The 144,179-nt window shown below is 41.7% G+C and overlaps 1 long non-coding RNA gene across 2 annotated transcripts; it reads right to left on the reverse strand.

The window, feature by feature from the left end:
• Positions 1–30,113: 30,113 nt before the first annotated feature.
• On the reverse strand, positions 30,114–114,265 carry LOC131828750 (uncharacterized). 2 transcript variants are annotated; one of them, XR_009352561.1, is made up of 4 exons: positions 113,710–114,265; positions 103,740–103,937; positions 102,744–102,912; positions 30,114–32,435 (listed from the first exon to the last, which is right to left on the reverse strand). It is a non-coding gene; the product is annotated as an uncharacterized LOC131828750 (long non-coding RNA). The 2 variants fall into 2 exon arrangements; XR_009352562.1 differs by lacking the exon at positions 30,114–32,435 and adding an exon at positions 90,502–90,641.
• Positions 114,266–144,179: the final 29,914 nt, after the last annotated feature.

The raw sequence follows: 144,179 nt of genomic DNA on the forward strand, positions 1-144,179 counted from the left end.
GCCAATACATCACTATTTTAACTATAGAAAGTTTGGAGTATGTTTAAATGTCTGATAAGACTGAGCCTACTCATATTCTCTCTCTCTCTTTTTTTTAAAGAAAGGAGAGAGAGAAAGGAGAGGAAGGGGCAGAAGGAAAGGGAGCAAGAGAATCTTAAACAGACTCCATGTCCAGCATGGAGCCCTATGTGGGGCTTCATCTCCCAACCCTGAGAACATGACCTGAGCTGAAATCAAGAGTCTCTTGTTTAACTTACTGAGCCACCCATGTGTCCCTCATTGCTCTTTATGAAAAAGAATAAACTGGGAGGAAATCAGTCCACCTGATTTTAATATTTACTACACACCTACAATAATCCAGGCAGAGGCACTGTGGAATTAGCAGAGGGAGAAATACAAAGATGAATGAAGGAAACAGAGATCCAAGACATAGTCCCATTCAAGTACGTGTAACTAATTTTTGATGAAGGAGCAGCACTTCAATTGAAGAAAGCTACCCTTTTAACAAATGGTACTAGAAAAATTGAACATCTGTGGAGAAAGAAAACGAACCTCAACCTAAACTCATTTGATACACAGATTAACTCAAAATGGATCACATCCTTAAATATAAAATGCACACACACAAAATCCTTTAGGAAAAAACATAGGAGGATTCTTCAGGACACATGGCCAGATGAAGATGTCTTAGACGTGATGTTCAAAGAGTGATCCTAAGAGAAAATATTGATAAAGCAGGCTTCATCAAAATTAAAGCTTTAGCTCTCTGAAAAAGAGACTGTTAAGAGAATGAAAAGACAGGCTACAGACTAGGAGCAAATATTTGTAAATTATATACATGGCCAAGCACTTATATTTAGAATATATAAAGGTTTCACAACTGAACAGAAAAAATAAACAATCAGAAAATAGTAAAATACACGAAGAGACATATCACTAGAGAGGATATATGGATGGCAGCTAAGCCCATGAAAAGAGGCTCAACTTCATTAGTCATTAAGGAAATGCATTAAAATCATGATGAGATATCACTACACATCTATCTCAACAATGGGGAAGAAATTGTGACTATCAAATGCTGATAAGGAGGTATAGAAACTAGATCTATCACACACCGCTATTGAGGCTATAAAATGGCATAGCCACTCTGGAAAATAAACTGTCTGTGTCGGCAGAATAATGGTCCCCAAATATATTCCCACCCTGATTCCTAAACCTGTGAATATGTCCCATTACTTAACAAAAGGGACTTTGCCAATGTGATTAAGGTTAAGGACCTTAGAGAAGGGATTATTACCCTGGATAATCTGGATGGGCTCAATCTAATCATGGATTCCTTAAAACCAAAGAACTTCTCCCAGCTTTATTTAGAGGTAAAGTTGGAGGGCAGAATAAGAGTTGGAGGGATGTGACATTTTTGTCTCTGAATCTTGACGATTAGAGCTATGAGCCAAGGAGTACAGGCAACCTCTAGGAGCCCAAAAAGGCAAGGCAATGGATTCCCTCTTGGCACCTTCAGAAAGAAACACAGTGCTGGCAGTGCTTGACCTGAGTCTATAAAGACCCATTTTGGACCTCTGGCCTCCAGAACTATAAGATGAGAAATATGAGGTATTTAAGCCCCTAAACTTGTGGTAATTTGTTAAAGCAGCAACCAAAAACTAACAAACCTAACAGATTTTTTCAGTGTTTTTTGAACACTAAATATAGTGTTCAATATAAATAAATATAAATTTATATAGTACATGTGCTGCCAAAGTGAGCACAGTATAAATTTATATATTCATACATAATATATATATACATAAATAAATATAAATTTACTATACAACTCAGCAATCACACTCTTGTGCATATATATCTCAGAGAAAAGAAAATTTATGTCCACACAACAACCTTTATGTGAAAGGTCATAGCAGCTTTATTTGTAATAGCCAGATATTGACAACAACTTAAATGCTCTCAGTGGGTGAACCCTTGAACTGTACTACATCCAAACCATGGAATACTATTCAGCAATAAAGCAGGGACAAACTATTGATAGTAACAACTTGGATGGATCCCAATGGCAGTTTGCTGAATGAAAAGGCCAATCTCAAAGCATCATATACGGTAGGGTTCAGGTTATATAACATTCTTGAAATGACAATACTGTAGAGTTAGAAAAAATGGATCTGTGATTATCAGCAGTTAGGGACAAGGTGTCAGGAGAAGGGGATGAGTGTGTCTATAAAGAGGAAGTTTACATAGGATATTTGAGGTGATGGAACAACTCTATGTCCTGAATGTGTTGGTGGTGATGAAATTGCATATAATTACACACACACAAATGAATGCATATAAAACTGATGACATCTAAATATGGTGTGGATTGTACTAATGTTAATTTCATTATTTGGATATTGTACTATAATTATGTAAGATGCAGTCATCAGGGGAATCTGGGTGAAGGGCATGTGGGACCTTTTTGATTAATTATGCAATCTTTTTGAGGATCTACAATTATTTCAAAATGAAAATTGAAAATATAATAGAAGAATATTTGGGGGGAGTTTCCTTGTCATTTGGAACTGTGAACAACCTTTCTAACTTTTAATCAAATTCTAGAGGGCCTGAGTGAAGTGATAGATGAACATAGTACTACAAAAATAAAAACTTCTGCCTGGTCACAAAAAAAAGCCAAAGAAAATAAAACAAAATTTGGCAAATTGGAAAAGTATTCACAACTTAAAGCTCAAAAGCTCAAAATTTTTAATATATAAAGGGCTCATAAAAATAGAGAAAAATGAGAATATCTTTAAGAATGATGAATTAACAAATGAACTTTAAGCTCATAGAAAATTTATATAAGAGAGCCATTTGAAAATATGCTTACATCCTCTCACAATGAGAGAGATGAAAGTTAAAATTGTAATAAGACACCGTTTCTCACCTGATAGATGGGCAGCATAAGATGCGTTTGGCAACACACTCTGCTGTCAGAGCTGTGGGGGAAATCAGTCATCTCACATGTCCCTGGTAGAAATGCAGATTAATAAACACCTGTAGGCATAGGTGGTAATTTCTAGGAAAATTACATATCCATTTACCCTTTGACCCAGCAATTACCCTTTTAGGAGTTGATGCTAAAAAACACACAGGTGAAAATATGAAAAGTCACATGCTCTAGGCATTCTTTGCAGGCAAATTCGAGATATCAGTAGAATTGAAACAACTCAGGTGGCCAGCAGTCTCCAAATAGGAGCTAGAATGAAGAAATCCGCTCTACTCCACAGTGGAGTGCTATCTAGTCACGGAAAGCAGTGAGGGATATCTCTATAGCTTTGTTTGGAGAGTTCTTGAGAGTATCTTATTGTTTTAAAATAATGAGTAGAAAAGGGTATAGCTTGTTACTCCTTATCTAAAGAAAAGTGAGGGGTGTGTGTGTGTGTATGTGTGTGTGTGCGTGAGCTTAACTCTAGTTGAGGGATGAAATAAGAATCTGATAAGAGGGACTGAGTTAGAAAGCTACAAAATTGATTTTGGAATCAGTCCTTGAAAACTTGAAAAGTGACATTGAACAAATAATCCTAAATATTTCCCTGTTTGGTGACTAATCACTCAGAGTGAAACTGATTCTCAAATCTTCTTCCATGGACTGAACATGTCCTAGTGGGACAACAACACAAAACATATCAAGTAAGTATATTGTTAGTAATAGTGCTATTATTTATTTGTTATTTGTCTGTTTTTGAGACTGTTGGGTGTGTGTATTTGGGGATTCATCAAATGGCTAAGTATATGGTATTCTATCATTCCTGTGTCCTGGAGTCCTGGGATTCAAACTAAAATGTCCAATCAATTGATCAATCAATCAATGGATAGCCATAGATAGAGGTAAATACATATTCATACACACATGTATATATAAAAATACATACATATATAAATATATGTAAATGTATATGTATGTTTATTTTTAAGCAAGTTTCCCCCAAAATGCCTTGGAAACATATCATAATACACCAGTAGTAAGGAACCCCATAGTTCACAGATTGTAGTCTTAAAATACTATTCTCATCAAAGGAAGCAGAACTCCTTTCAGAATGACCGATTTGAAGCAAGGGGCAAAAAATGTACAAGGGGATCTTGGAATATATTGTTATATGGGATAATAAGAACCCTATCAAGATGAGTAATGTTTTATCTAAACAAATTTGAAGTCAATTCAAGGAAGTCTTTATTGGCCCAAAATGTTACAATTTCAGAATTACTAAAATTAATTTCTGCTATGAATTTAAGGACATGAAATATGTATAAAACTATAGAATGCAATATGATACTGAAAGAAAAAATAACCTTGGTTACCATTGGAAACTTGAAGATAAAAGGAAAGAATTCAGCATTTTATCATGTCTTCCCACTCTACTAGGTCACCAAAAAGTAGATGAAGCAAAGTTTCTCTTTAGAGAAGTATTCTAGCAAATGAATAAAGAAGAAATGAAAGAATTGGAACATCATCATTGTGTAACACATAATGAATTCTTGCGCTAAGCACTGGTCTTTAACTACCGCTAACACTAGAAAAAGTGGCAGGTAAACACTTCATGTACCCCCATGGAAAACAAACAAACAAACAGTTTAAACCAGTCTTCCAAATCAATCCTGAATCTGATCAAGCCCCCAGATTCAATCTAGGAAAGAAGAGAGGAGAACAATATGTTAAACAATATATTTTATGTTTAACAACTGATGCCAAAAACAACCACGGGTTGTAATTAGCAAGATTCAAGTTATGGGAAGCTTTACAGGACAAAATGATTTGGATTCTTCAACAAATAACATTGTAAGGTGGATAGGGAAGATGAAAAGGAACTTAAGGTCTAACAAGAGTCTTAAGAAACACAACAGCAGGGGCACCTGGGTGGCTCAGTGGGTTAAAGCCTCTGCCTTCGGCTCCAGTCATGATCCCAGCGTCCTGGGATCAAGCCCCACATCAGGCTGTCTGCTCAGTGGGGAGCCTGCTCCCCCCCTCTCTCTGCCTGCCTCTCTGCTTACTTGTGATCTCTGTCAAATAAATTTAAAAAAAAGAAAGAAAGAAACACAACAGCAAGCTCCAACATACAGAATTTATCAGTATATCTGAATGCTGATCCAAAGAAACTTTTAAAATGACTCTTATGGAACAATTGGAAATGTGAACACTACCCATTATATTTTGGCTTGTGACGGTGGTTACATGACTCTATTTGTCAATACTCAAAGAACTCTATACCTAGTAGAGTGAATCTTCCGATATGTAAATTTCTAAAGCTCTAAACTAATGAGAGAAAAACAGATCTAGCAATATTCAAGACAGATAAAACTTAATTAAACTCAAATTAAACTTATAATGTGAAAACAGGGGTTTATTTTTTACCATTAGAAACACCAAACAATTTAATATAGACATTAAAAAATTAATAGAAAAAATAAACACCTCAATAATGTTTCATAGGATTTAACATTTGTGTTAAGACTCTTACTAAAAGATGAATAAGACTTCCTTCACTGGACAAGTAAATCTATGAAAGTCATACAACAAATATCACATTTAGAGGTGAAATTTTGAAAGCTCTTTGAGATCTAGAGCAAGACAAGAATACCCACTGTCACAGATTGGGTCTTCTGGAAAGCAGACACTGAGATAAAATCACAACCAGTATCTAAAACATGAAATAGAGTAAAAAAATAATAAGAACTTGGATGCTTAATGAGGTTAAAAGTATTTGGTGAAAATTTTGTTTCAATTCTATGTATGTCTAGCAGATCCTGATGTAAAACCTGTTTTTTGTTGTGCTTCACATCTCAGAAGTATGAGGAAAACTGCAGAGAATAGAGCCGAAACTACCCACATAAATTTGGGAAGATTCCCCCACCCCCACATTCCCTCCACCCCCCCATTTCTGTACTTCCTTTAGCTTTCTTTCCAACATTATTTAACTACTTGCAGTTCCTTTTAAGTTGTTATTTAGATTCCAATTAGTTAACATACGTGTAATACTAGTTTCAAGTGTACAATGTAGTGATTCACCACTTTCATACAATACCCTGCGGTCATCAGGACAAGTGTGCTCCTTAATCCCCATCACCTATTTCACCCATCCCCCCACCCGCCTCCCCTCTAGTAACCATCAGTGTGTTCTCTAGAGTTAAGAGTCTGTTTGATGACTTGCCTCTCTTTTTTTACCCCTACAGTCGTTTGTTTTGTTTCTTAAATTCCACATATGAGTGTGATCATATGGTGTTTGTCTTTCTCTCACTGACTTATTTCACTTAGTGTAATACACTCTAGCTCCAACCACATTGTTGCATATGGCAAGATTTCCTTCTTTATTATGGCTGAGTAGTATTCCATTGTATATACCATTCATCAGTCATTGGACATTTGGGCTCTTTCCATAATTTGGTTATTGTTGATAATGCTGCTATAAACATTAGGATACATGTATCCCCTTGAATTAGTTGTTTTGTATTCTTTGGGTAAATACCTAGTAGTGTGATTGCTGGATTGTGGGGTAATTCTATTTTTAACTTTTGGGGGGAAACTCCATGTTGTTTTCCAGAGTGGCTGGACTGGTCTGCATTCCCACTAAGAGTATGAGAGTGTCCCCTTTCTCCACATCCTCGCCAACACCTGCTGTTTCTTGTGTTGTTAATTCTGGAAATTCTGACCCACGTGAGGGGATATCTCATTGTGGTTTTGCAGTTTTTAGAGAGCACAGTATAACTTCAGGTCCTGCGTGTTTGCAAATGCAAATCCTCCCCCTAGTTACCCACCTAGTGCATTTCTCCAGGTGGTTTAATTCCCAGTTTTAGTGCATTCCCTGCCAAGCCGACTCGCTTCTACCTCTGTGTGCCCTTGAATAACCCCCCACTCTACTTGGCTCAGGATGTTTCAATTATTTGCGACAAGCTTCTTTATGTCTGCACCAGGTGCTCTTTGAAGCGTTTTGAAGTATTGTACCTCAACTGTCTTTTTCATTAGGATAATAGATATTTGATGAAAGTGGGAAAGGGAGAGAGGGAGGGAAGAAGGAACTGAGCCCAGAGTAGCAGAAGAACATTTCCAGTAATGTCTTTATTTAGGCTTGAGCAGAGGGTGTGGGCTTGAAGAGAGCCTGAGAACGGGGATTCCTCCCAACACCGCCTGTCACTCACTGCCTGCCAAGCCCAGCAGCAAACACGCTGAGCTGTACTTTCCCACATGGAACCCTGTCACCTAGACAATGACATGCCCTCACGGGGCTACTTTCTGTAATAAGAAATGAGCCACAGAGGTATTTTGGCAAACAGGCAGGGTAGAACTGTCAAATTATCCTCTGCTCTGGGGTAGCCGGAGAAGCTCAGCTTCTGTAGTCATCTGTGTCTCATTACTTTGTTAACTTTATTAGCTCTGTGAATGCTGTGTCGACCCTGATGGTGACAACCTACAGGGAACTACTTGAACATGAACTCTAGTATTTTCCCCACCAAAGTTCCAGAGGTGTTTCACTAGTGAATTGGAAAAAGAAGCTCTTCATGGGAGATCATAGAAACCACTCTTTCTCTAATAATTCTGAAAACATTTTCTAAGATGAGAGCTCAGAACTTTTCCTTTGGAAAGGAGCTATGAACCATAATGACCCAAGTTCTAATGACTTCATGAAATCTTATTTGTAAATAGGAAATGGAGGAAAAAGAATTAAAATCAGTTCTGTTAGTAAAATTATTCTTGAAATCCATTTAGGGAGGTGGTGGTAAAAGGCAAAAGGTAGCTTTTAACCAAGACTGAGGAAATACCAGATTGACCCTCTTTGCATAAACAAATAGAAAAGTGGACAAAATAGGTGAAAGAATTGTTTCATGTGGGCAGGAAAAGACTGTGATCTTTGAGTGAGGAGAAAGAAATGAGGTGAGCTGTACAATCATGCTAGATTTCTGAGCCACTTTCCAGAGAAGGGCTTTCTTGTGGAAGGATAGGAGAGTCCAAGCATGGAACCGTAGTCTCACTGAGTTGAGGACAGATACTAGAGTTCATGGAGGCTGAGACAGCTACAATTTCCAGGGCAGGTATCACAGAGGAAGAAGCCAGAGAGAAAAAGCAAGAGACCTTTTTATAGGTTTTCCTTTGAATCTTTGTGTGTATAGAGGGGGATTCCCCACAAAGCCAGGCAAAGAATGACTAAGGACTTGTGAGCTGAGGAATTGTGACTAAGGACTTGTACACTGAGCAAATGTCCACACTCACGCAAGGAGAAGAAACTTCTTAGCTCCCACCAGCCAGAGTAGAGGGGCCTCCCTGATCGTCAGTGATGTCCAGAAAGCATCCCAGGAGGAAATCTTACTAGTAGGGCTAAACTCTTTAAAAACAAACCTAGAGGGGCACCTGGGTGGCTCAGTCAGTTAAGCCGCTGGCTTCCACCCAGGTCATGATCCCAAGGGTCTTGGGATTGAGCCCCGAATCGGGCTCCTTGCTCAGCAGGGAGCCTGCTTCACCCTCTCCTCCCTAACTCATGTTCTCTCTCTCTCTATCTCTGACTGTCTTTCTCTCTCTCTCAAATAAATACATAAAATCTTTGAAAAAAAAAACTAGAGAGAAAAATATTCAACATCTTAAAAGCTTTACTGAGATATAGTTCCCCAACTAAGATTACATAGTTTGGCAGTTCCTTGAAATGCTAAACATAAGGATGCCAGAGTCCCAACAATTCCACTGGTAAGTATCTACCCCAAAGAAAAGAAAAGCACAATTCCACACAAAAACTTGAACATAAATGTTCATAGCAGCATTAGTCATAAATACCTAAAAACTAGAAACAATCCAATGAACATCAGCCGATGAATAACTAGATAGAAGGTGTTCTAGCTATCCAGGGAGATATTATTGGACAATAGAAAGGAACAAATGCTGAGATATCCTCCATTGTGGGCAGCCCTTGGAAACGTGATGCTAAGGGACGGAAGTCAAACACAAAAGCTACATACATTGTATGGTTTCACTTATATGAAATATCAGTATAGGCAAATGTACAGAGACGGAGAACAACCTAGGGCTGGGGAGGGGTAGGTGGGGAATTGGAAGTGACTGGTAATTTAGGGAGTGATGAAATATGCTCAAGTTAGATTATAATGGCTGCACAGTTCTATGAATATACCAAAAAACATTGAATTATACACTCTAAACAGGTGATTATATGCTATGTAAATTATGTCTCAGTAAAGCTAAGGGTTTGGGGTTTTTTTGCCCCATGAGTTTTAAAGGGTATAAAAACTAGATACAGTACCTGGTCCTGCATTGGATGTTCTCAAACAAATGATGAATTATTAAGAATGGCTGGGGACATTTGAATATCGGATGGGCATTATTGAAACAAAAAATCCTAAATATTGGCATGGCAACCAGAGAGGTAAATGTTATTCCTCCCAAATAATAAAATAAATGCAGTAACCATAACAGAAAAATCCCAGGTAATTTTCTAAAACACATACTTGAAACAATTGGTTAAATTAAAGACAAAACATAACAATTGTGTGTGTGTGTGTGTGTGTGTATCTGTGTATACGCATGTATGAAAGTTTGGAAGGACACACAGAAATATACATTTAACTGTGGTAAACTCGAGGTAGCAGGAATATCATGTTTCAATTTTCTCATCATTTCTTTCCTTTCTTCTTCAATTCTTTACACTGTACACATTACTAATGTTATAATACTATGACACTTTATTTTTATGTTTTATATATTTCCAACATATGCACTGTAGAGGACAGAGTGACAAACTTCCATGAACCCCCAGGCTGCTTTGACATTTATCAACACAGCCTACTCTCTTTTATCTGAAACCCACCCACCGTCTCTTCTCATGACTCCTTGTGTTATTTGGAAGCAAATTAAAATGTTATTTTTAATTCGAAGATTATTATCGACTTGATACTTAATTAACTTCACATAAATGCTTGGGTGAAGGCCTATTAAGGTACATATCAAACCATGACTGAGAATGGAATAGGAGGACAGTGGAAGGAGCAGGTCTTTACGATGAGAAAGCATTTGGGTAGAATTTTTTAAATCACGAAGCATGGAAAAATAACTTAAAAAAAAGAAACATCCCTCCCTTATACACAGGAGGCAGGAGATAAATTAATGGAAGGTGCCCTGAACTAGAACTCAAGGCATGAGCGTTTTACTTCTATCTCGGTCACCGTAGCCATTGTGTCTCTGAGTCATTGCCTGTAATTGCTCCGGAGGCTCAAGTAGATTATTCGTGCATTCCAATAATATCCTTGAGCATCTACTCTATGCCCCACGTTGTCCTCTTCGCAGGAGAGCCAGCGTGACTTCATTTCCATATTAGGCAGGACTCTTTTGGTTGTAAGTAAAAATAATTCAAACCCAAACTAAGCAAAAACCACAGAGGAGATGCAGGGGCTTGCACAAGCACAGAATCCAGGGATGACCTGACTTCACACGCACCTGGACTGAGGCTAACAGAATTTCATTGCGATCCTGTCCCTGAGCCCTCCACCTTTCTCTGCAGCTCTGCTTTTCCTTGTGTGATCTTCCGTTTTATGCAGGCTCTTTCACTATAAGGACCCCTGCTGGCTCCTGGATTACATCCTCATTGCTTCAAGACCTAGTGCTCTGGGGAATGCCCTTCCTCCTCTAGGTTTATCGTGATCCTGTCTCATCAATATCCTCTTGTATCAAGTCCGATTGGCATGCACCAAACACAGTGTCTGGCACCTTAGCTGCTATGTAAATGTTACCTCCTTCCACCTTCTGTCTCCAAGGATGCATTCCTCATGTTTGCCAGCCACATTGTTTCTTTGTTTGATTTTTCTTTTATTTTTAAAAAATAAATGTTGGTATTTTTATTTTTATCTATGATCTGTTTTCTGAGGCCACCATTTGGGAAAGATCCATGGCCCACTTTCTCATGAAAATATTCCAGGCTAATTTCCAATTGGATGCTTCTGCTTTGAACCATCAGAGATCCCACACGAGGCTACTTTGCAAAACGTCCCATGTTATGCACGCTCAGCACTGACGAGAGAAGCTGAGCCTGTGTTTTCACAGCGATCATTTCAGGCTGTACGTGCCCATGGTTCCCATCCCTCTTTACCAGAATTGCTATAGTTTCCCTATTATCCAATGGAAAGGTATGGCAGTAGAACAGTTTTTTTTTTTTTTTTTTCCTCCCCTAGGGCCCATATAAACATCTTTCCTCTCTATTTTCTCTCTTCTTAGAGTCAATGAGGTTTTCCAGAAAGGGTAGAACTTAAGAGGCAGACAATGTAAAATCCCTTTCATCATTCACTAGTTGGGGCTTTTTAGAAAGCCCTATGGTTCTTCTGAGCCTTGAGTTCTTGCAACGATCAATGGGGACAATAATGGACCTATCCCACAGCGTAGTTGGGAGGGTTCCATGAAAAAGAAAGCTTGCAAGCTTCTAGTGTAGTGCCTGGGACAGAGTAGCCACTCAGCACACGGAGGCCTCTGTCCTCTACAGCACTTTCAAATTTCTTTCTATAGATCTCACTTTACTTCTTGTCTAACTATTATTTTTCTGATCTTTGCTGCTCATTCACAAATCCCTAGAGCTTGTGAATCAGGTTTTGTTTCTTTTTCTTGCCCATGGAGCTGAGTACCATGTCTTTTCGTGAAGGGGGCCGCCCTAACAAATGATTTGTAGGTATATAAAATATGGTAAGTTTGATACTCTTATTCTTAAACTAAAGGTATGAGGGCATAAGCATCTAATAATCCTACTATTTGTGAGACTGTATTATATGATTTCTATTTACTTTCTCATCTAATCTAATGTGAACCTAGGTGTGGTTCCTTTCCCATTTTACAAATGAGGAAACTGAGGTTTGAACATACTAAGCACTTGCTACGAAGCATCTAGCAGGTGTGTGGAGGGCCTTGTCCTTAAGCTCAGGTCTGGTCACTCTGGACACTCAGCTCCTTTCACCCAGCTGGACTGCAGCACATCACCCATCTTCCAGGTAGGCCTGTGTCTAGGACATCGGCATCTTAGCCAGCTACAGTCCTAGTGGAATGAAAAGATAAGACTAAGCCATGAAGAGACTTTTAGACCATGGTACAGATGTATAACAACGTGGAAGCAAAGATGTGAGTTACTCACAAAGGCAGTCTGGGGAAAAACAGAAGTGACAAGAATTCCTCTCCAGCCCAGAAGCCCACTCAATAATACACATATAACCTCTTGTTCCAAGGCTCAGGCACAGGATCCATTCCCTGCTTTGTTCCCTCCTCCAAAGAACCTTTCCACATTAGCATCTCAGGCCTAGCCTGGATTCTCCGTGGCTATTTTGAGGCTTAGGTCTGTGCTCCACAATGACACCCCTCCTTGCCCTCCTGCTACAATCTGATGGCTCAGCTCCTTTCCAAATTTTGCCTTCCCTAGTGATCTAGTTACACTCTAAATTGTTGTGTGAACCTGTTTTCCCCACCTCTTTTCCATAAAGTAGCATCATGCCTTATTCCCAAGACCTAAAACTTAACAGCAGGGATATTCCTAACAGCAGGAAAACATTTTAACTCACTTTCTACTGGGTTTTTGCTACTTTAAACCTCCGAGCTTTCTCTTCCTGGTATCAAATTGGGTCACTGCAAGCCCAGCCCGGTGGCAGGGTGGATAGAGTGTGATCTAGGTTTCCTATCTCCTTACAAATACTATTTCTTTTCATCTTGCAAACAGGTCTTTGATATACATTCTGATGAAAAATTTGAGATTCGGGGAAGTTAGGTAATTTGTCCAACATTTTAGTAGATTGGTCTGATTCCAGAACTCAGGCTGACATTCTGGAGACATTCCGGGGGCTGCACTTTGGCCTTCTGGAAGCGAAGATGGGTCCCGAATCTGATGAACCGGTGGGGCAGGAATCTACTTCTGTGTCGCCCGGTTAGATCTCTTTGCCATGTGCTACTCAGATAACTGAGATCACGTATGGCCAGAGGAGACAGGACTGGAACCTGCGGAAGCTCCTACACAGGGATAAAGGGGGAGCACTAGAGGCTTTGACCTGGGCAGAGACATCCCACTTAGGGTCCCTGGTATCTGGCAAATAGCTTCACCCTCCTTATTCCCCCACTCTTTGACATTTTACTCCCCTTGCAAGCTTTCCCTTTCATGCCCCCATAACGTGTCTGCAGTGATTTAGGAAGGTTCATGTGCCTTCCCATGTCCCTCCAAGCTTGTAATTCCACAGGGCATGTTCTAAAAATAAAATGAATCTATTCTGAAGTAGGAACATTCATTTGCTCAGAGCTAAGCTTCTGGGAAGCTCCAGGCAGTCACCGACATATTTGCAGAACCTGGCCCATCTCTTATCAGCACTATACCTACGCCCCTAACCTAGAAACATTGCAGCTGGGACTTGTAGCTCTGCATGATGGGTGCAAGCTCTCCCTCCATTTTATGAAAGATAAAATACAGATTTAGTAAGGATCAAAGCAGATACCACTCTAAGCATGTTTAGAGCAGTGGCAGTAACTTGGAAGCCCCCAGTGAATAATTTGGGGAAGGGGAGATTGTAAGGAAGGGAAGCCAAATGGGCCTGCAGAGCCAGGAGCTATGGACAGATGCCACAAAGAAGTAGACTGTGATCATATGCAGACACTCTAACAGCCAGCTCTGTTCCAATATGAAACCACTTAGGAAGGTGGTGAGTTTCTTGTGGCTGGGAGTGGAGCTGGGGCAGCTGGAGCATAGCTGCTGTTGGGGAAGTGTTCTCCCAGTGAAAGCCTGGTCCATAGGCAGGCTGAGTTTTCCGTGCTGGGCTTGGCCCAGGGACTTAAGTTGCCAGGCAAATGTGGATGGGTCTAGCAATTAGCCCAATCTTGCCATCTTGAGAGGGCCATTCTGGACTGGTGTAAGGAAAGGACAATAGTTTTCAGCATCAGGAATCTGGCAGGTGATACTGACCCACCTTAGCAGGGAGCAGAAGAATGAATGAAGCAAAGCAGGACATTTGCCAGAATCTGAAAGAGTAGGACCAGCTTCTCATTCTGAGCAGAGTACTAGGTCAAGTCTTAGACCCAGCCAAGGGCAACCAGAATGTTGTGCCCTCCACAAAAATGGTGTGGAGGAAGATGAAGGAGAATGGAAGGGGGTGTTGGAGGCAGAGATGGCTTCCTTTGCTCAGGCCCTTTGGCAATGGGCATGAGGTTCTTCCAGAAGGATGGCCGGCATGACATTGCACCAGGAAGAGCATTTGTATCTGTGCCGAGTGAGGCGGGAAAGCGGGAGCCAACTCTGCTGGCCGCACTCAGTGACTGCAGCAGACCTTGCCTTCAGCTCTGAGACCACAGCATCTTATGGCCTGAGGAATTTGGGCTTTAGCCTAATCTGTGTTAGATTCGCTCAGTGGTGTCAGTCCTGGATCTAAAACAGTGATTCTTAAAGCTTACTGTGTGTCAGCCTCACTTGGAGGGCTTTTTAACCCCAGATGGCTGACTTCACCCCTGCATTTCCAATTCAGCAGGTATGGAAGGGCTTGAGAAACTTCCTAAGAAGTTCCCAGGGATGCTCATCTTGCTGGTCCAGAGAACACTCTTTGAGTAGCTCTGGTCTAAAGGAATGCTAAGCCAAAGAGAACCCAGAAAACTGAAGCTTACTTTCCTCCAAACCTTATTCAACAAATGTAATACCTTCTTGATTTCAGTTACCATGCCAAAAACTAAAGATATTACAGGATACAGAATCCCTGATGTCAGGTGCCTTAGAGTATATCAACACATAAATGGGCAGAGACAAAGCAGGTAATTGCCAAGAGGGGTAATTACTGGGGGCAGTAAAACGGTGAGCACTTGTACACATGGGTACAGAGACATACAGTCCTGGGGATGCTAGAGACAATTTCTAGAACGTGTGACCTTGAACCTGGGAAATTGATTTTAGGGACAAGAAACACTGCATCAACTCCTGGCTCTGGTTGACCATAGGCCAGTTAATTTTCTCTTAGTCTCAGATTCCTCATCAACTAAGTGGTCCTGAGTCATTCAACACCATGACCATGGGCATGTTCTAAGCACAGGGCCACAGAGTGAACAAGCCTGACAATCTCTCCCTGCTCACAAGAAGCTCATGCTCTGCTAGCAGCAGCAAGACCTGAGACAGAGCATTACCTGCAGATGCATAAATGAGCTGTGACAAAATGCAGTCAGGATGGGAAGGACAGGGAACAAGAAGGAAGACCGGATGATTTTAGGGGGATTGTCATGGAGGGCCTTTTAAGGAGGGAAGCTCTGAACTGAGACCCCGGAGGAGAATGAGGCTGTATTTGCCATGTGAGCTGTGCTATGGGGGTGGACATGCAAGTAGATATGACTTTAAGAACTCTGGCGGTTGGGTTGCCTGGGCAGCACATTTGGTTGGGTATCTGACTCTTGGTTTCAGCTTGGGTCTTGATCTCAGGATCTGGGATTGAACCCCATGTCGGGCTCCACACTTGGTGTGGACTCTGCTTGGGACTTTCTCTCCCTCTCTCCCTCTCCCTCTCTCTTCTTTCCATTCTCCCTCTCTTCTCCCTCTCTTCTCTCTCTCTCTCTCAAATAAATAAATCTTAAAAAAAAAAGAACTCTGATGTTCAACTGTCAATAAAATATGCTTATATTCATCACCATCATCCTTATTCTTCATGACCATAACTGTTGCTATTACATCACAATTTTTATAGTTACTGTAAGACCACGATGGCAAGTGCATGAGCAAAGGCCCAGGGGCACGTGGTCTCCCAGGCACATATGGAAAGGTCAAAGTTCAGTAGCACTAAAACGCACAGAATTCATGGGGTGGTAAACAGCAACACTTGAGAGCCCAGTAACACTTCTGTGGACCAGACCAGACCCTAGACTTTCTCTTCAGAAGCCACTGGAGAAATCTAGTAGCAAGGTGACATGTTCATATTTGTGTAGGAAAAGTCCCTGTAGGCTCTCTCTGTTCTGCCTGCAGTGTGGGGAGTAGGAGAAGGTGAACAAGACTGTGGGCGATGGGGAGAGGTCAACAGTGTGCACCAGGGTGCAGAGGTGGGGCACAGAGTGACAGATATTTCTGAGGAGTCAGGAGCAGAGTACAGTTGTCCATTGGCTTGGAGGGTGAAGGGGCATGGCCAATGGAGAAATCACCATCTGAACAGGACGTGCCTCTCCCCCACCCCACAGCAAGCTACAACCGAAGGAAGACAGACCCTGGAGGCAGGACTTTGGGGACCCTGCTGCGGGATGTCGGGCAGGTGATTTTGCCATGCAGTGCTCCTTTCTGTCAGATAGGATATTCTCCTGCTTCACGGGAAAGGGTATTGTGAGGACTGAGTCAGATGACAGGTATGAAAAGCACTTTGGCAATTGTAAAACACTTTTCAAATGCAAGGTGCTATTTTTATTACCCTCGGTTTCCCTGTATAGAATGTGACCCAATAACTGGAGGACGGTGTCTGTCTGCTCCGGAGGGAGCGACAAAAGAGGAGATGGCAGGCCCCCAGCTGCAGCTGCTGGGGCCTCTGGACCAGGCCTGAGCTAGCCCCCCAGGGGCCCACCCTTTCCCACACTGCCCTTAATGTGTCTCTCGTTTAAAATGATTTGCTAGGCAAAGCTGTGTACATCATCAGAGAAAGGCGGCAGCCTTGGATGATTCAATGGCTGCAAGGAAATAATCCCTATGGTCTCTAATGGGAGCTAAGAAGGCAATGACATGATTACCATGCATCCTCCCCCTATGAAGCCACGCAGGGCAGCTGGCGCCTGGTGCAGACAGGCACTCTCAGCGGGGGCATTCCCTGCGCAAAGCATTGATGAGAACTTAAGATGAATTCCTCTTTGTTGGGCTTTGGAAATGGAAACCTATTTAGGACTAGGCTGAGCACGTGGCGCTGTGGAAGTCCTTTTGCTCCTCAATGAGTTCCCCCCACCCCTGCCTCTCCTTTCCTTTCCTTTCCTTTGTTCTCCGCCCCCCCACCCCCCAGCTTCTACTTCCCTTTCTGGTCTGTCCATCTCCTACTGGGACAGCGCAAAGTAATCCCACAGGCACGTTCCCTAATAGGTTCGGAGCCCAGCCATTTAGCGACTTGGGCGTCCCCTGGAGCGCCCAGCCCCAGCCTGCCAGGGGTTCGCGGTGCAGGTGCCGCGGATGGGTAAGAAGCGCAGGAGGCCTGTCTTCACACTCACGCTTGCTTCTGTCCCGTGGAATGGGATCGCACATATTGACATGTGGCTCTGCCTGTCCTTGTAGATGTGTTTACAGGTGTGTGCCTTGTGGCTCAGCATGGCCTTCTGTCCCGTCCTTCACCCCAGCCAAGCCTTCTGAGGACTTGTTCCGAGTGCAGCAATGTTTGTACTGTGAGTCTCCTGAGGTTCCACGGGAATCTGCAAACATTGGCAAACTCATTTGCTATGAAGGATTTTACATCAAGACTCCTCCAAGGGCCACAACAAAATAGCTCAATCCCAAATTGCAAAAGAAGCTGTGGGTCTGCTCCAGGTTCTCTCCTTCCCTTCCCATGGGCTGAGCTGTCTTGCCTAGCCCAGCCCAGCTCCTCAGAGCTCCGCTCCCACTGTCTCTCAAATTGGAAACTTGAACCCTAGAGGAAATCCTGGATCTGGGCAAGCAGTCCCTGTGCTGGCTCTGCTCCTATGGTTGCCTTGCCTTCTCCCAGGGCCTCAGTTGGAATAGATTATGGCCTTTCCCCCCAGAGCTCATCCCCTTCCCAAGCTAAGCCATTGTCCATTCAAGGCTGCCCTGTTTCCTGCAGTAGGGACCACTGTCCTTGTTTGAGCCTCTGTACACAGCTGACGTTTGCATTAATTCAACAAATATTTACTTCTTAGCAATTACTGGGGATACAAATGAATATAAGACATAGCTCCTGCCTGTAACCTACTATCTAGAGGAGTGAACAAGCGACTGAGAGATGTAAACAAATAAGGACAGTCTATTATTTTAGGATTGCTTTGTAATTTGAAAATGTTTGCATTTACTGAAATTTGTCTTTGAAGAATTGGAATGGAATAGAGCATCTGATTCATAATTCCCAGGGATCTCCTGTTATTACTGAGAGTCGCAATAATATCACAAGCCTTACCACCATCTCACCATATCTGGAGCACTAGCCCCATTATATAGTGGGGAAACTGAGGCACAAATCATTTAAATGACTTGCCAAAGGCCAGACATGGAGAAAGCAGCAGAGCTATACATCACATACTTGCTGATTTGATGCTAATAGCCTCCCTCTTTACCCTGCTCTAACCTGTCTCCCTCTGATACTCTCCTTTTCCCAATGGGACTTGTCATCAGCCTGCCAAATGGTGGAGAGTGACCCTTTTTAGGTCATCGAAATGCAAGACTTTAAGTTCTGAAGTCAGGCCAGCCTCAGACATGTGACATGACAGGAACATTTCCCGATTCAGAGGATCATTAAAGGAAATGAAAGCCGGCAGATCATTGTTATGCATGAGGAAACAACATAAATGGGAAAATCTATGAACATCATATCCATAAGTCTCTGGGAAATTTGCAGCGGAAACAAATGGGCCACAGTATGAATGGGTAATGCTTCACCAATGGGAATCTGGGAACCTTGGGGGCCAACCTCACAGCAGAATGATCTATTTGTTCAGTATGAAATGAATTGTCTGCCAAAACAGAGGAAAGGCAGTATAACCACCTGCTCCTTGACCATAAGATCTGTGCATCTGGGTTTTGACTTCTGGAAGATGAAGGAATGCTTAAGCATATTCCTCTGGGCATATGGGAGATATATGGTAGATTCTTCCACAGGTGTCCCTGAGATCCTGGCAGAGTTTGGAGATTAGTGTTTGTTCCATGCTCCTCAGGTTCTTCCTAAAGGCGGGAATTAGGAGATAAGGCTCCTTTAGGAAGTTGGACATGGCATCCAGCACAATGCCTCAGAGGGCAGGGATTATTCAGCTAGCCCCAGTCCTTTCTGATAAAAGGACAGTTCCTGGTCAATCGGTGGGATATTTGATTGTCAAGATTTCCATTCTAACCCTACTTAAGCATATTCTGAATTTTCTCCAAATCCTTATCTACTTGGGAATACAGTTCCACTTCTACTAAAAAAAGTATCTTCCTCATGCGGATCTGATTGATCCATTATTGGCAAGCCCACAGTCCCTCCCCTTGGGGTCCTTAGTTCTCCTCTGGGAAGTGTGAATCACATGCAAAACACACTGGAATCAGTTTGTCCTTGCCCAGCATGTACTGCTTCAGGATTTTCCAACAGGAATCCTCTGGACGGTTACATATTCTCTTCTTTGGATTCCATAATTTTACAGAGGAGAGGCTCAGGGAAACTTCTATAATATAGTATAATCTCATCTCTTTTTTTTAAAAAAAGAAGAATCATGAGTTAACCTTTAGTGAATGTTTAAGTGCACAAACTATAGGAAGTACTTATCGTATATTATCTCATCTAATCCTCACACATACATTCATACCAGAAACACTACAATTTCCATTTTGTAAGTGCAGAGACTAAGAGTCAAAGAGCTGATAGTACAGAACCAGGCATTTGCACCCAGGTGCCTCTGACTTCAAAGTCTGTACCCTTGGCCACTCTGCTCCGGGCTGATTCAGAACTCCTTTTTACAAATTAGAGGATTAAATGCGCTGAGATACACTCAGTAAAAAACCTTATTTAATGTTGCTTGGCATGAAACAACATTGACAGCTTTGCTAAGCTCTGCCAGGGACCATTACTATAGTCAGCAGGTACATCCCTTCCTGACCTATGTGCTCAGAACAGGACAATTGTGTAGAAATTGTAATAGTCGTATTGCTGGTGGTAATGTTGATGTTGATGGCAGAATTTACTGAGGGACTAGTATGTGCTAGGTGCTTTGCATGGTGTAGCTCATCTAATCTTCCCAATTACAATAAAGAATGAGTCCTATTATTATCCTGTTCAGTAGATGGGGACACTGGAACAATCAAGACCTATGTTGCCCAAGATTATACCACTAGGAAATGGTAGAACAGGGATTTGTACCCAGACTTGTCTGAATTCTCAGCCCCTTGGATGGTGTCTGCTTTTGTCCTTCCCTTGGAGGGTGGCCAGTCCAGCCTAGTGGAGCCCCACCCACCCTGATAGCTCAGACTCTCAAAAGACCTGATGATTTTCTTTCAAGGTCTTGAGCACATCAGAAAAGGCAGGCCCCTTTGTCCATCTGTCCATCTGCCTTCTAGACTGCAAAGCATGAGAGCCTGTGTGGGCTCTGCTGTCAGCCAGAGAGCTCTTCTGTGGAGCCTGTGAGGGAAAGAAAGTCCCACAAGCCCCATTGCAGCAGTGTGGGCATTGCTCTGTGTGGAGCCCTATAGACCAGGAGTAGATTAAAGCTCCAAGATACACGAATTTCAAAATTGAAGCAATAAAGCACATTTTTTTTTCTCGGCTTGCAATTGCCCCTTAATTGGACCATGAATAGCAATTACACTATAAACCTAACAGGAATGTGTGGGTAATTAGAGTATGTCTTGGGCGGTGGGTTTTAATGGAGGAACCCGGGTAATCATTGAGTGACTTTCACCCTCTACCAAGTGATAAAATCATCATGAAACGCCTATCAATCACTCAGAAAAATTGCAAGTGTGATTTTAATTCCTGCTAGAATAGGTCTAAGAAGGCTGGAAAGCCACTGTGCCCAGAAGGCTCTGTGTCCTTGAAGAAGTGGGACAAGCAGAAGCAGAGGTGTCCCCACGTTTTGGGAACTTACAATGTCCTGTCTGCAGCTGCTTGCACACATCACTTGTTTCAGTCCTCAGTATGGCTTTGTGGGGAGTATATCTTTATGCCCATTGCCTGAATAGAGACAGTGAGACTCATAGTAATTTAAACTCCTACAGCTAGGGAGAGACTGATCAGAATTTAGATCCAAGAGTTTCACTTAGGTCAAGCTTAACATTCATGACCTTTCAATGCGACAGCTGCTCAAGACTTACTGAGCACTTATGATGGGCAGCGCTTTCTATAAATCATGTGATTTTGTACTTTCAACAGCTCAATGGGGTAGGTTTTTCCAAAAAATCACATTTATGAGCAAAAAAGTAGATATTTGATAGGAATAGTAATTCTTATCTTGGACTATCAGCTTCCTCTACCCTTCTCATCACAATCACACACAAACACACACTCACACACACACCCTATTTCTTCTGTCCCCCATTCTACTTTCCAGTAGCTGAAGCCCCATTTTACAGATAATACAAGAGATAACTTCAAGGATTGGAGAAATGGCATGAGAAATGGAAGGCTCCCCCCAAAAAATAAGCCACTGAAGCAGCTACCATTGTCAGAAGCTGAGTCACCTCCCAGGGACTAGAAAACAGGGTAGACTGCACACACCAGCATAATCTCAACCGAGGAGCAACAAAGCGGGTATTTACCTATCAACTATTTATCTGCCAACTTCGCAAGTCATAATTGGGGTTCCTGGAGGATCCATGCTTCTAGCTCACAGTGAACATAGCAAAATGGGTTCCCTAGGAGAAGCCCCTCAGCAAACCAGGTCAGGCACTTACAGGTGTTAAGTCAGGAGCAGGGCACCAGTCCAACAGCAAAGGAACAAGCTGGTCTTCAATGGACCAAGAGCAATAGAGAGGCAACAGAAAGCAGATTTTGGAACCAGATAGACCTGGCTAGGTAGGTTTGCTATGTCGTCCTCTGGCAGAGATTGACCTAAGCTATGGGTTCGCTATTTTTCATTCAGTTCAGTTCAACTCAACTCACATGGGAGCCAGGGGATGGATGCCCACATCACAGGGTAGAGTAGAAAATTCCAAGGGTTAAAATTTATCAGATCTTGACTCTGCACTTACCTGGCATACAGGTCAAGATAGTAATTCACCCCATGCCTTGGAAACTGCCTTAAGACCTAACAATAAGAGGCAGTTTCTGGTCTAGTCAAAATATCAAATCAATCATTTAGGTTTTCTAAAGTAGGAATGCGTAATTTGCAACTTCTCTATCTCGGGGGTCATAGAGGCCTTAGACAGTCTACTGAAATCTCTTAGCTCCCATCCCAGAAATACACACAGAAGCTACAAAAAGACATCTACAGAAAGCAGATGGGACATTTCCACAATCATCTGGGGGAATCAATACGTAAGTCCAAGGACATTTATTGAATTTGCTGGGTTTTTGCCTGCTGTGTACATTCTCAAGTCCTAATCCTGGTCTTGATGTAAGTCCACCACGTAGGATTCTTGGAAAAAAAGCATCCTGAATGGTGTCTATGAGTGGCTGAGGGCCAAAGAGGACCCTTATTATTTCTTCCAGTTCCCAGCAGCATCAGGACCATATGCTTCAGTAGGGACAAAAGCATTTCGTGAATCATTTGCTCAGTTGGGCTTTGGGCCATTGGTTTCTCTTCATGTCAGCGTCCTCCCAGAAAATGATTTAGGTCAAACTCAAGGATAAATGCTGACTGGTTTATTCCAAGCTTTCAAGTATAAGAAAAGCAGTGATGGAAAATAGAAACCAAGATTGGAGTTACTTAACCTGGCTAAGAGATGTCAGTTTTCCATGGGAAAAACAAACAAACAAACAACACCAATCTGTAAACATCTTGGCTCTAATATTGGCTTGTTCCTTTTGGGAAAGGAAACCTCCACATGGGGGTGATATAATATTTCACCACCTTTTTATAATTGAATTCCTAAATTTTGCTTGCTAAGATTCCTCTTCCTTATGAAGCAGAATAGGTCAGAACTATGCAGCAGCGAGACCCATAACTTGACATTGCCCTGTGTCCTCATTTTCTTCTCCCTTTATTCCCTCCTACAATATTTCAGGATGGAGAGACCCATTCAAAGCTTCAGAGGAGGAGTCCTACTATTTCTACTCTGTCCCAAGGGGCTCTTCAATGTAAGAAAAGACTCTGTCCCACTGGGACTTCGGGGGACTGAGGAGGATCACTTAACCCCAGGTTTACTGCAGAGCAACCTCCTCCCCACCCCCATCACCAAGCTCTCTTTCTGTGGAAGAGAAATCTGCTACCATCTGTATGTGACAAGAACAAGTGGCTAGGGGACTGTTTGAGTCACTGGTAAGGATTTATTTCTCCTTTAGAGATTAAAATAGAGGCATATTTTATGTCTTTTTCCCATCTTCCGTGTTTCTCTCTTACCTTCATTTGTCCTCCATAAAGTATATAGTTATCAACAGGCCTCTCAAATGTCATACAACCAGGGAACACATTGGAGACCCAAGGGTGACAGAAAAATAACAAGAATTTTACCTGTCCTCATACCCCCAATCTCCGGATAGACATCCCTATAGATCAGCACGTTGTGAAGTTATGGACACAAGGGCTTGGGAACCAGGTAATCCTGGTCAGAGAGCTGAGCTTCATGCTACCTGGGTGACCCTGGGCAAGGCTTTCTCTGAGTGTCTGTTTCCTCAGAGCAAAGTGGTGACACTCATATCTGTTGGGGTTCTTGAGAGGATCATATGAAATGACATATGTGAAATACTGGATTTTACGTGCCCGATAAATGTGAGGGCTCCCCCCTACTGCTCCGGGTTCCTGGAAATCTCTGTCACCTTTCCGTGCCACGTGTTAAAGTATAACCACATCACAATGGATCCCACAAAAGTAGAAAAAGGGACACGTTTTTAAAAAGGATGTATAACCAGAGGAAACATACGTGACTTTGGAGATCTTACTGAGATGTCAGATAGGGTTTCCAGGTAAACAGCCAGTTAACCAGGTTTTTAGTTTGAATATGTCCAAACAGTGCAGAGGAATATATTTGCACTAAAAAAAAAAAAAAAAATCTATTGTTTATTCAAACTTCAAATTTAGCTGGATGTCTTGTATTTTTCCTTCCTAATTCTGGCAACCTCCTTGTGCATGCATTTCACTGCTCTGAGCTGCCCTACCTGCCTGATGAGTGTGAGAGCTCAAGAGCATCATTTAAATTAGGTAGCTTTAATTTGGATCCTGAGCCATGGTGACTGTCCTGCATAATCTTACTCATGTTTTAGGCAACTGCAGAAAGGTATTAACAAGCTTCAGGCAAGCAGAAACAAATATCTTCTTATGATATGTAGATTTGCCAAAAGCAGTACAATAGCAAAATGAAAACAGAGCAGCCAGAACCAGATAAACACGTTACCTCTTCATTCAGTGCCATCAATCTATAAAGGGAATTTAAAATTTTTGTCATAGGAGTATGGTGATACACTCCTGGAATATGTAGATTTGCCAGTAGCAATAGACAAGCAAAATGAAAACAGAGTGGCTGGAACCCATAGAATGTTTTTTACTTCTCTATCCAGGAGCATCAGTCTCCAAAGGAAATTTCAATATTTTATTTTGTTTTAAGAGAGTTTCTTTGTCTGTGCTAACACAAGAAGTTGGAGAAGGACAGAGAAGATTTGTCTAGCAGAGAGAAGGTGCAGTGTGGCTATCCAGATGCTGGATTTGTGGTTGCCCCTCCGTAGGGGAAAGTAGTTCTTTGGAGAGTAGAGACAGGTAGACTCTTAGAAGTATGTGCAGTAGGAAAATCTGAGCTCAGAGGGTAAATCCTATAATCTTGCCTTTAGATTGATATTTTTGAGCCATTTCCGTGTTTGCTGTTTTTTTGGTATTCCATCTATCTCTTGCTATGTAACAACTCTCCCTTCCATTGTTTAAAAACAATAACCACTGTTTATTATCTCTCAAAATTCTAGAGCCCACCTGGGGTTAGCTGGGGTGCCTTTGCTCCTCATTCAATTAGCGAGGATTACAATTATTTGCAGGCTTGACTAGGCTGGACCAAGCAAGATGACTCACTGAAATGATTAACGTTTAGGAGCACTGTTGGCTGGGAACTCAGTGGGGTGGTCAGCAGGAGAGCAGCCTGATCCTCTACCCAGCCTCTCCACACTGCTTGATGTACTCGCAGTGCAGCAACTGTGTTCCTAGGGCACACAAGCTGTATATCTCTTTAGGTCTAAATTTGCAAGTTATGCAGGGTCACTTCCACCACATTCTAACGGTCAAAGCAGATCCAAAGGCCAGCCCATGTTCAAGGGAAGGGGATTTGTCTTCACCTCTAGATGCAGGGAGTGGCAAAAAAAAAAAAAATAATAATAATAATTCAACACCACCTTTAATTATTCAGAGTTCATCCTGTGGACACAGATTATTTACATTCCTCTCACATGCAAAATACACTTCTCCACAACCCAGTGACCATAAAAATCTTATTTAATTATAGCATCAGACTTGGGCTTGAAGACCAGGATCTTATCATTTAATCATGTCCAAAAGTGTATGAAAAACACCCTGATGGATATGCCATTCTTTTTTTTTTTTTTTTTTAAAGATTTATTTATTTATTTGACAGAGAGAGAGATCACAAGTAGGCAGAGAGGCAGGCAGAGAGAGAGGAAGGGAAGCAGGCTCCCTGCTGAGCAGAGAGCCCGATGCGGGACTCGATCCCAGGACCCTGAGATCATGACCTGAGCCGAAGGCAGCGGCTTAACCCACTGAGCCACCCAGGCGCCCCTGGATATGCCATTCTTTAAGGGTAGGTCTTTAATGTGGTTCTTCTTGACTGGATGGCCTATGAATTAAAGAGAGCCCAGCGTGCAGTGGTAATAGACATAGAACAACAACTATAGAAACTCAACGTTCACAGGGGGAGGAAATGCCAGGCATATAAACATCATCATTTCAGAGCAATTCTGAATTCTGACTTGGCAAATGTCACAACTCCCCCTGCTCTGGGAGTAAGGGAGGTATACTGATCAGGACCTGGGTTTGCCCCCTCAGATCTTAGTTGTGTTAGATCTGTTTCTCTTCAGATCTTAGCTTTGTTGTCTGGGCCATTGGTTTCACCCTGAGTCATCTCTTCTGTATTGACTGTATTTTCTTATTTTCTGTATTCTTGATGCCCTGGCAATTGGAGATTTTAGACTGGAGAGATTGCCCCTTCTGGGGTTAGCTAACTCTTAGAGATAGGAAACTCCCTCCTCTTCTACTATACCTCTGACATCAACCAATTTAGAGCCGATACACGCAACCATGTATTTTTCCGAACTCTTACACACCCATACCACTTTTGCCCGAAATCATACCAGGGCCAACTAGGGACTACTTGAATACACCAGAGTCCACCTGAAATTATATAAACTATCTAATCCTGGGCTTACTCAGCTTATCTACCCTACCTCACCCATTCCTTCCTCCAAGAATCCTCATAAAGTCTCTCTGGATCATTCTTTCCCTTCTAGCCCTTCTCTGCTTCCTAACCATCTCGGGTCTATCTCCATGGTCCCACATGGTTTGGCATGCCTCCTCTTGCTTTTTGCTTTAGGGATCTGTGAATATAAGCTATGCCCTTCATGACAGTTATTTCCATGTCTGCTATCTTACCATACTTGATTAAAAAAAAAAAATGCTGGGTACATTTTATTACATCTCCTTTCACCTAAAAAAATGATCCATGTTTACAGTGGAATAGCTTTCTCAGGCTCTTTCCTATCTAAAAAAGACTGGGTTATAGAGGTGTTCTCATTACGTGTTAGTCAGCGTTTGATCATGAAGGAGATCTATGGCAAGTACTGTAGAATGTGGGATTTATTATAGTAACTAACCTCCACAGTTGTGGAGGAATTGTGTCAGTGAAGATCTAACAGGGAAAGTTAGATGAACAGAGGAAAGGCACAGACTGAGTCTCCTGGACATATGAAGCAAGTGGACAAGATGAAGTTGCTGAAAAACTTTATCAAAGTGGACTGTGGAGAGGATATGGGGGAGACTTCCAAGGAAAGCTATCACTTTTATGTGGCTGCTGCCTTTGAGGGACCATAGAGCAGTGTCTGATGGGACCACTGGGACAACTGGTAAGTCTCAGAGCCAAGATCCAGAAGATATGGACACAGAGCAGATGAGACCTAGGATCAGTTGGAAGCCATCTGTGTTTGACCTCCATCTAGTCTTTGGCATACTTGTCTTTACTCCAGACATTCAATTTTGTTCTCCTTTCCAGAGGACAGGCCCTCCTGCACCTGTGACAGGAGAATGTTTCTCCTTCTCAGAGTCTTTGTGGACAGAGTTGGTTTGTAGTGCCTGAGTTACTCTCCCTGTCTCGGCATTATCTACCTCCCCTTCACCCTATGGTCCAAGACAGAACAGGCAATTGACAGACTATAATAGAGGACCCCCTGCAGCTCATTCCTTCATTTCCTCCTTCCCTTTCTTCTTGCTTTCTGTGCTTTCTTTATGCTGGCCTCATGCACTGAGGACCTGCGATGCGCTAATGCTGGGCTGGGTGATGGGGCAGATCACACCGGAGGGACTGAGTGAAGATGCAGCTTCGTGTATCTGTGGCTGCTTGCCTTATTTATTCACCCAACGGTTGTAATTTGAGATAGTGTTTGTGGGACTTTGTGTGGGGGTGAGAGAGGCAGCCATCTCCTTCTCTAGCAGCGGACAGAAGACACAGACACTTGCAAAGAGGCACAGCAGATATTGCAAAGACCACAGGGGAGTTGAGGACAAAGTGCTGGAAGGCATTAAGGTTGAAAGGATACATTAAAGTTAGATTATGGGAGTCCTTTAATGCTTGTCTAAGGATTTGGACCTGTTTCTGTGCCTAATGGGAAGTCATTAAAGATTTTTGAGATGCAGGCGCCTATGGTAAGAGCTGGATTTTAGGGAAGTGCTATGCCATGGAAGGATTCAGAGCTGGAGACAGTGAGTTAGGCTTATCAGCTAGGGGCTGAGGGAGGGGAGCTGTCATTGAGTCATATGAGTGCTGGAGCTGGAGTCCCTGTGGTGTGCATACTCTTGGGCTGATTGCCAGTAACTCTAAGGTCTCACAGTTGAGGGTGTGGGAGGTACTGAGAAAAGGTCGTACCGTCCTGTTGGTGGCGACAGGTCTCAAGCTGGTGGGTTGAGGATGCTGTGATGTAAGGCCTGCTGGAAGAAAGGGTGTATGCAGGACTCAAGAGATGGTATCACACAAGACAAATTCACTTGGTCACACAAGGCCAGTAAACTGTTCTTTTGGCCATGTCCACTCTGACAAATGAACCTTTTCTTGCTACCAGATCAATAGTCACTGAACTAAAGAATTGTTGGAGATAATTTTTAACTCAGTGGAGCCTATTTCCTATAAATCATGTTTATTTATACATCTGTTCATTCACAAATATTGGTTAAGCATGTGCTGTAGCATCATGATAGGTAGTACATTAAAGGTGGGGGTGGGAGTGTGTGCCTGTCCTTTCCCCCATGAAATAATGGTGATGGTAGGTGGCAGTATATTCTTTCCTTTCCTTTTTTTTAAAAAAATAAATAATGCCTTTGTTTGGCGAAATAAAATATTGACAACCTGTTGTTAATATCCCACATCCCTCCCTAGTCCATGATTCTCTGGATAGAAATCATTGCTTTGAGACAAAGGCTACACATAGTTTTTATCCTGTTCAAATGTTTATTATGGACTTATAAAGGCAATGATGATATTCCTATCAAGTTTCTGCATGACCAGAATAGGAAAGTGTTCTAATATGCAAGTATCCAATATGCTGGACCACGGTCCAAAGCTTTCTGGAAAAAATGGTCAATGCCGTCAGGAGATGGATTAGGGAAGCAGCTGCCCACACAGAGGAAGGTTCTGGTGAAAGTAGAGACACCATAGTTCAGAGGACAGCAGGACTAGGGATCTGGAGCTGGCCAGCATGCTCTGAAGAGTAACACTGACAGACCTGGGGAGTATAGAAAAGAGTGGTTGGTATGGGGAAGCCATTCTTTTGGAATAGAAACAAATGAAAGACAGGTGTTTCATTAAAAATAAAAAAAAGTGATGGCTGAGACAAAGGTGAAAAGTAGCCCAAGAGTACTTATAAAAAGAACAACAACAACAAAAGCCCACAAAGTCACACTATTGTATTATAGAGACTTCTGGATGGTTTGTGTATGCCCCAGGATGCAGAACTAGGGATAGTAGGAGGAGACTACAAGAAACTCAGCTGGTCTTACTGTCAGAAGAAAAAAAAATATGCCAACTCTTGGCATTTACCCCGCATGGAATATACTGCTGTTTCTTCTACTTGCTCATTCAGTGTATAGCTCCTCATGTTGGAGCATTTGGTGCATCTCCAAACCACTAACATACCTGGCTCCTAGTGGGGGACAGGCAAGCACATTGAATGTAATTGAATGATTTACTGCTCAGGTGTTGATTGGCATCCACCACCGCAAGTTCTTGCACAATTCTTTCCAGGCCCACTCCGTTTTATTGATCCATAAGTAGGGATCACCCAGCATACTAAAATCTTAACTTGTATTCCCTCCAGTACAGGACTTCTTGAGATTAAAAAATAGCACTCTGCCTCAGTTTCTCCATATGTACAAGAGAAATTCCTGGGATTCCATAGCCTAAATGGTGACTAATTGAAGATACACAAAGATATGCCTCTTGTGGCATGACTGACATGACAATGATTGATTGACAATGAGTGAGGCTCAACAGAGTGGGGCAGAAATGGCAGGGAGGAAGGACGCAGCTCCTGTGGGATCAGATAAGGTTCCCAGGGGAGATGGTATTTGTGCTGAATTTGCTAGCAGGGAGAGGGGTAGAGGGGTGAGGTAGGAGGTGAGACAGGAGAAGACAGTTACACCCAACCTGAAAATATAGAAACAAGAAGGCTTGGGGAAGCTAAAGACATGATTTGACATGAGGGGAACACAAGGTTTGAGAGGGAGGGTTGAAGTGACAAAAGACAAAGCTGTACAAATACATAAAGGGTCATGATGATCTTCTGGGGCAGACTAAGGGGCTAGTGACATCCTATAGCCAACTGGGCTTCTTCTCAGGGTGGCCTATTCTGTGGGCCATAAAGCCTTCTAATGATGTGAGTTTCCCATCTTTAACACACATCTACTTAGATAATCCATATACAAAGGTACTGGCTTACAACAACTCAGATTTTTGGTGTGTTGTCTGCCATCAGAGTGATAGGACATTGGTTATCATGTTAGAAAGAGATCTTTATTTTCCCCTTCAAAATAAATGCTTTCTCTCCTCTCTTTTCTGCCTGTTTCTCTCATTTTGTTGGCAGTAAAAATCATGGCTTTGACAAATGATCAGGTGAGCTGCCTTCAGACTAAACAACAAAGGCGGTTTTTAAAAAATTATCATTTTATATTTAAAAATAAGCTTGGCTTATTCCAGTGTTCCTGTTTTCTAGACTGATGACATTTCAGGTGGGCCTCTGTTGTAAGAGTAAACACTCCAAATTGCTCCTTCTCCTTGTCAGCTTCTTAAATTGAGATTGTTTGCTTGGAGAATCGTATTTTGATAAATATATGTTTTAAAGTGAAGTTCCCTTCACCTCATACTCAACAGCAGGTATTAAAAGTCACCAAAAATTGACATCAGAAAGTAGGAAGATTGTCTTAGGGCCATGGGCATAAAAGGCTGAAGGACTCCAGATAGTTTTAATAAGATAATTAGATGCCATTGCCTGAGTCGAGGATTAGACTTCTCTCTTTCTCTCTCTTTATTTTTTTTTTTTCCCCAGGAGAAAGCACAGGAGAAATAATGATTCTTAAAACCATCAGAGCAAAAAGAGATGGGAGGGGGGAATGAAGGAAAGGGAGGAGGAGGAGGGATGCCAATCAGAAAATTTGCAACCATTTGCATGATAAACAAACACAACCAGGAAGCTTGTCCTTATACAAAGGCTGGAGTTGAGGGCTGGCTGGCCTGAAAGGAGGTGGTTTACAATCTTGATAAAGCAGAAGGGAAGATGAGTCCCTCAGTCAGGTCACCCCCAGCCAGGCCTAAACCCTGCCAAGAGGTGGGCTTCCAACACTTTTCCTGAGAAAATGACCTTGCAGATAAGGTCCTTTACCCATTGCTTTTGTCCCAGGTGGTCTGGATGCTCACCACATCACTCCTGGGATCCTACTGTCTCCTGGAAGAGCAATCTTGGCTGCCAGCAGCCCCCTGGACTAAGGTGGTCCCACACATGGTAATGGGCTCCCACTCACTTTCTCAAGCATCACCCACCGGCTTCCCTGTCCTTAGTCTCCTGTCCCTTTTCTTTCCTTCTCATCTCTTCCTTCCAATGCTAAATAATTCCAAATAAATATGATGACTCTGCAAAGCAAAGTGCTCCTAAGTGAAATGACTATGGTCAAAAGTACTAGTTAGTCAACAACCAGCACTACTGCCAGGACCTCCCAGCACACCACACGTACAGAACTCAATGTGATAAGGCAGTGTCTCCTGTTATCCTCATACAAAACCTGGGAGGGGCAAGTTCTTTATACCCAAGACAGTTCGAGGCTGAGAAACACAAATACCATGCATGTGGTCACACAGCTAGTGACTGGCAGAGCCAGGTGTTGGGGCCCCCTGCACGTGGTCACTCTCTTGAATACTGAAGAGTAAGGGGCTGACCATCCATCCCTCTCATTGTTCACTTACCTGTGTGAGCATGAAACCCAGGATGCCTCTTTGGTATTTTCTGACCTCAGCAATTCTGACAAGTCTGATTTTCTGAATTTAATTTCTGCGACTCTTGATGAAAAAAATCAAAGAGTTGCCTTTCTGACCTTGCCCAAACCAACAGAACTCTCCAGGGCTCAAGCAACAGTGAACATGGAATTTGGAAACAGGCTTCTTGGGGATTGTGCCTACCTCTCCCAGAAGCCATTGACAGGTTCTAGATAAACACTCCGCCCTTCAGTTTCCTCATGGAAATAACGTCTTACTCGTGGAGCTCTGATGAGGGCTAAATGAAATCTTGTACATAAAAGACCGAAGACAAAACCTGACATAAAAATGTGCCAGGAAAATACAAGTCCCTTACTCCCTCACCTCCTCGGTAATCCCAGGCTTGTGCCAGGCACTGCTGGGAACGGCAGCAGCCTAGTACCACTGCTTAGTGTGTAATGTTCCCGGTGGCACCGCCAGAGAGAGGCACAGGCTGATTCTCCCTTGCTGAGAGCCCATACTGCAGGCAGCGGGGTGAACTGGGTGATTATGTTGTTGAGGGGTGACCTTAGAGTACAGGGACCTGGACAGGACCTTTTTCAGTTCGTGCACCTAGTCACCTTCCAGCCCTGGCCTCGAAGTATTTGGTATGATGCCTGACGGAGAGGAAATGGTTAATGCACATGGGTTCTTCTCTCCCTTTTATTTCCTCCCATGTTCAGATTTCAGGCCTCTTTAAGGAATTGCGCTCTGGCCTGAAGGATTGGGAAGATGAACAAAGCGAGCTCTGACCGTCTTCGGATCCTGGGACTCTGTCCAGGGAAAGGATGCCCACCGCCCTGAGGTGAGAGCCGCAGAAGAAGGGGCATGAAGGATGAGCCGTCTCCCTCCTCAGCGCTGGGTCAGGGAGGCAGAAAATCACAATCACCAGGAGCCGTTCTTCATTTTCTGCAATGAAATTTGGGAGGATCATCTTCAATCAGTGTCATTGCCGGGAAGGGAAGGAGCCACTTTATATGTTAACTCTGATTTCCCACAAAAAGAAAACCTTGATGAGGCCATCCTTCGGCATCTGCCATCGGCCCTTCATACCTGCCCCACCTGAGTCCCCTCCTCCCCGCCATATATGAAGAGCAGCTCATCCACTGGGCTGTCACTCTCTGTCAACCTCATCTCCACCTTGATTCCTGGGGGGTGCTCCTTTCCTGACACCCTCTGTCAGCGGGTGCAGCTCCCTGAGGTTTCTTGTTTTTCTTTCCTCTTACACATATGCCTCTAAGGGGCTCCCGTAACACTCCTCCACACATGGGTCATCACGGTTGGCCTCATTCCTGAGCCATGATGCCTCTCATATCCTTATTTCCTTTTTGCCTCATTTAAATTTTTTTTTATTTTTTTATTAACATATAATGTCTTATTAGCCCCATGGGTACAGGTCTGTGAATCGTCAGGCTTACACACTTCACAGCTCTCAGCACAGCACATACCTTCTGCAATGTCCATAACCCAACCACCCTCTCCATAATCCTCCCCCAGGCAACCCTCAGTTTGTTTTGTGAGATTAAGAGTCTCTTATGGCTTGTCTCCCTCCCAATCCCATCTTGTTTCATTATTTCCTTTCCTACCCCCCAAACGCCCCACTTTGCCTCTCAAATTCCTCATATCAGAGAGATCGTATGATAATTGTCTTTCTCTGACTGACTTATTTTGCTAAGCATAATACCCTCCAATTCCATCCACGTCATCGCAAATTTGCCTCATTTTTAAAGTTTGAGAAATTACACATTTGTCCTTTAGGCTATGGTTCCAACATGGAGCTTTGCTAAACTGCCTTGAGGTGCTCGACCTGAGATCCTGCCAATTTTATTCAAGTCATTAGAACTTCTCTTCCAGAGCTTTTCTAGTGGGATGACCATGTGTTTTACCCCAGTCCATAGGTGAAGCCTAAGTACAATCTAAAACATTCTGTAAGGATGAACCATCCCTCACCCTCTCCACAGCTGCCATTCCGGTTGGTGTAAGCCGATTTCATGGGTCATCTGCATTGTTGTAATAACTACTTGCCCAGTCTGTCTGCTCATGTCTTGCTTATCCTCCACATGCACCTCCACAGTCTGTTCTCAGAGCAGCAGCAACAGAGGGCTCATTAAGCCTCTGTGAGAACTGCCCAAAGTCCACTGATGGCTCTCTCCCCTCAGGAGCAGAAAGCTTTTGGCTTTCAACCCCATCCCACTTCACACGCTGCCTATCCTCTGACCTGGCCTCCTACCCTCCTACTCCACCTCTTGATTCCTTCTGGCTGTTTCCAGCATTTGAGGTAGACCTTTACTTCAGAGAAATGCTCTTCTCCCAGAAATCCACACAGGTTGGTTTTTTTTTTTTTTGGTTTTTGTTTGCTTGTTTGTTTTTTTCCTTTTTGTTCACTCCCTTTATTTGTTTCCCCACCAAAAAAAAAAAAAAAAAAAAAAATTCATTGAGGTCTTCAGTAAACACTCTTTTAAATTGCAACCTTTACTTCCTGCACACTGGTATCTATCATTCTTACTCCTCTTCCTGGCTTTATTGTTTTCTTCACAGAGCTTATCATCTTCTAACACAAGATATATTTTACTTATGTTTTGTCTGTCTCCTCCCAATCTATTCTACGCTCTATGAGGATGCAAGTGTTTTCTGAACCCCAGCACCTAGACCCCTTTCTGGTGCAGAGTGAGTCCTCAGTAAATGTGTGTGGAATAAATGCACTCCAGCCAAGACCAGGACCTGGGCCTCTCTCCATCCATCCCCTTATGGTTCGATTCCTCCCAACAACGCACATAGCCCTTGACCGGCCCCCTAGGTTGCCCTTTGCAGGACAACGATAAAGTCATAGTCCCTTCTTTCAGGAAAGAAATCTATTCTAACTTTTTTCAGGTCATTATTTATATCCTAACTCAAACTAGATTTTTCATTACCATGTGTCACCGACTTTAAGCAACTCTTTCGAGCACTGACAACCTTGGACACACCTGTTCCCCATTTAAGGGCCAGGATGGAGATGAAGGATGGCCCTGTTATTATTACAACTTGTCAAGAAACCTCATTGGTTTGATCAATCCAGACAACCTTCACTCAGAGGGAAGAGACAAATTAGTCATACTATTATTTAACAAGATGTCAAAGGCACAATTGGTTATTTGGCTGAAATAAAATAGCCTATCAGGTGAGTTGGTTTTGTTTAGAAATATGGCTTCCTTCTAAGATTCTACAAAGTCTACATATATACCCAGTTATTCAAATCCTTAGACAATAAGCCCAAGCTTGTCTTGTTTACTTGTCCTAAAATCAAGAACCTCTATTTCTGAGTGGACATGGAGGGGAATTCCTCGCCACTGTCCTATAATAGTATTTGTGAGTTTCAATAGCCAGATCAGCTGCATCTGAGACAGGGTAGGGAGCTAATAGTATTCATGGAGTGGCCATACTGGTTGAGCATTCTGCATGCATACTGTTACTTATTTCTCAGAATAGCCCTCTAAAATACGCTCTATCATCCCATTTTGCTGATGAGAAAACTGAGGTGCAGAGAGGTTCGGTAATTCTCCAGAGTTATTTGGTGTAGCATCAGAGCTGAGATTCATATCTAGCACTATCTGATTCTAAGCCCAGTTCCTTTAGTGTTTCAATCCCTATTCTCATTCTTTCTCTTGTAGGCTAGTTCTGTGGCCTGTTGGATAAGAGTCGTCTCTTGGATATGCTCCTTTTCTGACACACTGTGTCATCAATTGGAACTCCCTGAAGTAGCCAAAGAATTTAGAAGGAAGAGTAGATTGAATACCCAATGCATTCTCCTTGCCTGATTTTTGGGATGTATCTGCTTTCCAGCTACGTACACGAGCATTGAGAGATCAGCCATTCTTCGCTTAACATCCAAGGTCAGCATTACTTACTTAATTCTATATTAAGATTCAGCCAGTTGCTAGAAAGAGAAATCCACATTAAATGTCTTAAGGAATAAAGCAAATGTATTATATTGACCTCCTAAAAAGTCCCACGGGTAGCACCAATTTCAGCAATGGGGGAAAACAGATGCTTAGATGATGGCCCCAGGAATATGTCTCTCTTTTATCATGTTTCCATTTTCTTTCATGTCAGCATTTTGTCACTGAACTCTCCCCATCAGGTAGCAACTTGGTTACAATTAGCTACACGTATCTCACCTGAGCAATGCCAGAAGAAAGAGGCATTTTCTTTTTTATCATTTCCAGGAAAACTCGGGAACTGGGTCTTACTGGTCTGGCTAGGGTCATGTGGCCATCCTGAACTCATAAAATGCCCAGGATAATGGAACAATTTGGTTAACTAGACATAGAACAGAATGGGATCAGCCCCCCTCAGTCAACATGGATGAAAAGTTGGGAAAAGGCATTTTCAAAGGCAACTCAGAGTGTTATGTCTTCAATAGTGGCAAGTGGATACTGGATATCCAAAGAAAGTAATGCAAAACAGTACAAAACATCCAGTCAAAATGACAAATAGCTGTCAAACCTACTGTGTGATATAGGGTAGCTTGCATATGCTTTGTCCATCAGTTTGCTCTTCTATAAAGCAAACGTACAGTGTATCTCTCACAGCATTAGTTAAGGATCCAATGACACCAAATTTGAAATTGGTTAATTTCACAATTACTGATGCTTTGTAAATCCTCCAAATAGCCTTTTATTATTTTGCATTATAATGCCCCAGGCCTCATGAGTCTTCTTACACCTTCCTCTAGGCAACTTGATTGCCTTATTTTCCTTATGCCGCTGGTTCCTTATTTGAATGGCCTAGAATTTCACAGACAATTTTGATGATTTTTTGATGGCTACAGGTCCATAGGAAGCTGGAACTTTCAGAAAGGCTGTTACAAAAGCTGTTGGCAGTATCATTTTTCAGCGAGGGCTGCCTGTGTATGATTTGTGTGGACCCAGTATGAGGCAGAGGTACACAGCTCATTATCCTGTTAATCCTCTCACATGTTGCTATTTCTCCATAATCTCCTTTCCCCAAAGACAAGGAGGAAGAGGGAGACAACAGTAACGTACATAACAGATTGTGCTTTGATATACATGAAAGATCTGGGGTGGGGAAGAGCATCTTCTGTAGAAAATACTCCATAAAATGTGGCCCCGGTAGCAATTATCTGGTCGAAGACTATCTTTTGGGGGAAGTCATGTTAAATTAGCTATGGAGATAAGCTTCGGGACAGCTTCTTCTTTCTCTTTCTTCAAATCCATTCTGTAAATATTTCAGGAAAAGTGCTGAAAGCTGCCTCCCTGGTGGGGGATAGCATTGTTTTAGAAAACAGTTTATAAGCAATGCTCTTTGGAATGTTTAAAAAAAAAAAAAAGTCAGCCAACTTTCCACTGATGGAACATGAAAATTGCAGAGAAAACAAAGGAGCTCCAGGGAGCAGGTGACCATGACACAGAGGATTCAGTCTTCTCCTTTTGTTTTTGACACGTTCTTTGTCTGAATGTAAACATTTTCCCATGTCAGAAGAAGGCAAGTGCATGGCAATTAATATTCACTCATTGAACCAGGATTTGTTCTTAGAGTCAGGAGATAAATCCAAAACTGACAAGGTTGTTGCTCTCAAAATCCAATATTCTAGTCAGGGAGACAGAAAATCAACAAATAATGAAGCAAGAAAAATACTGGAGAATAAACGTAAGCCACAGAGTTGAACCAGGTGTAGGTGATGGAGCGTGTACGTGGCAGTGCTGGACCAGGTGGTTGTAGCAGGTGAGCTGATGCGCTGCTAGAGCCTATTTACAAGCCTGTACACACATCTTCCAGCTGCAGGAGGGTAATTCTGTGGCCAGTGGCTTAAACCTGCAACCTCTTCCTGAGAATTGTTCTTGGCTGGTAGGAGATGCCTGTGAGGAAGCCAATGACTGACTGATTCCATGGTACAAAAGCTTGGCTCTTTGCTTCAAGGCAGGACACCTATGAGCAATGATTTATGCACCAGGTCTTTACCCCAATACAACCCATATATCAGCCCAAGCCTAGACATTACCCAAGACAACATCTGAGATTCTATCCTTGTTCTCTTTTTCTCTTCCCCTCTCTGCTTCCCTCACTCCATTGCAGGCTTATCCTGAGCACACCTTTAAATAAACCATGGGTTCCCAAATCTCTCTCTTAAGCTCTTTTCTAGGAAACTCAACTTAGACGGTGGGCAAGGAAGGTCTCTTTTTAGTTACTATTTTCAAATTGGGAAATGAGTAATGAGAAAACACTTAGTGTTTGCCTTCCTGGACACGCTTAAAGAACCAAAAGAGAATCTTGGGTGGAGGGCACTAGAAAGAGGTAAATGGAGAAGAGGGGGTTGGAGAGTCCTAAGAGCTGAGCCTAGATCTTACAGGATAAGAATCCTGGACTTTAATCCAGGTGTAATGTGAAGCTATTTGAAAGTTTTGAGCAGTTCTCTGTTCTGAATTATGTTTTTAAAAATTCCCTCTGGAGAACAGATAATCCTGGGATCAGAATGGAAGCAGGGAGACCAGGTGGGAGATTGCAAACTCTGAACTTGGTTTGAACTAGAAACTAATTGTGGACCAGTTACATGCTAGACAGTTGACTTACACTTTCTAAATTGTACTAACAACTCCATGAGGTCTTATTCTAGCCATTTTAGAGATAAGGAAACAGATGGCTTAAAGATCTAATGTGAAATCACCCAGCGGTTATGTAGTCAAAACCAGTCTATTTGGTTCCAAAACCCATGTTTTTTCTTACTGTACTGTCCTCCTCATCTGATTTCCATTTGTATCATTCTCTCTGAAAATAGCTCAGTCTCTTTGGCTTGCCATGTTTGGGTTATCAGAGGTGTTGGAGCATCTCCGTGCAACAGGGGAGAGAAGTCCTTGCTGAAGCATCAGTGTGTCGGGCCCCCTGAAAGGCCGGTTGCTATTATTCAAACACATCTGTTTATAATTATGAGGTGCCCTTACACTTCCCCTCTTTGTCAACATAATTACTCTCAATTACATGAACACTCTGCCCTGACCAGCCCAGGGATCCACTCCCCTGCCAACTACAATGGTTGATTTCCAAAGCCCCTGACATCCAGCCCAAACATATGCATCCTTTTCTCAGCTCCAAGCACAAGAGGGTTCAGGTCCAAAAACAGTGTGAATAGAAGCTACTTCTTGTTTTGTCTGGATCAGTGGGGCAATGGAAGAGGTGGTTAAATTACCTAGGGCCAGGTTTGCATTTATCATGACTTTGTCAACTAGAGGGAAATGTTTAATGGGTATTTAATTTGAAAGTGGTTCTCTTGCCATGAAAAGCTATGGCAATCCCTAAACCCCTCCTCCCAACATGATACAGATAGAAAAAGGGAAGCCGAAGCTGTTTCCGGGAATCGTTTTAGAATTAGGACAGAGGAGATCTCCCAAAGTTTAAGGAAGGCACAGGTCTGATGAAAAGCAATAGTTAGAGCTTTTTGCCTCGTTGTTGAAGATTCCAGATCGATACCCAAACTTTCAGAAAGGGCAGGTTGAAAAGTGCTCTGTAGCTAGTACGTAACTTTGAAGTACATAGAAGATAAGTCCAATGTGCCCTAGAATATGGAAGGAGTAAAAATGAAAACCTAGCTTTCCTTTTGCCAGCCATGTTTTCAGGTGATTGACCTCTATGAAGACATGTAATCCCTACAGCAATCCTCTGGGGGTGGGGTGGGGTGGGGACTCTCATTCTGGTTTTCTGGTGGAGGAAATGGACTCAGAGTTTCACAGGTTTTGCCAAAGGTTATTCACTTAGTAACTTCTGTTGTTTCAAAGGCTACCATAACTTTCCAATCTGCAATGGTGAAAATGGAAAAGTATTCCGGCAAGGGAGAAGTCCAGAAGAGGAAGAAAACATGACTAGGGAAGAGAGGTTGTCTTTGGAGATATCTGACCAACAGGGTCAAGCAGCTTTTTAATTTGATGTTTAGAGAATGGTTAGGACAAATACATAGTCGCAATAATACAGCCTGATGAGAGAGAGAGAGAGAGAGAGAGTATGTGTGTGTTGTGTGCATGTGTGTGTGTTCCAGTAAACACACCACAGAAATAACTGTAAATAATTGCCTATCATTCATTTCACAGTGTATGGTTTAGTTCCTCTCAAATATTCCTCTTTGACTTTATTAATACAGAAAAACCATCCAAGTCTTTGTAATCCATGTTCCATGCAGCTTACAGAGTAAATTATCACCTCCCAACACAAAACGGGGCCTAAACAGGGGCACCTGGATGGCTCAGTCCGTCAAGCATCTGCCTACAGCTCAAGTCATGATCCCAGGATCCTGGGATCGAGCCCTCCATCAGGCTCCCTGCTCAGTGGGGAGTCTGCTTCTCCCTCTCCCTCAGCCTATCCTCCACTGTTTGTCTCTGCTACTTCTCTCTTTCTCTCTGTTGCTCTCATAAATAAATAAATAAATAAATAAATAAGAGGGGGCCTAAACAATTCCATGTCCCCTGGAGTAAGGCAGAGCTTAATCCTGTACTACTCAAAGGAAGTCATTAATTGTCCCAGGTCAAATTCCAGAACTGAGTGATCGATCACCTGGAGTTAAATTCACATGCAGAGGTGTTCATAGATCTCTATCTTTCCAAAGAATTTCCAGGAATCTACTTGGCTTCTGTCTGTTCTACCTTATAATTTTTGTCAGAATTTCTTTAAGCAATTCCCCCTCATTCCAGCAGATAGAGAGGCACGAGTCTTCCTGGCAGGTTGATGGTGCAGGCCCTCTGTCTGAGAATAAGGGAATGCTGGCGGGCTCCCAGCCCTCTCTTTGTAATGTCCTATTTGGAGAAATGTGTTGAGAGAATCTTGACTTTAGCACAGAATCCTCCCTAATTCTAGCCATTAAGGTGGTCCTGCCTCTACTCGGGAACTCAGATATAGTCTCTCCCTGATGGCGAAAAGTATATGTTTCCCTTTAATTCTTTTTTCTTTCTCTTTCTCTTTCTTTCTTTCTTTCTTTCTTTCCATTTATTTTTTTCTTTCTTTTTTCTACTTTCTTTGTTCATCTGTTTGGCTCATCCTTTGCAATTTTTTCCTTGTCCATCTAGAACTCAAGCTGGTCTCCTATGAACTCTTTTTTGAGTAATACAGAGCCAACTACAGTGGATAGAATTTTCCTTTATCCTCTGGTGTCCTTTGAGAATTGAGAAATGCAATTGCCAATCTTAGCAGGGTTCAAAGAGCTGTATTCAGAAAGAATAAGTGGGAATATGATCAAGCAAGCAGTTTCAAGTCTCAGTAAAATGCATTTTGCTGAATAGACAAGGCTGAGAAGCCAACTTACAAAAGGCAGTCCTCTAACCAAAACAGCATGGTGATGGTCCCCTGGCTTTGAAGGACCTCTTGTCTGGCCAGAGAGAGAGCCATCTAGTTGACTGAACTATATGGGGTTCTAACACAATGTCTGGTTCACGACAAACTCTGGACCAGTTTTCATAATTCCTCTCCCATGAGTTTCTAATTAGGTCCCAGCGATAGAGATAAATATAATAACAGCAAACACTAATTCCAAACCACCACATGTCAGGGGATTGTTCTAAGCACTCTTCCACGTGTGATCAATGACAGCTCTGTGAGATAAGTATTATTAATATCCTCACTTAACAGGTGAGAAAGTGAGGCTTAAGTGAGAAAAAGTGTTATCATGGCCACACCACAGGTCAATCTGACATTAAAGTCAACGTTGCTGGTGCTCTGTGTCTCTGTTAAAGTTAACTCCAGATTAGAGCCCCATGCAGTGGGAGGAAAGTATGGGGCACCACCATGGGCCAGGTACCATGGGAGAAAATTTATAAGTGATGTATGATTTGTTACCCCATCCCTCTGGCAGGCTACTTTCATTATCTTCCTTCTGTACTGCATATATTGAAATATATAGGCTCTGTGCTGTTAGTGTGGTCCCCAAGGGTGTTAACTGATCCAATAGCTATTTGCAGGAATTCTGCGAGGTAGCAAGCCCTGTGCTAGATGCTAGAGTGAATGGAATAAGCGAAGTTATAGCTCAGAGAAGGAGCTGGACACTAAACGAGTAGTCACACAAAGGAGTATATGATTACAACGGTCACAGGTACGGGCCAGAGTGAGAGCATCTCAGAGTGAGAACATCATCAGTCCATAGAAGAGACATCGCCAAGGAAGTAATGAATGAACTGCAATCTGAAGGATGCCTAGGCATGTGGGGAGGAGAGGGAGGATCCTATCAGGCAGACAGAAGAGCAAGACTAAGACCCAGTGGGAGGAGGGAGTGTGACCCATGTGAAGAGATGAAAGGGAGTTCAAGGGTGAGGAACTGTTCGGGAGCCATGCAACCAAGGGGGGCCTGAGAGGTACAAGGCTTGGCTGAGTCAAGTAAAACCAGACTACCACACCTAGCCCTTGTCATTAACTCAGTCATTTTCCATGGGGCTTCAGGCTTTGCAGAACTGTCTACAGTCTACTCCAGAGGTCACAAGGAGGTTAAGGAGCAAGCACAGTGTAGACAGAGGCCAGCTTAGTGGAGGAGGGGGAGAGGGGAGACTGAAACATGCCTGGCAGGAAAGGTGAGCTGTGGCTAAGAAGAACAAAAGAACTAGAGTTCCTGTAAGGGAGAACAGTGCCAGTTGTGCGACAGAGAGCACTTTCCCAAAGGTGCAGAAAGTGTGTGTGGATAGAAGAGCATGGTGGGGAAGATTCCTGCTTTGATTTCCTTCATTATCAAATATGGCAACATTGGAAAAATTAAAAAAAAATCAGAGAATCCCTTAGGACTGAGGCTTGGATCAACCACCCTCACATCGGCGTTGTCTAGAACTCTGTGCTGTGCTGGGTGGCGTGCCACATGACTTTGAAAAACTGGGCGGGGGTCTCTATGAAAGCCTCTTGGTGTGTAAGGTGTGTGAAGGTGTGTAGTAGCCTTCCATTGGTTTGGGTCCATGCCTCTCTGTGCAGGCAGGGCCTTGGGCAGTGTGGAGAACAGGGGCACAGGGAATTAGAACTTTTTTTTTTTTTTTAAAGATTTTATTTATTTATTTGACAGACAGAGATCACAAGTAGGCAGAGAGGCAGGCAGAGAGAGAGAGAAAGGGAAGCAGGCTCCCTGTGGAGCAGAGAGCCCGATGCGGGGCTCGATCCCAGGACGCTGAGATCATGACCTGAGCCGAAGGCAGCGGCCTAACCCACTGAGCCACCCAGGCGCCCCAGGGAATTAGAACTTTAAATAATCATATTATCCAGTGGATTCAACGCTGTAGCCTGTCTGACCTGCCCACAGGGTTGAGACTTCACAGTCAAGTCTATGTAGCACTTATTTGGGAATCCTTTGTTCACTAACCTGCCATCTGGTCCTTCTCCATCCTTCCCATTTCAGGATAATCTACTCCACAAAACCCAATCTCCTTAAGACTGGGCCCCTGATACCAGAAATCCTACCCATCCCACTCTATTCCACACTAGGGTTTGGATAACAGAGAATTTGGATAATCAGACATACATATACTGATTGATAGGCTCCCACAGTACTATCTGAATGCGTGGCCATTCCATGGTGCCATGTCTCTATTCACTGGTGCCTCTGCTGATCTCTGACCTCATCAGTGAGTTTCCTGGGCCCCTTGTAGACCATAGTCACTTGTTGCCAACTGTCTTTTTACCTGTACCTTTGGTAATCAACAGGTACCATCTGGCTGCCCACCTGTAGGTTTTCTGAATACCTGATGTCACCCATCTGCCAATTGTCTGTTCATCCTCTGCTTGAATGCCACTCTGGATACTGGATTCCATCTTAGCCATTTGCCAGGACCATTTGCCTGACAACTATTTTCCCTTCCCTTGGACAGACAGCTTACCTCCTTGCTTTCCCATGCATACTTGCGTTGGGTTCTGCCCTCAGCAGTCATGCTCTTTCTGTGTCCTTGAGACCAGGAACCTTCACATGGAGGCCATCCAGACCCTGAGAAAAACTGGCTGAATGTCAGCAGGCCAGGCCATTGGCAGACAGAGACTGAATTTGTCTTGCTACCCTAACCTTGGATCATAACTTATTTGTGGTAGATTGTAGGCTTTCATTAAGCCCCACCACATGTTACCAAGGCAATCTGTCTTTCATTTCTTGCTTTGCTTTATGGCTTTCCACACTTTTCTAGCATCCTAACTTTTTTCTAAAATATCCTATTTCTCTAACACCCGTCTCTTACAGGGGAAGGTCTTTGTTCCCTGAAATCCAATCTCTAGCAAGGGTCTTCTACCAAACTGAATGGATTGCCTTGAGCTACAAACCACATCCCACCTGACTGAAAGTCATTCATTTCCTGGGAATTCCAGTGTCCACATTCTTCCTCAAGGACAGCCTCCATCTGACTATGGTATTCAGACTGTGGTTACTGCTATCGGTGTCAGTCCTAGCACGGGGTCTTTGAGCAACTTACTTAATTGTTCTGAGCTTCAGTTTCCTCATCTCTTCATGGGGTTAGTAATTGTGTCTATAACACAGAGGTGCCGTGAGGACTAAAAGGTTAAGCATGAGGTACATTTCAAAGACGGCCTGGGAGACAGTGTGCTCTGGACCAGTCTTGGTTATTATCCCTGCTTCCTGTCTTTCCACACTAGTATTTCTGGGCATGGGAACCTGGCTAGGGTAGGTTGATATACTGTAGACCTACTGTCAGCTCTGGGGTGGTTGGCCATCTTAGCAGGATCCCTTAGAATCCTTGCTTGGCCTCAAATGCATAGAACCTACAGGAATCAGAATGAGTAAAAGGAATAAATTTGCATCCATTCATCCACTCATTCTTTAAATCATCCAAGAAATATATACTAAGCCTCTGCTCTATGCAAGGCATTGGGCTCACTGGTTCGCATGTCTCATCTGCAAGGCATTGGGCTCACTGGTTCGCATGTCTCATCTCCTATACACAATTCCTTGGGTTAGGCATTTCCCAGGAACTGGAATCCCTGTATGTGAAAAATTGAATTCACATATCCTTTCCTAATAAGATCTGATTTGTGACCCAATGAATGCCCTGTCAGATAGTGGGGTCTGTCCAGGCTGAGGGAGCTGAAATGCTCCATACATGCCACGTGCTCTCCATCCTTCCTGATGTCTCCACATCCAGAGTTGGAGTGGAAGGGACATTTAAACCAAATCCTTTCCAGAGCTCCCTTCCCCTTTGGTTTCTAGCATCCATGAATTTCTGACCCATTTCTACTCTTTCTTCCTGAAAGATTGCTCCCTGAACTATACTGGGCTGTCCTCTGGTCCTGCTTGTTTGAAGCCATGCCTATGTCTCTTTGCACCTGTAGGGCCCTTCTAGGCAGGGTCCCCATCTGTCTGAATTACCCATGTCCTTCACCAATTCAATGCCCTTGATGGTCATTATGCTAAATAAGCACTCTGGGCAAATGGAAAGTGACATTTTCCCTCCTGGAGTAAAACATAAAACCACAGTCGAATATATGTTGGATACGCTAATCAAATTTGGAAATATGTCCCTAATTAAAACTGCCAAATTGAACACTAGTTCTAAAAATTGGTTTCATTGGTAATGGGGAAAACTATTTTAATTCATCAGATTATAGATAGTTTTGCTGCTCTTTAAAAAGAAATTAATTTTTAAAAGAAAGAATAGAATAAGAAGCTAGAAAATAACATACCCAGGCAATGAGTTAGAAAGTTCCACTGAAGTTTCTCATGCCTGCCTCTTCATGCTTCTCTTTAAAAAATAGGCACAAATGTTCTGCAGGCATGGAGGTGCTAAAAGAAATGACTGGAAGACAAGGATGTCCTTCAGAAAATTTTGTCTTACTAATTGACAAAGTTGCTTAATTGATTGATGGAAGGGTGGACAGTATTTAGGAAGAGTGAAGAAGTTTTCAGAGTGGTGCTTAAGTGGGTATTAATCTAGACCATATCTAAGAGCAGCTGGAAGGCTCAGGGACATAGTGGCTATTGTGAGGAACTCTGGTTGGAGAGGGGTGAGTTCTCTTCTAAATGCAGTCTCAGTCACAGGCTCACTGGGGATCAAGGTCAAATTGCTTCACCTCACTTGATCTTGTTAACTCAGATGGAAAATTGGGTTAGAAGCAGATCACACACATAGAGGACAGTGGCAACTACCCAGGGCTTTCATAGGGAAGCGTGGTCTCTGAGGAAGGAAGGATAGTTTAGGTGGATGGATAGACAGGAATGAGAAAATGGTGCAACCTCTCTAGGGAGCACGAATCCCTATTACCACCAGGAGCATCATGCTGGAAAATCTTTTACGTTTCCCACTGTGAGTTGTTGCCCAGAGTCTCTGCCTCTTCTTAGACCCACAGTGAAGGTTACTGCCCAGACTTGGGTTGGGCTCCTGTGGGCTGCAGGAAAGGGAGGACATCTGGGGAAGGAGCAGCGCTCTTGGGAGGAAAGGTACTCGATCTATGTCTGGCCAAGGAAAGCAAAAGGAACGGATTCACTTCTCCCTCCCCCGGTCTCACAAATAAGCTCCAGTATGAAGTTCTGGTTCCCTGGCTCTTGCTGGAGTGGCTCTGAAGTTTTCAGGTGTAATTTTTCTCAGCTCTGATTCTGTCCCACAGATCTCAGAGCATGACAGGCGACTGTGTGCTCTGGCTTTATCTTCGCATCCTTTCCTATTCCTACCACACTCATTTCTGCCCAAGGGATCTGGGGCCCACGTCAGAGGGGAATACCATCACGACCTCCCGTGTGAAGCTAATGCACTGCTGGATATTTTCCTAAAGTGGATTTACTGAATCCCTTTCTATGAAGTAGTGATGGCAGAGCCTAAGTTAGGTGTGCTCACTCTCTGCACCTCCTGTCATGCGTAACCTCCGAAAGAAAGATAAATTGGTGTCCTCTACTCACCATAGAAAATGAAAATTTTCTGCCGAGTACCTAGAGCCGGACAGGAAACCATTGATCATCCTGAACAAACATCCTTCAATAAATCTTTACCTTTTCCGAAGATAATTGGGAGGACGGTGGCTTTTGAGTTTACTCTCGGCAATTGCCTCCCTTTCACTCTTCCGGGTATATTTGTTTTCAAAGCCAAAATGTACTACACGGCCCCATCCATCAAGGTGGAGGAACCCCAAATGATTTCCTGTTTCAGCTCCAGTGTGTCAAGCTTGAAAATTCTCTTAATCCACTGGCTTTGTGAGATGCCTGGCATTTTCTATTACAGGTAAGCACGTCATGTTGCCTCACCCCTTGTGAAGGAGGTATCTACCACTAACCCCATTTCTCTGTTTGGATTCAGAATTTCCACTCCTTCTCTTCTTTGAATTCACTTACTCCTGTACTCATTTCACATGTAATACATCCCATGCCCAGCACTGTGCCAGGATACCCAGTTGCTAAAGTGGACCTGGTCACAGATGAGAATGTGCATGACGTCTAGGCAAAGAAATGTCCCTGGGGTCTTGGCTTCCTTGTTAGTACCCCCCAAGGTGTGCAACTAAAGCAAAGAAAATCATTTTGGTGGGCCACATTCTTAACCAAACCTGTACCTTTTCAGTTCTAAAAATCATTCAAAACATTCAACGTCTTAATTTTTTTTTTTTTTTAATTTTCCAAGCTATCAATTAGGCACGTAGCTGGCACATCAATATGCTAAGATCCATATTCATGTTTTTTAAAGAAAAATCTAGGTTATTATAATGTATAAGTTTTAATAAAACCATCCTTACTATAGTAATGCAAATCATAGCAGCCCTGAAAGGTCTATGAATCAAAGCCACCTCACACCCAGCGGTGGTAGCTATTTGGTATTCACACAATAACCTTTAAATAGAAGAGTGTGTTCTTAAACATACTGGGTCTCTGCAAGCCCCACTCCCCCCACGATTAAAAGGCCCAGGCTTTGTGTCACACTGTATGTGCAAATGTAATGGAAAGTTTTTCATGTGACGGAAACAAATGTTGACTCTTACAGGAAAATTCCACAAGCATCTCTTGAGTTCAAGGTCACCAATACAATGCAGCTGGTTCCTTTTTGTACGTGTATAAAATGCAGGTAATGGTGGCTCCTATGAACGGAGGAAGATGTCAGATTTCAAGACGAAGGCTCTTCCAGTAAATTAGAAAATAATAAATGAAGAATGCTGGAGCAAGTTACCTTTAGAGTGGATAAATCTGGAAAACCCCACAGTTACCAAGCGATCAATGCTAACGTCACCAATCGTGGAATAAATTGGCATCATGTGCCTCCTGATGGGATGTGCTGAGTGAGACAAAATATCGCTTTGATAGTAGTTCTACCAAAAATCACAGTGTGAATCTAAGCCCAAAACAAATACAGATTGAGGGACAGGTTACTGAAAAAGCCTACCTTGATTCTTCGAAAATAGTAAAATCATGACAGGGAGAGAAAAGAAGAGAAGCCATTCTCTGTTAAACAAGATGGAATGAGAACATGACCTTGGGTCAGAGTCTGGATCAGAAAAAGGAGGTGATACAGATCAGATAAAGATCTATCTATCTATCTGTCTACTTCTCCATACATAATATGCTCTCCGTATCTCGTTTACATGTGTGTGTGTGTCTCCTTCTCGCTCTCCTACATAACCATCACATAGTTATCAATTTTAGGAAGGTTAGCACTGACAGAACAAACTAAAAATATTATCTGATTCTCTATTCATATTGAAATTTTACTAACTGTCCCAACGCCCTTTAGAGGTAGGATCTGCACGCTGCAGCCCCCCTGCCATCTGTTTCCAGAAGTAAAGTTTTATTGGAATAAAATCCTGCCCATTTGTTTACATGTTGTCGATGGCAGCTTTTGCATGACAACCACAGAGTTGAGTAGTTGCAACAGAGACCATATGGTCCATACAGCCAAAAAGATTTATTATCAGGCTTTTCACAGAAACAGTTTGCCAGCTCTTGCTTTAGAACTTGTTTACTCCAGCTCCCTCCAGATGAATGCACTGCACTCAGTTCTCAGGTCCTTAACAACTCCTTTAACCAGGATTTGTTCCTCACCCTCTCTTTGTTTCTTAACCTGGACATTTTTAAAGAGTGTGAGCCAGTTATATTGTAGAATTTTGTTTAACTTGGGTTTGTCTGGTGTTTCCTCATAATCAGGTTCAGGTTATGCATTTTTGGCAGGAACACAACTGAAGTGACATTGTACTCTTTACAGTGCATCATATCAAGAGGCTCGTGATATGATTTTGTCCCAGTATGGTGATGTTACCTTTGATCAGTTGGCTAAGGTTTTGTCTACCAGAAGAAAAATAATATTTTGCTCTAAAGCACATTATTAACATTAGTAACATGAACATACAGGCTATAGAATTGGTGATAACAATCTACTGATATTACATTTTCATTGTTTGCCAATTACACCGTATGCCCCTGTTCTTAGGAAATGTGTACTAAGGTATTTAGAGATGTAGGTCATTATAATTACCCTGTATCAAATGATGCGGGACACACACACACATGCACATTCACACTGTAAATGTGGAAGATGTTACCATGTGGCCATTTTAGGTAAAGAGTATGTGGATATCCACTGTACTATTCTTATAACTTTTGTATAGGTTTAATTTTTTTAATTTTAATTTTAAATAATTAAATTAACTAAATTAACTTAAATTAACTAAATTAAATAATTAATTGATTTAGGAGAGAGAGAGTACAAACTGGTGGGGGCAAAAAGAGAGAGAGAATCTTAAGCAGTACTGTACTGAGAGAAGAGCCTGACATAGGGCTTGAGGTGAGGACTGTGAAATTCTGACCTGAGCTGAAATTGAGAGTCCAAGTCTTATTTGACTAAGCCACCAAGCACCCCAGTTTAATATTTTTTAAAATAAGACATTAAAGTAATAACAAAGTTATACTACCTGGCACACAGGACAGAATGGAGTGGCAGAGGACCGTTAAGAACTGAGGTTGAACCTGAAGAACACCCCCTTAGTCCTATAAGGAACACTTGGGGTGACAACAGTGGACGGTAAGGAGAGAGCCCCGGCCATTGTTACATTTCCAGCCACGGCATCCACCCACTGCCCGGTTAAAGTAGATTTTTATCGAATTGAATAGAATGCTCAGTGCAGTTCTGATGTACCCACAAAACCTACAACTTCAAAAAAAAAAAATCAAGAAGGAAAAGAAAAAGGAAAAAGAAAAATGATAGTAAGGAATTATGACAGTTTAAGCCAAAACATATCTGACATAAAAATGATGCAAATTAGGAAAGAGTGATGCCTCAGGCAGGGTTCAACACAAACAAACTAGAGTATAAAGTATCTGCAAACAGATAAGCCTGATACATGAACTACAGGAGGGACAGAGAGTAGTAATGTGGTTGCCGGGGGCTAGGGGGCAGGATGGGGAAGTGGAGAAAGGTTGGTAGGGGGCATGAACTTTCAGCTATAGGATGAATAAGTTCTGAGAATCTAATGTATAACACGGTGACTAAGCATGATAATACTGTGTTGTATAACTAAACTTGCTGAGAGAGTAAAGCTGAAATGTTATTACCCCAAAAAAGGTAAGTATGTCAGACGATGGATGTGTTAATTACTGCAATGGAGGAATCTTTGCACAACGCATATGTATATCAAATCATCATGTTGCACGCATCAAATATTTTACAATTTTATTTGCCAATTACACCTCAATAAAGCTGAGGGAAAATTACAGAAGGGAAGAACAGCAATAGATCAGGCAAGTGCAAATGCAGAAAACGGGTGTAGCAAAATTAATAACAGGCAAAAGAGAATGGAAGAGTCGAAGTATAAAAAGATACCAAGAATGTTATTTTATATTTAAAATAAATAATTCACAACAAAGACATAATATTCACAAAATGAATAACAAAACACCCAAAAATGTGAAGAAAAAACTGTTAGAAATCTAAGGAAAAATTGACAACACCATAGTTATAGTAAAAGTCAAAAATGCAAATTTTAGTGTTTGACACACTCAGATGACAAATTTTTTTTTAAAGATTTATTTGAGAAAGAGAGAATATGCATGTGTGTGGCGGGAGGGACAGAGGAAGAGAATCTTTAAGCAGACTCCCTTTGAGCATGGAGCCCAACATGGGCTGGATTTCATGACCCATGAGATCACGCCTGACCTGAAACCAAGAATTGGCCGCTTAACCCAACTGAGCCAACCTGGCACCCTGACAAAATTTTTAAAAGTTAGATAGAACTTCTTTAATCACTATATCATTATATATCAAGTGTGTATATATCAAATATGTAACTACAGGAAACATCTACAAAAAATCCATTTTGTGATGTCCCTATAGTATATACATAGGAAGATCAGACCAATACTAAAAAGAAAGAGAACCTCACTGAGTCCAAGGGCAGAAATTCTACAAATCATAATTGACTTACTATAGTGCAAACAAAACACTTAGCATTAAATAACAATCTTTGACAAAATACCCACTTAGTAATTATAATTATAAAAACAATCAATACATTTCAAACTAAACAACAGAGGAATAAGCAAACATCTCCATTTAATTTTTAATTTTGATTGAAGAATTAAATTAAATATTCTGTCAAAATCAGTGTGAAGTTATCATTATAGTTCAGATTATCTCAAACAAAGCTAGCTCAAGAAAATTCATATGCTTATTCAGTGTACTAAGTATGAAAAAAACCTGTAAAATAAACTTTCATTCAATTCTAGAGGCAAAGAAAAATGAAATTTCTACAAAAGTCATAAAAAACATTTAATAAAACCAAACATAAATAAACTAGACTATGATCCAATAAAATTGAGAAATCAAAGACCTGTTTCTTATAAAAGAAAAATAATATGGGTGTATCTCTGGCAATACAAAAAATAGCAAAATAAAACACAAAAATGTATAACATCATGCATTCAAAGTAGGATATACACATGAAAATGAACAAAATAATTACAATAGTGTGCAATATGTTATTACAAGTTTAGTAATATACAGCTCATTGATAAATGCATGACTTTCATCTTGAAATATGTAAATTACCAAAATTTATTCAAGAAGAGTTAGAAGAGGGAAATAGGCTGTTAACTGTGGTATAAAATAAAAGTTATCAATGAACTTTCTCCAAAATGAATGTTCAAGCCAAATCATTCTTTGAAAGAACTTTAATTCAATGTCATTTAAAGCGTCATAGTATAAGAAACTAATGCAAAAATTCTCAATTAGCTATACAAAACTGGCCTGAAACTGGTGCAAAACTTTACAAGAAGATAGCACCAAAAGAAAACCTGAAATCAGTCTCACTATGAATATACATATGTGTGATTCATAAATAAAATATTCAAAACTGTAAAAATGACATAGACTTGCAAGCGTAAATCTAAATAAAACATCAAGGCAAAGGAATTTGGAGTTTTGGAAATTCTCCAGTAGGAAAAAAATGTCCAATATGACGATCAGAAAAATAAGTGGAAAGGGAGGTGGGTGGAAGGATGGGGTGATGGAAATTAAGGAGGGCGTGTGATATGATGAGCACTGCGTGCTATATCCAAGAAATGAATCATTGAACATCATAGCAAAAACTAATGATGTACTTACAATACCTTGGTTAATTGAATTTAAAGAAAAAAAAGAAAGATCGGCAGAAAAGGTATTTGATAAAAACTTACATCTGATATATTATCTTACTATAGACCACCAGAAAGATACGAAAAAGTCTTCAGCTTGAAATCAATAGCCATCATTATGCTTAAGTGATGTACTAGTACCACTGCCACTAGCGCCCCAAAGGGTCTCAGGTGTGCTGCTGTTATCATTGCTACAGCCAGTGCAGGAAGCCAGGAAAAATAAATATGACGTGCATACAGGAAAAATGGAAAGGGAATAGGTAATTGGCTATCTGGCAAATAAAACAGTTCATTCAACAAATTTAGGCATCGTGAAGTTATCTAAGAAAGCTACTTTGCATATAATTACGTATAGAAATTTATCCTTTGATTCAGAAGTAACCATTTGGAAAAGACAACAGAAGTCCCTTTTCTCTATCCAGTATATATGATATCCAGTATGTGGTATATATAGAATATGTATCTGTATTATAAAAATTTGGTAAGTAGTCTTCAGAATTCTTTTGCATGACACTGTAAATTTTTACTGAAGAAAATGAACACATTACATGCATTATATAATGTTATCCTTCTAAGGAGACTGGGAGATAGATACGATTATCTTCATTTCACAAAAAAAATACTGAGATTCAGAGTGATTCAGGAACCTGCTCTAAGTCACAGGATTTATCCATCATATTATAGGTTTACTTGAGATCAGTAAATAATAAAAATAGGTAGTAACCCATATAGGAAAAGACAATAATGAGCAATAAAAGGAAATTCAAAGGCATTCAGCAAAGTATTTAGATAATGTAATTATGATAAAGAGATTTTGGCTGTTGTTACACGGAATAGATTGCTTATTGTTAAAATTAAGCGATCGGTACTCCCCTAGAGAAAAGTATCATCTAGATGCTCACTCCATAATAAACACCAAAAATTTTCTGTTAGGTTATGGGTTGGGTGATAAATGCAAGCATGAATACAATTAAATAATGGCAAATATATGTTAAATGTCAGACTGAGAAAACCTTCTAGGAATAACATCAAAGGCAGAATCCATGAAGAAAGACATTAATAGATTTTACTAAATAAAAATGGAAAAGTCGTACAGGAAGAAACTCACTATCACTCAGTTACAGAATAAGGAGAGAACTGAAATAGCATTGCAAGACAGGCAGAGAGTCTATGTCTTTAATCCTAATTTTTTTTAAATATTGCAAGTTAATTCGCAGGGGGCCAATATAAAAATAATCCAGCTAACCTACTTTTTTTGGTAACTAGGCTAGATAAATATCCTTGCCATTTGCAATCAAACTATAATGTGCCCCACAGCCTTCCCCTCGGCCTCTGGACATGACATTGTGGAAACTAATGACAGAGTTCTTATCAAGGTAGACACTCTCCTTGTCCTTGCAGGACTTCCATTTCAGTGAGGATGTAGCCAGCAAGAAACAAACGAAGAAGTTAGTAAGGCAATTAATTACAAATGTGTGCAAGACCTATGGAGGTATAGGTAGGAAGTAACCGGGTATTCCTTCAGATAACATAGTCAGGGTGGATATGCTTCTCTGAGGAGAGAAGCAATTGCAGAAATGAAGATGAGGTGGAATCTTCTTGGAAGATAAGTTTAAATCACCTATAGAGGATGTTCAGGGAAAAGTATGGGGGCCAAGGGAACAGTAGGTATCAGGCCTTGGGGAGACAGTGGTTTGATGTGTTGCAAGAAGGGATCAGAGAAAATGGTAGCTGGGTGGTACACAGTGTGGTAGGAGACTACGGCCAGGGCAGAGTTTAGTTTATATTCCAACTTGACAGGAAACCTTTCAGAGTAACATGGAATTTGGCTCACCCTGGAGACTGTGTGGAGAAAACTCAGTGGTAGAGGGACAAGAGTGGCCATGTTGGCTAGGAGGCTATGGCAGTGGTCCCGTGTGAGGTCTGTGGTCAACATGGTGCAGAGTGTCAGGCATCAATGGAAATAAGATGCAATTATAGGGAATGTGATTCCTGACTGCAGGAAAAATGAGTAAAGATTATAGCATGAAAGGTGAGTCTTTCTAGAATTCCCTTTTCAACTCTACCTGGTAGCTTTTGATCACCCTAAATGCCAATTTTAAAGGGAATACAGACAAACCAGACGTATCCGGGGTGGGGAAGAAGCTGAGGTGAGCAAAGGGCTGAGAGGGGATGACAGGACTGAGGATGGTCGGCTTGGTCTGAAGGGAAACCACATGAGGGACCATGGCTTAGAGGACTTCCATGGCTGGACTTGAATTAGGGCCAGTGGTTAGAAGCTCCAAGAGCCTATCTGAGCTGTAGATAATGAATAAGCTCATAGGTAGGGTAGCTCAAAGAGGGGGCAGTGGTGAGGGAAAGCCTGCAGGTGAAGAATGGATCTGACCACTCAACAGCACTTCGAGAAGAGAGCAGAGCTCCCCCCTCACTAGCCCGTGAGTATTCACCATCTCTGGGACTGGCCATTCCATCATTGCTATTATCTGGGCCAAGATTTTGGAACCACCCTTCCTTATTTCCCAAACCCTTCTCTTTCTCTATGCCACTCATTCAATCTATAGGCAAGTCCAGTTAGCCTTACCTTCACAATATACCCCAAATCCAATTACCATCTGTGCAAGGGCCAAGTCTTGAAGTCTCTTCTTGTCTCATCTTGAAGTCTCTCATTTCCTCCTTTCTCCCTTCCTAGGCTTTCATATACCAGCCTGCACAGTCCTTGGAAAACCTAAGTTAGGCCCTGTTACTTCTTTGTTTAAAATCCTCCAATAGTATTTTGTCTTATTGAGAATAAAATCCAAACTCTTTGTATTTGTCCACATTTCTCCTCTACTCCCCCCTGGAGGACTTTATCATGCACCCTTCCCTCCACAGCTCATTTCCTCAGCCACACCTGTCCCTTACTCTTCCTGGAACCCCACAAGCCTGGCTTCACTTCAGGGAAGGAACTAGATCTCCGCCTGGGGTGCTCTTTCACCAAAGGTTTGGAACAAACCTCACCATTCCTCACCATTACCAGGTATCTGCCCAATGTGGAGGCCTTCCTGGATACCTTACCTGGCATTGCCCTCCCTTAGTTCCTAGGAGAGCTCTGTGAGGGCCATGAGCTCTCTTTGGTTCATGGTTGTATTTTCAGTGCCTAGGACATTAACTGACCTAAAGCAGTTCTCCTCAAGTAATGGTGAGATAGAAGAATTCATCACAAATATTTCCTAAGTACATATTAGGAGCCAGAAACAGAGAGGGACGGGGAACAGCCATCCACTGGTGGCCGGCTCATGGACCCTTGCCTCACCACGGCATCTCCTTAACCCTCATGGCTCCATAACATGGGCACACAGTCTTCATCCTGAAGAGAAACCTGGGGACCATGCTAGGGTTTCCTTCAGGGGAAGTTTTGTATTTTATTTTTAAAAAACATTTTTTAAGGTTTATTTATTTTAGAGAGGGAAGGAGAGAATAAGAGGAGGGGGTACAGGAGAGAGAATCTCAGGCAGACTCCCCCTGAGCACAGAGCCCAAAGCAGGGCTCCATCTCTCTACCCATGAGGTCATGACCTAAGCCAAAATCAAAAGTTGGACACTTAAGCTCCTGAGCCCCCCAGGTGCCCTGGGTCAGTTCTGTAGTTTAGAAAGAGTGTTCTAAGGACACCACGGAGCTGGGAGGGCAGTAGGTGAAGCAGCAGGCAGCTGTGATGGTCCCTATGAGGAAAGCCCCTTGTGTACACTAAAACAACGTGTCAGTGGGGATGGAGAGAAAGAAAAGAAATGACTTTTAGAGACAAGTGGAGGTGGAACTGTGGCATTCAGTCATGCAAAACCATAAATCAAGCATAATCCTGGGAGGCAGATACTATTCCCAGAAGCCATCTCACTATATCTGCTGGAGTTGTTTCTTTTTATCCCTTTCAATAAAAGCAATTAGAAATACTTTTAGAATGTCTTCTTCATCGACACGGAGGCTGTCATTCGGCACACTCTGGAGAAATAAATGTGAATTTAACAACCCAACCTCACATTCCCAGGCCAGCTCATCCTGCTTGGCGACCAGTAAAAATAAATAAATAAATAAATACAGGGAGAACCCTGCATCTCCCAGCCCAAGGCCTGAACCACAGAACAAGAAATACAGACGTTGGGGGAAGGAGATATGTTTGCAGTTGTGGTGTGTATTGTATCCCAGCAAAAATCGAAATATGTTGTCAGACTGAATGGAGATGCCCCTTTCTTCTGCAGCACCTGGTGCAGCCAGAGCCCCGCTGGCCACCCATCCTGATCGACTTCAGATCCCAGGCCACTTGCCTTGGCTTCTCTGCCAAAGTGCCTTAAGTCAGAAGGGCTTGGGCTGTCACATGGAATGCTAATGTCTGGTCAAATCAGGTGCCAGAGCAGCAGCCAGAGGAAGAACCATTGCAAAGCTGGAGAGGATTTTTCTTTGAACCCACGGATGGCAATAAATCTTGGGGAATTTGGTTAAAAACAAAATATAACCAAAAAGATAAGCCTGGGTACAGATGAACTCAGCAGTGAAGAAATAGACAAACAAGCAAATATCAGGGGAGCAGAGAGACACAAAATCGGTGGAGAACGAGGGAAAGTGCTACATGCTTTGCAGGCGTGATCCCACTTTCTTGGCCCCACCTGGGCTCCTGGTGGACAAGTCTGGGCTGAGCTGGGCGGGAGGTCCACGGCCTTGATATCCTTATTGTACATTTCCCCAGAAGGAGTTCTAGACTCTGAAACCAGGTCTTTGGCTAGCTGGGAGACAGGCAGAACAGAGGAGACCCAAGACTAGACAACTCCATCGGTAAGGTGGACTCTACATGACGGAACCCCTGGCAGGTAGGCAACTCACAGTCAGAATCCAGAGTACAAAAGTTGGGGGTATAGCTCCGTGGTAGAGCATTTGACCGCAGAATACAAAAATTGTCACCAGCATGCATTTATTCATACAACAAAGCCCTCATATGCACTCACTTGTGGGCAAAAAATGTGTCAGAGAATCATCCTGTTCCTGTTTCAGCTTCCCTTCTAGAAGTGGGTGTGACACAGCTATCCAAGCAGCCCCCTGGAAGATGCCATCACCTGTACCAAAGGCCATGGGGAGCTCTTTCCTGAGTCCTCCTGGGCCCTGTCTGCAGAAGTGCTTTCTTTGTTTGAGATGTAAGAGACAACACGATCCGTGACAGCAGTACAGGGCTGCACGGATTTGATGGGAGAAGTTCAGCGCACTGCTTATCTACACTTTATTTTCTTGCTTTTGAATTTGCAGGTCATAATAAAGCATCGCATGTCCACAGTCCAGCAAGAAGAATTAATTAAGGGGAGACTTTTAATGTAGAAAGCAGCTTACTGAGATAATGGAAAAGGCTTTGGTAAGACTTGACTTAATTGGAATTTCAAGCAATTCTTCGCTTGTTGTACCAGGGATTTTTACTGTTATAGACAGGATGAGCAAGCTGTTTAAAGAGCTTATGGGCAAAACTGGACTCCAAGGTTTGGGGAGAGATGGATTTGGCTCAGACAATCGGGGCAGCCTCAGAAAACAGCAAGTAGGGAGCATGGACTTGTTCTCTTGTCACTGAATGGACATGGATTGGTTTAAGCCTCTACTGTCCCAGATAACCCAGAAACCAGAAGATGAGCTAGAGGGTCAAGTTCCAGTGCATCAAACTTGCTGCCCATTTTTAGGTATGAATAGGGGATAAGGCAAAGAGGGACCAAAGGCAGAACTTGGGCTTTGGAGTTTGAAATGCATGGGTTTATGTCCTAATCCTACCTCGTGGATTCTGATAAATTCCAGGTAGTAATGCCTCCTTTCACAGGAGCAGCATGGATATTAACTGTTAATAAAGTGTGTTAAATGCATAGCGCTCTGTTGCAATTTGTGGCACTCTCTGGGTAGGACACAGACACTTCCTTAAAGAAGTTTATAGCGAAATACAGATGGCAGACAAATTATATTAGCTGAGATGAGACCTTTTCCATTTGAATCACTAACTGATCATTACCTTAACTCAATGAGTGAAGAAAAAAAAAAAAAGCCTATTGAAATTACTGCCTTTCAAGGACTTGACAGGGCTTCAGGGAAGAAGATAGTGGCTCTGTCTTTTTGTGGGCTCACTAAGGTAGGAGGGACACCAGAAGATAACTGAGGATTTCGTATGGCTTCCCAGTTCGCTGCCCCATGGTGCAGGTCTTTGCTTTTAGCCTGGGTCTCAATGCTGTTCATCATAAACACCCGTGCCTGCAGTTTGACGTGACCTTCAGAAGGGCTGTTTGGCTGGAAATCCACATCTGAACTACCAATGATTACCAATGATTAGTTGATTATGTCTTGACTTGAGCTCCAATTGCCATTAAGGGCTTTATGTCACCCCAAAATACATTCCATTAAAGGCTGATTCTATTTCCTGCTTGTTGTCTCACTGGGGCTGAGCTTTTGAAAATTCTCTTAGCACACTCATGGGGCAGCTTTGGGGAACAAGTGTATGTTCACATCTTGTGACATTCAGTCCATTTACTAGGTTAAGGAGTGCAAACAACAATTCCTTAGTTCCAGGAGAGGGATGAGAATTCTTTCAGGGGTGGCAATTTCTCCAGTAAAAATACTATTTCTGTTCTTGTGATAACAAAGAGGGTGAAACTGAATCCAGGGCATTGTCCTGAAGCTCTTTACAAGTAGCAGATACTTTTGACTTTGAAAATAAGCAGTCTTAAATAAGTAAGACCCCAAGGCAAGAAAGAATCCAGAAGAATATTCATGTGCTGGAATAATAACCTTCTAAATATAGCAGCAAGAGCTTCCCCAATGCGACAGAAAATTCCAGAACAAGCCTTTTAGAAGGTGCTGGATTGTAGCAGTTTATGTGAAGGAGAAATGGACCCACATCTATTATTCTCCTCGGTGTATATGCACCAGGCCCTGATTTGACCCCATTACTGTAAACAGCTTCCATGCTTGTCCTCTAATTGTATGTGCACAGCAATGTTGAGAAGTACATAATTTTATTCCCATTTACTATCCAGGGATGAGAAAGGCAAATAATATTCCCAGATTCACACAGTCACCAACAGTGGTGGTCCAGATGTGGAACATGGGCTTTTCCCTCCAATTACCGAGCACTTTTACTCCATGGTTTCCTCAGGACTCTTTTGCTTCCACTCTGTGATTCCCCAGGGCAGTTTCCTGTGGTTTCTATCCTAAAACTCCCAGCAAAACCCCAATCCCAGCAGTAGGCAGCTCTCAAGACCCTCCCAGCCTAGACTGGGGATTTTCAAATGTGAGTGCCCTTCGTAGTTGCCCAGAGGGCTTGTTAACCACATTCTCGGGCTCTACTCCAGTCTTTAACTAAGTAGGTTGGGGAGGCAGGTGGTGCCCAGGGAACTTGCATTTCTTTTTTTCTCTTTTAACAGCTTTATTGCGATAGACTTTACATACATGAAATTCAACCACTGTAAGTGTACAATTCAATGATTTTAAGAACTTGACCTCCTTATACAACCATTACCACAGTCTCACTTTAGAACATCTCCATCACCCCAGGAAGATCCTTTAGGCCAGGTCGCTGTCATTGCCAGATCCTATCCTCTGCCCCCAGCAAACACGAATCTACTTTCTGGCCCTACTGATTTGCCAACTCTGGAATCATTCAGTTTGTGGTCTTTTGCATCTACTTTCTTTATTAGTGCAGTATTTTGAGATCCATCCATGTTGAAGCACACATCAGTACTTTGTTCCGTTTTCATTGCTGAGTAATATTTAGTTCGTTGGATATACCTCAACTGTTTATCTATTCACTGAAATTTTGCATTGCTAACGAGTCCCCAGATGATGCTGATGCTGCTGTTCTGGTGACACCTTGAGAACCACTGATTTAGGCCAACATTCCCAACCTTAGCTGCCCACTGAAATCTCCGGGACACATCTCACAAAATACCATTCCCAGGCTTCATCCAGATTCTGATTTAAATGGCCTGAGGTGTGGGGTTCAGGAACTTGTACTTTTATAAAACTTTCCAGGTGATTTGACTGCACAACTGAAGCTGAAAATTACATAGTGAAATCCTTGCTACTCAAAGTGTTGACTAGACACTGCAGTACTTAACCTGGAAGCTCCCTGGAGTTTCCAAATCTCAGAAACCATTCTAAAACTCCTGAATCAGAGTCAGCATTTTGGCAATATGCTAAGTAGGTCATTCACTTTTATATGTATAATGTCCATTTATTTCTTAAATATTTTTCTTTTTTTAGGTTTCTATTTGAATTCAGTTAGTTAATATGCAGTTTAATACTACTATCAGGTAAACAATGTAGTGTTTCAACATATCCATACAATGCCAGGTGCTCATTGCAACACGTGCCCTCCTTAATTCCCATCACCTATTTCACCTAGCCCCCCATCCACCTCCCTTTTGGTAACCATCAGTTAATTTACTATACTTAAGGGTCTGTTTCTCAGTTTGCTTCTCTTTTTTTTTCCTTTGCTCATTTGTTTTGTTTTGTTCTGTTTTTTAATTTCACATATGAGTGAAATCATATGGTATCTGTCTTCTCTGACTTATTTCACTTAGCATGATACTCTCAAGCTCTATTCATGTCATTGCAAATGACAAGATTTCATTCTTTTTTATGGCTGAGTAATATTCCAGTGTATATATACCATATATTTTTCAAATATTTAATTTATTTATTTGAGAGAGAAAGAGAGCATAAATGCAGAGGAAGGCGGGGGGCAGAGGGAGAGGGAGAAGCAGGTTCCCTGCTGAGCAGGGAGCCCAACACAGGGCTTGAGCCTAGGACTCCAGGATCATGACCTGAGCTGAAGGCAGCTGCTTAACTGACTGAGCCACCCAGGCACCCCTATACTACATCTTTATCCATTCATCAGTTGAGGGACACTTGAGCTGTTTCCATATTTTGGCTATTGTAGATAATGCTGCTGTAAACAGTGGGGTGCATGTACCCCTTTGAATTAGTGTTTTGTATTCTTTGGGTAAATACCCAGTACTGCAATTGCTGGATCATAGGGAAGATCTATTTTTTGACTTTTTGAGGAACCTCCATATTGTTCCCCAGAGTAGCTGCACCAGATTCCATTCACACCAACAGTGTAAGAGGGTTCCCCATTCTCGGCATCCTCACCCACCCCTGTTGTTTCTTGTATTGTTGATTTTAGCCGTTCTGACAAATATGAGGCGATAGCTCATTGTGGTTTTTGATTTGCATTTCCCTGACGTTCAGTGATGTTGAGTATCTTCTCACATGTCTGTATGTCTTTGTTGGAAAAAATGTCTATTCACGTCTTCTACCTATTTTAATTGGATTGAATAAGTGATTCTTAGACCTATGGGAGTTTAAGAGATTCTTACTCTACAGCACAACAAAATGTCAAAGAGCAGAAGACACGAACAAGGGGAAGATTTCGCTTTCAGAATGCATGGTAACAAGATGCAAACAAAAGGCCACTAATGAACAGGTGGTTTTTTAAGCATGCCTTGCCAAGATTAGTTCTCACATTGATTAAACTGTGGGACAATTGCTGGCCTTGCTGTTTGATTCATGTGGCTACCAAGGAATCCTTCTTTAGTGAAGGAAGTTGGGTTAAACTGCCTGCCCTAAATAGATCTTATTCTTTTTCAAGAGAGCACATTATCTAAAAGATTTATTTTTTTATTTTAGATGTGGAAGGGACAGAGTGAGAGGGCGAGAGAATCCTCAAGCAGTCTCCTCACTTAGTGCAGAGCTCCAGGTGGGGCTCTATTTCATAACCCTGAGATCATGACCTGAGGTGAAATTAAGAGTCAGGTGCTTAACTGACTCAGCCACCCAGGTGCCCCTTAAAAGAGCACATGTTGATGAGTTCCATCTGTGTCTATCCTAATGCAGATGGCCAGGATTCCAACAACTTCTTGTCTGAACTGTTGAGGGCATGTTTAAATTCCATGGAATCTCAACATCTTGATCATATTGATTGTGACAACTTTTCCGAAGAACCTGTTTAGTTCTGGGCATGGGTAAGTAGGTATTAGGGCACAGAGACCAAGATACAGTGTTTACATGGAGGTATTTGGTATATGGAGGGGTGCACAGGCTGCAAGAGACAGGTGATGCTCGGCCCCAGAATGGAAGATGGCTCCCCTATGGAACCAGGTACTGAGGGGAAAGCACAGTAGTCAGGGAAAGCACCCAAGGAGGTAATTATTGGTATGATTATTGAATAACTAAAAATAATTGTGTTAGGATGATGAGAAGGTACAAGGGGCCCTAATGAAGCATTGGGAAGAAGTAGGGCAAAGACCTAGAAACTTGAACACTTTGAAATCCTGCTTCATTTTTAGGACACAGATACAGAATCTCAAATTAATCTTGTTTGTGGAGCATCTCGAGAGGGATTTATGCTAAGTTGTGAGCTTGAAACCAGAAGTGTTTTCAATACAAAGATAGAGATCCTACTATATTTCTAAGGAGCCAGAGTGCTGTAAGATGATACAGGTGTGGGGGATCTTGCACAGCATGGTCTATGCAGGGTCACCTCCCATCTTCTCATCCAGGGTGACAGCCTGACTATTTCCTTTTTTGGAGCCTCATGACTTGTGGACACCCAAGAGCATGTTGTGGGCTGGTGGAGCAGAGAGCCGAATGGACAGTTTGTTCTGAGGACATGAACAGCCCCAACAGGCAAAGGGAAGCTGAAGATCCTGACTACCCGGATTCTAAAATCAGAGATTGAGGTGCAGGTTCACATTAGAGCCTTGTACTCAGCAACTGTGTGAAAGGGTGTGAGTTAAACATCAGACCATGGGTCGAGTTTGATATAGATAATCAATCGGCAATAATTTCCTTCTCTGTCATGGCTTTTTTCATGACAATATTCTGGAAATCATATGCAGATTCCCAAGGTCACTTGCACTATTCACCCTCCTTGTAGTGTCCTGTACATGTATAGCCTGACCTTTATCCATACAACCAGAGTCTCTTCACGTTGGTGACCATAGACCCATGCAGCACTCAAGAATTTTAAGTTAGTTTTCCTTCCTTCCCTCCATCCCTCCCTGTCAAGTTAAATTTTCCTGCGGCAGCTGCCTGAGTACCAAGGGCTTAAAAAACATTCCAAATGATTGGAAGGGAATTAACAGTCAAGGGATTATTTCATTTCAATCTTCCAAAATAGTTCCATGAAGTATATAATAATATATGATCTCCATTTTGTAAGTTTAGAAACACTGAGGCATATTAGCTTGCCCAAGACTGCCCAGATACTAAGTGGTAGAAACAACCAGTCCAAGGTTTTCCCTAGATCTGACCACCCCTCAAAGGGGCTGCTTTATGTGTCAGTGGCCCAGCAGACACTAGAGGGACATGTGTCTCAGATGCCCTAATTGCTGTACTGGTTGGGCCACTACCCCCAGAGACAGACTGAGATAGTCTTGGAAACAGTCCTGGGCATGTGAACTGTTGCCATGAGTCTGAGCAAATAGGAGAGTCTCCCCCGTTTGCTAAGACTGTGGCCCTGGGCCAGGCAGCTGTGGTGCTGGCTGGTGAGTGTGCTCACTCCCTTTCATGTTTTCATGTGTTCCATTTAGAATCTCTATTGTGGGGTCAGTGCAGGACTCAGATCCAGGGAAAGGCCCATGAATCACAGCTGCAAAACAATTCAATTTTGTTGGATACTAGCAGGTGAGTTAGCTTGAAAACAAATTATGTATGTGAAGGGGTTGGATGAGTCCATCGTGGACAGGCCTGTAATATAGTAGGTTATTTCTTGTTCTTAATTACACTGTCCTCTGGTGGGGACAGAAAATAAAGTAACTCTATTATGTTCTGTCCTGAGTACCGAGACACCCCCCCTTGATTATTTCAACTTTTAAAATACTTATTTTGTTCTCATGAATGTGATTGTTGTTTTAAATTTGTAAATTAATATAATTAACGAAGAAATCCTAACTGAAGTGTGGGATTACATTTATTTGGCAACTACTCCATTAATGTCTAGCATCTATAAAGCATTGTTAATCGTGTGCACACTGTTAATTATCTCAACATGTTTAATTGCTGTTTTCTTAAATAACTAGTAGGCCATATGTAAATGATCTTTCAAGCATTAACATTTCATTTTGTGAAAAACTAAAACACTGATTGTGTGATACATTAGACTGAACATGATCTTGGGGCCATTCATGATGTATTATGAAAACAGGAAACCAAGCGAATGATTCCCCTTACTACCCCAACCAAAGACCCCAATGGCCCAGAGGGACAAACATAACAACATTTAAAAGTACTACAGAATTGTCAAAAGAACAGTATATCTGCAGCATAAATTGTGAAACATATGTTAGAATTATAGTTTTCCTGTTAACTCTGCAACTTTTTGTCAAGCTATGAAACAAAAGTAATAATTTTTATTACTTAATTACACTGTAATTAAGTAATAGAGATCGCTAATATTCAGAGATATTATTCAGCATTTGCTATATTCCAAGTCTTGTGTACAAGCTGAGTGCATTTTCTTTTCTTTTCTTTTTTTAATTTATTTTTTATTTTCAGCACAACAGTATTCATTATTTTTGCACCACACGCAGTGCTCCATGCAATCCGTGCCCTCTATAATACACACCACCTGGTACCCCAACCTCCCACCCCCCGCCCCTTCAAAACCCTCAGATTGTTTTCCAGAGTCCATAGTCTCTCATAGTTCACCTCCCCTTCCAATTTCCCCCAACTCCCTTCTCCTCTCTATCTCCCCATGTCCTGCATTTTCTTTTTAAGATTTATTTATCTAAGAGAGAGGAGAGAGAGAGCATGAGCAGGGAGAGCAGCAGAGGGATAGAATCTCAGGCAGATTCCCACCGAGCACGGAGCCCAACTCGGAGCTCCATCTGGCCACTCTGAGTTCAGGACCTAAGCTGAGACCAAGAGTCAGACACCTAACCAACTGCGCCACCTAGCCACCCCAAGCTTAATGCATTTTCACTTTTCCATTTCATTCTCTCGAGAGACCTATTATGAAGATAAGGTGATTATCCCTCCATTTTATAAACCCAGGCAGGGACAATTAGGTAGCTTGTCCAAGGTCACATGCTGGTGTGGTGGCCATTTGGGATGCTTGTCTAATACTTCCTAGTTTCCTCCTTTCACGTGGGATGGCCCAGTAGCCTCTTGGATCCTGTAAAGAAAGACTCACAAACACAGGTTTTAGGAGGCCAAGAAGGACCCTACCAGGCTCTAGGCTCTAATCCTGCCCTATTAAAAATGTCAGTGTTCTCCACCAACTTCTAAGCATAATGTGGATCATGCCCTGGATGACTGCTTCACAGGGCGACTGGCTCAGGGGGTGCAGTCATGCCTTGGGTGAGACTATCTGAAACCCTGTACTGTTTCACAACCCTCTGATTCTCTCTGTGCATTTCAGTCCACCTTGGAGAGAGTTTCTCTGCACACCCTTATCATCCCTGTCAGCCCATTCCGCCCTGCTTGGAAGGCTCCCAACTATTCTTCAAAGCTCGGGTCACAAGTTTCATACTCTGTGAAACTTCTCCTAATCGCCCCAGATTGTGTTACTTGATTCTTGTGCTGAATGTTTCTCCGACAATAAACTTGTTGACCGTACCTACCACACCGTATCTCTCCATGTAACCCTGAGACCTAGTAAGAGATCCATAAAATGTCTTGAATACATGAGGAAGAACAGTTAGGGAAGGAAAAGGAAAGTAAAGGAGAGGAGGGAGACATGGCATAGGAGAGAGAGAGGGGAGAGAAAAGAAGGAAAGAAAAGAAACTTAGGTTCCAGCCATACCCACTTTGTAGTACTGACTAGGGCATGGAGCTGTAGGCCAGACAGCCTCAAGAGGCTGTCCCCGGTGTGCAGAGCTGCTTTCTCTGGCTTTCTCTGTGACTGTCCTCTGACTACTGCCCGGAGGCTGGCAGTATCTGGGGAAAGACGTTTCTCTCAAGATCCCTGAAAGACTGTGGCAATCTCTGGAGTTCTCATTGACAACAAAAATGGCTTATGACAGTCATTACTTTGTGCATCAAGAACTCAGAGCAGTCATGAAATCCAACCCTCTCTAATCAGAGCCCCCTGCAGTAACTGAGATGGGCTTGCCTTGAAACCTGAGAGCTGCCTCCCGCTGATTATCGGTAGAAGGAAAATCTCGTGGCGTTCCTCAGACAGCTCTGGAACTCCTGGCTTGTGTTCTAGGAGCCAGGGGTGTCAACTCTCCAGAGCACTGAAATCTTTATTCTAGAATCCTGGATTTGCTGTCAAGGTGAGTCCTCCTCTAAGTGATTAATCTGGCTGAACTATAAATTACAGATGGTCTGACTGACATCTCTTTGTCAGAGAATCTTTGAGAAAGAGAAGTCTTTCAAGCCAGCCTAAGACCAGGCTCACTTCCTGGGGTCAAAGGCTTGGAAATTAGACTTGCCCAAGCAGCCAAATGCTGACAGAAATTGGAGGGAGGTAGAATGGAGCTCTTTACTTAGAGGAGATAACATAATGTGGACCTTTCCAGTCTTACTACATTGACGACATAGCAGGGGTGCTGCTGTGCTAAGTGTTTTTTGTTTGTTTGTTTCTAAGATTTATTTATTTGAGAGAGCATGTGGGGGAGGAGGACCAGAGGGAGAGGGAAAGAATCTCAGGCAGACTCCCAGCTGAGCACAGAGCTAGGTGTGAGGCTTCCTCCCACGACCCCAGGATCACAATATGAGCCAAAGGCAAAAGTTGGATGCTTAACCAACTGTACCACCCAGGTGCCCCATCCCCTGCTAAAGGTTTTATACAATTATCTTGTTCATTCCCATAACAACAACAAATTAGTTTTCAAATTAATTATGCCCAATGTACAACTGAGAAAACTGAGGCACAGGACCATGGCACTGATAGGGCTCTGGGAAGCAGATGTTGAGATGGAGTTAGGAGTAGACATTAACTGTGGAGTCACACATGGGAAAGAACCAGGAAGGCAGCAGGGCTGGTTAAGGGAAGTCATTGGGCAACTGTGTGGACTACAGAGACTAGTGTTAGTTCAACAGGGAGCAGAGCCAAGACTGCCCAGCAGAGGAGGCCCCATGTTGAAGGAATGACTAGGCCCCTGCACACCATTGTGCTTGGTCACGGGAAGGGACTGTTTCTGCAGTAGCATGATCTTGGCCTGAAAGGCAAGGTGGATCCCAATAATAGCTAGAGAGTGTCAGCTCTCCACAGTCTTCCCACTTGAGCAGGGGCCCCCAGTTGAAGAGGAAGCTGAGAAGCATATCTCCATGTCTGCCACAGGCAGTGAACATTTCCAGTCTAATAAATGGTAGGGAGTGGTGGGGCCAGCACGTGAACCCAGGTGGTAGGACTTGAGTCCCAGCCCCCGTAGCCATGGCTTTACTCTTGTCCCTGGTGCAGTTGCCAGTCCAGAAACTATAGGTGCTTCCACCTCACTTCTCTGCTGAGCTCTCTTGTACCCACTCAACCCATGGAGAGGACATATGGGTCTCTCCTATGAACCAGGACAGCTCTGCTGCTGGCCACCAATGGAAAGTGCTGATGTGGCCTTTTGGCCACTTAAACTTTGTAGCTGCAAAAGATGGGACCTGAGCTCTTTGCAATGGTTCCCTGCTTTGTTGGCAGCTCTCTAGCCTTCCTTCCCTTCTAGGTCTGGATCACCCCATTTTCCAGCCTAAATTTGTCCAGGCAACAGCAAAGAAAAGCTTTATCTTAGCCTTTGTCAGTATCTTGACACAGGGAACTCTGTCTTCATTTTTGCAGCAGTTCTATTGGAATTGTGAGCCTGCTTTTTCATACCATCCCTTCTCTCAAAAAAACCAAGAACTGGTCTGAAAAGAACACTTGTGCCTACTCCACCCCATTCAAAGTCAACCCTTCTGGCAGCCCTGAGTCCTAGCACCATCCTTCTTCTGCTAAGGGGCCACATTTACATCAGAATCTTACTGATCATGAATTAAACTCTAAATTGCCCAGTGGCTGCTCTTTCGCTCCCAAAATGTCTGTAGAGACCTTCTTACAAATAAAATCCTGGTAGCCAGCCCCGATCCAGTACAACATGGCAGGGTCTCTATTCGGAAGGAGTCATGGAAGAGAAATACCCCGGGGAACCCTTGCTACATTGTCAATGAACTGACCAAGAAGCCATCAGAGAAAGAGATGGAGAGGCATGTAGGGGAGATTGCCCCCACCCTGACTCAGTATTGACTAGTTTCCAGCCAGGGATGACTTTCTACCCGGTGGTTCTCCTACCGAATCAGCTGTCAGTGTATTAATGTGATCCCTGAGCAGCCCCGAGTGAATAATGATAACCTGGCACAGACACAATTACGCATTGACAATTTCAGGGCTGTTTCCGCCGGTTCCATCCGCCCCAGCCACTCACAGCTTTCAAGCCTCAGTCCTATGTGGTTTCTCAATCATTCATGACCTAAAGAAGGGACAGCCGCCTAACAGGGGTTGTGGATCTAGCTTCTGTAAGGTCAACCTGAGCATGATGAGGCTGTGTCCCTTGAATGTCCTATCACCTTCCCCACATGGCAGCAAGGCACCACGAAGCCTGTCCACAGCATGATGTTTTTCCCAATTGTTTTGACATTGAGGCTAGGCCTACAGCAATAACCCAATGGAAAATGTAGCTAAAGAGATGGTAACGTGCCACCCGGGGAATGAAGCAGCATCAAAAAATCTAATTTCCATGAACAAATTTTCAGAGCACTCACTGATGGGACAGTCATATTCGCCTAAATCTTTAACTGAGCATTTACAAACTATAATTCCATTAGATTTTAAAAACCAGACAATACTTGCAAATGGGTTTTCATAGAAATCTAATTAAAATAACCTGATACCTTATCATGTGAGAATTAAAAAAAAAAGACTATAAGCTACAGGACAAGAATAAGCTGTAGTTCTATTTTTCCTGGTGAATATTGAACCAAAGAGATCTTAAAGCCGTATTGGAAATTAGGATAAAACCTGAAAAAATTTTGTGTGCCAGTTTTCATCTTGTGGTTATAGTCCATATGCTACTCCTTTCACACAAGGGCATTGTCTTCATGACTTTTGTGAAGGGCACACTCGGAGCCCAGGTCTCCTCAGGGACCTTTGCTTCGATCTCTGAACGGGGCCTCAGGGCCTAGTGGGGAGATCAATCACTCAGGCATCTCCCGAGACACCAGGTCATGTGGCAAAAGTTCACCCTCCAGGATTCCTGGTTCTTAAGACCTCTGTGGCATCGATTGTCAACTTGACAAAGCAGCTGACTTTCTGTGTGCATTCCACAGACAACATAATGCAGAGCAAATCACGAGAGGCCAACATAAAATCTCAGGCTTTCTCAAGAGGAAGAAGAATAGGCCTCATTTGAGGTAGGAAAAATGCCAATATCAGGCACCATTTAATAACCGCATGAACGTGAAGCAGTTGGATAACACTTTGGGCCTCTGTTTGCTCATCTGTGGATGGGGTGGTTGCCCCATCTGGCAGTGGGTGAGCTGCCTCTGCAGAGCTCTAGCCCAGGATCTTGGGGCCCTGCTGTATCGTCCCCAGGGAGCACTGTGAGGGGTTCTGTCATTGGCAGTCCCCTTCACCCCACATCCTCCGATCATTCAGTAACATAGACAAAGATCACATCTTTATGTGATAATAATGGAATATGGTGGAAGATCAATTAGACATAGGAGGAGGGTCTTTGAATAACATCCTCAACCCATCATTGCTCTAGGAAGAAAAGTATCCATTGCCAAAATCCAAACATGTCCTATGAAATCATAAATGCAGGAAGGCCATAGTGGAGCATGGTCACTTGGGCAAAGATTCTCAGATTATCAGGCCATCCTGGAAAAGAGCTACTAGGGGACCCCCAAAGAGAGTTCACAATATTTTGACATCTTCCAGAGGTTGGCTGGCCTGTGTCAACCTAAGGTTCTGTATCATATTCATACAGGAAGAAATCACACTGAGTGAGAAATGGGGATCAACAGATATGGACAGCTGGGGTTTTCCTAAGTATTTCTGGTCATATTAATAGCAGTTCGATAAGAGAGAGAGAAAACCAAAGAGAGCTCTGTAGTCAGAATTCTTTAATTCCACACAGTCAACTCCGTAATGCTGGATCAAGGAAAATGCTAGACTTTTGACATATATCATTAATTCCTCATCCCAGCATTTCAAAGTCCATGTTTTATCATATCTTTTTCTCTACATGGGGAAATAGAAGCATGACTTGTCCAAGGTCATGGTTACTCGGATTTTATCTCAAGTCTGCCTCACTCTCACACTGACAATTTTCTCTAAGATTATATTCCTTAAAGAAAAGAAAGAACAAGGAGGGTTTTTTTTTTGGGGGGGGGAGCGGGGGGCAGTGGTGGTGTTTCAAGAATTAAAAAGAAAACTTGCCCAGAAAAGCTATAGAAATCACAAGGCCTGCATGTGTATGGGCAGTGTTAATCTGATGGTGCTCCCATGCTTCCAAGCCTAGGCAAAATTAACATTTCAAGGACCAGTATAAGCCTAGGACAGAGCCAGAGCAAGTTATATAATCACTCTATATTGAGCACAGAGGCCTCACCCAACTAGGAAGTGTCATTAGAGAATTTTTGCCCTGCCTTGTGGCCAATCCCAGGGTAAGCTCCTTCCCAGCTGGGCACCATGATTAGTCAGGTGGCCACAGAAAGGACCACCCCTTTCCAAACCGAGAGCTAACAAGCCTGTCAGGCCTCAGGGGCTTGCATCTAAAGGATGTAGAGCCTCCCACACTCAGAGGGGCAGCCCAGGCTTATCTCTCCCTCTGGTTCTTTGAAATCTGGAGAAACTTATGCCCTGCCATTCTCCCTTCCTGGGAAACTCACCCTGCTCTTTCTAGCCAAGATTTTGTTTTTCACCATCCCTGCTGAATCTCCAATGGGCATCCCCAGACACAACTTAGCTTTGCATGACTGGACACCCTCCTCTCTTAGAATTACATCCCTCACCCCACTTCCACAACAAATGGGTGTGCCAATAAATGGGCTCAAGCTTTTTCATGCCCAGTGATCTTCTTTTGCTGTGATTGGGGTCTCTCTGGACCTGAAGGGCTACAAGTCTCATCTTTCCTTCTTAGTCTATACCCCTCCTTTCTGATGGTACACACGGGTGGAGCAATCCTCTCCTGCATGCAGATGCTTCTGGGAATTCAGAGACCACAAATGGTCAGTCCCTTTCCCCTGGACATGAGATCTCATAACTGGCTGAAGTTTTTCAAAGCAAATTTCAGTGTCCACACAGAAGATTTTTAAGAGTTTGAGCCATGTTGTGGTAAATGTGTTTATGTGAGAAACCCACTATGTCTGAAGCCTCCAGAGGATAGTATTCCTGTCATTCAGGTGATGCATCAGTCATATGGAGGATGTTTGGAAATGCTCCTGTCTGAGGGGGCGGCAAAGACTCCCTGAGTCTGGGGTTCTCAGAGGTGAGAGCAAGAAGGAAGTAGGGCACCTGGCCGGTATTGCTCCTGAGGGATGGGGTAGCTCAGGAGGCTCCACAGTCCACAAGTTACTAGAGGAAACAGGTCTCTGTCTCTGCCTCCACACTGGGGGGAGATAATGGCACAAGCATTAGGTGGCAGGGGGGCAAAGCCATTGGCCAACTGCTCATTATTCAGAAATCAAGTGCAATTTTCTAATATGGAGAAATTGCAGGTTGATGTGATTCCAATGGAAACAAAATATAGTGGCTGATCCCTTCCATCACTCAAAGCCTGGTGTCAGCAGGAAATCCCTTTGCTGTGAGTTAAAATATGATGGTTTGAAAGGGTAGACTTTAAAACATAAATATCAGGTATTTGTGTTTTACTTTATGGAAATTCTTGACCATTTAGCTGTTTGGTAATTGCTATGCACAGCTGAGTAAATATATAGTGAGTTCCAAATCATTCAATACTGAGAAAATGGATATCTCCCTCTTTACCCTTGTTCTGTGTGTGTGTGTGTGTGTGTGTGTGTGTGTGTGTAATTTTTCCTTAGAACAACTTCTTTTGAAGTTGGCTTTATCTGGTTTTCCATTCTCTCTAGCTATGACTGGAGGTCAGCTAGAATGTTGTGAAATGTCAGAACTGCCAAATAGTCTTCTTAATTCCCAATTCAGAAACACTGACCAAAGTGATGAGAAATAGGAAGAAGACTAGATTTCCTGAGCCTAGTTGATTTTTACCATTACTCCAGCCCTTTCTTCTGAACACATCGGACATCTCTCCAACTAAACACTTTCATTCTCTTCCTTTCTCCCCTTTGGCGGCTGTTTCCAGGGCCAGGCAGTGATTGGGACGAACCTACTCGGGGGAGGTTTACCCAGGACACATAGAACCAGCTGCCTTGCTATATTGTGACTCAGGATCTTTGCACCGGCCATGCCTTCAGAGTGGGAAACTTTCCCTACCTGCCACCCTTCTGGCCAAATTCTCTCTCATCCTTCAGATCTCTTGTTAAATGCCACACTGGCTTTATCTGACCCCCCTACAGATCAGGCCCTATTCCTTGTGATTGGTTCTCACTGTACTCTAGACTTCTCTTTACAACTTACCATGAGGGGCAGCAAAGAAAGTGAATGGCTGGCAAGAGCCAGAGAGCAAGAACATGGGGGTCTTAGAAGGCCAAGGGAAACAACTGGGATCCAAACAACATGCATACAATGGTTCAGCCTCTTCTACAACATCAGGATGAAAGCAAGACATATGGGGGCAATTTCCAGATAAAGATAGCTGGGATAGACCTTTGGGGAAACATTTCTGTCTTTTTGCTCTGTGGAAATTTTTATTCTCCAAGCATCCCATCACTGCCCTAAACCCATTTTTATACTTATGCTGTATTTCAATCGAATTCTGCTGGATATATATATATATATATATATATATATATATATATATATTGTTGGCTTTAAGATAATTTTCTGGCATGGATGTATTTCAAATTCCTGACTCATCTTCTTTACCTTTGTTCTCAGAACCTACATCCTCTTACAAGTTAACTCAGCTCCTGAGTTAATGTGTACTCCTTGATGTTAAGATGTGCTCCTTGATGGCCCTGCACACACCCTTCATAGCCATAGCTGGGATCTGGCCCGCCACCAGCCATTCTCAGCTAGACCTTAGAAAAACTGGTCAGGCCTTAGTTTGTGTTCTGGGCTTTAGCGGAGAATAAAAATCTAAGAGAATTAAAAACAAGACAAGGTCTCAGTCTTCGAGAGGACTGATCTTTAGAACAAGTAGTTTTCTTTCTCTACTATGAGGCAGACACTCACCTCTTGAATTAAATAACCAGAGCTCCAAACTACCTAGAGCAAGAATCTTATAGATAGGTTCTGAGGGTAGGAAAGGAACTCCTGAGTCTAGAATTAATCCTGAGTCTGGCTTCCAAAGTCAGACCTCTTCATCTGTGCGTAGGCGTGGATGGTATGGTCTCATGATGCCTCCATCTTTGTATCTTGCCAAGTCGGCTCTCCCTCCAATGTCCAAGTTACCCCTAGGGATTACTGACAACTTCAAAAGACCAGAAGGCTCAGCCGGTGTCATTTCTTTCTAAGGGAAGTTTTGGCAGCTAATACGGAGTGATTTTATCGCTACATACCAGGAATTACTGTGCATGTGGAAATGTGCCTTCCTCACCTGATAAGGAGTGCTACCCAACAGTTCCTTTGGGCTTTCACAGCTCATTATCACCTCGTTAGAGAGGATTGCAGGTTAAACTCTGGCACCAAAAATCCACTGTAGATAGGTCCTTAGTGACATGATTATTTGTGTTCTCCTCTTCAGAATTCAATTTACATGCTAATTACCTTTTGTGCATCTAAGCACATTTAACATATTTACCTGTATATAGTAGTGATTCTCTTCTTCCTCTTGAACTTCAATTTTGTTACGTTACCATCTCACTGAGAGGCAAGCATACTCCTTGGGCCTTTTAAGCACAAAACTGGAAGTACTCCTCTTTCAAAATTCAGGAAGTCCTGTTCATTAATTTGGCTTCCAGAAATGAGGAGCAAGGACAGAACTGTCCATTCGTCAACATGAGGGGGCCTTTCTCCTGTCTGAGTCATTTCACAAGGCAATATGGAAATTGGTTGTCTAACATTCAGTCCTGGAGATCAAGTGACTTCTCTCTATCCAAATGTGGCTCCAAAGTCTTCAAACAGTTACTAAGGGAACCATTTTGGCCTCTTTAGTGTGTTTGTGTGCAAGTGTTCTGAAGCACAAAATGCCAAACTGTGTGCATTAACTAAGGTCTGGTCCATTGCAGATTTTACTCTACAGTTTTAATTCAAATGTAATTGACCATGACAATGCTGAAGGCGCTAAAACTTGTCCTTTATTGGAATTAACTGCAAAACATTTCACCCATTTGTGAGATATGTTGCATAGGAAAAGCTTATGCAAACATCCTGTTGAAAATTCATAGATAGGAAAATTTCCTGGAAGAGCATATAAATGGAACTCAGAGGATAGTGGCACAAAAGTGAGGCCCGAAGACCATGTAGGTCAGCTCTTACTCCTGTTTGATTTTCATCCTACATTTTTATGGACATTTAATAAGACGGGCTCACTGTGACAAGAGGAGCCACTCTTGTGATGCTGATGCCTCCCAATTGCCTTTATGCTGCTTTTCCCTGAATGATTTATAGATTCCGCCTACACCGGGCATTCTACTAGGGACCTCAGTGTGGGAGTGAGAAGAAGGATGACATATTTGGGATTCTATGAAACCACTTTCAGCATTTCTCCTAAATTGGATCCTGCGAGTCTTTCTCGGAAAATGTAACTGAAATTGGAGTCTGTATCTCCGGTTGAATGAGACATTATATGAGAAACCTATCAGGACCCCAAAAGGCCAAATGGTGTCTGGATGTGTGTTTTAGCAGGGTAAGAAAGCCCTGATGTTGAACATGGGGTCTTAAAGCATGCAAGTGCAACAGATCACTATTGGTGACCTCAGAGGATGCCCTGACCAGAAGGCATTTCTTGATCACCACCATCCTCACCACCACACTCTGCCCCAAATAATCTCCCTGAACATGCCACTCCTCAGATTTCTATCACAACAGCTACGAACTAACCTGCACTTAGCTTTTTATACAAGGATCTCTCTAGAAATAGAGCTCTTTGATATCATAATTGTGTTTCTTTTGTCTTTATCTTCCCACAGCTTAGAACTTAGAAGGTGCTCAATCAATGCTTGAGCTGAATAATAAAACACCCTCTATACTTCCTATGATTTATGGAAATAGGCTCTTGTTATAATCCTTGCTTAGGTTTACTTTCCTGCTCCCCCATTTCCCAGGCAGGTTAGTATTGAGGGAAAATCGCTTACAAACTTTATGTGACACTTGGTTCTCTGGCCCTTACACCAGTGAGAACCATCACAGATTCGTGCGTCCAACTGATGGTGATGGTATAGTGTCTGCTATTGTAAAAGGAAGCTGGGGCATTCCACTTAGCAATCCACCCAGTTTCCAGTTCCAGAGTTGTCTGGAAGAGGGTTACGCAATCTAAGGCAGGTATCTGTCTGCCATAGAAGGAATGGAAGAACCACAGGTCTGGACAGTTAAGAAAGGAGAAATAATAATTAGCACTAGTTGATGCCCAGGGACCATCAATGCCCAAAATTCTAGGAAAGGAGTCTTTGAGTTTTTGTAAATGGTGTTGAGCAATCCCTTCATCAGACACCTGGATTCCACCTGAATCTGGGAAACTTCACACTCTTACCATCTCTCATGTAAAGAGATGAAGCTGGTAAAATCGGAGTAAATGAAGTAGAAGCAGGTGGGAAGTTGGGAGTTGGGTGGAGTAACAGGAAGGGTAGTGGTGTTTTGAGGGTCAGAGACCAGTGTAGAATACCTCTCATCTTATCCTCCACTCTCTGCTGCTGGGAAGTTACTGGACACTTCACAGATTGGCTTCAGGCAAGTAGGGCTTGATGACTTGTCAAGCCTGAGACCCCCAGAAAAAACTCTGCCTAGTAGCGAGCCTGGGTGGGAGATGAGCTGTGAGGGAAAGAGACCTATTATTTCCTGAGCTCCTACTGTTGTTGAGCATTTTACATGCATTATTTCATTTAATAACCACAAAATCTTAGCAGCTAACTATTCTTGTCTCCATTTTACAGAAGAGAAAACTGTGGCTTCTAAACAATCTATGTAATTTAAAATTTATTAAGTAGTAGAACGGACTGCACTGTCTCATTCCGAAGTCTATGGTCCATTCATTTTACAAAAAGTAAAAAAAAAAAAAAAGAGAGAGAGAGAAACAGAGAGAGAGAGAGAGAGAGAGAGAGAGAGACAGAGAAAAGACAAGGGACAAGGAGGAGAGAAAATACAGAAAAGAATAAAAGAAGAGGCATCTGGACTAGGGAGCCCCTTCCCCTGAGTATGCGTCAGAAAGAGGTCTCAGGATAAATAACAATGAGCAGATCTACTGGCCTTCTGATTCTTCCTGCCTTAAACTAAGTTTTCATCGACATTTGCTTCTTCGTTTCCTTCAGGAGGTCACCTGAATTTTGGTGAATTTCTGTACAAATATGATTGACACATTAGGCATAATGACTGCAATAAAAACCCACATTAATTTTAGGTCATTTGAGTAAATACCCTTATAGTTTCATAATTCCTTATGAGAGAATGGTTGTTTCATAACAACCATAACACTTTTGTCTTGAGTCAAGGGGCATGACATAGGGTGACCTTCAGCAGTGTGGACTTGTTCATGGTCAATTCACACTGTGTAATCTATCTCTGGACTTGGAAGTTTGAGTCCTGGTTCTCACACTCATCACTGGTTAAATAAGTTTGTTTAGGAAAGAACATTGAGATCCCATTGTTTGACATATTTACTGAAACATCATTCCCAGATTGATTTTGCCTTTTTAAACTTGAATATATTCTGATTATGTTAATTTTTAATTTTAATTTAGCCACATCTGTCCATTTTTTTGAGAACTCTTAATGAACTGAAGATTAGAAAATTCTACTTTATGCATAAACTTTCTAAACATTTATTTCTATTTTAATCAATTTTTGTGCAATTTTTAAACTAAGTCCATAAAATTCATTTTGCGGTATTATATGAAGTGGGAATCTCATTCATTTCAGCAATAGTTGTCAAATAATCAACTTGTCCCTATTGATTTATGATGCTTCTTTTAGGCTGAAGTACTCTTTTTCAGCTCAAATATCTTGTCTATTATAATGTTATTCTCCAACCATTCTGGTTCATTTTACAGAGGGAGATCTTCTATAGGAATGCCAGAATTTATAAGTGGTTTCCATTATTTGCCTCTTCCATCTCTCTCTCTTTTTCTTTCTCTCTCTCTATTTTTCTTTTTTGTCTGTTCCTCCCCCATCTCAGACACTTCTAGCCCACACTACAAATCTTTGTCTTCCTGCTATCATCTTTGGTCCATTCCCCTGATTTCTGGAATAATTTCTCAAAATTTCCATCAACATTAATTCCATTTTCTACACTGTCAATTGTATTCCTTTTTGAAACCAATGCCAATTTTAAACATGTGTATTAAACAAACAAACAAACAAATTTGACATATAGGTTTAGGGGGGCATGGCTGTGGCAAACTTTAAAATTTTTAGCTTATATTTTATCTTAAAATTTTGCCTTTTTATCTCACTTATTCTTTCCTTATATGTCATTTTCTTGTTTCATGATTCTTCTATCTCATGGAGAATACAAATCAGGTATTTTTTAAAACCTGATCTATTTTCACAGCAACTGTCCAAGATGTGCTTTTCCTCTGAGTCCACCACATCTGTTATGCTGCAGAATTTTCTCATAAGGCACAATATTACATACAACAAGGCAGCAAAATAGTTGGCAGAGATCCAAATTTCCTCAGCAGTTTCTCTGTAGCTTGTGGCCTCTGAAAGTTCTCAGAGAAAGAATGCAGAGAACACATTCATATCTAATTTGTCACTAGTCTCTACTTGGCCCATCTAGGTCTAAAGCACTCTCAAGTAAGAGGTCAGCCCAGGTCTCTGGCCCCAAAGATGCTTAAGAAATTTGAAGTTTTATGCATGACCCTTCTGACCTCCTCCCACCCCTAAACAGAAGCCAAAATTTTAACCTGTTTTCTTTCCACAATCAAAGCTCCATCCCCAAATCTCTTTGTGAGGTTATTATCAGCCTGTGAATAGGGAGCCACCTTCAGTGAGTACTCCTCACCCATGGGTGGGATATGTGGACACCCCTGGATGGCCACAGACCCATTTGTATCCTAATAGGAAATCCCCCTTTAAGATAGAGCTGGAGGGAGGGTACCCATCCCCTGGCCCACACTCCATTGCAGGTGATTCCACTAGCCTGAAATGCAACTGAACCGTGCTGTCAACACCTAATTCTCCCAGGAGAGAATGAAAATTAGGCCATGGAGAATATGCGGTGATATGGAATCATTTTTCTGTTTCCCTTTTTAAAATAATTGTGCACCCAAAAGACTATCTCTGTGCTCCTCCTATGGATCTCACCATCCTCACCCAGTCTAATATACTGACCATGGGAGGACTCTATCCCATAATGGCCCATCCCACCTTCTCTTGTGGTAGAGATGCTGAGTATGGAGGGCTACTTCCATGGGGATTTAGAAGGCCAGAAACAGTTGAGCAGCAGGGATTAAACATGGTAGGTAGATCTAAGGCTTCTGCTCAGTATGCCACTAACCTGCTCTACTCCACACTCCAGTATAATGTGGGGCAAATTCAATGTATATAACCATCATAAGGAATCTAGTTAAAATGAAGATTCAAATTCATAGATCTGGGTGAAGCACGAGATCTGTGTGTTTCTGAGAAGTCCCCAGCTGATCTTGGTGCTGTTGGTTCATGAAGCATACTCTGAGTTATAAGACTGTGAGTTCCTTCCCAGCAGGAACCGTATTATGTGAGTTCAGCTCAGTGCCAAGATTACGATAGACACTTTTTAAGTTTCTTCCACTGAACTGAAATAGTGTTCTGGATATGAAAGAACACATGGCAAACACAAAATGTGTTTTTTATTCTGGCCATGCTGTTATCACACTTAACATCTCTTAAAAGCCGATCTTCAGGCACTTTCAGATCTTAATGGCTGTGAGTAATGGATTTAGGGGAGAATTTATGTGGATATGCTAAATTGATTTGATCTCAAGACCAATTTTTCTTTCTAGTATATTGAGTCCTCAGTCACTCTCTGGCCCATGTGGCCCTAGACTGGTGATCACTCTACTCAGCACAGGCATGTTCATAAACACATGTAACCAATTGGTGTGTTCACACAGATACACACTGACCAGTCACAACCCATCACCAACCTCACTGTCCTACCGACAAAGGGTGCTGTCCATCGTGGCTTTCACACAACACTAATCCTGGGGGAACTTGAATCAATTTTGATCCAGTAAGGAGATTGAAATCATACTGGTAACTTTAATAGAGAATATTTAATATACAGAATCACATGCCAGGTATAAAGAAATCAACTAGATATCACAGAGGGAGCAAATGCAAGAAGCGGCTCCTACCCTGGAGTTGGGCATCAGAAGGAAGAGGTTGAAGCTATCCAAGCTTAGAAGCTTCAGAGGGGACCTGGAAACCGAAACTCTGACACCCAGCTCTGGTTTCTGAGCACCGAGGAGATCATCCATGAACTTGGGCCTGCCTGTCTAAGGAGATGGTGCCTGGTCAGTGCTGGGGTCTCTGGGAGGGATGTAACAAAGTTGGCTCCCCAAGTGTTGGGAAAACTACAAACTGACAAGATCTGCTGTTACAGGAGGAAATCCCTGTGCTTAGGAGGGCAGTGTGGCTGGGATGACACAGGAAATGGAAGCAGACAAGAAAGTGAAAGGAAACAAACAGGAAAGAGCACACCTGCCTTTCCCTCCTCCAGAACTGGGTCTTCCTCTAGGGTCCCCTACTTGAAGAGCCTCACAAGGAGCAGTTAGTAAAACAGAACCATGGCTTGCAGAGACCCTCCCTCAACAGCACAAAATACAGAAAAGTACAGAAAGGGTTTGGAGACATACCATAACTAGGATTTCAACAACCGAGGCACACATGGAAGGTATATAAATACATAGATTTGGGGAAATTTGGGTTAAGTAAATGTGAAAAATCAAACTAAAACTATAAACTATCCTATTTATTAAATCATGACACCTTACAGATTTTTACCAGCAGAACAGTTTTTTATTGCTGTAGAGAAAAAGGGATTGCCATCCAAGAATGCAGAAGCCCACTGGAGGGAAGAAGGGGAATAGGACTTAGAGACATTCTCATTTTCCACCGAAAGAGAAGGGGAGATAAAAATTTCCACCTCACAGATGAGGTGGAAATGAGAGCATGATAGTGAAAGAAGTCAAGAGATCAGATACGAGAATCTTGGTTGCTAAAGCTCTAGAAGATCAAAGAGTGACAGATCTCAAGGAGGTTGAGGGGAAGCTATGTTTGGAATTCCTGGAGAGGACCACCTTACCACAGGTAAGGGAACGGGCACGGGAGTAGCCTTCTGTGTGTTAAGGAAGAGGGACATCCAGAGACAATATCTTGCTTTCTGTCTGCACTCATGTGGCATGGAAGAAACCCAAGATTCACTGTGCTTCCAGGATGCAGGAGGAAGGTGGTCTAGAACTAAGATTCATGGGCTTTCTCTGGATCAGTGTGTATAGAAAAGGAGTTTTTGTGGCAGAAAAGGAGTTTCTTGTATTGACCTACATACGGGGATTTTGAAGGGCCAGCAGGAGCCATAGTGAGGCTAGTTATCAACAGACCATCAGGGAGCTATGATATAAAAATAGGTCATGAATTGCAACAGCCATGAACTTAAGTAGCTGATGCTAGCTCGATGCCAAGTGTCCAGGCAAAGTAATAGATGTCACCAGAGAGGTGTCATGAATCCAGACGATGGGTCAAGCAAGAACTCTCTGAAGCAGTGGATTCAGCCTCCCTGAGGACCTAAGGAAATCTTCACCAAAAGAAACATCAACCCTGGCAAGGAGTTTGAACTTTGAATTTGACTGAATATTTATTAGTTTGTCAAATAACATTCAACTGAAAGTGATTTTTTTTGAATGGGGAAAAATGAGATAACAGATGACAAGATTTGTCACCACCCCTTACATACTCACACAATCTAGGTGTTTATGGAGAATTGGGAATAAGAGGTAAAAAATAAAATTAATCATTTAGAAAGAGTTCTCCCTTTTTCTACCCCTGAGCATAGCATGCAAGTTTCAATACCTTTACCACACAATCAGTCAGATGTCTGCATCACCCAACTTTTCCAAACCTTTAATATAACAGTGAGCATGGGACTTTACAAGAGAGGAAGAACACTGTTCCCCCAGGAAATGTCCTCAGACAACTGTACTGTTGACCACCATTTGAAGTCTAGATCATAATGAATGATAATTCCCACCACTGGCTGAACACCTACTGTATTCGAATCACTGCGGAGTTTGCTAACATGAATCATCACTAATCTTCAAAGAGGGGAGGTTGTGTTATATCCATGCTATGGCTGAGGAAAATGAGTCTCAGAGAGGGTAATTCTTAGACAAGATCACATACCTTTATTTCAGTGAAACTAGAATTTGAGTTCAGATCTGTCTAGTCTCAAACCCACTCTATAAGCCAAGAGACCTCCAAAATAACCACAGGTGCCCCAAACCAAACCAAAACCCAAATATGCACTCTGTGAATGGTCAGCCAATATTATCTCCATCCTTAAGACAAATACAAGAAAATAATTTAGAAATATAATAGTACAGAGGTCTAAGAGAAAGCATTTACCACTTCATCCTAGATCATCTGCAGAAAAATAGTTTGCATTCTTATCGACCCAATTTTTCCTTCACAATTGTCAAGTATTATCTCTAGATCTAAATTAATTAAAGTTGGCCAGAGGGGACAAAGACAAGGAAACACATTTCGTGAGAACATATTAGATGCTGTTACCCACCGGTGCTGCTCTCAATCATTGAGGGAGTCGCAGAGGGCACCATCAAGCTGATTTTTATTCTCTGTCTTCCCCAGTAGTTCATATTCCTATTATCTCCAGCATCTCACATTCTTTCAACTCTTCCATTTTAAACTGGCACATCCAGCTGTCCGCCTCTCTCCATCCCTTCCACGATATTTTAGGTTGCTGAGACAGGATTCCCTGCTTTTAATTTTTTTTTTTTTTTTTTTTTTATTTTTTATAAACATATATTTTTTATATACATATATTTTTATCCCCAGGTCTGTGAATCAAGAAGATGTGGTATATATACACAATGGAATACTATGCAGCCTGCTTTTAATTTGTTGCCTCCATTCATTCCCCATGGCACCCTGACTCCTGAGCTCCCCTCCCTATTAAACAGCTCAGGCAAAAGCCATCTATGACTGACTAATAATCAAATGCAGTGGACTCTGTTCAGTTCCTGTCTTATTTGGTTTCTCTGTAGAAGCTGACCCTGGTGCCGACCCCATCATTTCTGAAAACTTCTCTTTCCTTCCTCGATGTCTTTGATGTGATTCTCCCCTGCTTCTCATACCTCTGACAGCTCTTTTTTTCTGTTTATCAAGCCTTCTTCCTTTTACTTCTCTAAAATGATTCTCAGTATGTCTCTACCTACTTAAAACTAACTTTATAAATACCAATCTTTCCCCAACTCTCAGCTCCTGAATCAATGAAATCTCTAGTTACCTACTGAACATCTGCATTTGGCTATCTTCCAGCTGTGCTGACACTAATAGCTTTAAAGTCAGTTTCATATTCTACCCCTCAAACCTGGAGTTCATCCTTTGCCCAGTTTTGAGAAAGCAGTCGTATGAGACAGCTGGAGTCCTCAAACCAGGTAATCAGAGTGCTGCTCTGAGCTACTCTTTTTTGGTTATCCCCCCTTTCTGCTTAGACCCAAGGCTAGCAAACCCATCTCAATGGCCTCTGTCCTCCTCCAGGTGAGAATCTCCTTTCAACAGCACTCTCCCAATTGCTCACCAAATATGTCTCCACCTCTACTCTTCATCCCTCCCATATTTCCTACAGTGTACTGATAGGATGACCTTTCTAAAACACAAATACTTTCATAAAACTCCTTGATAACTAGGAATCTGATAGCTTCCTGCTACCTCGTTATCATGTAAATTTCCATGGCACAAGGGATTCTTAATATACTAGCTTCAGGTTGCTTTTGCAAATTCACCTTTCTCCTCTTTTGAGCCCTCCTCTCTATACGTATGATAATTCTCCTTGTTGCCTGTAACATGCCGTGAAACTTCAAAACTGCATGTCTTTGCTCATATTGCTTTCTTTATGATTCAACTCTGTTAAGACCCATTTCAAATGTCACATCCTTTCTGCTGTTCTCCGGGATCCTCAAACAAAATCGATCTTCTCTGTGTAGAGTGTCAGCATAGTGCCCAAACACAAACTGTCGTATATAGTTAGAAAAAGGACTGTTTTTCACTCTTGTATCTCAGTATTGGTTAAACTCCATGACCAGCTGTTTTACTCTTAGGTAATAATAGTTTCTCTTGTTTCTTTAGTTTGCAAACATAGCCTCAATTCAGAAATTAGAAATGTCAAGTTCCAAAACCGTAATAATCTTTAAAGATATTATTGGCTACTTGTGGTGGAATCTTTTGAGGGAGACCAAAGAAGAAAACTTGACAGGGAAGCTCTTACTAGAACTGGTACTTCCACCAAAAGTCTTAGCAGTCATGGGCCCCCAGCAAACTGCTCCACAACTTTGGAGGCCCCCACTTTTCCCCAGTGCACTGTCATCAGAGGTCTACTTTCGATCGTGTTACTGGAATTCCACCACCTTTTTACATAGTATTCTGAGAAGGCCATCAAATAGCTCCGGGCAGGTTCTCTCTTCTGTGAAGTACGCATCTAGTTCCCAGAAAAATGCCTATTCCTCTTTGAATTGCCAACAGAGGTGAATTACGTTGCTTCCCAGAAGCACCAGCAACCACCCTTCTTTGTTCCTAGGGGAGGGTTTGTTTTTCCTGCCCTTCACACACTCTGACAGGATTCAATCCCCTTTCAGCCTCTCTCACTTTTCAAGCCCTGTGTGAAGTTCCTGTGGAAGTCCCATCTCCAGCTTGGAAGGGAAAGATGCAGCATCTTCACCCCCTATGTCACCCACTCCTACCCGTGGTGGGTACCAAGGAGATCAGGTACCACATCAATTCTTGCCAAAAATATTTCATCATGAAATCTTAACTTTTTCTCCAGTTTCTCAATTTTTATAGTCTAGATCTGTGTCTAGATTTGCTCTTTAAGATGACCCTAAGTCATGAAATCAATTATCAGCTGTTTATTGTGAAATCCTGCCTTTTAGCATGGTATAATTCAGTTTTTAATTAGCATCTTTGGTACTTTGGTTTCTTGGTTAAAATATTTATTTTAATATCCTGTTACATGGAAATCTACACACAGGCTTATAACACAGCTGGGAGCACACAAATGCTTCTTCTAAGTAATCTCAAATCTGGTTTACTCTACTTCCTGAGATTGGCAAGAAATCTAGTGTCAAAGAATCAGTTATGGCATGAAGACTGCGTAGAGTTTTGTTCCTGGGCTGTGACAGTTCAAAAATTCTGGGATTGGCCTCCAGTAAGGAGGAATGAGTTCTTTTTTTTTTTTTTTTAAAGATTTTATTTATTATTTGACAGAGAGAGCACAAGTAGGCAGAGCAGCAGGCAGAGGAAGAAGAAGGCTCCCTGCTCAGGAAGCCAGATGCGGGGCTTGATCCTAGGATCCTGGGATCATGACCTGAGCCAAAGGTAGCCACTTAACTGACTGAGCTACCCAGGTGCCCCAGGAATCAGTTCTTAATAAACTGATGTACTCCAAAGTATTAACTATGGACTCTGAATTAGCCTAAAACCAAAACAAAATGAGAGAAAACCACAATACTCTCTTTTGACTGTACTGCTGAATTTGATTCACTATCATTATCTTTAGGATTCTTGCATTGAAACTATTTTATAGATGTCCAGCATAATAATACCAACTTGTCCATTAATATAAAGATATGTTAAATGATGTAATTTTATCATGTAGGTACCGTTTTTCTCTTTCAAAACTGTCTTAATGTGAGTGATAACTTATAGGGTGACTCTAACAGTAAATAAAAAAGGAAAAAACCACACACACACAACAAAGGCATCTAACAAAATACCACAGAGTGAAACAGAAAGAACACAGCCCAAAGACTCAGAGAAGGAGCAACACTCTGGGCACAATAAGGAAATTATCAATAGTGAGTTGAGAATTAAATATCAAGAGCATTTTGGCATCTTCAATAAAAGAGAAGAAGACATGTATCCTCAGTGAAACAAGGGTAGAACATGCTAAGACAATGAGAAATAGAGACAGAAATTCAACTGAATGAGAGGGAATGAAGACTGAGGTTTATGGGGAAGTGGATAATTGGAGAAGGACTTGCAAAGCATTTAAACAAACAATAGAATTAAAATTCATGTTAGAGAGTAAAAAATAGCAGAACTGAAGTGACCAAACATAACATCAGTAGGGCTTGCATATCCAAGGGAAATTTAATACCACACATTTAACTTGCCTCCCTAATCACCTCACGAGAATGCATCTTGAGATCTAAAATTGAGAGAAACCTGTATCACCAATTGGAACTAAGGAAACATGGCACTCAAAGGCAAAACTAAAATTCAAAGACTCTGTGAATCAGGGTGCAAAATCTCTGGATAAAACGAAGGGCCAACTGGCTCTTGCAGAGCTCCCTGTGCTTTGGGGTGGATGAAATTCTCCAGCAAATTCCCATCATCATTTCCAGGTTTCAAGAAGCAGGGCCTGAGGGCAAGTTTTGGCCTTTACATACCAAGCACAGTTCAAATGCTGCCCTGCAAAGGCCCATGGTAACCAGCACTTGTTGACATGGCACCAAAGAAAGGAGAAGAATTTGCTCCAGCTGGCTCCTAATTGGGGAAGATTGATCTCCTCACAAAACATGTATTCTCATCCAGGTATCTCTGAACTATCACCATCTGTAGCAACAATAAAAGCAATGACAAGGAATGAGAGATAGAGAGAGGGAAGAGAGAGAGAGAGCAGAAAGACAGACAAGGACTTCACCAGAGCATGCACATACATTTACCTCTTTGTCACTCTCTCGTCTACTTGGACCACTCTACTCCCTGCACAAAAAAAAGAGTCAGCTCCCCTCACTCACTCATCCAGCCCTAGAAACCTGAATGATGCTTTGTGTGGTCTCTAACTATGCCCATCTTGATTTCCAATCTCAGACATAGAGATACCTCTTGAATGAGAATGAACAGAAAACCAAACAACACATGATTTCTAAAGAAATTAAGAAATGACATGAAAGATTATTTTCCAAAACAAAGCATTCTAAGGACAAAAAAAAAAAAAAAACCCTTCAAGAAATATTTTGCTTCCTATATTTATCAAGACCTGAGTTCAAAATAAATGTGTGAAAGGAAAAGAAATGAACCATCAGTAAATACTGTGTTCAGAAGAAAATTGAGATGATCTGAAAGTGTAAAGTCAATGAAGGTCAGAAATATCAGGTTAGAAACTGTGGAAAACAAATAGTCAATCTAGTTTGTAAAATATCAAATAGAGCTCAGGCAGAAATGGTATAAAGACGAATATAAGTTCAAGAAGAGAATCTACAGGGCACCTGGGTGGCTCAGTCTGTTAAGCATCTCAGGTAATGATCCCAGGGTTCTGGGCTCAAACTCCACGTTGGGCTCCCTGCTCAGGGCAGAATCTGCTTTTCCTTCTCCTCCCCTCTTGTGCTCTCTCTTGCGATCTCTGTCTCTGTCTTTCTCTCTCTCTCTCAAATAAATAAATAAAATATTTAAAAAAAAGAGAATCTATGAAGACAGTATTTCTGTGGAAAGACACACACATATAAGAAGACTACTACACACTACTACACACGTGAATTAGCAATAAATAAAAAAATTCTACTGAGTTGAGGATTGAAGCGTAACATTGAAAATATTATGAAAGAGGTCTACCCAGATTAGTGACGTGAACTTTCTGAACCTAAAAAAATTAAAGGAAAAAAATGAATTTGACTTCTCATTTAAATGACTCACAATGCATAAATATTTTCCTCTTCCTTCTCTCAGAACTTTATGAAAATGACAAAATTATTCTGAGATGGGAGAAAATGGTAATGATAAAATATGAAGATGAATGCCTTCAAAATAAAAAAAAATATATAGTATTTTAAGAAGATATTTTGCTTATGGAATTACACTGATACCTAAACTTACTGTAGCCGAGGTTTCTTGAAATCTATCAAATAGAGGAAGGAATCTCTGAAAAATTGTTTTCAAAAAAAAAATGTCCCTCAAAAACAAGAGCACAGAGATCAAGACTCTGGAGCTGGAACAATGTGAGCGACCTTCCTGTGTAATTTTAAGATTACAAAGTATTTGCGGCCATCCTCTGCTCTCAGTTCTGTCGTCCAGGTGGATAAAGCCTGCAGGACCACTTTTTATAGACAGTGGGAATTCTGCAAAGGGGCCTATAAGATGGTGACTCTGGGCTCTTGGGGTTGGGGGCAGGCCTCTTACATCACCCAGATAGTCTTCTTCTGCACCTCTAAGTAAAGCGAGTTGGCTTTTACCTTCCCATCCAGTAGGTGCAGTTGGTTTCAGCATTCATTACTGTGGCAGTAATAACTGTCACACGTGCCCAGGAAACTCCTATGAACAATGATCACAGCTGAATCTATAAGCTCATTAATACATGGAAATGAAGAAGAAAATAAAAATCAGACATTGGAGAAAAAAAAGCTATTTAAAAAACTTAATACAATGAAAGGAAGGAATCAAATAAATTAGGGTAACTAATATCAACAGGAACAGAGTGTTACAGCATTGAGCACAGAAAGATTTTAACTATTTTATATTCATATTTTCATAGAGATGAAAGGATGCTCAGAAAAACAGAAAGTAATTATTTCTTTAAAAACATGATTACTAAGATTAAAAATTACAACAGCAATACAAATATTGGATAGCAGAATTGTTAGGGATAAAGATTATTTTGGTGATTGGGAAGATAAAACTGAAAAATTATTCCAAGGGACAGTTAAAAAAGTCAAACCAGTAAGAATTAAAAGTCACAAAGCAGAAGACATGGTGGTTATATCTATAATAATCAATATCCTTTTAAGATTCCTACTGACATCCAACTTTTTATCTAAAATCCTGGAGTCTAGGGGCCCCTGGGTGGCTCAGTGGGTTAAAGCCTCTGCCTTTGGCTCAGGTCATGATCTCAGGGTCCTGGGATCAAGCCCCGCATCGGGCTCGCTGCTCAGCGGGGAGCCTGCTTCCCCCTTTCTCTCTGCCTGCCTCTCTGTCTACTTGTGATCTGTCAAATAAATGAATTAAATCTCAAAAAAATCAAATCAAATCAAATCCTGGAGTCTAGAAAATAGCAAACAAGAATAAAGAAGTTTGAATAAAAAAAGTCTTATTCCTATCAAACTTTGATACGACTATAGGGGGTGTGTGGACATTTTAGACGTCAATGAAAAGAAACTACATATTGCTTACACTTACTTTTTTGTCAAATGTATTCACTGATATATGAACTGAGAAATGAATCTTTATATGTAGAGGATATATAATGACAAAAGTAACTAACTTTAAATAGTTACAGATAATGAAACTTTGGAACTTAAGTGAGTGTTCTCTTTCTGAAAAACAAGAGTCCAGGAGGAAGAGAAAAATTCGAAACATACTAGAATTCTTGCCTTGTGACAGGAGCCTAGGGATAGGCTATAGTTAGCAACCTACTTTTGACATTGGTGGGAAATTCCAAGTTTAAAAGCACTTGCTTCAAAGTCAATGTAACAACTAGTAGAACAGATATGTGGAGCCCAGTCCACGAAAACAATAGCAGAAAAATCAACCTGATAAAACTCAGGTGGAGGAACAAGAATCCATTGTAACTTAATGAAACAAAACCTGATAAAGGAGAAACATATCCTGCATCCAAAAATATTGTTGATTGTATTTGATGAAAGTACACTGGAAATATCAGATAAAAATGCAATAAAATTTCTTTTATTTGCTTAGCTGAATTCTCAAGGACATTAGAGAAATATTCATAGCCTAACATCTAAGAGGAAAACTATAAAGGGAATCGTAAGCTACAGTTGAAGACCCGGCTGTTGTTCTAAGGGCACATTTCAGTAATCACAAACCCAGGTTTGACCCTTAACCTCAGGAGAAAATGTCTTTGGTGCATATAGGTCAGGGTTAGACGGAATCTAACATATTAATCCCTCAGAGGGTTAACAGCTTCAAAGAGTTACCTGTTTTGAAAGACAAATAATAAGAAATTTTGATTGCCTGGATCATGATGCTGGGTAAATAAAACAGTGCCTTCCAAAAAGTCATAATTACAAGTATTTTGCCCCTACGCAGGTAACGGGTTAAAATTTACTTGAATGTTCCAGAAAGTACAAATTCTGGATGTGAACTTAAAATGATTCTAGGTCCTTGAAATCCTTTTCAGGAGAAAAAAGAAGTCAGCTTTCTCAACTTAGTCAGAAATAAATACTTGGTAAAAATGAGCTACCACATAGAAAGTCACTGTGAGCTGAAGTGAGCCGAAACAATAATCAAGAGAATTAAATCTTCAAGGAGTTCAGACACAGGAATTATTAGATACAGAACATAAAACCTTTACTTAAATGGTTTAAGGAAATAAAAGAGAATCTAAAATATGCAAAAGAAGATTCTATTTATGAAGAGCAAGAGTATTTGAAAAGTAAGCCCCAAATTGAACTTCTGGAAATTAAAATTTATATTCCCTTAAATAAAAATTCAGTGAGGAGGTTAAAAAGCAAAATAGATAACTGGATAGAAAAATAGTCAAGTTAGAGAGCGATCTCAAGAAATTACCCAGGAGGCAGCACAGAAATTAAATGAATGAAAGACAGGTTGAGAGACAATGGTGGGTAGACTGATAAGGACCAACTATATGCAACTGGGGTCTAGAAAAAAGACTATAGAGAGTGAAGCAAAAAAAACCCCATTATTAGGAGTTAATTCTAGAATCAATCACATACCTTGCTTTTCAGATCTTAGAACTGAAACAAATCCTAATCAGGAAAAATAAAAAGAAAATGATAGCTGAGTGTTAGCTCCTGTAACAAACCCTAAAATTTTTAATGACTCAAACCTGATAAAAGTTTATTTCTTGCTCATATAAAATCCAAAATGAGAATGGCAATTGTTAAGCACCATTTATCATTTCTCCTCATATTCTTTTAGCTAGAAAACACACAACAATTTTCCAAAGAAGGATGGGAAATGCAGTGTAGCTTTGCAGCCAGGAAAAGTAAGAAAAGGACAGTGATGAATGCATAGCTCTTTATCTGATACATCTTACCTTTCTCATCATGAAATATTCATTTTATCCTTCCTCTGTGCACAGAGATAACCCAAATGCCTATCCAGTCCTTGAATCTGATTCAATGTTGAGTATTTCCAGATGATTCTCATTCCTCCCACCAGGTTTGTTTGTAGCTCCCTATAGGCCAGTGATCTATGAATAAAAATAATATGTTATCTGCCCTCTCTCTTTTACGCAAAGGTGGAGAAGGCACAGAGTATCCATAATAAACACTTTCATTGTGAAAAGGTGAGTCACTTGTTCATAAAACCAATAAAATCTGACTGCATAGGCTTTGTGAAAACCACCTCCTTGTCTGTGGGCAAAGTTCCTTAGAGTGATTTTCATTCTTCTCTCTGGCCATGTGTGAAATGTGTGAAGGCACACAGGTTCGAGCAGATATTAGGAGTTATTATAAAGTTATGTAGTAACCAAACGGGACTACTAATACTTCACTCCTAAGGGTGCCAAGGTTTTGATGGTGGCACTTGATGATGGAACAAGTATTTTTGTGTTATTTAAGGTGCTTCGGAGCATCAGAAAGAATTCTAATTTATTTGTAACATAAAAGGTACAAAAATGCATAGAAATAGATGAATAAATAGGTCATTGAAACAGAGCAAGAGAGCGTAAGTATATATGTCAATTAAACACATGCAGAAAGGGCTTTTTTCAAATCCGTGAGAAAGGAATAGATTATTCAATTATTCAGTAAATGGCACTGGAACAACTCATGATTCATTTGGGAACAAGATATAAATACTTCACACCATTCACAGAAACAAATTCTAGGTAAATGATTTTCCTTTTTTAATGCTATAAAATACACTATAAAATACATCAGAGTATATTCTCATATTCTTATATAGGGTAAGATCTTTCTTAATCAATATAAAAAAATCCCAGCAACTACAAAGTAAATGATTGGCCAATTTGATTATAAACCCTTTTAATAATTTTTCTTTCTTTCTTTTTTTTTTTTTTTTTAAAGATGATTTAATAAGCAAAACCAGCAGGCAAGGAAGCGTGGAAAATATAGTCCTCTGAAATACAGAGCAGGGGGAATAAGAGGAATGGATTTGATAACAGACAAATAGAGTGGGCAGAGCTCATTCTAGACTGAAGAATGGAGTTCATTAAATGAGCAGGTCAATTCACACAAAAGGCAACTCTTACTGACATTCCACCAAAGGGAAAAGCTAACCAGGCTACTAGATCTGTATCAGTGTTCTCAGTTATGGAAAAAGATAAGATTAAAAACAATGACCTCAGGTTTAGTGGATGATCATCCATGTTTCAAATGTGCAACATTTTGCTTACATGAAAGACAATGGTTGTGTCTATTTCAGGCCGAGAAACACACCAGGTGTTGTTGAAAACTGTGTGATCACAACGGGCCACTTAAATTTGAATGGTGCTTTGATACCTGCACAGAGCTTTCTGTTGTGTTATCTCATTTAATCCTCTCAAAACTACTAGTTTGATAATATTGACCATCTTTATCTAAGAGAAATGAAATCTGAGAGAGAGTTAGACAACATCCAGAATGTCAGGCAGTGAGCAGTCAGGATTCAAATCCGGATCTTCCTCTGACATGACATTAAAACATTAACATTTCTACCCTGTCACAGTGACCTCTCATCAAGGGAGTTTGAAAGAGTCTTTAAACAAGCTTAAAAGACATCACAGTTTGAAATAAATGATTTGCAACACATGCAATCCACAAAGCATTTCTGAGCACATTATACACTCTATAATGTGCACCTTTGTACCAATGTGGAGACCGAGCAAAATTAAGGCCATCCCACTTCAGGTTTAGCCTTAGCATAAATACAGCCATCTTAGCTCTGGCAGCCATCTCAGACCCCTGTGCCCAAGGGCTGAACTTTCCCCTACTTTACTTTAGTTCTAAGGACCCCCACCCTGCTTTAGTAACAAGAACCCCCACCCTGCTTTGGTTCCAGAGACCCCAACCCTGTTTTAGTAACAGGAACCCATAAATACCCCTGCCTTAGCTAAGGTCGGGGTCCGAGTCCCTACTCTGCTGTGTCGGGTATACTTGGGCCCAAGCTTAAGCTTGTTAAATAAACCCTTGTGTGATTGCATCAATGTTGGCTTCTTTTTGGTCTCTCGGACACAAAAACCGGGTACAACACCAAGATAAAAGACAGACAGAAAAATAGGTAAATGACAGAAACAGACAACTTGAAGATAAAATATAAAGCACACAGAAATACATTAAATTCTGTTCTCCCATACTGATAATTTAAAAATGCAAATTGAAAATTTGTATTTCATGCCTATCTCTTTGGTGAAGACCAGGAGGTCTGGTTCTATTCTGTGCTGGGTATTCACATATTTGAATTTTATAATGTCTCATTTTGGTAATCAGAATACAAGAGAAGTACTACCGATTGATTAGCAATCGATCAGAAAGCAGCTTATGTTGTATTTTCTACTAACCAAGACCAAGAACTTGCCAGAGAAGAAAGTAAGGCTTTGACTTCCATTCTCATTTCTACTAGAAAAGATCTGAGTAGATATTAAGTCTCCGGATAAGAGTTCATGAAAAATACAACAATTTTTCTGTCAAGGAGGAAGAGAAGGAGTTCATTAAATGAAAGAGGTGGAAGTTTATTTCTTGCTCATATAAAATCCAAAATGAGAATGGCATTTGTTAAGCACCATTTATCATTTCTCCTCATATTCTTTTAGCTAGAAAGAGGAGGAAGAAGAGGAAGGAGGAGGAAAGGAAAAGAAAACAGTGATAAAGGAAAGACAGGGGCCTTGGAACATCCCTGTTGTGTTGGAGGCACAAGAAGTGTGGAAACAGCTTCAGTCTGAAAGCTCTTCCACCTCCAATTTTCAATGTGGACATGCATCCTTTGTATAATGTGTATGGCTCCCAATCTATTCATCTACACTGGTATTACGGGATTCCTGTGAAAGCTTAAAAAAAAAGTCTGACTGCGGCCCCTGTGTGGTGTGTAGGAGACGACTCCTTTTCCCATTGTGTAGGGTTCCTTCGGCCTTTTCTGCAGAAGGAACTTGCCTTCCAGGGTCTCCTCCCCCAATCCTTAGGTAATATGGCTGTAGGGACCCTAGGCTCCCTTCCCCTTCCCTCACCCCCATTGCCCAAACAGCCAATCATTTTCTGTCTCTTCTCTGTCCTGTGCCTGGGTCTGCTCTGTCTTTCACGGTCTTACTGAGGACGCGTTTCCGCAGGGCACGTGAGAAACGGGCTGTGGGTCCTGCAGTTTGTATCTGTCAATTCAGATATCGAGTGAGAGACGTTTTATCAGAGCCACCTCCAGAACTGCTTCCTCGGTGCGGCGCCTGTGCTTCCAATGCCAAAGACAATGACTGTCCGCTTGGGTCAGACTCCTGCTGTGGGGCCAGCCTGCTGGAACTGCAGTTGCTCCCTAACATCCACCTCTTTCATTTAATGAACTCCTTCTCTTCCTTGTGCCATAACTGTGCTCGTGGGGTTTGGAAAGGAAGGTCTATTCCCGGGAAAAGAGGGCACTGGAAGAACGTTTCAAGTAGGTGCCTGCCACAGAGAGAAGCCTGGAAATACAGTGCCACGAAAGACAAAGGAAGGAAAACCGCAGGATCCTTTCAGGAAGGATGGAAATTGGTAATGGTGACAAAGCCTGCAGGGTAGGCAGGGTTGACAGCAGTCCCTGGATTTAACGGGGAGGCGGTCACAAGTGACCTTGGCGAGAAGATTTAGGCAACCCATGGGGAAGAAGTGAGAATGCAGTGGGCTGAGCCCGGTGTGAGGGAGACTGAGCTGACCAGGTTCGAGGGGGCGAAAATGCTATTAACCCAGACAGAAAGAGCTACGAAGGTTTGACAAGAATGCTATCAAGTGCATTTGTTTTCTTGCTGAAGAATGACCACGGTCAGAGGCTAATAATCTCCTGACTTTACAATCCCTCATCTTCTACTGTCTGAAACTGGAAATAGAAGAGGCCCTGAGCTGATCTCAGGGAGAGGACCACACTCTTGTGTTTCGGGGATTCAGGAATTCCCACACGCTCTTAGGAAAGCACGTCCCTTCGCAATCCGGAGAACATACACAGGGACCACAAGAAATAAGGACCCCTTGCGACAAAACTTCTCACAGTATCCATACCAATAAGTTCATTTATACTAACAACACCATGTTTGTTCAGTTCCCTGAGCAAGGCATATTCCTTTACAGTCACAAAAACTTTTTCTTTTATCCGTAGCCTCTTTCTCTATTAGTCTGACAAAAACAAAACCAAAAACAAAACAAAACAAAAAAAAACCCCAAAACAAAAAAACGGCCCTCTCTCCCTTAACACTTGTTTTTGTGGAGGTTTTCTGGAGTTACCAGAGCGTTAATATTTCTTTTTCTTCCTAATTCTGTGTCTCCAGTGGCCCCTGATTCAACAGAGGCGCTGTACTAAGATGGTTGGTGCTGTCGCCTGAGGGACACCCCATCTGTTACTCTGAGCAGGTCAGCAAGCAGCACAGCCATTATAGGAAGCTTGGTGTGGGGTGGGGGGTGGGGAGCAAGGAGGGGAGCAGGCAGGGTTCAGGGATAGCACTGCACTTCTTCCCTAACCGGCTGCCGTACAGGTGTTAGCCCACCTATAGGAAATACCTGTGGCATGAATACTCCTAAATAAGATGCCTTGGTCCTAACCCCCTGCCAGGAACCATCTCATATTCTGTCTGCCATGCTGAGCTTTCCCTCAACACCTGTAACACCCCGTGGATTCTCCAGCTTGCTTTGATTACTAGAGGAGAGAGGTCAGGACTCAGCCCCACCCACGGTGGTCCATTCCACTGAAGAAAGGTGACCAAGATGACGCGCCTGGGTAGCTCAGTAAGTTAAGCATCTGACTTGAGCTCAGGTCATGATCTGAGGGTCATGGGGTTGAGCCCTATGTTGGGCTCCATGCGCAGTGCAGAGTCTGCTCATCCCTCTCCTTCTCCCTCTGCCCCTGTCCTCACTTGTGCGTTCTCTTTCAGAGAAATAGATAAAATATTAAAAAAAAAAAAAAAAAGAAAAGAAGGTGACTAAGAGCTACAAGAACAGATGGGATTTCCTGGCATTTTTGCTCAGTTCAGGGGAATGTTATACATGCAACCAGGACACTTGAGGAGAAATGCCTGAGCCTCCACTGGGAAGGCTACAGACCACAATTAGGCTTCTGAAGAGGAGAGGGTGGGCCAGATCTTTCTAGAAATGGTGGGATGGAGGAAAGAAAAGCAGGTTAGCAATAGTCTGTGCTTCTATGTGACAAAATGCTGACTATCTGGAGAGTAAGCTGGCATTTACCTAAGAATCAGTGACAATAGTCCCCATTAGGAAGGGGTGAGCTCCAGAAGCCTGACAAAAAAAACACCTTATCACCTCTGTTCAGGGGATTTGCCCTGACAGCTTAGATCTCTCAATGGGAGAAGCAGGGTGTGATGGTTAAAGGCACAAGCTACAGAGTTCAGTTCCACCTCTTACCACCTATGATCTTGAACAAGCTATTTAAATTATTCACATTTGGTTTTATCATGTAAAATTCAAGAATTAAATATCCTGGGGCACCTGGGTGGCTCAGTGGCATAAGCCTCTGTCTTTGGCTTAGCTCATGATCTCAGGGTCCTGGGATCAAGCCCCACATCAGACTCTCTGGTCAGCAGGGATACTCCTTCCCCCCTCTCTCTCTGCCTACTTGTGATCTTTGTCTGTCAAATAAATAAATAAAACCCTAAAAAAAAGAATTAAAAGTCCTAGCTGATAGGGTCACTGGCATTATAAAGCATATGAAACACTGAACATAGAAGTGGTTCACTAGTACCTACCTAGTAGGTGTTCAATGGACAGTTACTATGTGGAGGGTTTGCAGATTTCAGCATTTCCAGAAATTTGTGTTTTCAATTTTAGGTAACTCTTGTATTTGTTTGCTATGTTTTGTTTTCTTATGTCATCTGTTGTGATTTGGGTGGGACACTGGGAGAAGCTGACCTACAGAATATCTTACTAGATATACTATCTAGTTATCTAGTAAGTAGATAGTATACAGATAGATAGTAAGTAGATAGTATATCTAGATATACTATCTAGTAAGTAGATAGTATATAGACATATATATATCTAGATATACTATCTACTTTCTAGTAAGATGCTGTACTTAACTGGAGCCTCAGAGAAACTATATCCGTTCTAATTTTTTACATATTTAATTATATTTTAATTATTTGCAATTTGATCATCCAAAATGGCATAGCTCATATACCCAATATATTTAAATAAATTTAATAATCTACAAATTACATTTTCTCTTTGGTGTTCAGAGCACACAATTTCCAACATGGGTAGGGGGTTCCCCCCACACCACCAAAAAGCAATTCTCAGAATGCCAGTCTGAGAAATAAGCTCATTTCTGACACTATTTACCTGGAGAACGCATTAGATTCCACAGGTCAAGGGCTCAGTCCTATAACACTGGGTGTGTGTGCATGCATACACACACATGCATGCACACACACACACACACACACACACCACTACACACTTATGTGGCCCAGGCTGTTACCTGCACTTTAGGCTCCTGACAATTGGCTATCAATCAGAGGATCCCATAACTTCCTCAGGTTCAATGAATTTGCTACAGCAGCAGTTCACAGAACTCAGAGAAACATGTTATGTGCTAGATCACCGGATTAATGTAAAAGGATATAACTCAGGAAAGATCTAGAGGGAAGAGCTGCACAGGGCAAGGCAGGTGCATAAAGGCTCTGGAGGTTCCACGTCCTCTTAAGGCCCATCACTCTCCCCACATCTCCAGGTGTTCACCAACCTGAGAGTTTCGCAACCTGGGAGTTCTTCAAACCTCTTGGGTTTTTATGGAAGCTTCATTACAGAAGCACTCTTGGTTAGAACATTGGCCATTGTAATTGATTCAGCCTCCAGGCCTTCTCCCCTCCCAGAAGGTCTGGAGGGGGACTGAAAGTTCCAACATTCCAAAGACTCCAATCACTTGGTTGGGGGCCTCCTGGTGATTTCCAAAAGACACCTCATCAGTGGAACAAAACATAGCTTTATAACCCTCATCACTTAGGAATTTCCAAGGATTTTGGGAACTGTGAGCCAGCCAAGAATTGTGGCCGAAGACCAAGTATATTTGAGATATTCATATATTTTGGTCATCTGAACAACCAACTACATATTTCTTATAAATCACAATATCACACATTTCTTTACTCAATATGCTGGGAAATCTGACTTAATTGATTTTCTGACTACTGATGACATTTGAGTACTTTATTCTGCTAAGCATCTATATGAAAGAATATAGAGGACTAGTGCTATGTAAAATGACTTGTCACAGAGTTAAGGTACTGTCAGCGCCTATGTTTATAAAGTTGTCTTAAAAAACAAACCAGTTGGGATGCCTGGGTGACTCAGTCGGGTAAGCCGCTGCCTTTGGCTCAGGTCATGATGCTAGGGTCCTGGGATTGAGTCCCACATTGGACTCCTTGCTCAGCCAGGAGTCTGCTTCTTTCTCTGCCTCTGCCTGCCACTCTGCCTGCTTGTGCTCTCTCTCTGATAAATAAATAAATAAATAAAATCTTTAAAAAAACAAACAAACCAGGAGCATCTGGGGGGCTTAGTCTGTTATGGATCTAACTCTCGGTTTTGTCTCAGGTCATGACCTTAGTGTCCTGACATTGAGCCCCATGTCAGGCTCCATGCTCAGCATGGAGTCTGCTTGACACTCTCTCCCTATCCCTCTCTCCCTCCCCCCGTGCTTGCTCTCTCTCTCAAATGAATAAATAAATCCTAAATACACACACACACACACACACACACACACACCCTAACAAACAAACCAGAGCCCTCAGCACCTTTCGACCTTCTAGAATCTTCCAGACACATGGTCTAGAACCTGTCTGAGTTTTTCTCTATCTGCATGGATTATGGAATCTTCGTGAGTGCAACTTGACTGCTTATCCACATCCTCTCTTACCTCTCTGCCTGGCTGTCCATGATCTAGTGACATCGGCCTTCCTTACTCCTGGTTTCTGGATCTCTGCCTGGCACAATCTTTCCCCTTCTTTTGAAGCTGATGTCCACTGGGTTTAAGTCCTCCTTTGAGTGCCTCTGATACCATATTCCCCTCCTAAATCTTGTTATAACACCCGGTGCTGTTCATCATAGCTCTTATCACAAATGCATTTACAGTTGACCCTTGAACAACGTGAGGGGAGAGGAGCACAATCCTCTCTGCACAGTTGAAAACCTGCCTATAATTTTTGACTCCCCAGAAACTTAATTACTGATACCTCCTGTTGATGGGAAGCTCTACCAATAACATAAATAGTCGATTAACCCCTATTTTGTATGTTATATGTATTATATACTGTATTCTTACAATAAAGCAAGCTAGATAAAAGAAAATGTTAAGAAAATCACAAGGAAGAGAAAATATATTTATAGTACCATACCGTGAAAAAGCCACAAACAAGTGAACCCTCGCAGTGCAAACCCATGCTGTTCAGGTCAGCTGTAAGTGGTTATTTATGTAACTTTAACTTAATTGCAGCCGCCCCTATTAACATGTACATTTCATATTGAGGGACACCATATCTTTTGGTTTACAGCTATATTATTCTCAGCATTTAGCCCAGTACCTCTTCAAAAAATATTTATAGGGGCACCTGGGTAGCTCAGTGGGTTAAGCCTCTGCCTTCAGCTCAGGTCATGATCCCGGGGTCCTGGGATCGAGCCCCGCATCAGGCTCTCTGCTCAGCAGGGAGCTTGCTTCCTCCTCTCTTTGCCTACTTCTCTGCCTACTTGTGATCTCTGTCTGTCCAATGAATAAATAAAATATTAAAAAAATTTGTAAATTGAGTAAATAAGTGAGGAAGCAGGTATGAGAAGTCAAAGCTGATTCACCTTGAGGCCAGGTCTCAGGCTTGGGATACAAACACATTTTTGCTATTTTCCTTGTCCTGTGGCTCTGAGCAAGAAACTGAACATCCTTTTGACTTGATGTTTTCTCTTCTGTAATATAGAGATAGTATATTATCCTCTCCCAAGTTAATTGTAAGATATAAATTAGGTTGCACCATGTTCACAAAAACATATCATCCCTGGCACATAGCAAGCACTCAAAAAGTTGTTAGTGCTCAAAGGTCACCACTATTCCAAGTGCAGTAAGAGAGAAGTCTAACTATGTCCTTGATCTATGCCTGGGTCACTAACCCAAACAGCTGATGTTAGGGCAGAGTCAACAGCAATGGCAGTTTAAGTCTTTCTCAAAGCAGATCAAGAGTGTGCTGATCCCCCTGTAGCACTGGAAGAGCTTCTGCCACCGCCTCACTTAGTCTGAGAGGTAACTTATCATTCGAGTTGTGGCATCACACAGCATCTCTCAGGAGAGCTGCTGGCTTTGCAAACAGAGCCAAAATCTGATCCTCAATTACATTGTGTAAAATAACGGATAGTGTCTCTCGTTTGGGGAGGGCTCAGCAGGATCTGATAATCATCACCTTAGCAACTTCTAGTTACCAGCCAGCATTACAAAGGAAAGAGAATATTCCAGTAACATGTGGTCTGGGCAGACACTTAGACTTCGCATCTAAATTTACAATACATCGCGGTCTGCCACCCCCAGGAGTCCACTCACTCTAGTAGCACATGTGCATATGCCTAGCTCCTTAGAACCCAGCCTTTCCAACGTTTCTGTTTCAGATGTGCTTTGTCCTCCACATTTGCAAAACAAAATCTTTTCTAAAAGTCTATGTAATCACTTTTCATTTCTGATTAAACCTTGTTGAAGATTATGTTGTACCAGGAAGAGTACTGTTCTTCTTAGAATACAATCTCTGAAAAACTTTGTAGGAAAAAGCAAGTTCAAAATGAAATGTTCAAGGAGTCAACTATTATCACTACATGAATTCATTTTATAATAAAATTTCAAGCAGTACATCCAAAAGAAAACCATGGCTAAATAGCTAGGAAGGCAAGGCAAGATTCATTCAGACAAGAGATGGCTTTGGAGAAGGAGCCTCTTGGCCGATTTCCATCATTACTGAGAACAAATACATTATATGCATAAAAAAAGGAATTTCACATTGAAGCTAGTCTCAAGATTTGGAACTGCCTAACATGGAGTTATTAAAAAAAAAACAACAGCTTTGCCATAGAGTTGCTGTTAGAAAATTGATTCCTATCAGGGAATACAGCTGCTGACTGTCTGGACTCTTGAATCTAGATGAGGTCATGTGATGACCAAGCCTTACCAAGAATAAATGAGCAGAAATGCTCCTTGTTACTTCAGGGCAGAAACATTTAAGAAGTGGGGATGCCGTCTTCATCCTCTATTCCCCATCTGTTGGCTATTCTGTGAGGAACCCAAGAGAAGGAGGAAATCACAAGTAGGAAGGAGTCTGGATTCCATAATCAGTGTCTAGATAAAAGCTACTTGCTGACCAACAACAACAACATCCACACGTTACTGTTTCCTTATGAGAAATATATTTCTCTTCTCTAAAGGCATTGGAATTTTAGGAGTAATTATCACAGAAGTTAACATTGTCTCAATTAATAACTTCGTTTAAAAGAAAAGAAAATCATACATTTTCTTGAGAACTTGAAGTCATGCAAGGAGCCTGACAGGGTGAAGTGGGATCCGAATCCTATAAAGTGGCAGCTCTGTGTTTAATATATGATTATCACTATTAATATCACTGGTGCATGTTTGCTCTACTCACGTAATTTCTCTGGTGTTTTCGACTTTGCCACACTTTGGAATTCTAATAACTATTTCTGTAATATTACCAGTTACTAATTTGCGACACTTCCTTAGTTTTGACATTTGGCTCCTTGGCTTCATGCCCCTGTAATGGACATTAGGGACCAGAGAGTCATCATGTGTGAGCTCATTATTTCTTCCCAAGTGCATAGAAGGTATGATATGGGCAACAGTCAGCACTTTTGCTGAGACACAGGCCAAAAAGCCATACCTCTAATCATCCAAATTATATGAAGCAAATGAACAGCAGGCAGGCAGATAAAACCCTTAGCAACTCTCAGAAGCAGCAAGAACTTGGAGAATCTGATCCTCGTCCACTCACAGGATGTGCTCGGTTCCAGGACTGAAGGTAGGGTTCAAGTTGATTAAGATAGTGATGATCATCAGAATCCGAATTATTATTGCTATTATTATTATTATTTTTACATCATCTGGGGTTAGTTTGGAGCTGGGATTGGGCTAATAGCACATTAGACCAATTACTTGTGTGCCTATCATATACATTATCACTGCAGAACCACTATATTAAGCTGTAAGTTAGAATACATAAGCAGCCATGAGAAGGTAGTATAAAGGCTGATACAGAAACGCAGATGGAGGTATTCTGTTCCAAAATTAAATAGGAAATGGAAAGCTGTAGCTTTTTAAAGGGGGGAGAAACACATATCCTATCATCTGCTAGAAGCTACCTGAATTATAGGTCCTGTCCTGTACCACACAGGTACCTCAGCCCCATGGAAACAGCACACTCCACTCTAGGCTTTTAAATGGGTATGAATTTCTGTAAGGGAGAGACTAAACTCTGAAACAGTATCAGGATCCATGATGGCACTGGCATAAGGAAAGAGGATATCCAGGGAAGGATGGAGTGCCATAGGGTTGACCATTCCTTATGGACACATTTCAACCCGATGCTAAATTGGTTTCATAAACTCTCTACTTAAAAACCCTAGTGTATGAGGCGCCTGGGTGTCTCAGTGGGTTAAAGCCTCTGCCTTCAGCTCAGATCATGATCGCAGGGTTCTGGGATTGAGCCTGGCATCAGGCTTAGGGAGCCTGCTTCCCTTCCTCTCTCTCTGCCCATCTCTCTGCCTACTTGTGATCTCTGTCTGTCACATAAGTAAATAAAATCTTTAAAACAAACAAAGAAAAAAACCAAAACCCTAGCATAGGGACACCTAAGTGGCTCAGTTGGTTAAGCATCTGTCTTCAGCTCAGGTCATGATCCCAGGGTCCTGGGATCGAGTCCTGCATTCTCCCTCTCCCTGCCATTCTCCTGCTTGTGCTTGCTCTCTCTCTGACAAAAAAAAATAAATAAAATCTAAAAAACAAAACAAAACAAAACCTTGTGTAGTGGAGCAGTAGAGTCATTAAGAGTACAGATGTGGAACTAAAGGTCTAAATCACAAGCTTCCATGCCCACTATAGAGAGTTGGTCTAAAGGAAAAGGTGGGATAATAATTACCTCGTTCTAGGGGCACCCACGTGGCTCGGTTGGTTAAGTGTCTGCCTTTGGCTCAGGTCCTGATCCCAGAGTCCTGGGATAGAGCCCCCCATCTGGCTTTCTGCTCAGCAGGGAGTCTGCTTCTCCCTCTGCCTGTTGCTCTCCCTGCTTGTGTGCGCATGCTCTCTCTCTGTCAAATAAATAAATAAAATCTTAAAAGATATCACCTTATTCTATGCATTATGCTGAATAATCCAAACACAACGTAAGATGTTACCTTCCAAAAGTAAGTACTATATGTAATTTAACATACATATTTATACTATATATACAGATATATATTCTGAACATCTGGGATATTAGCCCTATCCTTCCATAGATGAATTAAATCAATATTTTACAAAAGTTCTTTCCTAGTCCCAGAAGTTCATTGACATGCAGCATCCTGTCCATTCTCTTTGCCAACACCCTAAAAGCAACATAATATCAAAGGGCATATGTAGTAGAGAATAAACAACAGTATGCAGAGTACGCATGTAAACTCAAAGCCTCATTTTTTCTTTTTACTGCTCCTATTAGGCTCACAAAACCACTGCCTTTGAATGTGAGGTCTCACTTCTAACACTCCTAGGTGATGTCAAGATTCCTAAACTATGTGGATTAGTGGCTTTCTGACTCAAAATCCAGAAATCAAGGCCTTTCTCTGTTGCAGAGACAGCCAATGGTAAGTATTTATTGCTGAGGGGTCCATCTTTTGTGTGCAATTTCAGTGGATTATTTATCATTTTCTCCTGATCCACTATTCCCTTTTTCTACCCTCTCTTTCCGATTCATTCTGTCTGGAAATTGCAGCTCCACAGCAAAAATGTGGCCTGGAAGTTGCCATCACTCATTCCACTGAGTGCCTTGCTGGCTCTGGCTCCTCCCTACGCACACCCAACCATTACCCTGTTTATCTATAGGGGTATCTGCATTACAGGTGCTTATTTATAAGCATATCTACGTATTTTCTACAACCTCGTGGAGGCCCAGGCAAGCTCTTCTACATGATGATATATTCAGAGGAACAGCGCCTGTTGCCGTGGTCGGGCGCAGGGTGGGTGCCACTTGGAAGAACACCACGTTCTTTTCGGGTGAACTGCCGTGTCAAAAAGCCGTGAACGTGGCTGAGGGTTGCTCACCAGGGCCAGTGAAAGGCAGCATCAAAGGAATGATCTGAAATGTGAAAAAGAATCAATAATCATTCTTCAAAATAAGGCCTTTTCAAACATGGCAAATGTCACTGGCTCTTGGCAACACTATTGGGATTTATTCTCTCAGAAAGGGCACCACCACAGGGCTGAAAGAAAAAGCCCCGGTATGTTATTCTTTGAAATGGCAAAACGACAGAAAAGCAGGCATTGGAGTTCAGAGGCAGATGCAAATTAAATGCACATAATTCCTTGGGGTGCTTTGATCCATCTTCTCTTAAGGGTTGTGCTGCTAAGGGTGGGTCATGGGAGGTGTCACTCGGGTGCAGGGAGGGTGAGCACGGGAGGTGTCCCGGCAGAACCTGGATGCCCTCACTCACACCCCAGTTTCAAACGAACATCAAGAGTAGGAGCTAATTTCTTGTTTCCTCAGCGGCTTCTGTCTCACATGCCAGAGCTCAGCATTTGACTCCTTCCTTACCCTCCTTCCCACCTCTGAACAGTTCCATCTGCCTCTGATTATTCCCCATCTCTCCTTCCCTTGACCCCAAATCAAGCCCACTGGCTTCCTCTGATGGCCTTTCCTCTAGTTCCCTAATGCTAGTTTCTCGTTGTTTCCATGCATTCATCATGTTTACATCAGAATAATGGGTCCAACACAGGTCGAATCATACCACTCCTCCTGCTTACCTCCAAATCTGTTGGGGTAATCTACAAAAACAGTACATTCTGCATCCTTCCTGAGGTAGCTCGGGTCTTTTTTTTAGTACAAACTCCTCTATGAAGCCCCAAATCCCTATAACATCATGACAGCTACCCTCCAAATATACCACGCTTAAAGTATGCCATGCCTCCTCCCATCAGTCCACCACGGAGTAACTTGTACCCAACCTCATATACCAATGTTTATAATGAAAGGCTTCATAGTGGTAAAAGGAGCCACAGGTACACACTGTACATGGAGGGATCACACAGACAAATGCTGAGCTAAAGAAAAGTGTTACAAAAGAGAACATATCACATAAAATCCACTTCTATGAAACTCAAAACCAGGCAAAAGTCCATAGTGAGAAAATCATAGTTACCTCTTGGAGGTGCAGAATTAAGAGTTAACTCAGAAAAAGCCCCGGTAAGTTATTCTTTGAAATGGCAAAAAGGGGAACAAAGAAGACTGCTTGGGAGATAGAAATGCCTCATGCAAGACTTTGATTTGGGTGGTAATCACATGGGCACATATCTACATAAATCAGGGTGGTAATTACACAGGCGTATACATATGTAAAAATGCACTGAGCTGGCCAGTGAAGATGGGTCTGGTATGCCTCCCTTTAAAAGGAAACAAACACCAACAGATAAATGACATCTGGGGGGAAGTGTTTCTTATGTTCAACCGGTCACCACATCCCAACCTCTGCCCATAAGACAAATAACTCTCTTCTTCATGTTCCTACTTCCTATTACAGCGACAGATAAACAGATGGTTCTTGCTGGTGTCTCTTTTTGCTCTTAGCTTGTGGCATCTTTATAAAAAGGGACTGAGTGGCATTTTCTTTTCATCCCCAGCACTTAACACAGAGTTCGGTCAAATGTTGCTGAATGAATGTAATAAGAATCACAAATAGAATTGAGTGGGCCCCGTATGCGTGTGGGGCCATTCCTGCCGCAAATGTCCCCTAGCTCAGCTGTGTGCTTCTCCACAGGCAGAACTCTAAGCCATCATCCTCTTATCGCTCCCATGTCTGTTCATAACTGCACTGTCTTCCCCATTAAGAAACCGAGTGAAGCCAAAGTGATTTGCACCCCAGACCATGCTGCACTGAGCCAAGAGAGCACACACACTGGGCTCACACACAGTCAACTGCACAAACATTAGGCTGGTTCGTTGTGGAAAGAAAGCAAAATTAATTTGTAGCTGTCAGTCAGTTGGGTGAGATTTGCTCCACTTCTGAAATTTATTGACAGGCTCTAATAACTGGCACTTAAATTGTCTTTTCTGGAAGCAAGCGACAAAAGGCAGGAACTGGAAATAGGATGTTCACCTCCGGTTCCCAAGCAAGACAGAAAGAGGCCATTGTGGTCATATAGTTTTTATACCATTTTCAAATCTTAATAGACATTTTTGCTATTGGAAGTTTCCCAGATTAGCTTGCTGTTTTTCTTTATTACTGCAGGGTTAATGTAGTCTGAGTGTTTTGGCAAGGTTTACAGCACAGAGAGTGAAGGGGAAAAAAAGAATCGCGATTGCCTGTAATAAAGAGGGTGGCGAAGACTTGGAATCAACAGCCGTTTTATTGAGGGACTTCTGGTGATCGGCACTTGGACGTATTTTAATTCAAATACTCTTCACAATAATGCTGTGAAGAGGGATTTATGAGGCCAAATTTACAGATGAGAAGAATTGAGAGTGCAGAGGTAAAATAATTGCCCAATACCTGTAGTAATGCTATAGTCAAAATTTAAATTAATATTTCTCAGGCTAACTCCTATGAAGTCTGATGAGGTAATAACTTGCAATTTTATAGATGCAGCTTTTAGGAAGGAAAAGGTCCTTCCTAACTTCCCTCAGAACTCATCACCGATGTTTACTTTACTTCAATAAACCCAGCCTCCTAGACCAAGCTATGTAGATAGGTCTACCATATCAATCAACTCAAGGCAATATTTACAGACAGCTACTAAGAAATAATTATACATCTGTTTATTTTTATACATGGTAGGGAGTCATAAGAGGAAGAGAGAACAGCCTTTGCCCTCAAGGAGCCCTGCAGCCTAAAATTAAGAGATTTGGCCAATTCTCCACTATGTACAGAAAGTCGGGAAGGGCATTAGCATGATGATCCCTGCACTTGTTTCTCAAGCCAGCAAAAAGCAGCAGCCTCCTCAGCAATCTCTCCTGTCTGTGCCCAACACTAGTTGTTGCTATTGTAGATCATGAGTCCTCAAGAGATGGTCATGGGCTGCATGATCTTGGGTGCCAAGGGAGCCATCTATGTCTCCTGGGCTTCATGCTGGAAGGGAGAACAACATTCTAAAAGCAGAGAATTGCTGAGGTCGTAATGCTTGAATGTCAGTGACCCAGTGGGGAGGGTGCAGGACTTGATTTCTTTTTGAGGGCTTGATTACGTCTACTGCATACAGGAAGGATTAAATGGGGAGAAGTGACTTGTACTTTAAAGATACACCATTCCACAAAGATTGGCTGAGGACCCACTGGGTGCTAGTGTTGTGAACTCCCGTGAGAAGGGCAGATGTAAGTAATTATCACTCCATGTGGGAACTGTCCATATAAAATAGGGACCAAATGTTACGGGAGCAGAGAGGTCACATTTAAATCTATCCAGAGTAACTGAGAAAAGTCAGGCAAAGAAAAATGGAAGAGATTTCCAAGAAGAGACACCAGCATGTACTCTGGCACAAAGATGTTAAAAAATATCTCATGTATCTAGAATGATGGGGGCTTTGATATGGTTATAACACAGGTTTGTGTTTTTGAATTGTTTTTCCATGCGTTGGTTTTTGGCTTGGCTATTTTTATTCGATTGTTTATCTTATTTATTTCTCCTTTCTTCAATAAATATTCAAAATGTGAATGAACCCATTTAAGGGTAATGGATCAGATACTGTATTAGGGTTCTCCAGAGAAACAGAACTGAGAGACAGAGAGAGAGAGAGAATGAGAGGCAGGAATGGGGGGAGGGGAGATTTATTTTAAGGAATTGGCTAATACAATTGTGAAGGGTTGTAAATCCAAAATCTGCAGGGTGTGTTGGCAGTCTGAAGACCAGAGAAAAACCCAGCCAAGACCCAAGACCCAAGGCTATCTACTGGCAGAATTCCTTCTTGCTCAGGGGAGGTCAGTTTTTGTTCTAATTAGGCCTTCAATTTATTAGATAATACCCACCCATACTATAAAGAATAATCTGCTTTACTCAAATCCCATCCATTCCAACGTGAATCTCATCCAAAAAACACCTTCACAGAAATATTCAGAATAATGTTTCACCCAATGTCTAGGCACCGTGGCCAGTCAAGCTGATGAACAAAGTTAACTATCAGAGGACCATGAAGAAAAGAGACATGTTCGAAGTTTTAAGGATTTTGTTTTTATCTTTTGGATAATACAGAACCCTTGAAAAGTTTTAATCAACTTATGATAAAACCTCTGATACAACTGCAGATGATGCTGAAATTTTTAATTGAGCAGATGCTAATGATATTAATGGAGACAAATATAGAAAGAAAAATAGGATTGGGTCTTGTAGAGTTTGAAATAGCAGCATGACAGCCAGGTATAAATATGCACGAGGCACTAGAAACACAGGTGTGTGTGTGTGTGTGTGTGTGTGTGTATGTGTGTGTGCAGCTTAAGTTAGAAAATATAAATTTTGAGGGATGCCTGGGTCGCTCAGTCAGTTAAGCTTCCCCCTTAGCTTGGTTCATGATCCCGGGTCCTGGGATGGAGTCCCACACTGGACTCCCTGCTCAGCATGGATCCTGCTTCTCCCTCTGCCTGCCACTCCCCCTGCCTATGCTCTCTCTCCTTCTCTCTTTGACAAATAAATAAATAAAATCTTGAAAAAAAGATACAAATTTAAAATTGCTATTATGTAGTGACTTCTAAAATCATGCATTTATAAGGGATAGAGAATGAGAAAGAGCTGAGGGCAGAATTCTGGAGAATACCAGTATTTTATATAGTGAGAAGGAGCAGGAAGAGGCTAAAGGAAGAAGAATTATGACAAAATACCTAGAATAAATGATAAATAGACAATAAAGAAAAGGTCCCTTAGAACATGGAGGGAGGAATGGGTATGGACTCAAAGGAAGTGTAATAAATTATGAGCAAAACAAAGTCATGAGGGTCTTCTTAGTAAGTTTTCCTAAATATTTATGGGTACAGAAGTATTTCAGCCTGAAGGCTAATGCTGGAAGACAGGGGGTAATGGCGGAAGCCATATATAGAACTATGAGAACTTGGAGCGCCTAAGAAAGCTGCTACTGTATCAGTATCCATGACCAGTGCAAAGGGTAGGAAGAAAGAATATGTGATACGCTGAACAGCCGAGGTGATATGAAAAAGTTGACACACTATCAGAGGAATCATTTAAAACCAAATGGTGGAGGAAGTGAAGGTACAACATTTTAAGGGTCTCAGGGGAGTTCTCTATAACAGAGAGAAGCCAGCATTTATTCCCCAGCCCTTTTCTTTCTTCCTTGTGGAAGGTCATTGTTAACAGAACTCTCCTGGCCTCTCTCTGCAACCTTCACTTACTCTTCCCCCGTGGTGTATGGAGTAAAAAAAAAAAAATACACACACACACACACACATATATATACACACACACATACATATCTATTTATACATATGATTTTATTTATTTATTTGAGAGAGAGAGTGGGGGGCAAGAGGGATACTGAAGGGAGGCACAGAGGGAAAGGAAAAAGCAGACTCCCTTCTGAGCAGGGAGCCCAATGTGGGGCTCGATCTCAGGACCCTGGGATCATTTTTGAGCGGAAGGCAGATGCTTAACCAAATGAGCCACCCAGGTGCTCCTGGAGTAACTTATTTTATTGGTAAAGACAAAAAGAATAAAGTCTATGCTTATGACTCTGAGCCTCCCTCTTTCTCTTAGGAGCCGGTCCTGCCAGCTCAGGGCTCAGGCTCTCCACGGCGCTCTGCCATGTGTCCAGCCTCACAATGAATGGGCCGGCCTATCTTATCCAGTCCTGGGGGTCAGTATTAGGGCCCTGATCTATGAATATCCGCCTTCCTCTCCAGCACCACTATTATAGGCAAGAGAAGGGCAGTTTTGATATCCCTTCTGCTGTTTGTCTTACTGTTCAATAGATCCGGTTAATTGTGCATGAAAGGTGAGATGCTGTTATTAAGCACTTACTTCCTAATCAGGGTTACAGTAAAGGCAATGGGGGTATGTTTTGTCACCCACATCTAGACTGAGCCACCTGAGGACAGGGAGGGGCTCTCCTCTTACCACATTTCCCACAGTACCTACATGGCCCATAGGAGGCACCCCGATAAATCATTCATTTATATATATATATATATATATATATATATATATATATATAAAACCTTCAATTTCTTCAACCTTCAATTTCTTCTCTCTTTCTTAAATGGTTAGGTAGCAGGAAAAGTAGGCCAACAGGGCTCTCACATACACAATAAAAAAAATCATAGATAAGAGGAGTTTCTACATCATTAAAGAAAAAAAGCAAGAATCAGGAAGAAAATGGAATAAGAATACCAATAAAACATTTTACAAAAAAGGAAATAAAGTGGCTGATTCACAGCCAAAGTGATACTCAACCTTATTCATATCAGAGAATGAAACTTAAACAATAATTTCATTGGTTCACAAGATTAAAAAGATTGATGATATCTAATGTTAGTGAAGGTTCAGAGAATCAGTCACTGTCCATTACACTTTCAATGGGTGTGTAAATTAAGGAAGCCTTTTTTGGTAAGTGATTTGGCAGTGGCATTTAAACATTAACTGTGCATATCCTTTGTCTAAGCGATTCCATGCACAAAAATTTATTTTAATATATCAATACATAATCTCAAATATATATAAGTAATGGTGGTCTTTTCAGCAATTTAGGAACAATCTTAGTGTTGATTAGTGGGGGTTTTTTAAACAAATTATGGTGCAACTATATTATGGAATGATCCTTAGCAAGGGCTCTCAAGCTCAGCATTGACACTGAAGTCTGAAATGCCTTTGGACTGGAAAATTCTTTCTTGTGGGAGACGGTCCTGTGCATTATAGGATATTTAGCAGCATCTCTGGCTTCTATCCTTCCTGGCTCCCCCTTCCCCACAGTTGTGACAACCAAACATGCTTCCTGACATTGCCAAATGACAGCACGTCTCCAGGCATTGCCAAATTACAACATGCTTCTAGACGTGGAAGCCAAAAGACAGCCTGTGGAACTGGGGCAAAATTATTCCCATTTAAAAATCATAGTTCCACAAGAGACAAAGTAAATATCGAAGTGTTTTAAACACTAGGGTTCCAAATAATAATTTCACACAAGTGAAAACAGCATGTTACAGAAAAATAGATCACATCGCTCATGTACTAAAAAGACAGAGATGAGGCGCCTGGGTGGCTCAGTGGGTTAAGGCCTCTGCCTTTGGCTCAGGTCATAGTCCCAGGGTCCTGGGAACGAGCCCCACATCGGGCTCTCTGCTCAGTGGGGAGTCTGTTTCCCTCTCACTTTCTGCCTGCCTCTCTGCCTAGTTGTGATCTCTCTGTCAAATAAATAAATAAAATCTTAAGAAAAATTAAAAAATAAAAAGATAGATGAACATATATATATTTGCAAAGGAAGCAAGCATAAAGTGAGTGTAGGAAGATGTATTATCAGTCTCCAATTGGCAGTGGTTTCCTCTGAGTGCAGAATAGGAGTATGGGAGCTTTTCCTTTTTTTTTTTTTTTTTTTAATGCTTTGTGCATCTAACTAAAGAAAATTAGAAATTACTTTCTACTACATGTAACAAAGCCTTGAAGTTGGTGATTAGAGCAAGTCCAAAGACAGACAGTCCAGGGCTAGGATCACAGGTACACTATGTCTTCTAAGACCAAGGTCATGTATTTGATCTCAGGTAATCATATATGCCCATCACCTAGGACTCATGGGATGGCTGTTCTACTTAGAGCATCAAGTTTTCCTTCTAAGAAAGGGAAGCAAAGCCAGATTCCAGCTAAGCTGAGCTCATCCTCTCCAATTACATGTCATTGGCCAGAACTATGTCACATAGCCACAACCATCTACAAAGAATCTATTTTTAATTTTTTTATTTCAAGTCAATTTAATAAACATATACTGTATTACTAGTTTCAGAGAGAGAATTTAGTGACTCATCAGTTGCATATAACACTCAGTGCTCATTCCATCAAGTTCCCTCCTTAATGCCCATCACCCAGTTGCCCTATCCCCCCACCCTCCTCCCCTTCAGAAACTCTGCTTTTTTTTTTTTTAATTAGAGTTGAGAGTCTCTTATGGTTTGTCTCCCTTTCTGTTTTCATCTTATTTTAATTTTCTTTCCCTTGCCCCATGTTCATCTGTTCTGTTTCTTAAATTCCACATATGAGTGAAATCATATGGTATTTGTCTTTCTCTAACTGACTTATTTCCCTCAACATAATACCCTCTAGTTCCATTAATGTCACTGAAAACGGCAAGATTTCACTCTTTTTGATGGCCGAGTAATATTCCATTGTATATATATACCACATCTTCTTTATCCATTCAGCTGTTGGTGGAAGTTTGGGCTTTTTCCACAGTTTGGTTGCTGTGGACACTGCTGCTATGAACATTGGGGTTCAGGGCCCCCGGAACACCTATATTTCTTTTAAGCTGCCATCTTACCAACTTGAATACAAACAACATAGGCAGCTAACAACAATGCCTTATGTGAAATACCTTCAAAATAAAGAAAAAGGAAAGGTAAGAAGTAGAGGAATGGAAAGAAGGGAGGGGGAAAGGGATTAGTATAGAAGAAACGATGGAATGGACACAGAGCTTGAAGACAACAGGCTTGGGTCTGAATCCTGCTGTCATCACTTCCATACTTTTCAGTGGAAAGCAAATTAGTTTCTTTAAGGCTGCTTTTCCAAATATAGAATGCCTATCTTACAAAATGGCTATAGGACTAACTGAGATCATTTTGGTTATGTTCTTAGGTGATTGCATACAGTAGGTGTTAAGTAAAGTGGATTTTCTTCTTCTTCTTAGAATGCCCACAGCTTATTGAATATGAAAACATTCAAGTGCACATAAATAGCTCTTTAGTTGTTCCATGGATATTATGTTGTACCCTAAGGAGAGCTTCTGCTCTTCAAGGGCAGGGACTTTGGGTTGCTGTGGGATTTCATAAAAAGTATGGGTATCTTTTATACCACATACACACTCATTGGACATCACATATCTTCTGCCCTGGACACTTGGCAAGCCTGATGACACAGTGATGCTACACAGAAATGAGGATGGACCTTTGAAGTGAGGTCCAAGAATTACTATTGTGTAAGTGAGTCCCTGAAAACATAAATAGTCTTAGTCTGCAGTAGCTGGATAGGTTGTGAGACACTCAACAGGGGAAATGAAAGGCAAAGGGAAGCTCAGAAAGGAACAGAGAGAACTCTGTAGTCTTTGCAGGGTGGTAATTTTGCTGAGTGGAGGTTGCATTTATGTGTTATGGGGAATTATGGAGGGGCCAGAAAACCCTGGAACATGTATGCACACACACAAACACACACACATACCACTGCACAAATACCAAGGCTGGAGGACTCCGACTGATTACTCTTTTCCCCTTAGACTGTCCACTTTAATCCCAGCCCAAACACAGTCCACATCACCACACCCTCCCCTCACAAATCTCACCTTCCTCCTTAACTTCCCAGTCTCTGTGAAGGCCATCTCCATTTTTAGCTACTCATAAGCTTTTTTTTTTTTTTTTTAATGATTTTACTTATTTATTTATTTATTTAGAGAAAGAGAGCAAGAGCAAAGGAAGAGAGAAAATCTCCAGCAGACCCCACACAGAGCATGGAGCCCAACACGGAGCTTGATCCCAGAACCCTGAGATCATGACCTGAGCCAAAATCAGGAGTCAGAAACTAAACTGACTGCACCACTCAAGCACCTCACAAGCTCTTGAGTCTCCTTCAATTCTCCAGTCATAAAATCACCTCCCAATCTTGCCTTTCTCATGTGTCCCTCTCTTTGCCTTTCCACCACCACGGCCTCAAGGTCGGTAGGTTACTTACCCAATCCCTTTACGGGTCACATTCCATCTGTGCCTCCATGTTGCCATGCAAAACTCTGTTCAACAACTTCGGAAGCACAATTTTCTCATCACAGAGTGCAGTGTTGCCCTTGTTTTCTAGGTAAGTAAATTGAGGTACAGAGAAGAGACGAGAAAGACCTTGACGAAGATCACGTGGCTTGTAAATTTCAAACACAGAAATTAGTCTCTCCAGCTCCAGAGCCACATTTTTCTCACGATATCACACGGCCTCTTTCAGGCATCAGGGAACTCTCCCCATGCTCCTGGAAGGGGGTCCACTTCCTGCCTTTCTCAGCAGCCTGTGTTCCAGCTGCTTCCGCACTGCTGACAAGCAGGCCCAGTACTGAGATCCCTGCTGGAAGCTGTCGTGAAGCCAGCATCAGGTCAGGATGCTATTTACTGGGCAGTGGAATTGAGGAGGGATGAGTGCCAGTGCCTGTGACTTCTGTGTTTTAATATTCACTTAACTTTGTGGAGAGTAATTATATTCCACTCATTCTACACCAGCTGGTATTTACTTCATCCTCCATCAGGCATCAACAGAGCATGGGGCTGCAAGACAGAAATATTACTCTGGCGAGCATAAATATTTCATTTTTCACACCACAAATGCGTTGATGATTTATTAATTAGCCTAAAGGCTGCTGCCTCTGTAGAGCTGAAAACGAAGCTTTTCTGCTGTGTGGATTGGGCTTGTCTGGGGCACAGAGCCCATGGGTGATGCTCAGCTGGGAACATGGCCCAAGTTTGGCAAACGGCCTCTGGAATGTCCAATCCAAGCTTCACAGGCCCAGCCTTGCCTTTTGACTGCTCACAGAAGCCTCACAGAGTACTTCTTTCGCCTCAAAAAATATTTTATCTCCACTTTTCCAGAAAATATAGCTGGGACCAGAGCCAACTAGTCTACCTACCAGTTGGCTACTGAGATGAGGTTGCTAACCTGCTAAAAGGTCAATACCTGCCATTGACCCAGATTTTGAAGCTATGTGATCCATGAGCATTGGATATTCAGGAAAACCAACAGAGCCTCCCCTTGAACTTTAGCTACAAATTTTGGGCCAATGGTAGGGTTCAGGGCCCTTTCTATTTATAACTGATCAAACACTGTCTTTGAGAGGAATAATTATCCTAGGGATGAAGCACTCATGGGACAGAAGTCCACTCCGACTGGAATCTGTGTACCCACCCTAAGGAACTCCCTGTGATCTCTGAAGAGACCTTCAGCTTGGTTCTGAATAAGTTGTGAATTGTTTAAAGGAAGAACAAAAATGGAGCCCAAAATATAAGCTTTGTTGTTGATGAAGCTATATTAGAGGACACAATTTGGTGTAGGGTCCCGTAGTCTGCCAACCTTCCACCCTTTTCTAGAGCACTGATTCTTAAGGAGGGAAGGATGTAATTTTGCAATGTCTAGAGATGTTTTAGGTTAGTCTAACTGTGGGGGTGCTATAGGCATGAAGTGGGCAGAAGGGTAGGGATGCTGTTAAATATACTACAGGCGGTTGTCTGTAGACACAGACTGTCCTCTGCCCCCAACAAAGGATCATCTGGCCCAACGCATCAATAGTGCCGAGGTTGAGAAACCTTGGTCTACTCTTGCATGCAGCATATCTGAGGTAAACATGGGTCTGTAAAGTAGACACATTTGCACAGGTCACTGTTTCCCACTTCTCCTGGGGAAGAAGAAAGAACAAAAATCCATAGCTCATGCTTAGGATCTCTGATAGATTATCAATTGAGTAGAATATCTATGAGAAAGTGGACTGGTGGTTGTTATCTCCTTCCTGAATAATCATTCCATTTTAATAGGTATGAGTAAAAGGTGTGACAGTAGGTCAAGAATACCCTTGGGGGAAAATTCCCTCAAAGATACCAAGAATGAAGGAAAGTCTCTCTCTTCTAACAGTATCTGTTCTCAAGACTCTAGTCAGATATACAGATGAACCTCAAATGCTAGCAAGTGATCAAGGTAAAAATTAGGAATATTTTCTGCCCCATCCCTTAACTTGATCTCAACATATTTTCCTTTGGTGCCAGACCTCAAGTCCCTGGCTTCCTGATCTGACTTAAATATCTCTCTTTGGTCCCACTGAATTGCCCGAAACGCTACTCTGGACCTGTCTGATGACCTACTCCTTTCTCTTTCTGGGATTTATCTTCACTTGTCTGACTCCTCAGGTATGACTGAGCCCAGACTCTGGCCCCTGGCTAGGGACAACCTGGTAAAAGGTTAGAAAACCCACACATAGAAGTTCCCTGGGTTACACCTTTGCATATTTCCTACTGACTTTTCTCAAACATCTTTCAAGGTAGGAACTACCATGATAATTTTATTTAAGAGCAAGTTGATATTAAGAGCAAGAGTCAGTTGATATTCAGATGGATAGGGCACCTAGGTAGCTCAGCCATTTAAGTGTCCAGCTCTTGGTTTTCGTTCAGGTCATGACTTCATGGGTCATGGGATCGAGCCCTGAGTGGTGCCCTGAGTGGGGCCCTACATGGTGTCCAGATCAAGCTTGCCTCTTGCTCCCTGCTCAGTAGGATGTCTGCTTGAGATTCTCTTCTCTGTTTCCCTCCCCTGATTCACGTATTTCCTCCCTCTCTATCTAAAATAAAGAAATACTATTTTTTGAAAAAAGGAAAGAGCAGTTCCTGGAACACACCAGGAACATAACAAACATAGACTAGATATGGATCAGCTATTGACTGAATGAGCCAGCTAACAGTTGGCAGAAGCCAAGTGAGAAAGATGATCTGCCTTATCCCTAGGTTTGGCTTCCCTACACAATGTGACTCCTGACTCTCCTGTTACCTTTTCTGGGGCATATGACCCTTCTCCAGGAACATTATAATGCACATCTTTCTATCTATCATATCCCCAAGCCATCACTCCACGTCCATGACTATGACATTTTTGGTACCCAACACAAAGAGTTTCAGAAATCACAAAGTTCTAATGATCTTTTGGGTCAGGACATTCCTGTAATCTCTCACACTATAAATATCTAGATCTATATAATCTAGAGAGAAGCAATCTACATATCATTTTTAAAATTCATTAATTCAAGAAACATACATTGGGGAAGAACATAGTGCTCTGGGGAGGGTTTGGAATAGTGATTAAGAGTGAAAGCTCTGGAGTCAATTGCTCAGAATCAAATCCCCCTACACCATGGATTTGTCTTATGACTTGGAACATTTGTATTAGCTTCTTTGTAGGTTTCATTTCTTCACATGTAAATGGGAACAACAATAATAGTAGCACTTCCCTCACGATTCTGCTATGACAATTAACGGGATAAATTTTTACATTCTCTGCCACAGTGGCATTGTTCAGTCATGTGCTAGAGATTTCTATCGTCTTACACAAAATGTGTATCTAATTCATTCAATGACATTCTTGATATTAACAAAAGATAACAACTATTGAATGTTTACTCTGTTTCAAAGCTCTGCAGTACTGATCTTCTTTCTAATTAAAGAGCAAGTGATGTCCCTGAGTTGCATGCATCACTATCCCTGTTGTACAGATGAGGAAGGTGAGGCAAAGGCTGAGAGCATACAACCTGCTCAGGATGGCATGGCCAGAACACAGCACAGTGAGGAAGAGAATTCAGGCTGGCTCTAAATCTCCCTTTGCTAACCACTACCCAACACCATGCCAGGGAATGGGCAAAGGCAAGGAAATACAACATTGGCAGATGCATAACTAAGGCACACACAGGTCACTGAACAGAGAAAAAGGCCACCTTGGGCAAAAGAGGGGGTTTCCCAAAAGACACAATGTTTGGTTGAGGTTTGATAAATGAGAGTCACTGGAGAGAGGAGCTGGTGGGACTCCTTCACAAAAGTATGAGAACATGAGAAAATAGGGACAATTTGGTCACGCTAGCTGGAGCATGGGTTGTGAAAACCAGCGGGAAAGAAGAGGAACTGGTGAGGAAGGCATTGTCTAGGTCGCAGGAGATGTGGACACTATGTAGGCATCTGACTTCTTACAGAAGGCAGTAGCAGAAGGCCACTTAGAGAAAGTCATTCAAGTCTTAGTAGGGTAAACATGTCATGGATGAGACCAGTAAACTAGAGTCCAAAGAAATAAGTTCCCGTGAAAACGCCTAAACCAAGACAGAAGTGGTCAGCATAGATGACAATAGACAGACAAGAGAGCTATTTAGGGGGTGAAAACTCCTTCATGTTTGAGTAAAGAAAGTTAAAAAACAAAATCTCTGTGTAGAAAAGGAGGAGTTTCCTAATGAACCTGGAGCCACGTGATAGCAAAGCCCTAGCACAAGGGCCCAGCCACCAGTGGGCCAGGCCATATGAGGCGGGAAGAAAAGCTGTCCTCCCTGGTGGCAGCAGCACCCATTCCCCAGGTATCAGACAGGCTTTCCTGCAACCAGTGATCCTGTCCACAGAGTTGTCAGGCTAGAGCCACAGGTTTCAAGGCTAATAACCAGAGCCTTAGCATCAGCCTACGTAGCTGGAGAGGTGTGGACTAAATTGAACTAAATGAGCAATTCCTAATTCTCATTTTAGTAAATAAAGAAAATCAAATCATAAATTTAGGCAATATTTAAAATGATTAACACTAGCAACTTTCCATGAAATAATTTAACCTACTTTGATTTAGGGTATCTGGAAACTTTCCATAAAACTATGATCAACATATGTATAGTTTTCATTATTATTAATAGGAATCTGTTAGGCAACTTGGATTTGAAAATGCTCCATGGATCAAATACTCATATAGGGTTCTCAGAGGTGGCTGCGGAAGACTGGACACACAGGTATAGCATTAACGCAGACCGTGGGATGACCAGCTTCCTGCCCAGAAGACAAACACTTTGTAGGCCACAGGGATTTTAATGGGAAATAATAAATGGAGATCAGATTTAGCAAAAACCATTTCCTGAGGGAAAAGTCAAAGAGTATTTGTGGACCCTGGGAGTCGCTGAGAATTCAAGCTCTAGGTCAATTTGTCTATACGAGCTATACTAAATTCTAATAATAGTTTGTTAAATGAGATTTTTATTTGAGATGCCTGTGCATCAAATTTATTTCTTAAATGATAGGCTGATTTTAGAACAGCTAATGAGAATCTCCTTTTTTATAGTCTTTTACGTGTATTTTTTTCCATCGAGCCTATTTTTAAACATTTCAACCAAAAGCAAATTTCAATGTAATAATCAAGAGTGTAGGTATTTAGAAGAAGTAAAGTAAATGTACGAGAAGTGGCATTATCTTTCAATAATGAGCAAAACAACAATTATCTCAGAAAGCACATTTGTCTTACTTTCTGTTGAACCTTGAGGAGAATGAATAATCAGGACATGAAGAGGAAAGAAATGGGTTGAATCACTATGACTCCTTCTTCAGGAGACTGTAAACAGGGATTTGCTCTGAGACTGACCTAAAACAAAAAAATGAATTCCTGATAGCTGAGTAGTTAAATGTTTAAAAAATAAAACCATAGCTCTCTAAAAAAATGGAAGTGTATATTTCTTTAACTTCTGCAGGAAGGACCTTTGAAGTCACAATTCAATAGAAGAGATGACATAGGAAGAAAAGACAATTTTGATTATCCCCAAATAAATATCACATGTACAATAAAAACTTAAAGGGCCAATAATGATTTAGAAAATACAAGTATTAAATTATTGCTATATTTATCATGAAAAAAAATCTCTGAGTTATTATTTACTGGGTATTCAGCAAAATGAGGGAGAACATAAGACATCTAGTGAAGAGAGAGGCTTAAATATGTGCCTATTCAGTGAGGTTTTAACTATGTCATTGCATCTTTGGCACATGAGTCATTGCATCCTTGGCACATGTTAAGATGGCTTAACAAACTTAATTGCTGAAACTGCTAAAAGTTCTTGATGAATACAGCAAAAATTCTTCTAACATGTATCAATGATATTGGTTTAAAAAAATTAAAAATAAATGGGGAGCCTAGGTGGCTCAGTTGGCTAAGTGTCTGCTTTCAGCTCATGTCATGATCCTGGGGGCCTGGCATGTAGCCCCACATTGGGCTCCCTGCTTAGCCAGAACTTGCTTCTCTCTTCACCTCAGCCACTCTCTGCTTATGCTCTCCCTCTCTCTATCTGTCAAAAAAATTAATAAAATATTTTTAAAACTTTTTTTTAATTTAAAAAATGAGAATAAAAACAGGAAACCTCGTTTGATAGAAAAAATGGCAAATCTGCCCTGAAACAAAGAAAATTCAAAATAAATGTATAAGAATTTCATTATATAAAGAACTAGATTTCCTGGTTAAAGATGAAAACAAAAGACATCTTGCCATTTGTGAAAACATGGAGGGACCTAGAGGGCGTTATGCTAATTGAAGTAAATCAGACTGAGAAAGACAAATATCATATGATTTTACTTATATGAGGAATCTAAGAAACAAAACAAATGAAAAAACAAACAAACAAAAAGCAGAATCAGACCCATAAATACAGAGAACTGATGGTCACCAGAGGGAAGGAGGTAGGGTGTTGGGCAAAATGGGGGTGAAGGGGAGTGGGAGTCGCAGGCTTCCAGTTATGGAATGAATAATTCATGGAAATAAAAGGCACAGCCTAGGGAATATAGTCAATGATACTGTAATAGCATTGTATGGTGACAGATGGTGACTATACTTGTGATGAATGTAGCATAACATATAGAGATGTTAATTCACTATGTTGCACACCTGAAACTAATATAACATTATGTCAACTATATTCAAATTTTAAAAATGAATAAATAATGATAGCTAAGCTTAAAAGAAAATGGAAAAGAAAAAAAAAATCATGATTAAAGAATAGAAGAAATAAGATAGCCAAATCAGATATACAAAATGCCCAATATTATAACTACCAATTCAAAATATAAGCTTTAAAAGGAAAAAAAAATGAACAGGAAAATATGACTAAAATAGATTTTTTGAATTGTCAAATTGAAATTTGAGAAGTGGAACAAAATTAGTAATTAAAGTTAAAAATGCTATATCTCAGTCCAACAGTTAATTCAACAAACCTGAAGTGTCAGATAATTAAAGGGTGGGATCAAATAAAATGAGAAGGAATGAAGAACGGTAACAAAGACATTTGGGGAGAAATTTGATAAACATACAAAATTAAAATCTCTTACATAAGATCCGTTGGAGTTCCAGAGAAAATGAGAGATATTGATAGAATCGATTTGAGAGGAAAGCTATAGCAGTCAAGCCTGTGTGAGATATTATAAAGACAGACAAAACTAAGAGTCAAGGAACAGACCCACATAAATATGGACAATTGATTTTTGACAACAATACAAAGGCAATTTAATAGAGAAAGGATAGTCTTGTCAAAAAGTGCTGGTAGAACAATTGGATAATCATACACAAAAAAATAAGAACTTTAGTGCATACCTCATAACCACACACAAAGATCAAATAGATCATGAATGTATAATTTAACACATAAAGCTGTAAAACTTCTAGAAAATAATATTAGAATAAATCTTTGTGATGTAGGGTAAGTGAAAGTATCTTTTCTTATTTATTTATTTATTTATTTATTTATTTATTTTTTAAGTATTAGGCTCCACACCCAGCATGGAGCCCAATGTGGACTCAAACTCACAACCATGAGAAGAAGACCTGTGCCAGAATCAAAGAATCAGACACTCAGTTGAGCCCAGGTGAAAGTATCTTATATACAGTTATTGTTTTTACTATAAATACTGTTAGAGATTTAACTGTTCCTCTCCCCACCCCCAATAAAAATTGGGATATGTTGAAATCCCAATTCCCAATACATGACCTTATGTAGAAATAAGGTCTTTACAATGTGAGTTGAGCTAAATGAGATCATTAAGGTAGGCCTGACTACAATGTGACTGGTGTCTTTGTAAAAGGGAGAAATGTGGACACAGACAGACATGCAAAGAGGGAAGCCTTGGAGAAGAGACACAGGGAAAATGCCATGTGAAAGCAGAGCACTGAAGTGACAGAGCTACAAGGTAAAGATGGCCAAAAACTGCCAGAAAACCCCCAGAAGCTCAGAGAGACACATGGAAGGGATTCTCCCTAAAAGCTGTACAAAGGAAGAAACCCCAATGAAAATTTGATTGCAGTCTTCAAGGCTCCTGAGGGCTAGGATGATAAATGTCTATTATTTGAAGTCAACCAGTTTCTGGCATATAAATACCATAAATATAGTCCACAAAATGTTTAAAAATCATGATAAATTTGGAGACATATCTTGAAAGAAGTTGCTGTGGCTGATATCGAAGAGATTACTGCCTATGTTCTCCTCTAGGATTCTGATGGATTCCTGTCTCACGTTGAGGTCTTTTATCCATTTTGAGTTTATCTTTGTGTACGGTGTAAGAGAATGTTCGAGTTTCATTCTTCTACATATAGCTGGCCAGTTTTCTCAGCACCATTTATTGAAGAGAGTGTCTTTTTTCAACAGTATATTTTTTCCTATTTTGTCAAAGATTATTTGACCATAGAGTTGAGGGTCCATATATGGGCTCTCTACTCTGTTCCACTGCTCTATGTGTCTGTTTTTATGCCCGTACCATGCTGTCTTGGTGATCACAGCTTTATAGTAAAGCTTGAAATCAGGTAACATGATGCCCCCAGTTTTATTTTTGTTTTTCAACATTTCCTTAGCGATTCGGGGTCTCTTCTGATTCCATTTTTGGATTATTTGCTCCAGCTCCTTGAAGAATACTGATATGTCTCCAAAGGCAAAGGAAACAAAAGTGAAAATAAACTTTTGGGACTTCATCAAAATCAAAAGCTTCTGCACAGCAAAGGAAACAGTCAAGAAAACAAAGAGGCAACCCACGGAATAGGAGAAGATATTTGCAAGTGACAGTACAGACAAAAAGTTGATATCCAGGATCTATAAAGAACTCCTCAAACTCAGCACACACAAAACAGATAATCATATCAAAAAATGGGCAGAAGATATGAACAGATACTTCTCCAATGAAGACATACAAATGGCAAACAGACACATGAAAAAATGTTCATCATCACTAGCCATCAGGGAGATTCAAATTAAAACCACACTGAGATATCACCTTATACCAGTTAGAATGGCCAAAATTAGCAAGACAGGAAAGAATATGTGTTGGGGGGGATATGGAGAAAGGGGAACCCTTTTACACTGTTGGTGGGAATGCAAGTTGGTGCAGCCTCTTTGGAAAACAGTGTGGAGATTCCTAAAGAAATTCAAAATAGAACTTTCCTATGGCCCTGCCATTGCACTCCTGGGTATTTACCCCAAAGATACAGATGTCGTGAAAAGAAGGGCCATCTGTACCCCAATGTTTATAGCAGCAATGGCCACGGTCGCCAAACTGTGGAAAGAACCAACATGCCCTTCAACGGATGAATGGATAAGGAAGATGTGGTCCATATACACTATGGAGTATTATGCCTCCATTAGAAAGGATGAATACCCAACTTTTGTATATGGAAGAGATGATGCTGAGTGAAATAAGTCAAGCAGAGAGAGTCAATTATCACATCGTTTCACTTATTTGTGGAGCATAACAAATAGCATGGAGGACATGGAGAGTTAGAGAGGAGAAGGGAGTTGGGGGAAATTGGAAAGGGAGGTGAACCATGAGAGACTATGGACTCTGAAAAACAATCTGAGGGGTTTGAAGTGGCGGGAGGGTGGGAGGTTGGGGGAACCAGGTGGTGTATATTAGAGAGGGCATGGATTTCATGGAGCACTGGGTGTGGTGCAAAAATAATGAATACTGTTATGCTGAAAATAAATAAAAAATAAATTTTAAAAAATCATGATAAATTGGATGTCATCAAAATTAAGAACTTCTGCTCTTCAAATGTATTTTTTAATAGAATGAAGTAGCAAGCACAGATTGGGAGAAGATATTACATGATAAGTGAATCATATCCAGAATATATAAAGAAGTCCCAAAATTCAATGATAAAAAAATAAACAGCTCAATTAGAAAATGGGCAAATGTCTCAGTAAAGAAAAAAATGCACGTTGGCAAGTAAGCAACTGAAAAAGGTTCAACATCATTAGCCTCTAGGAATTGCAAATTAAAACTACAATGAGATACCACTTCACATCTGTTAGAATAGGCAAAATTTGGAAGACTGATCACACCATGTGTTGGCAAGGATGTGGAGCAACTGGAACTCTTATACACAGCTGGTAGTAATGTAGAATGACACATTTTGGAAAACGTTTTTACATTATCCTAAAAAGTTGACAAACACCAATTTATAATTCAGTCATCCCATCTCTGGGTGTTTATCCAAGATAAATGAAAGCATACAAACACACTAGAATTTGTATCTGAATGTTCATACACTTACTTGAAATAACAAAATCTGGAAAGAATCTAAATGTACATCACCAGATCAATGGGTAATATATACCGCCATATATCCAAACAATGGTATACTATTCAGTAGTAAAAAGGAATAGACAATTTTTGCAAACAACAGCAATTTTTAAATAATTGTGTTGAAGAAAGCTAGTTATAAAACTTATATACTGTATGATTCCATTTATATATAGCTCTAGAAAATCCATGCCAATCAATAATGACAGAAACTCAATCTGTGATTGCCTGGGGATGAGGAGGAAAGGTCTGGAGGAGTATCATGGAGGGATTAGGGCCAAGAAAAAATGTTTTTTCAGGGGGCAATGATGGATGTTTATTCTGTTGTTTCTTTTGATAATTTCGTGGGTGTATATACGTCCCTGAAACTTATCAAATTATATACTTATGTGCAATTTATCACGTCATTATACATATCATACAAAATCATTATCAAATTATATACTTACATGCAGTTTATTACATGTCAATTATCCAAAAATATAATACACAAAGTGTTCAATTGGAACACTTTGGAACACATTATGTGTAGTTTCTTCTACATCAATTGTATAAAATATAATGTCAATTATACAAAATTATAATCAAATTGGACTTAACTAAAAAAAATATATAAATGTTGAAAAGTTGCAGAACCCCCAGTGTATTTATATACTTGTGGAATGCTATATCATTTAGAAAAAAGTCTTGGGGCGCCTGGGTGGCTCAGTTGGTTAAGCAGCTGCCTTCGGCTCAGGTCATGATCCCAGCGTCCTGGGATCGAGTCCCATATCGGGCTCCTTGCTCCGCAGGGAGCCTGCTTCTCCGTCTGACTCTGCCTTCCACTCTGTCTGCCTGTGCTCGCTCTCGCTTGCTCTCTCTGACAAATAAATAAAATCTTAAAAAAAAAAAAAAGAAAAAAAAGAAAAAAGTCTTACATCGACTGACAAAATTGGAAAAAAGCAAGCCCTCTGACCCGTGCATTTGCAAATAAGTCTACCTTCTGATACTTCTCATTATATGGGTATATGTATTGATAATATATATCAATATAACATATGGATAATATATATTATATATCTATATATTAGATAATGTATATTAGAGGTGTATATATAATATATAACTAAGTACTACCTACAGATTAAATAAACATTAATATTCCTATAATAAATCTGTCTCTTAGCAAAAAATAATATTAATCAATGGTAGAACATAACTAAATTTCTTTAGTTACAAAATGGAATACTGTTTGGTAGGAATGTAAATGTAAATGAACTAAAACTACATGATGAAGCTCAAGGGGAAATATACCTATTACATAGTTTATAAATGCTTGTATCAATATAATATTAAATAAATACAATTTCCATGTAAACTAGAAATGATATTAAATAACATAACAAATAGTAAATGATAAAATATTAAATAATATTTGTACCAATGATCATACAAAAATTGGAAGAAAATTAATCTTGATAGTATGGATTTTTTCGGGGCACCTGTGTAGCTCAGTGGGTTAAGCCTCTTCCTTCGGCTCAGGTCATGATCCCAGGGTCCTGGAATGGAGCCCCTCATTGGGCTCTTTGCTCAGCAGGGAACCTGCTCATCCCCCCCTCTCTGCCTGCCTCTCTGCCTACTTCTGATCTCTGTCTGTCAAATAAATAAATAAATTTAAAAAGCTAGAATGTACTTTTTCAAATGATAACAAAGGAAATTTTCTTTTTCTTACTTCTGTCACCCTTCCCAACTTTTATTTAATGAGAATGCCCTGTGTTGATAGTGAAAGCAGTAGTCAACAAATTTCAAAGTGTTAGGTTAAATTCTTGCCCCTGTTTGTTGACCCAGTATTACTTTATGACGTAGACTGCTGAATAAAATAGAAAAATGGAGCCAAATGATCTTCAGTCTTAGTGTCAAAGTGTGAGGCTCTGGTAAAATGGCCAGCGGGTTTCAGCTGATTTGCTTCATAGGTCCATAAGGTGCACAAATTCTCTTAAAATAGTCCTTAAACAGCAAAATGTAGGCCAGGACACCAAGAGGGACGCATTTGACGAATTGCATATGACATAATGTAAAATTCATAAATGGAAGATTCTGCATCTGAAAATACTTGAAATACTCAGAACTAGACAAATGGATCACAGTATTTCCAAAAGGATGCAAGCAAGCGCTCATTCGAACAATCGTAAAACGGCATACGTTCCAGAAAGTGCTTTGTGTAAATACGGATTTAAGGTGAATGCTCTTAGGAAAGTTTCCATTAACTAAATTAATTTTACTCAGATGAGCTCTAGGCAAATGCCAGGGGGCTGATGGGACACATTGGCAGCGCTCAGATCCTCGGAAGAAAACAAGCAGATGCCTGAGTGGAAAAGGAGGAGCCACTAGACCTGCCTGGCCCAGTAGGGAAGGAGATGGGAGGAATCACCATCGGAAATATGCCGTTAGTAGACATTCGGTGTGTACTAGTATGTGCCAGAAGCCACGACGGATACAGGGGATAAGAGATCTCTGAGAACCCCCAGCTAAGAGAGACCAACAGGAATAAGTAATACTTTACTATCACAAGTTCACTATCCAGGTCCATACAACGAGCAGACAGAGCATAGAAGAGCCAATGGGGTATCTCCCTTGGGCATCGTGGGATGGAGCTGGCCGGGAAGCTGCCCTGAAAGAGACATATTTATTCTGGACCTTAAATCCGAGTAAGACTTTTTGTCAGAGAAAAGGGAAAAACAATAATCAAGAGAGGTGAAAGGGCGTGACTTGTCTGTAAATCACAAATCTTTTTTTTTTTTTTTTTTCTGTCAGTCCCAGGGATTTGGGTATTTCAGCTGAAAAGTGGTAAATGTGAGTTCAGACACGTGAGGGGCAGTTTTAGGGGCTGAGAAGATGGTGCTGCACTGCTGTCCCTGCCTCCTTTAGGTATTGGAGACCAGGAAGGCACTCCTGCTGTTGCTGTTGTTTTAGTTGTTTATTTTCTTTTTTAAGAAGAGGAATGGAACATGATCAGGGTTTAAAAAAAAAAAAAAAAAAAAAAGAATGGAGCACCTGGGTGGCTCAGTGTGTTGAGCTTCTGCCTTTGGCTCAGGTCATGATCCCAAGGTCCTGGAATCGAGCCCCACATCAGGCTCTCTGCTCCGTGGGGAGCCTGCTTCCTCCTCTCTCTCTGCCTGCCTCTATGCCTACTTGTGATCTCTGCCTGTCAAATAAATAAATAAAATCTTAAAAAAAAAGAAAAATATTTGAAGAAAGGAGTAAGAATAGAGAGAGGAACTTACTGTAATAGTCCAAGCAAGAGATAGTAAGGGACCAAACTGCAGCTTTGATGCTTAAAGAAGGATTATGAAAAAACGTAAGAAATATTTTGAAAGATGAATAGTCAAGGCTTGGTTCACAATTGACGATGGAAGGTGAGAGAGGAGTGAGAGATAAGGACTCTGAAAATTCTAATTATGACGAGCCAGCGGATGGCAGCATCATTAACCCAGATATGGAATGCAGGCAAAAGAGCTGGTTTTATTTAAGAAGGAGATAATGAGTTTCGCTTTGGACATGATGCTGATTTGTACGTTCCTCTGGTACATCCGGGAATGCAGAAAATGGAAATAGGGGTCTAGGGCTTAGAGGTGAGTTTTAAGTTCCTGAAATAGATTTGAGACTCAAGAGTATAGAGCTGGGAGTTCAAGCTCGTAGAAAGAAGGAGAAACCAGTAATCAAAACAGAATACATGGACTGGGTGCTCCCCCGTGACCACTTTACATGTAACTATTTATTACAACACTCCTGTAAGTTAGGTCCTGTGATTGTTTCTCCGCTCTGCGGGAAACTGGCTCATAAAGAGGTTAAAAACTTGTCCAGGAATGGAATCTGGGATTCACACCCAAGCAGACTGGCGTCAGAGTACGGATACTTAACCAAGGTTTATATTTACCTTCAGCCAACGACTGACAAGAAAGAAACCTGGGGCATGTGGATGTTTGAGATGCAGGTGGAGGAAGAGAGACCAGTGGGGGCCACAGAGGAACCGTTCCCCTGGAGAGCGTAATGTTAAGAAAAGGAAATGATGAGACGGTTTCACAGGGGAGCAGACCACTGTGTCAAGCACAGTAGAGAAGTCTCAGATACTTGTAGACGGGGTCAGGGGCCAGAGAGCTGTTCTCTGGGAGGTGTTGGGAAAGGAAGCCAGACTGCAGTGGGCTATGGAGGCAATGGGAGGGAAGGGACTAGAGTAGTCGGTGCAGAGACTAGAGTAGTCTCTTCTAGAAAGGAGAGAAAGGAGCAACACACTGATTGCTAACCAAATGGAAGAGAGATTTATGCTATTTTCGAACACATGGGTTGCTCTTTCCCAGAGGTCTGCCTAGGCCCACATGCAAAAGCAGAAGTCTGTGAAATGGATCACAGTCCTACCACCAATCATGGCTGAATACGCTTCAACTGAGCACAACAGGTCACAGGGAAAGAACGAGTACTTAGGGTCACAGTCTGGCACAGACACTCCATAAGGTTGATGAAGCCTAAAGTCTCCACTGGAGACAGTGCCTGCCAGAGTAGAGATCTTGAATGTCCTAGCCAGAAGGAAGCATGAACGCAGGGCCCCAGAGACCATGAAGCAGTTGTCTAAACAGTGGGGTCTGAGAATCTAGGTTGAGGAATGGCCCAAGGACCACAAGGTTTGCAGGGGTACTAGGAACCTCTAGGAGAGAACATGGTTCTTACCATGAGTAACATATTGTTTTAAGCCTCATTTCATCCCACTCTTAGGAGTTTTTGTGGTTTTTTCCCCTTCACTGAATTAATACCCAAAGGGATCTGTCTGTGTTCTGCCCCAAGAATACTGAAGATTATGGGTACTTGGGGGCCAGTGTCACAGTGGCAGCAGCCAAGCTCGATGGACAAATAGACAGACAAACACACAAATTGTATCTCTAAATATAAATAACTGGGAGATCAGAGGTTGTCACAGACTGATAGAAACTTTACTTTCTTTTCCAGTGAAGTTGGTTTTTGTGTGTAATTATTGGGGTTCCTCCCACTAGCCTTGATTTCCTCCTAGAAAATGACAGCTAAAACCTGCATTGGACACCATGGGGTGAGGAAGACAGGGGCCTTTAATAGTGGGAAAGAAGGACCTTTCTGGCACAGTCCTTTGAATTGACCAAAAAAAGGTCCTGCAAACCCGTGCAATCACCAATCAGCCAGGTACATGGGAACTTTAACAATGGAATTTCCGTGACCACCTTTTATTTACCTACCCTAAATCCATTTCCCTTACTATTAACATTCTTGGTTCTCTAAGATCCCCTTTCCTCCTACTAGGTTTCCAATATTTTTCCAAGAATACCACTTTCATGCTATCCCCACCCCCTTGCCAGACGGCCGTGTTTAGAATTGCCTGTCTGGATTAAACCCCACCACCTTCAAACAACATAAATTTAGTATTTGCTTTCTGGTCCTTGAAAGATATGTCATTTTCTGTATAACTTCAGGGCCCAACTGGCCAAACCCACCTCTTGTCTGGCTTTCCACCGAGGAGATGGTGGACAGACAAGAAAATGAGTGGCAGAAGCTTGGGGATGGGGTTTGTATTCCTCCCTGTCAGCTGTCCTAAATGATTCTCTTTTCTCTTCCCCAGCAGAACCACAGGGAAGCCTTCTGTTGTCACTCATCATCTTTGGTTTAGGAAAAAAACCCAGAACCATTTTGCATAATGCATGGATGTCCCTAAATTATAAATATGCTGTGACTGCAGATTTTCCCACTGCCTTTGTCTATACCTTAATATCAGCTTAAAAATCCTCTTCCCAGAATTAGGAAGATGAAAGGCAAATTCAATGCAGCAAGATCAGAAGTCAGAACAAGGAAGTAACCATGTGTCTCCTGGACAGCTTCCAAGGTGTAGGATGATAACTTACCTAACTAGAAGCTGCCACGGTTCATACAGGTCTATGTCTTCCCTTGTGTATCCTGTCTCCCAGACTTCTGCCCAGGCAGAATTCTGAGCCACGCGCTTAACCTGGTAAGATGTTTAAATGTGATTCTTATTTGACTTCAGTGGTTTGCTTTCCTGGAAGCCCACTTTTTATATGGCTATTTGATGAGTATGCTTATTTGTTTGAAGTAAAAAGTTTCATAGGATCTGCTCATATCTGGGTTCAAATAGAAAACAAACATTTTTAATACTCTTTGCCTTTAGTTGTTAGGTCAAAATAAACTAAAGCAAGGATAGATTTAGAAAAAAATAGAGAACTCATGGAAATAGCTGGAAAATATAACTGTAGCTCTGATCTCCTTCAGTCTGGCAGTTTCCCCAAAGGTCCTGACCTCCACTTCTGTTCAGTGCACTGATGCTGGCATAGCCTCTGCTCGTGGCTTTTCTCACCTCACATGTTGCATATCTCCTATCCTTGTTGATAGGTCAGGTTGAAATTCTGCTATACCTGGTTGTCTGGATTTTGTTGGTTCAGAATTTGAGAGCTAGTCTCAAAATAAGATCAAATGGCAGACAGACAGGTAGAAGAGTCCCCGAGAGATTAGGTGGTTGAGTAAGGAAGAGCTATTGTCCTTAATCTAAGAGTAGCAAAGACCGTATCCAGACACTCTGTCCCCTTCTGCTAATCCCTGTTCCTACCTCTAAGAGATTAACATTACAGGGACTCCTATAGTATCCCAACAGCTCACTCTTGGCAGTAACATGATGTTTTCATGCCCACTGGTTTGCTTTGTCAATGGGAGAGACCATTTGAGGCAAAGAAACTGAGGCATACAGAGTTTAAAAATGTGTTTTGGAACACTTATCCTCACTAACCTCCATGGAGAGAGCCCCATTCTGTTATAAGATCGTGTTCCCTACTTGCTGATGGAGCTTATTATGATCATGAACTTCCCAGGCATTTACTGTTTGTGTACACACTTTGCAATTTAATAGTAAACTTCCAGGGTACAGGCACTTATTTTCTTTATTTTATATTCTACAGTACTTTGTAGGCATTTCGTGCTAAAACTTGGTGCTCAAGTTCAATGGAATTGAAACTAGCACCATGTTTTACATGCCTTTTAATATAATATTCTAATTGTAATGTACAAGTCTCCACTCATCAGTCAGATTCCAGCTTTCCCAAGGCAGAAAAGTCTATCTTTGCCTTTATCCTGTGTAGTTCTAGGCATATACTGGGTATGTGAGAATTTCTGGGCGAATAACAATAAACAGAATCTTTATGAATATATTTGACCTCTTTTACAGAAATTTGAAGTTTGGTGGTGGTGGTGGTGGTGGTGGTGGTGTGTGTGTGCGTGTTATTTTTCTCTTTGATTTCTTTCTTTCTTTCTCTTTCTTTCTTTCTTTCTTCCTTTTTCTTCTTCTTCTTCTCCTTCTCCTTCTCTTTCTCCTTCTCCTCCTCCTCCTTCTTCTTTTACTTTAATAGGAAGAAAATGTGTACTGGTATTCCAACAATTTTCACTTTCCTGATCCATTGATGATTCCCCTCAACCCTTTGAGACTGAGTGTGGTATATGTGATATGAAAAGATTAATCAGAATCTTTTCCACTTTAACAAGCTTCCTTGTCTAAAGGAATGCATCCCTAGAAATTCATGTTTTTCTTCCTGTCTCATGGGGCCCACATAATTTGGGGGTTCAGCAAATTATTTGGGCTGGGGGAGAAGAAGGCTGGGCTCATTGGCTCTGAGTCCTCCAGAGTGAGAACTAGCATTAAGCAGATCCAGTATCCAGCCCAGTGCTTTAAAAATGACAACATAGGTATCCTGTTAAATTCCAAGCATCTTGTAGTAGTCATGGTTCTCCTTCTATTAGTGCCAAGGTGTTCCATGTCTTTGGACAGAAGATAATATAATTCTGGCATTCCTAAGAATGTTGGAATGAGGCTGAGATTATCTTTAAAGATGGTTTAAGTTTTTCCATGGAAGAAGATGTAGTTTGACATTTGTTTGTATTATAGTCTTTCTTAGTAGTTTGGGTGGTTAACATAAAAGAATTATACATATGTTGTGACTACTATATTATATTAAGGTTAAATCACCCTCTGAAAAATCTTCCCTCTGTATGAAAGGACTGTCTCACTTGAAGGAACCAAGGTACTAATAAGTGCCAGAGGCCACAGATGATCAGCTAAGCCCCAAAGAAATAACACTGAATATCTCATTTAACGATCAAGTCATTGCTAACAGAACAAAGCTGACATATGCATGGAAACCTGCATTTCATCACTGGAGACCATTCCTTGGGCAATCATCATTTTCTATCAATAAGATAGATGGAGGGGAGAAGTGCTCCCATCAGTAAGAAGTCCATAAATGATCTAAGAAGTGCTCACCCAGGAAAGACTAGAGTTCTACCAAGGAGAAACTGTCCTGGTCTATGGATGGAAAAAGACATACTCAGGCTCTGGTGGACAAGGAAGTTAATAGTGGTCCATAAGTCAATGCCAAAAGGCTGCAAGTTAAGCAGGGTCCTTGCATTCCATGGTGTGGTGTATCTGTTCATCCCTTTAACACATATTTTTTGAGTGCCCACCCTGGGCCAAGAACTGTGTGAATTGATAGAAAACAACCATGTGAAAAATAAACATGGTTTCTGTCTCAAAAAAATTTTGCAACACATATAACAGACAAATTCCTTATCCACTACATGCAAAACATTCTTGCAAATAGAAAAAGCACCAATGTCAATTCAGTAAAGAAAAGGGTAAGCAATTTTATTAAAAGTTTGGTAAAAAGATATATTGAGAATTAATAAATTATGAAAAATAATTTATTAAAAAATAAACATGAATTTATTAAAAATTAATTTATTAAAATTAATTCATTAAAATAATAATTTATTTTATTAAATTTATTAAAAAATAAACAAAATATTTAGATATTGATTGTCAGATATCAGATAAGCAAAACTATGAAAGAATTATAATGCCTGCTTTTGGTGAGTCAATGAAAGTCTTTCATGCACTGACTGAAGAGAGTTTAAATTGCTATAAAATTTCCAGGTCGTAACTTTGCAATATCTACTTTAATTAAAAATGTCACGGGATGCCTGGGTGGCTCAGCCGGTTTGGCATCTGCCTTCGGCTCAGGTCATGATCCCGGGGCTCAAGTACCACATTGGGCTCCTTGTTCAGTGGGGAGCCTGCTTCTCCCTTCCCCTCTGTTGGGCCCCGTGCTTGTACTCTCTCTTTCTCCTCTTTCTCTCTGACAAATAAATAAATAAAATCTTTTAAAAAAATGCCTTCTCTGATGACCTGATGATTCAAATTCTAGAAATCTGTGCTAAGAAATAATAGTACAAGTTGTAATTCTAGATGCATATGGGAGCACTGTTTCTAATAACAACAAAGGATAAGAGTCTAAATGCCCATGAATAATGGAGGAGAACAGTGCTGCAAAGTATAATCGCACAATAGAATACTGTATATCTGTTTAAAATACTGAGAACTGTATAAGGCAAAGCATGTAAAAACTATGCTCCATAAAAACAGACCAGAGTGACCAGTAGGACTCTTTGCTGAACAGCTTGGACCTTGCCTCTGTATTCCTGATACTCTGAAGTCCTCCTGTATTTGGTTACACCCCTCAGCAGCATGCTTTGACATTCTGACATGCTTTGACATTCAGGTTGTCCATGCCCCCTGGTGACTATATCTTGCCATCCATCTCTCTTTCCATCAATACTGTGTCTCACACAAGCAAGTAGATATGTGGCATGTTCCTGGCAAATATCCTACACTCTCAGGCCCTGGCTTCTGCCCATCCCAGTCCATATTGTGCCAAGAAATAAAGTGAGGGCCAGCTTGGTGAGGGCTAGTGAATGGTTATCGTAGGAAGACGAACCCAACATCCAGAAGAGTCCTTCTTTATCTTGGACACTGAGATCTTCAGGATCCTTTTCTTTTTAAGTGACACTTTTTCGCTGTTACCATTTTTGTACTTCTTACTTAAACTATTGCCGAGGGAGAAGAGGGATGAAGGTGGAAATATGGGGTCACGGGCTGAGGCTTGCTTTCAGCCTAACCCCTGTTGGGTCAGGGCTGGGGTCCAAATCTGAGCATCTCAGGAGGTGGGACAAACTCAAATTCAGGCCTGGCATTAGATCGTGTGTGGACATCTAATATTTTGGGTTCAGCTTAGCCAGGGAGCACACAAGTGTTCATTCAAACAGATGGAACTATAGTGATCCTGATGATTTTCTCTGCCTCCTTCAACACACCTAACTCAGGCAGAATCCCTTCAGAGGGTACAGAAGCGAGCATAGTAAACGTGACACCTGTCATCACAGAGCTTGCTGTCTTCCAAGGGCAATGCAGAATTCTGCTTTGGAACAGGACACTGGAAAGGATCAGGGCATGTAGCAGAATAAACACACACATTACACACACATACACATCAGACACACACCCGCAAACAGCCTGTCCTCTTCTGACCACTCATTTAAACATTTTGTATTTTTTCCTAGAAAATGGGTCCCGTAACCATGGAAATGGCTGTTGTTTTGAGCCCAAGGGGATAGAGGATTGTGTGTTTAAGGAGATACTAAATAAGCTTTGATTGCCGCGTATAGAACCTCCAGCTTCATCTCTTCACCACCGTCAGTGTGCCCGGGGGACAGACGCAGCTGTGGCAGATCTTGCCCCTCCACATCCTTAAGTCCAGTTGAAAGCTGACTTCTGCCCTCTGTGCCTTTGTAGCTCACAGAAGGAGTGGAGGTAACCAGCCACCCACACCCCTGACCAGACCAATCACACAACACAGGTGGGAGAAGGCAGAAACCGTTTCAGATCACAGCCCCTTTCCCACAGAGGCTCAAAGTCAACTTTGGCCACAGAAAGAGGAACCTTGGGAGCCTGGGATTCCTTTTCCTGGATGCTCTCTGGGGGTCAAGGCTGGTCCCAGAAAGACATAAGCAGGGCCCATGAAATGATTGCCTGGGGAGGCCTGACTGGACAGGAGTTGAGACCGCTTGGCCTGAAGTTAACCTTGTATTTTTATCTTTCTCACACTCAGTGCTTTCTGATAAACCTAATAAATCTCCTCTTGTTTAAGTGACAGGCAGTTGAGTTTTTTTTTTTTTTTCCTTTTGGCAAATCCTCAAAGAGGAAAATAAACCCACTTGTCCCAGAGCAGAGGAGAAATGGATTAAAACAGAAACAAAGTCTAATTCCTTAGCAGTGGACAGGGCATGGGCGGGGGGCGGTCCATACTTTTGTTGAGAAACCCCTCTATGGACCCAGGCAGACATGAGGACCCAGAAAAGGATGTGTGGGCTCCTGGGTGGCTCCTGGCACAGGAAGAGAGAGTTGAGGGCACATACAAATCTTACCAGAGTAAGCAGGCATATGCAATGGATAATTGTGCACCCTTTTCCCGACTCTTTTACCCTTTAAGGAGATTTCGATGTTTGCCTGCCAAATCTCCGGCCTTTGCTTTATTGATCTGGGCAATGGTAGAGGAGAAAACTGAAAGTCCACCAGGAAGGCTAAGTTAATCTACTGTGAACAGGGCAGAAAGCTATGCATGATAGGAAAATAAAGAAATAAAATTGACCATAGACGTAAAGAGGCAGGAGAGGGGAGTGGGTAAAGAACCGGCCTCCGCCGTGTTACCCAAGGGTTTCTTATGGGAGTTTGTAACTGTGAGAGGAGAGTTGAACAGGCTGCGGCAGCCCCTTATACATGAAAGGTGAGAGAGAGACTGAGGAAAGGGATTTCAGAATTTTGGATTTGGGTTAGCAAGTAATCCCCATTTAGTGCTTCTTAAAGAGCTGTCAATAAAGAATTCAGTTGCTTCTCAGGGCTCTTTGGATGTCATACTAACTTTACTTCTGAATGCAACTCCCTGTATTTGGGCCAGTTTTATGTGGATTATGTGATTAAGCAAACACTGCTCAGAGTGTTAGCGAGAGCCTGAGACTAGCCATCCAAAAGGGCCTCCGGACTCCACATGCAGAGTCTCTGACTGCTGATAGCCTGCATTTCGGGGCCAACATTGGCTTGGATGTGGTCACTCTGAGAATCCTCAGGGCCTGTAGCTGAGAGTGTGGAGAAAGGCAGGGACCTTCTGCTACTCTTACCCCTAGAGACCCTCTGCACAGGGCACCTTCCTCTGCCAACTTTGGCTTCATGCAGTGGCCATACTCTATTTCCGCCAGCCTCAAAATCAATCCGTCAAACAAATTCATTGTTGGGACGGCTGGGTGGTGGCACAGTTGGTTGAGCATCTGCCTCTGGCTCAGGTCACGATCCCAGAGCCCTGGGATTGAGTCCAGCATCAGGCTCCTTGATCGGGGGATTCTGCTTCCCTCCCTCTCCCTCTGCCTGCTGCTCCCCCTACTTGTGCTCTCCCTCTCTCTGGAAAATAAATAAATAAAATGGTGAAAAAATAATTTTAAAAAATTGTGTTTTCAAAATGTACTCAGTACGTGACTACTCCTTACACCCCCCTCACCATCACCACCACCTTGATCCAAACCACTGCCAACACTAGCCTGAATTCTTGCAAAAGCCCTCAGCCTGATCTCCAACCTCTATCTCTGCCCTCCAGCAGCATTAGCTTTCAAAACGTCACTAGGATCATGCTGTGCTGCTGCTTAAAGCCAGCCAACAGCTTCCCAGCCCTAAATAAAACATCACAGATGCACATACACATATGCCAGAACTTTCTTTCCCTCTTACTTTTGTTGTATTATTTTCCATTGCACCGATGAAAAATATACTATATATTCATTTTCTTTGTTTTTTGTCTCCTCCTTAGAATATAAGAGTAGGAATTTGTCCTATTTTGTCTGACCCCTGATGCCTAGACTGGATATAGGTCTGATATATGGTACAGGGTCAATAGATACTGGTTAAGTTAATAAATAGATTATTTTCTGAGGTTGATGCTTCCTTCTCACAAGGCAGGATATACCTGGCAATAAATATGGGTATGAAATAGTGCTATCCTTCTCAAGCAGTCACTATTCCTGTAGGCAAGACTATTGTGTTTCTTTTCCCCAGGTTTGTGCTGTAAGCCACTGAGATGGGGGACCTGTTCCACAGCAGCATAAGGGGGCCTCCACTTGGCTGACAGGGGTAGAAGAGAGGGGAATGTTTACTGGCCTGTGGCCGTTTCTGTGATGTGTTCTTGCCTCGGAGAGTGTGTGCTCTCCGGAATGAGTGTGCTTGTTCTAGTTAGGAATCCTCTGGGGAGAATCTGCTATTTCTCCAATCTGAAGGGGACAGGTCAAGGGGCTACTCTGGGACCTCAGCGATCTCATACAGGTATAGTGTGGCCCCTTCACTTTTCCAATCCCTGGGTCAGGGATTGGACACACATTCACAATGCACCAGCATTACACACACCCAATGAATCACTGAACACTACATCAAAAACTAATATGCTGGCTAGTTGAAAATAATAATAATAATAAACAAATAAATAATAGAAAAACACGATATACATTGCCTAGAATTTCCAAACTTGCTGCTAGCCCTTTCTCATTCTGAGAAAAACTGAGAGAAGGAAAGAGTCAGTAGATAGCTCCTTGCCCTCTCTCTGGGCCTAGGGGCTCTGCTGGTGACTCAGAGCAGAATGGGAGATGCACCCATCAACCTCTGAGCTGCACGAGAAAGGAGAGATAACTAGAGCTGATGCCAGGTGGCATGGCAGTCATGGATCTCCTCTGTCTGCTAGTTCATGAGTGAGAGATATATCCATGGACACTGAACCAAGCACAACCTCCCAGAGGCAGTACTCCAAGTCTTGGGATCTGGCTGTGTGTGTGTGTGTGTGTGTGTGTGTGTGTGTGTATCCCTCTTGCCTGGGCTTCCTCAAAACGCAAACTTCTAGGGTTTACACTTGAGATTTCTGCAGCTCCAATTCAAACTCCATGGGATATCAGAGATCTCTGTCTTAGAGGATGCTCAGCCATCCCCCCAAGTCCTCTTGGACCACAGTGGCTGAGCCACAAGGCCACTGGCTGGACTAGTGCAGCCTGAACTCTCTTTTGCCATTCCCTGAGGTCTGGCTGGCCTCAGACAGATGCTGGGATGATACTCTGCATTCCATTCTCGACACACAACAATGCCTCTTCTTCTTTTCCAACAAAGGAATTTTCCATCGAGTGAAACCAAGAACATTTTGTGCATTAATGAGACAAGGAAGAAGGACTTGAGCTTCCTGTGCAGGCTCTGAGAGGGGCCGAGCTGCCCATGAAATATTTAGAGGCATTTTCCCAAGGTAGTAGGCCATAATGAATGGGTAAAATCAAGAGCTTTTTCCAGAGCCCACAGAGACTGAAATCCACAGCAGGGGCCTAGGCGTGGTATTTAACCTTTGCTTCTTATAATGCCCTCCCTGCGTGGAGCTTCAGCTTCGTCCTCTCCAGGCTGTGAAATCTCTTGCCTTTACAGGTGGATCACATGTCTGTTCGAATTACAACCCCGGCCTGTGGACTTAAGGGATTTGATCAGATCACGCTGAGATGACAGAGAACATACTAGATTGTGCTCATCGTACATACATGGCTATTTTGTAAATTTGGAAGCAAAGACCCTATGCACGCTCAGATCTTGCAAGATGGGTTGGTCCCGGGTGCCCCAGGGTTGAGACACCTTAGTCACATAGAACTACCTCCAGGGATGAGAATTTGTCACATTATTCTAGTATCTAAGGAGCTTAGAGCTAGGTCATGTATTCACAATCTCATTTGCTGTGCATAAAACTCACTTTGTGGCTATTCTTACCAGCCGACCTAGAGTCCCACAGAGAATTAGATTGGATTAGAGTGAGCAGGAAAACCAGGACACATAACCATTATCTTTGCACAGCTCCGAGTTACAAATGATAGCCCCCAGGACAGGTAGACCACTGCAGATGTGTTAGGTTCTGTCCATGCCATGTTTTCAACAAAATTACACAATAATTTTTAAAAAACAGAATATGCACCTTAAATTCTAGATACCTAGATTTGTTGTTGTTGTTGTTGTTGTTGTTTTTCAGAGTGAGAGAGAGAGAGGGAGCACAAAAGCAGGGATGGGGGGTGTGGGGGGAGAGATAAAATCAAGAGAGAATCTTAAGCAAGCTCCATGCCCAGCATGAAGCCAAATGTGGAATTTGATCTCATAACCCTGAGATCATGACCTGAGCCAAAATCAAGAGTTGGATGCTTAACCAACTGAGCCACACAGGCGCCCTGCACAGCTATTCTTAAACCTTGAAAGATCCAGTAATACTGGCCCTGCATTTTAAACATGGCCACAGCTTGCCAGAACTGCTCATGGCTGGGCTTCAAACTAACATGTGCTCCTCAGTTGAGCAAAGTTCCCAGCACTCCCTAGTATATTATTCTCGTTCCATCTCTTACAGTCATTTGAGTCTGTGACCTTGAAAACTTGTTTTGTGACACAATGGCTAGCTGAAGATACTCAGGAATAAGCTCTATTTAATATCTAAGATTTCTCCCATCAGGTGGGATGCAGGCATGCTGAGTTGTGGTCAGGACGCAGTCACGGTCTTCCCCCTCTGTGCTGTGCCATCATCAACCCAGAAATCAGCACTGCAGATCAGATTATCTTTTTGTTACCCCAGTGAAGACTTTGATTGCTACAGATCTCTTTCCTATGGTACTTATGACTAGAGGTCTTCTCTGGACTCCTGTCCCATCCTCTTTCTTTGAGTAGTGGACAGTCCTGTCTGCAACATTTCAAGAAGGAAATACAGCAGTCTGGTCGATTATTTCAGTGGTTGTCCCATGTAATATCATTTCCCGCCTGTGAATGACTTGTTCTCTTCTCTTGAGCAGGAAGATCCCTGATGGGGAATTGGGGTGTCCCAGTGACACCTCAGCACTGCTGTCCATTTCAGACCCTTTACCCCAGGCATAGAGAGCAGCACCATCTATATGCACCTTATGGCAAAAAGCAACAGCTGGAAATAGTCTACCAGATAGCCACATTTTGCTGAACATACCCAGGATTATTATTTCACCCCCTACCCTGACCCCTGCACCATTATGTGAAAAATGGAGGGAAAAAACAAAAACAAAAACAAAACTGTGCTCACTCTCTTGCACTCTGAGACATTTTGACCTGACACTTTGAAATGTATTAGGTAAACAAAAGCAAGCACTGGATCTCCTCCCAAGGTCAAAGCGGAAAGCATCAGTGCTATCCTATTGCTAGAATTCACTTGGCCCCACAACTTGAAGATTCTAGCCCAGGTTAACTGCTCACATTTACAACATACCAAGGACCTGTCCAAAGACAATGAATCTCAGCAAACCACAGGACAACTAACCCTGGATCCGTAGCATTTCCTAATCCTGCCCACAACTTGATCACTACCCCAGATCTTAACTGGTCTCTAACTCAAAACCTAACTGAACTTTAACCTAGAGGAAACCTCAATTCTGACTTCAGATGCAGTCCTACAGACTTCCTGCAGATCCTGGGGCTTTATCTAGCTGGCAAGTGCAAGATGGCTCTCTGAGCCAATGGTAAACTCTGCTCCTACGAGCCATCTTTAGCTTAATATCTTCTCTTAAAAATTCATTTTTAACATTGACTAAAAAAATTAACAGAATAAATTCTCCCAATAAATAGCATATATATATAATGAATCATCTTTTGTTACCCTCATTTATTTGGGACAAGGAGGAAGGAGTAAAGGAGGGGGAGAGAGGGGAAGATGGGTAGGGGAGTAAACATAGAATGGAGGAAAGAAGAAAGAAGGAGATGAAAGGAGGGAGAAGAGAGGAGGAGGAGGAGAAGGAGAAGAAGAATGAGGATCATTATCTCCTAAAGAAGATTATTTCAGAAAGACAAAGGTTGAAGACCACTCCCAACTCTTGCCCAGCCCTACCCAGCTGCCAGCAGGCTGACCTCACTATATACAGGCTCAGTGTGGACACAAACTTGATCCAAGCAGACCCTGGGTTAGAAGTAAATAGAGGGTTATCTCCCCACCCCTCAGTGGGACAGAAAGAAGTCTTCAACCTCTGCATCCATGACTGGTCCAGGGAGCCAAATGTCCACTTGGACTTGATGCTGTTGCCTCCTCAAAACCAAAACCATGACAGGTGGGATTCACCCACTAGAAAACCCCCCTGCCCTGCTCCTCTGCTCACAGCAGCACTCACTGGGCTAAAAGTCTTGACCTAACACTCATCTAGCCAGTGGCAGGCTTGATTTTGCCAGCTACTGCCACCTGGAGTGGGTTTCACATCTGACCCCAATGCATCAATGTAGACAGTTCTCTATGGTCTTGGGACTCTATCCAACACTACAATCTGCTCCTATATTGAGCAAGTGACTGCCCCTATAGATGATATCTTCTGATATATCAACTCAGATTTCACTGAACCCGAGTTGGGATTTGGATGTTCCCTTCTCTCCAACTCTTTTGTTTCTTTCTTTCAGTCTCTACCTTCCTACCTCTCTGAGCCCAGCTCACTACCTTCTGTTTTGAGGAGATTCAATCATGCCATCTGGGTGGGCTAGTCCTGGTAACAGCAGGACTATGTTTCAGAATTTGAGTGGACTGGTTCCCAAGAATTCCTTTTCCTGTTACCTCGCTCATCAAAGATTCCAGTAAATGTAGAAAAAAGAAATGTCGAAGAAAGAAATAAGTAACAGTCCATTATTGGAATAGTAGGTGATTATACTATTACTGACTCCGTGGGAAAGAGTCCCTGCACATTTCATTATTATTTAAGCCATCCCAGAAAGGTCCTGAGGATCAAACACCCACCTTATCCACAAATGACTATTTAAAGGTAAATCAGATTTTATCACTCTTTTTCAAGGAGCCTGTATCAGCTACCTGCTGCACTGAGTGTATGAAAATTTGCACATGACCCACAGGTACTGAACGTTCTGGGCCTGATTTATCTCCTCCAGCCTATTCTTGCCACAACTGCTCCTCAATCCAATACGATCATTTCCTTCTAGCTCTAAAAAGGCAATACATATTTTCCTTCTTCTAGACTTTCCAACCCCACAGATTTTGTATCTCTACCTAGATCATTATTCTCATTGCTCCTTGTATTACTCAGTTCTCAACCTCATAGCAAGATATTTTTCTGCTGATCCTCTTGGAATAAGTCATACTAATCCCCCTCATTGCACTCTATGAGTTTTTCTGTTACTGGAATTGGTACCTTCACAGCAATTTTTTCTTCAATTGTGTATTTTATGTTTTCCCAACTAGACTATCCATGAAGACAGACCACACCTTCTTTGTGTACCAATATATCTTCATTACTTGGCACTTAGATAGTAGAATCTCCATACACATTTTTGGATATATGAACAAATTAGTGTATTAATAAAACAGTAGATCTAAATCAAATTTAATTTTCTAATATATAATTTTATAGATACCATAAATTGATACATGAGTATAGATGCAGAGAATCCTAGAAGGTTTTCTTTTCATTCTCTGCTATTTTCAGGCCTGAAATTATTTTGTCCACTAAGCTTTGTATTAGTCCCATTTGTCATGTGTTGTCACTTGTTTTCATCTACACGGGAGTAATGTCTGTAAAGGAGAAGGCCTCAGGCCCTTCTCTTTTGTCTCTCAACTGGAGCCTTAGAAGTACAACTGTAGCACTATCTCATTCGAACTGTCTTAAGACACTTTTGACTACAGGGATTGGCTGCTAAGCTTTGTTTCAGAACGATTACAAGATGAAATGTCTATAGCTTCCCCCAAGCCATAGGCTTGGTTTTTCTTTGTGTTGACATTTCTTCTGTAGGTTGGAGAAAATAAAAATAGCACTTTAGAGAAGACCAAGAATAACAAAAATATTAATGACAAATAATTTCCTCTGAATTTCCCTGGGATCTGAAAAAAAGCACTGATGAGCAGTATGGAGACCAGAGCTTTGGCATTTGACACACCTTTTTAAAAGTATGACTCAGTGTACTAACTGTGAGAAGCTTACTCAAAATTTATCCTTTAAAGATGAGTATATACTCATCTGTCAAGGTAGAATAATACTGTTAATATTTAGAATTGTTTTGAAGATAAAAAGAGATAGTAGGACAGCCGAAACAGTGTCTCACTCAAGAAGACATTAATTTCCCTCCTTCTATGGTCTTTAAAACTCACACTTCATCTCCAGTTGTAGAAGGAGTAGAAGTCTTCAGGAAGTTTCTATTCCTGCCTGTGCAGTAACCCAATGGAGGAGGGTCTCTAGGGCATTACAGAGAATATTCTTTCCCATTGTGGAGAAATTGAGAGTCTGAAAGACTACTTAGAGAGTGTCTACATACTACTTAGTAAGACAACTTCTGAAAATAAAATACAATGAAACCATATCACCCCACGACTGGACAGCTTTGTTACAAAACTTATCCTTCCTCTTGCTACTCACAGCGTTTCTGGCCACTTGAGGAAGGATCTACCCAGTTCTCTCCATTAATTTTTCCAGAATATTCAGGGAAACACAATCTTTGCTCTAGTATGTACGTAACAACCTTCGTCAATGTTTTCTATTAATCTACTGGTGATAAAATGAGTGCTTTTCCCCCTTTGTTTTGATATTCAATATATAGCCCTCTTGGTTAGATCCTCAAGGGCAACTGGAGACAAAGAGAACTTCTTGACCTGCTGGTGCTCATGTATTTTCTGAAAGAGAAAACACCCATACAGAAACATTAGTCATTCTGGTTCCATGTCCAGCTTCCACTTTGCCTCTGTGATGTTTTGTGGAGTTCCAGGGGACTTCTTCAGTTATACTTTCAGCAGTGGCTTTTCTGGTACTTCCTGGCTTGCCTGGAGATTCCAATCTTGTGTTATCTTTCAGGTAGATTATATTTCCTAAAGTTGATTGGAACACTCCCATCCCACATCTTTTCTCTGACCTTGCTTTTCACCATCAAGAGGTAGATTCTAATTCCCCTCCCCTTCCATATGGGCAAGAATGTGGCTCACACAGAAGCAATAGAACATGGAAAAAGTGATTTTGTGTGACTTCTAAATTATACAAGCTGATGTAGCCTCCATCTCATGAGCTGGGACACTCACCTTTGGAGCCTGAATCTTTGTGTAAAGTGTCCACCTATGCTGAGATAAACATAGTGGAAAGGCCATGTGAACACAC

The sequence above is a fragment of the Mustela lutreola genome, chromosome 4 (genome assembly GCF_030435805.1).
Source record: "Mustela lutreola isolate mMusLut2 chromosome 4, mMusLut2.pri, whole genome shotgun sequence".
Classification (NCBI taxonomy): Eukaryota; Metazoa; Chordata; class Mammalia; order Carnivora; family Mustelidae; genus Mustela; species Mustela lutreola.